Source organism: Microplitis demolitor, chromosome 8 (assembly GCF_026212275.2).
Source record: "Microplitis demolitor isolate Queensland-Clemson2020A chromosome 8, iyMicDemo2.1a, whole genome shotgun sequence".
In the NCBI taxonomy this organism is placed as follows: domain Eukaryota; kingdom Metazoa; phylum Arthropoda; class Insecta; order Hymenoptera; family Braconidae; genus Microplitis; species Microplitis demolitor.
In genome coordinates, this window is record NC_068552.1 from 3,473,552 (window position 1) to 3,617,730 (window position 144,179).

The window sequence follows — 144,179 nt, forward strand, 5'->3', positions numbered from 1 at the left end:
TACAACGTCATTCTACGACTATCCTATTTCCCAAGTCAATGAAAATTTGCTGAGGTTATTATGATCAACAAACCAGGCAAACAGCCCAACGAAGTATTATCCTATCGTCCAATCAGTCTCCTTCCTGTGCTATCTAAACTTTTCGAAAAACTTCTTCTCAAACGACTTGAGGCTACTGCCCAAGAGTTTATTCCTGAACACCAATTTGGTTTCCGAAATAAGCACTCCACCATCGAGCACGTTCACAGAGTCGTTGACACAATAAACGAGTCTTTCGAGAACAAAAAATATTATACTGCAGCATTTATTGACATCCAGCAAGCGTTTGATAAAATGTGGCACCCAGGTCTTCTGTTCAAAGTGAAAAAGACGCTTCCGTAATATGATCTACTAACAAAATCATACCTGAGCGATCGATACTTTAGAGCCCACCAAGGGGACAGTCAGTCTGAATTTCATCTAATTCGAGCAGGTGTACCACAAAGCAGCGTGCTGGGCCACACACTTTATACCATCTTTACAGCTGATCTACCCCATGGAGACAATACATGAGGACCCGGTTGAAACGGCAAACATACTTCAAACGCAGCTAGATACCACCCATAAATGGCTCTTGAAATGGAGAATTAAAGCCAGTGAAACCAAATCACTCCAAATTACATTTACACTGCGTAGAGGTAACTGCCCTAAAGTCAAACTAAATAACCCGGGAGTTGCCAGTTGCTGATGAGGTCAAATACCTAGGATTGCATCTCGATAGACGACTAACTTGGAAAAAAAATCTAACCACAAAAAGAAACGAACTCAACATCAAATTAAACAAAATGTACTGGCTGATCGGTAGAAAGTCCCAATTGCCCACTGAAAATAAACTTTTGCTATACAAGACCATCCTGAAACTAATTTGGACCTACGGCATCCAACTCTGGGAAACTGCTAGCATTAGTAACGTCGAAATTCTTCAGCAATTTCAATCGAAGACTCTCAGAACTATCATCAACGCACCGTGGTTCGTATCCAACAAAACTCTTCACAAGGATTTACATGTAGCCACAGTCAAAGAGGAAACCTCGCGGTACAGCACAAAATATCAAGTCAGACTCCACAAACATCCGAATCCATTAGTGAAAGACGTCATAGAGCACAGAAGAGAACCCACACGCCTTAAGCGTATCAAGATCCTGGACCTTCCACAGCGATTCTAATATTCGTCCCGCACTAGAATATTTTGCCATTGGGTGACGCTCTAATCACCACGTTTTACTCTTACATCCCAATTATTTATTGTCAATAGACAGATTGTAGTTACGCATTTATTAAATAAAAAAAAAAAAAAAAAAAAAAAAAAAAAATATCTGTCCAAATTTTAATAATTATCAATACTATCTGAATTTTTATTTTCCGATTGAATCCGATTGAAATTGATTGAAAATTTTCTGTTGGATTTAATCGGAAAATAATTGATAAATGAATTATTATTTTTAAATTGAATCCGCTTCGTTTAAAACGAAATTTTTTTTTTTCTAGCCGACACAAGAAAATTTTGTTGTTTATATCGAGAAAAAAATTCCCTGAAAATTTCAGCTCTCAAATTTAATTTAAAGTACTTTCTCTCGAGAATCAAATTTTTCCATTTAAAAAGTATGTTAATTGAATAACATTTTTTAACTTCCCGCTAAGAAAATCGACGATTTTCAAAAATTTCGGGAAGTTATTGTTTTCACCCCGATTTTCGAAAATCGAGTTTTCATCAGATGTCGACGTTTTGAGGTCCTAGGAAGCTATTCTGACTATTTTCAGAATGATGTCCGAGTGTGTGTATGTGTGTGTGTGTGTGTGTGTGTGTGTGTGTGTGTGTGTGTGTGTGTGTGTGTGTGTGTGTGTGTGTGTGTGTGTGTGTGTGTGTGTGTGTGTGTAAACTCTTTGTAACTTTTGAACTAATGAATCGATTTGGATAGTTGAGGTGGCAATCGAAAGAGCTTGTTGGCCATCAACTTTCCTGAAAATTTCAGATTTTTTAATCAGATAGACTCGAAAATATTTGCGAATTACGAAAAAAAAAAAATTTTTTTTTTTTTAGTTTTTTATTGATTTCTCAAAAACAACTTACACGATCGACTTCAAAATCTAATCAGCTCTAGTACTCAATCAAACGCGTCGATTGCCACCTCAACTATCAAAATCGGATAATTCGCTCGAGAGTTATCACGGGAGAAAGAAATGGTGATAAACGGTTTTTTCTAAATATTTTCGAAACGACTGACGTGATCGATTTCAAATTTTAATCAGCTCTAGAATTCAATAAAACGCGCCGATCGCCACGTCAACTATCAAAATCGATTGATTAGTTCAAAAGATATCAGCGTTGAAAAGTTGAAAAAATAACATTTTATGTTATTTTTTCCGGATAAATCATAATATAACGTACTAAAATGTGCCTGATATCATACCAACTCATCTTTTTTATGGTTTCTTTTGATCATATAATGTCATCGAACTTGGTTTTTAGTTTAAATCATATTATCAACAAAAAAATCGATAAAACGTAGTTTTTAATATTTTTATCGGATATTTCATATTTTATTGTTTCTGACATGAGTCAAAACTTATTTAAATCTTGATTTTGATCCCCGACATTGATTTCTGCCTCAATACACTTATTTTACTGAACATAATCAGGAACTAAATTTTAAAAACCGCTTCATTGATGATTTTCGATTCTTAAATTTTCAAACTTCAGCATAACAGGTAACTTGTTAGAGCTTGAAAATATCATAAAAAAACAATTGCATGTGATAGCATTTTCGAGCTCGAAGAGCTTGAAAATATATCTCCACTAATGTTTTCGAGCTCTTTGAGGTCGAAAACAGCGGGAAGTTTTGGGGCTGGCCCGCAGGGTCAACCGACGCCCAGATTTTTTTAATTGGTATAACTTGGCCAGATTTTAAGCTATCGTTTCGAAACCAATTTTAATTTGCAGAGAATTTGTTGAATTTGAAAGTCTATAAAACAAATTGCTCTAATTCGATCTATGTCGATCCTATCTGCGCCGAAAGTCTATTTTTCACTTGTTCCATATAATTTTGTTAATAGTGAAAAAAAAAACGGCTCATCGTGCGAAAAAGATGTAGATCTTCAACAAGATCTTTCAGAAAATTTCGTCCTCTACGGAATTGTTTATTATACTTCTCTGCTAAAAAAATCCGAGAGATTCTTATAGCCGTATGTATAAGGCCCTATACTTAACCATATAGCACTTCTCATAGAACTCATTCATTCTCATATAATCTCTATGGGAATGCATGAGAATCCATGAGATTTTCTAAACAGGGTGCTATTGCTAAAGTGCACTGGTTATAAGATACAAGTAGTAGAACATTCTGCAGTAAAAAGGATTTATACTATATTAAGTTTACAATTTTTATACTGTCCAATGTTAAACTACTCGTATCTCATAGATAATACGCACACCCTATTAAAAATCAACGAGGGCCGCCTCGTTTGTCATCTACCGTTAGCATTGATTCTAGCGACGCTAGCCAGTGCCTCGTTTCGTTTTTACTAAGGACTTTAGCTACATATCTAGCTCATCAGGAAGAAAGTTTAAAATCAATTAGAATATTCTACACGGAGAAATAAAAAATTGATCAATCGAGATAAAATCGAGAAATAAATTATTATTTTCCGATTAAATCTGATTGAAATTCAATCGGAAGTCTCAAACGCTCCCGAACATTTCTGATTGAAGCTAATCGTTCAAATTTTAAGATACTTTTTACAGAATTGAGTTATCATTTTCGATTCAAAAGGTATTTTAGGATAAAGCCAGAAAATTCATTTTTATGAAAATCAGAAAAAATTTGAAACACCCACAACTTCCAAACTAATCGACTGATTAGGCTCATCTTCGAACTTGATCAAAGTAATCATCCAATAAATACTACTACAAGATAGAAAAAATCAGATACTTTAGAGTACATTATACAAGTTGTGTTTAAAAAAATTACAATGCAACTATCGTAAAATGAATGAGTCGGTAATGTAGAATTTCTTCAAATACAAAAGTATAATTAGAAGTCAACGGAGTAGAATTTATTTTCTTAAAAAAGTAGAACTTACAATAAAAAAAATGAAAATTTATCATTTTGTATTTTTTTTTTTTTAATAATTAAATTGAGAACGTAAATACAATGTCGGAATAAAAATAAAACATGTTGAAGTAATAATAATAAACCATTCATTTAATATTTTTTAAAATATACTCTTTTGGTATATCAAATTTATGAATTATTAATTAATTTAACTTATAGGTTATAATATCATATCAGGTTCAAAAAGTATTATACTTGTATCTTTTTGAATAAGAATGACTCATTCCTTTATATCCAAAATATGTACATGTAGGAAATTAAAAAACCATAGATGCAATTTTTTCGAAATTTTTTTTTTTATAGTTTTACATTTTTAAACAAATCCAAAAATTATTAGGCGTCTGCTAACCAGGGGCCGTTCACTCAATGGTTCTAGATGGGAGCGAATTTTGTCAGTCTGTCGACCACATCAGTACCAACTTCAAGTCATAAAATCTATAGTTTCTAGGTTTTATAGTAATTTCGTTTTAATATAGCAGTAACATCAGCAATGACGAGGTACTAGTGGCGCTACCTTTCAACTAAAGAATTTGAAAGATAATAGCGGCAAACTTTTGAATAGAGAAAAAAATTAAACAAAAATAAAAAACATTATTAATCAAAAATGAATAATTAATTAGTAACATAAAGAAAAACATGTAATTGGTTTAATATTTGTTTAATATCAGATATCTTATACTGACTGCGGTTAAATAAACGATATGAATGGTTTTTTTTTGTTTTCATAGTAATTGATTTTTATCAAAATGAAACTGTAAGATATTTAATTTATTTTTTTTCAATACAATAATTAAAGGTATTTAAAAAGTTGAAACAAAAATATGAATAAATTAATAAATGTTAATAAATTTTAAGTTTCTTGCGACATAAATGAAATAACATTGGTTGAGTAAATTTTATTTAAAGACACTTTATTTTTTAACCAAATGTAACAGAAAAAAAAATAGTATTTTCAATTATAAGTAATATAATTTTATTATATCATTAATTTTTAAAAAATAAGTATAAATTTTCTACAAAGATTAGTATATTAAAAAGTGAACTATAATACTAAATTATGTTAACAATTGCTATGACCTACATTAAAATAATAAAAAAATTATACAAGAAGTTGTAAAAACAAAATTGTTCCACAGAAAAAAATAAACTTTAAAAATTAGTGTTTGCAACTATAACCCGAAACCTGGGTATCAATATAAGAAATTAAGACATTCCAAACAATAAATAGATTTTTATAAGACGTGTCATACATTTTTTTAGTATCAATTACGATTTTTCAAAATTTCAACATAAATTTTTCTTGCAGGAATAATATTCCCACCAGAGTTCTCACTTTTGACTATTTTTATTATTATTAGATGCACTGCTACCACTACAACGAAACTCGTTTGTTGAAACTTTTTATTTTGTCACGTTGTTTACTTTCGGTCAACGGAATGACAAAATTGGGCATGGTGGGAGGTCAGAGTGAACGGCCCCTGCTGCTAACTTCAGAAAGAAACATTAAATGTCCATAATTTGAGGTTATTGAAATGTTTACCTCATCGCCAAGTCGGATAAAATTATTTATTGTCAACAAATGAATAATATTCTGTAACAAAATTAGGAGAATTGAATTTATTAAAAAAAAAAAATCATTATTTTAGAATCATTCATTTTATGACAATAATACTACTTTTTTATAAAAATAAACTTCATGTCCAGATAAATGATTTTAAAACGAACGATATACCTACAGAATATTTAGTTTAATAAGAAATGAATGCCCGAGAAAAAATTTTTATATATAATCATATAAAATTATATATAATTATATATAACTCGATTATATATAATCATATATGAAAAATGGCCAAATATAATCATATATAATTATATATAACTATATATAACTATACATAATTATATTTGGCCATTTTTGATATATGATTATGTATAATCGAGTTATATATAATTAAAAAATATTCTTGAAAAAAAAAAAAAAAAAAAAAAAAAAAAATTAAATACCGAATTTTTGATTTGGTTATTACCGCGCGAACGCATTACAAATTCAGAAACAAGAATTGTTAGCAGTAAATGATGAAAAAATCCTGGACGTCTGCTGGGTTCGAACACGGCTCCTCTTGGCTGGTAATCCTAAACGTTGATCACTGGTCCACATCACGAGAGTTCCAGTCATTTGCTTAATTGATGTATTTAGAGTGAAATGCCGGTAAAGACAGAGTTCATAAGTTTTCATTATGGATTTTTACAAAAACTCCATGAACTTATATGAAATTTTATAAAAACAATATTTGTCGGCTTCGATGATAATTATATGAAATTTTATTAAGTTTCTTCAAATTTTTTAATTTTCTGTTGTGATGTGAAATTTAAGAAAACTTATATGAAATTTTGGGAAACATTAAATAATTTCACAAAATTATATGAAATTCAACCGATTGAAAAACTGGGTACTTTCAATTTTTGAATACCATGAAAAAAAAATTCTTTTTTTTTTGAAACACCCGAATGATTGTATACAATTATATATGGGTATATGTATAAGATTATATATAATTATATATGATTACATATAAGACAATTTTTTCGGAATAGTATTATATATAATCATATATAATTATACATGGAGCTATATATGACACTCTTCGTTTAAACACTGCATTTCGTATAATCATATGTAATTATATATGATTTTATATAAAAAAAATTTTCTTGGAACAGTATTATATATAATCATATATAATTATGTATAATTATATGTAATTGTACACAATTGTATATGGACATATATAAGATTATATATAATTATATATAATTCTATATGAAAAAAATTTCTCGGAATAGTATTATATATAATCATATATAATTATACATGGCGCTACATATGACTTTCTCCGTTTAAATATTGTATTATATATGATCATATATAATTATATATGATCATATATAGTTATACATAATTATGTATGATTATATATAAACATTTTTTCTCGGGGTCTCCGTTTAAATATTGCATTATATATATATATATATATATATATATATATATATATATATATATATATATATATATAAGATTATATATAATTATATATGATTCTATACGAAAAAAATTTCTTGGAATAGTATTATATATAATTATATATAATTATATATGACGCTACATATGCCTTTCTCTGTTTAAATATTGTATTATATATGATCATATATCATCATATATAATTCTATATGGATATATATACAAGATTATATATAATCATATATGGTCATATATAGTTATATATAATTATGTATGATTATATATAAACATTTTTTCTCGGGTGGTAATAAATATACTTAATTACACCACAAAATTATTATATTCCTTAATTTATGTCGGTTTGTAATGAAGAAAGCACAGTTTATTTTAAATTTTTTATTTATCATTGTCCGAAGAATGTCATGAAAAATAACCTCTATTTCTGCACTACAGTGTAGGTAAAGATGCACTGATTTATAAATATATATAGTTGAACCACAAATAATACGAACGAAATAGATGTCATCATTTGTATATACATATATAATCTCGCGCAAGCATTACATCATGGTATTGTGACAACATTTGTCTTTCATACGTAAACGCTTCAGATGGCATATACTATACCATTTCAGAAAATTTACAATCCAACTATGGTAATTTTTGTGGCTTGTATTGTAAAAACATAGAGACAGCACTGTAAATTAAGAGGAAGAATAAAAGAATAAATATAATAATTAAATCTCATTTTTTATTCTTTTACTATTTACGATAGTAAGATTGTAATATTTCTGATTGAATTTTATACGACAAACTCTTAATGAAATTACGATAGTGAATAGTAAAAAGTCTTTTAGAAACTGTAAATTTTCGTATCATCTAATTGAAAGTTACAGATAATAAAAGTATAGTCCAGGATTACGATAGTAATATTGAAATTTTTCGTCGAATTTTTTTTCTGTGTAATTTCGATCCGCTAGGAGTGTCAGCAGCCACAAGAAACAGATGATGCAGATAACTGAATACCCTCGCGGTTTTGAATCACCCTGGAAACACGATGAAATCACGGTGGATCCACGGCGGTTACACGGTGGGTTTATTATCATGTTATCACCATGATTCCACCGAGATTCCACGGTGTACCCACCGTGATTTCGCGTACACCACGTAATCACCGTGGATACACCGTGGAATCTCGGTGAGTACAACAGGTAACCATCGTGGAAACACCGTGTAACCACCGTGTATACACGGTGATAAAATGGCACAAACCGACCCTGTAACCACCCTGGATCCACCATGATTCCACTCCCAGAGTGTTTTCAGGCTGATTCAAAACCGTCAGGGTAGACAACAAGAAATCTGTGAATTACAGTCACTTATTAGATAGTAGATAAGACAAAGATATTATTTTTAATCATTTTTAGTAATTTTATTTGGTTAATTAAAACTGTCATATGAAAAATGAAATGAGTAAACTAAACTGACAAGCAATCAAATGACAATAATAAGGCTGCTAATGAACACTAAATATAATTAACACCGTGCAGAAAAAATTGTGTTTCCTTCGAAAGCAGAAAACGCAATTGTTTCTGTCCACTGTATGCAGGTATTTATGAATTACGAATTCACTAGCACTTATTTGCAGCATCGGCTTGAAATTATCTTGTTTCGACTGATTGTAGAGACACTGAAACTTTAAGTTCCTATGCTGATATCATGAAAAACTTTTTTAAAAATATATGTATTTTAAACATTCCAAAATCACTTTTGTGAATAAAACTGATCATTATTTTAAATTTTATGTTGTTAGACTTTTTCAAAACTCATGTGTCAGTCGAAAAATATTGATAAATTTTTAGGATAAGAAATATTAAGATGCTTGGAATGCAAATGCGTTAGGCCGTGGAAATTTTTTATTTTTTATTATCAAACATAATTTTGAAATTTTTAGTTAGCAAATGATATTTATAGATTTACAATATATATTTGCAAATTTCCTCGGACTAAGCTTATATATATTTATCAATAAACCAGACATCATACAAAAAAAATAGTCTTAATTGCTTTCTTATAAATTTGAAACGAATATATATATATATATATATATATATATACATTAAAGTGACGCAAGCAAACCGACTATTTTTTTTTTCTCGATCTCGCATAAAAATTTGTTGGTTTACGATATTTCAAGAAGCCTCTCCGAAAATCAGCTCGATAAAAAATTTTCAAGAGGTCGCTCATGAATCTTGAAAATATCAAAAATGATTGAAATTCGAATTTTTAATATCTACATTATTTCTTTCTCGTGGCAGCAATAGTTTATAATTGTGAAATCATGTCTATGCTGAAAATTTAGTCCCAAAATTTAAATACTAAACGGCGCTCAAGAATTTTGAATATTAACTGATAATATGTGACTAATACTTGGAATTAGTTTTTGTATTTTTTATAACTCAATTATTGTCATTTCACTAAAATATAACTTTTGCATAACCAAAAATATATAGGACAGTCTTAAACACTAAAATTTGGTAAGTTTTGAATAAACGAAAAAACTTGAAAATTGAATTAAAAAATAAAAAAGTATGCGAATAACTTATTATTTCTGTTTCTCGGATTATATTTTCGTTCACTGAGATGCCAATTGATGGTGGAAAAGTTGAGAAGCTTTATTATAATATTTAAGGGTCGCTCGAAAACGTTCAAAACACTGCACTTGGAAACATTCAGAATTCTTGAGCGAGATTTCAAAATTAAAATTTTCAACGTTGTCATGATTTCACAAATATAAACCTATTGCTGCCATGAGAAAGTAAAAAATTTCGATCATTTTTGATATTTTCAAAATTCGTGAGCGACCTTGTAATGTCACACAACATTTTAGTAATAGTAAAATACAGCCATAGTAAATAAATCGACATAATCATAGTAATAGTGTAAAGTATATTGGAAAAGAAATAGAGATCCATAGTAATTGAATCACAAATAGTAGATCATAGCTAAAGATTAAGTAGTAGTGGTAATAGTTATAATCGTAGTTAATCTAGTCATAGGTAATATAAAAAAATAGTTTTTTAAGTACAAATAGTAATTAGAATAAGCACCATAGTTTTAGTTTGGTAATAAGCAAATAAATGTAATCATAGTAATAATAATAATACTAGTTGTAAATCGTAGTAATATATATCCCAAATAGTAATAAGTAGTAATAATCACAATAGCAATTAAGTCATAGATATAAGAATTAACTGTAGCATTAATATTAGTCATTTTTAAATAATAATAGTAACTCATAGAAAAATAGTAATAAAAATAATACTTATAAGTAAAAACAGAAATAAGTAAATCACAAAAAAAAAAAACTGTCCGCACACCGATCCTATCACAACCTCTTGAAAATTTTTTATCGAGCTGATTTTTGGAGAGGCTTCTTAAAATATCGTAAACCAACAAATTTTCATAAGAGACTCGAAAAAAAAAATAGTCGGTTTTTTTGCGCCACCCTAATATACATATATATCAGTGTCATATACCTCTTTAACCTCTCTCGTATTTAAACTTATTAATTAGAGATAAATATCAATTATAACTGGTATTTACTTATTTGTTTATTAATCTATCATGAATAGAATCACCAATTCCATGAAAAATCTTCGAGCTTAATATTTAATTCTTCTTTTCTAAATACCTAAATATTGGTTAGCGCCGTTTTTGATCATTTTAATGAATTTATAAATCTTCAATTTTCGATGAATTATGTCAGTTTTCATCAATACATATTTTGTTACATCTGTATATTTTCATTCTAATCCCGTTTATTCGAAACTAGTTTGTCAATCCGAGATCTTAGAAATACGCGATTGAATTAGTATTGCTCGTACATTTATATATAAGTATATGAAAATACTAACAATATTTAAAGTGCAAATTGAAAATCTCGGATTGAAAAATTGACTTCCAAAAAATGGATTCAACATTAGTAAAAAAGTATAAGGGCCGCCGTCGTTTCAAACTAAGCGCGAGCTACCGAAAAGTCAGGGAGGTGCTGAGAATTTTCGAAAAATCTACCTTCCATTCTGGCTGCCAGATGGCATTTTTTATATATGTATAAAAACATATAAAAAATTCAACTGGATCAAAAAATATGATTTTTAAAATCAGGTGCTTTGGCATGGAATGTTCCATATACGAAGAAAAATAAATTACTTACACATCTAAATTATTTTTTCTAGCAGGAAGTGAATTGAATACTTTGATTTTTTAATTTCACTTTCTGTCAATATTCTTCCATATATTTAGCAGGAGGTTTTTTAGTTGATCTGTTATTAGAAGAAAATATATATAAAATAAAAGAGCCATCCGGCCTTACCCGGAATGGAAAGGTAAATTTCTTATATTTGTTAATACAATAAATCTACAATAGTGTAATTAATACGTTTTTGTAAGCTTAAACATGAACTTTAAGGAAATGGGTTATCCCTTATTTAGAAGTTTTTAGAAGACTAAGCTGCAAAAATAAGCTTTTTTTATTTTTTGTGAAATTTTCGATATCATCAAATTGTTAGAAAAGATGTTTCAAAAACTTAAGTATTGCAGTGAAAATTAAAGCTAATTGTTCAAATTTTAAGATACTTTTTACAGAATTGAGTTATCATTTTCGGTTCAAAAGTTATTTTAGGATAAAGCTAGAAAATTCATTTTTAGGAAAATCAAAAAAAATTTTAAACACCCACAACTTCCAAACTAATCGACCGATTGAGCTCATCTTCGAACATGATCAAGGCAATCGTCCAATAAATAAGTGTATAAAATTTCATTAAGATCCGTTAAGAATCGCGGGCGCTATCGTGATGACAAAGCGCGTTATATTGTATATATATATATATATATATATATATATATATATATATATATATATATATATATATATATATATGTATATATACATACAAACATATATAAACTTTTAAGCGGATGATATTTTTTGACTCTACGAGGGAAAATAAGACATATGGTAACAGAATTCTGTGATAATTCGATCATGAGACCCATTGCCATAGGCCAATTTCTAAAGAAATCTACCTAAAAATTATTAAAAAATTATTAAGAAATATGGGGGGGGGGCAAAACAGAGTATCCCCAAAATTAAAAAAAAATTTTTAGAGGGGAAGGGGGGCAAAAGGGGGGAGGGTAGGCAAACCCGGATACCCCCAAAATTTAGTGAAAAAAAAATTTTTTTTTTTCCTCTAATTACTGTATATTCGATATTTTTGAGCATTTTCAGCCCTACGCATGACACCTGGGGCAAAATGGATCAGTCCACAAATCGAACAAATGATTCTATCAAATTTTTATAATCAAATTAAAAAAAATTTAATGTTAATACTTATGCAGAGGGTTTCCGACTTTGTAGGGCTTTTTTAGTTACAAAGAAAAAATAAGTATACAGAAACTATTATTTTCATTTATTATCTATCATTTCTAGTTTTTTCAGAGAAAAATTTCCACAAGGATGTTTTATTTTTCACGGATAAGATTACGTATCAATAAAATTATTGATGGTGAGAACATGACTAGAGATGTCAATCAGATACTCAATTTTGCTTTTGCTTTTGAAATACTCTTTATTTATATCTTTGAATTAGTATTACAGAGAAAATATTGTACATTTATGTGGTAGTATTTAGGTCCCAATTTTCTATTGAAAATTTTATACTTTAATTTTACTATATTTATACCAGTCCACCTGAAAATATAAATCCCTTTTCGGAAGGTAATTCTAAAATTAAAAAAATTATAAGTTTAATTTAAATTTTTCGTCGATAAACTCGGGGAGTGCAGTAATATGTATTCCAGCGATAAATCGCTTGTTGGGACCCTGCCGAAGATGTTTATGGTAGTTTGTATCAAAGCTCCTCTCACAGATAGTAACGTCCGGGAGATTGTCGAAACTTCCTTGCACAAGTGGTAGCCTCAAACACCAGACGTTATGAATGGCGGTCACAGTCCATAACACCTAGAGGGATGAAACGACCAAGATCTACCTGCCCACACAAAAAATTGCTATTGACTGTGATACTTGACATTTTAATACAAAAAAAAGAAGTGATCGCTATTATAAATATAAATTATATGAATAAAAAAAAATTTTCAGTCAAAAATATCATCAGCGGCAAAAAAGACTGATCATTGTCATTACTAAAATTTATATGACTAAGAAAAAAATGTGTTGACTATATAATGCTAAGAAATTTTATAAATTTTCTATTTAAACAAGAAATTTATTAGACATTAGCGAATTTATATGATTACAAAAAATATTCTCTTTGACAATGAACAGCGGAGAACTCATCCAATAAACGCTTCAAGTTTGGAATATAATAACTCTGAAATAAGTTTCTTACCAGGGACACCACAACTGGTGGGCGCAATCTAGCGGCGAGCACCGAACTACTCCCGCTGCTGTTGGCTAGCATAGTGATAACTATCTTTTTTGATGGAAAATAATTATCAGATTCAAATATATACTTATTAATTTCGAACAAATATATATTCATTCTAAATAAATATATTTTTTTTGTCTAAGTAATAATTTAGTTGTCTATCAAATAAATATTTTCTTAACTTTACCAAATGATTTTATTATTTTAGAGAGAGAAATATTAACGTCAATCAAATAAAGTCTATTAAATCATTTGTCAAAAATCACAAAATGAATTATGTTTACGTAATAAAATTTAGGTGTCCTAAATAAATTTTAGTTTAACTGAATTTAACAAATTGATTTAAATGTCTGAAAAGAAATTTTTTCTCAGTGAAGATATTCGCGAAAAACATTTTTTTACCATTTCATTCTCCAAAGATGTTTCTCGAAGAACTAAGCGATCGAGATGGTTAAGGTGGAAATCCGCGCGTTTTATTGAGTTCAAGAGCTTATTAGAATTAAAAATCTATCGATTCTACTTTTTCGCAGATATTCAAAAAAAACCGTTTCTCAACATTTTTTTCTCCAACGATATCTCTGCAACGAATAAACCGATTAAGACAGTTGAGGTGACAATCGACGCGTTTTATTGAGATCTAGAATTGATTACATTTTGAAATAGATTAATCTGGTCGTTTTCGAGAAATTTTAAAAAAACTAATAAAAAAAATTTTTTTAAATTCTTTCTTATTTTTAACCCTGCACGGAAAAAAAATATTAAAATTCACCCGAATTATTAATACTTTTTATTGTTTCAAATAGTAATGAGGCGCCCGGGTGCGATTTTGTTGTTCATTATAAAGTATAAGGTTAAAATATATGTGTGATCTGTTAAAATATACTTATGCTCAAAGAAAAAAAGTATAGGGAAAGATATATTTTTTAAAATTTAAAATAGTAAAAATTATTATTTTGAATTGTATAGATTCAATGGCAAGATGATATTTTTTAGACTGACAATAGTAAAAATTAAAACTTAAACCATAAATTTTTAAAGAGCATCGAAAGTTATTTTCGTACTTAAATGGATGAAGGTAGCACATGAGATTTTACTGCATCAAACAATAAAATTTGCTGAGGCTGACACATACTTTTTACAAATTGACAAAGTATAATGTACATTTTCATATAGTCAATCTTCACTGATTTCAGTAGGAATATTTAATATTTGCTTTAATGATAAATATCCGTGAAAATTTATTTATTCCCGCTTATATCATTAAATTTGACTGTTGACTAATATTAAAATTTAAAAACAACTCCTGGTAAAGTTTCTTAGTTAGAGGACTTTACAAAATAACGTTTTAACTAAATTTATTATTTTGTATCCTTTATATTTTTATTGTTTGAAACTTTAATTTTTTATTTTACAAACGATAGATATTTAAGTTTTGGCTGTTAAACTTTAAAGTTCAATTTTTTTAGTGTTTACCTTGTCTTTTTTATAGTTTTAAATGATAATTTTATCTAAATGAATTGTATATTTCAGCATTCGATTTCTGATTATTATTTATTAAATATTGAAATCACGATATTACTATTGGAATTAATATTAATCGCTAAAAATATTATAATTATTAGACATCAAACTTTATTTATTGCAGTTCCTTTTTTTCCGTGTGGTCTCCCTACTTAAGTATTATAACTCAATGTCTTACCAATTCTGAAAGACTCTGTCAAGAAGTCCAAAATTTCAGATAATTTTTGACTTATTCAGAGTTTTTCATCAGAGCTATTGAGACTTGTTGACACTTCTCTTCACTTAATCAGGAAAACTAAGGCTCATGAAAAGTCTTATTCAGACTTCTGAAGTCCTGTGTCATCGAATTTCTGGGTTATAGGATTTATGAATCATTGAAAGTCTGTGTAAACGGATTCTGAATAAAAGAGTCCTGGGCTAATATAGATCTGGGTAATTAAATTGACTCGTTTATTTGAGAAACCCGATGAGTCATGTTTTTTCGAAATTGAGTTCTTTGGATGTGCCCCCGTAGAAATTAATAAAAATATCCATTAAATCAGTGTTTAAAAAACATTTAACGGGCTGACAGAAATTTCATTTTATTGAGAAACCCCATAAATCAATGACTTATGGGGTTTTTCAAATAAACACATGCAGTTTTAGTTTTATAGAAATAATTTTTTCTATTATATTTGAAATTCGCGCTTTTTTAAAAAAAAAAAAAAATAATATGACTAATATTAAAATACATTAATCATTATTTTTTGTAATTTCTGAGTTTCAAAGTTAAAATACATATTATATACTTCATTTTATTAGTCTAATAAATTATATGAGTGGAAAAAAATAAAAAAACAATGATTTAATAACTTTTTCTTCCGTTTGGTTGAGAAACCCCATAAGTCAATCAACTTTAAATAACTTTTTTAAGTAGTTTCTTATTTGGATCTTTTTCAGAGACGCAAACATTATTCTCTTCAATTATTCATTTATTATTTCAATGGCAAGTTTTTCCAGAAAAATTTTTTTTGTGTTTTCTGACAAATTTTGTTTTCTTGACTTATGGAGTTTCTCAAATTAACGATTCAAATATGGATCACTTGTGTCTACCTTTTTGTGGCGTATGCTTAAAAAATTATTTGATAATACCAACCGTTAAAATGACTGAATTCAGTTGATATAGTAGATTCCCATGATAAAAAGTTATGGAAACTGGTCCTTAAGAATTCAAAAAATCTAACCAATATCGTATTACATATTTTTATTTGTTTATATTTAAAATTTTTAAATTAATTAATAATACAAATGGTGATCTAATATTTGAAAATTAAGTTGTATCTTTAATAAGGTTCAAAGTAAAAAAATGTATGCTTAAGGAGGTTCGACCGATACTAGTGAGTCAAAGTGGTGTTTGAATTTTTTTGTTTGCTAAATTCTCTTAGTAGTTATGAAAATTCATTATTTTAATTTATAATAACATAACGAATTCATAAATTAATATTTATTACTCATTCAATTAAAGAAATTAATGTAATGACTTGGTTATTTTTGACTCATAAGATTTAATAAAAAGATTTGGCAACAGCGCGTTCTAACTTCTTACACATCGATATTCAAATTAAAGCGGGAAAAATTCATTTCTAATCTCGTCTTTCTTATTAATGTATTTCTGTCTATGTTTTTTCTCTCAGCTGCTTCCGCGACGTTGCCAAACCCTCAATAATATGTATCTCTGTCGATGAACGAGATTAATTAATAAAGTTTAACTTGAATTATTTAAATAATTACAACGGTAACACTATATTGTTAAAATCTTATCACATTCCAAAAATATTCAAGTTTATGGCATGTGGTTTTTTATTTCTTAAACTTGGGAGGTTAATAATGAAAATAATCGAACAAGTCATGACGGGAGCTTGTCCGCCATAAGAGCCTGTGTATAAGAACTTTGAAAATGTCTTTTTTAAATCTTTTTTTCTAAGAAACTAGACGGTGGATCATATTCAAATTTAGAGAATACATAGATAAAGTACTTCTTTTCATGTATACTAAGTTTCAAATTTTAAAGTTGGAAAATCCTTTTTACATTAGATTCGGTCGAACCTCCTAAATATTAGTTAATTAATTCAAGATAAAATTTTTAAAGTTTTAAAGTATGGCTCAGTAGAAATGGAAAATTATATTAGTATTTAAATTTTTACTAACGATAATTTTAATGTAATGCTTTATCAAAAGTGATCTGCTCACAATGTAGATCTCAATTCATATTTTTATGCAAGTGTGAGTTTCATGTAATCTCCGTTAGGCACCAAACGAAAACATGAAATTCACGCGCACACTCAGTTAATAATAAAAGATGTCGGCACGTTATTTCTAGCCAAGAAAAAGTCTAAGGCTACATTTGATAGTCATAAAAATCGCGTTGCATCAAAGCACGCGAATTTCGCGATTGCTATTGGACGCGTTTTATAACTTCGTGTCCTTTTGTAAATATATGTGAATAGTGTATTTAGTAAATTATTATAAAAAGTATTAAAAATAATAACGCAGTGATTTAGTAGACATTTATGTGTTGGCGTTGTGTTCCAACCGTTGTTTTGGCTGTTGCTAAAAAAAAAATTTCACAAGATTTTACAAGAAATAATTTTAAATAAATATATTGGTATATATTTACATAATTATACTATCAAAAAAAGTAATTATATTATTATATAAATTTTTATTTCATTTATTTAATTTCTTTTTTAATATTTGACGTTTTTAAATTAGTTAAAACTAGAATTACTACTGACTCCCTCTTTGACGAAATTTCCAAGTCAAACCTGTGTGCGGAAATCGTGAAATCAGCAAACCTATAAACTTAAAAAAAAACCGCAATCATTTTTTTCCATAAAATAAAATCATAAGATAAATTATCATTGCTGCCTAATTAATTTAAAAAGTCCGCGTAAATTATTTTTCTTGATAATTTAAATAAATTTATGGCAGTTTAAAATTTATCAGCAAGTGGACCGTCATTGTGAACCGGTAGATATATATATAGCAATATACCCTTTGTGTTACACCTCGTCTGTATGCGTGTTGTCAAAAATCCGACAGTGTGCGCCCTTGTAAGCTTCCATTACTCTTGGCCTGTTATTTAATCGAAAATAAGTGAAATAAAATAAAATAATTTTTAAAATAATAATTCAATATTAATTAAAATAAAAATAATTGTGGTTGAGTTTATATTTAAATATATTTGTATATTAATATGATCTGGACGTAGTGAATATTGGAAAATATTTCGACGCCGGTTTTAGTATAATCGGGATAACCTTCACCGCGAGTTTCTCACATCATCATTCTGTCTTTCATCTCTGCTCTTTCTTTTACCGTCTCTCATTTTTTTTTTTCTTCATTTCTTTTTTTTCTTTTCCATCTGTGTCTCCACTCTCTTTCTCTTGTCTTCAGCATTAAAACGTCCGCGTCTACCATTTAACCAACATACAAAGTAAAAGCTACTTGACTAAGTGCTCAACAGAATGAAGTGGCTCAGTGCTGGAAGTGGTGGTACCAGCGAACCGGCACCCTCCATGCAGCTGCATCATCCCTCTGCAAATGGACATATACCTGTAAGTTATTTATTAATATTTAATATGTTCATTAAATTTTTTTTATTGTTTGTTTAACGACACGAAATATTTTGTTTTAAACTCCGGATAACAGTTGATACTGATTAATTTTAAAATTGTTTTAGTATTGATGATTAGTTGATTAATTGACTAATAAATTATTTATTTAGGATATTGATCAGTGTGCACAAATGATAGCAAGTGGAGATGCTATGAGAATTCAAGCTGGACAGACCAATCAGATTGGTGTCAGTAGAACCCAAGATGACGCTATGGTTGGTTATGTTTTTCAAAGACCTACAGAACCTGATTATAATGCTCAAGCTAATACTTTTCAAAGCAAACAAGCACCAAGAGCTTGGGCACTTGCTGATGATGCTATTATTGATAACGTATGTATATAACTTATTTATGAGTGTCAATGTACCAGACATCAGACAAATTTTTAATTATTAATAAATAGAGTAAATAATTAATAAAATAGAATTTTTTAAAATTTTTAAATTAATAAGTGGATTTTTTATAAATATTATTTTGTTTATTATTTTCTCTATTTATTTATAATTTTACATTTGATGTCTGCTACATTCACATTTGTACTAATTATTAATTGATAAATATTATTCGTTTAATATAAAATATGAAATTAATATGATACTGAAAGCAGCAGACATTAAAAAAAAATTTATTTCTTTTAAATAAAGAAGTAAAATACTTACAGGAAAAACTATGAGTTTGAATGTACCAGACGTTAGACAAATATAAAATTGTTAATAAATAGCGTAAATAATTAATAAAATAGAATTTTTAAAAATGCGCATTTAAAAAATTTTGAAATTAATGTGTATTTTTTATAAATATTATTTTTTAAATTATTTCCTCTATTTATTCATAATTTGAGATTTATCTTATGTCTGCTACACTCACACTCTTGAAAAACTTTAGAAAATCGCACATGAAAAATTTTTAAAATTGTTGTAGTGCAAATTATACAAATTTTATTTTAGTTACAACTAATTCATTTATAAAAATTAAAAAAATTTCTGATGTCTGCCACTCTAAGTATCATAAATTAATATGAAACTTTATTATGATCCTGAAGTTAACAGACAATTAACAATTTTTGGATTTTTTTTTTTGAACAAATCAATTAGAGAAAAAAAACTAAAAAATATGCACATGTAGAAAATTTTAAAAACTATAAGTGCAATTATTTTAATTTTTTTTTTTCTTATAATTTATTGTATTTAATGAAATCCGAAAATTATTAGACTACTACACTCAGTATCATAACTTTATTATTGATGATAGTTCTTTAACAAATATATGAATAATTTATTGAAATAAATATAAATTTTTTACACAATAAAAGGTGTTGATGGTGACAATACTTGTAATAAATATCAGTGATACTTTTGATGTTTAATTTTTGACAATACGATAAAATGGAAAAGTTTAAGTACTGCGTTCAAAATATGATAGTAACGTTAGCAGACATCTGACAATTTTTAAAACTTTTAAATGATAAATTAAAATGTTCATAAATTACAAATAAAAAAATGCATGTTTATAAAATTCTAAATTCAGTTCATGGATTTTATAAATTTTATTGTTTTAATTATTTAATTTTTTATATGTAATTAAAAAATTTTTGTACGTCTGCTACTTTTGCACTCATGTTGAAAATTTAAATGAAAAGAAAAATTATTTTTAGATAAGTTTTTATTCTGATGTTACTATTTAACTAATTTTTAGAGGTAAACAAAATTATGGAAATTGAATGTAATTATTTTATTTTTTATTGTTCTGTTCTGTTTTTATTCTTAACAACTGGAAAAAATTAACATTTTTTTTCTCTTTTTAATTGTTATACTCTACAGCGTATTAGTAAAAAATATAAATATCGCGTGTACGAAAATATTAAAGTTTTGCGACTATTTTTTTTTTCTTTTACGTTTTTATGAATTAATGAAAATAATATTACATTTAAAAAATTTTTTTCACGTTTTTATTGTTAGTATTTATGATGAATTGATTAAAAAGAAAAAAATTTAACAGAAAATGCGATTATAAAAATGAAAATTTTGCTAATTTTTATGCTGCAATATTTGATAAAACCTTAACTTTTGAAAATTCCTAATAATTTTTAAAGTGACGATATCAAGAAATTTCTCATTAAAGTTTGCTTTTTTAATAAAAAGAAATATCGCAAAACTCTTAAAGATGTTATTATAGAAATCGTAATAAAAGATGACGAAAACAATTTTTTTTTCATTTCCGAACGGATAAAAACTTATTTAAATAAAAATTTTTGAATTATCCATCAATTCGTCGGGGAAACGAATAAATTGAATTTAAAAAAGAAAAACTACAATAAAATTTTATTTTTCGGTCTTTTATGGTCAAAAATAGGGTAGGCCTCACTGGAACCCAATGTCCATAATCTTTTATAACTAAGATGATAAGTAACATAAAATTTATTTATAGAGCCATGAGAAATGGAAATACCCAATGGCAAAATTGGGTGTACCACAGCAAAGTCAACCACAACAATTGGGCCTTCAGACAATGAATAATGTTCATTTACCATATGAATTACATCCCATGCAACTTAAAGTAAGTAAACGAAAATACAGTATATTTTTAATATCGTTCATGTTAAGAAAAACCCTAAGCCCTGTCAGTACCATTAGTTGTTCACTTTAACTGATTCGTTTTTGTAATTTTTATAGAGAGAAATCATTAATGAATAATTGTTTGTGAAACTAAAGATATTAGAATGTGACGTATCAAAGGATTTTGTAATTTAAATTAATTGACTTTTCAAAATCGCGCTCGGTCGGCCTTTTTTTACTTTGACGTTTGTTCGTTACATGAATTTAAGTTTAATTAAATTCTTTGATAGTTGTTTTCTCATGTGTTATTCAATACATATCCAAAATTTGTAAAAAATAAAGTAATATATTTTATTCTCCTAATCAATAAACTCATCATACTTCAATTGATGTTGACTTTGAGCGAGTGTAAGGCCATGTGTTGATCCAGTAATGATACATCATAACTTTTAGTGAGCGACTATGGTTACACTCATCAGCTTATTTAAAAAATTAATAATAACGAGCAACCTGCAGTCACCACGTGACTGCCCAAATATCACTACTGATTTTATAAAATACTCAGAACAACACGATTTTTGCCTCAAAAAATTTTATTTGCACCAAGAAATTTTATGCATCATTAATTCAATACAAAAATTTTCTTGGGGCGAGAAAAGATTATTTTGGTCAAGAAATGATTTCTTGTACCAAAAAATTTTTTCTAGTTCTAAATAACTTTTTGGTTTTAATTCACAATGCGAAAAATTTCTTGGGGTAAGTAAAAATTTTCTTTAGGCGAGTAAAGATTTTTTGTGTCAATGAATCCTTTTTTTTTTTCTGTGCACACTTTTTTGGCTTTGAGAAGCTTCCTAAATATAAATGTAAATATTCAGTGGCATTCAGTCATATTTAGTAACAGAATAATTAGAATATTAATTTACTTAAAGAAAATAATTACGATTGTATTTTTTCTCGCGTAATTTAAATGTAATTTGAATGATACAGCTAAATCGATTTTTCTCAATGATTGATAATAAAAAAGAGTTGAAACTATGAAAAGGCAAAAATTCAAGTCAAAACCTTTCTAACGATACCAAATTTAATAACATTAACCAATCATATCATACAAATATGCCGGGAACAAAATTTTCCTTATTCTCTTAATAATATAGATATTGAAGATAATTAATTATCAGAGATCTTGAAGTTAAAATTTTTGGTAACAAACAGGTAACAATTTTTTGATTTTTTTTTTCAACAAATAAATTATGGAAAAAAAAAACTAAATATATGTGCATGTAGAAAATTTAAAGAGTTACGCGTACAATTTTCGAATTATTTTTTTTTTTATAATTTATGGTTTCCAAAAAAATTCAAAAATTAGTAGACATCAGCTAACTTCAGTATCGTAATTATCAGCACTATTCTTGAAATTAAAATTTTATTCTAATACTTAAAACATATACGTACGAAAAAAATATACGTACTCTGACTGCTTAAGGGATAGTTGGGGGTGGCCTACAATTTTCGGCTGATGTACGAAACATTTTAGAAATCTAGATCCAGTAGATTTTTAACTTTTCAATTTATTTTTTTTTATTTTCGTTCCGCGAAAAATATTCCGATCTTTAGATACACATGCGGGTAATGGGTCTTTTACCTCAAATAAAAATCTACGTTAATTTATTTTAAAATAAATTATTCAGAGTGCTGCACCTGGAACAGAACATCTGGTTTATCTTAACAATCAAATGACAACTCAACAACAAGTTGCATTATTTCATCATCAACAACAACAGCAACAACAGCAGCAGCAGCAACAACAGCAGCAGCAACAACAGCAACAGCAGCAGCATCAACAGCAACAACAATACAGAAATGGCCAGGTAAATAAATAATTATATTATTAATTCATTCATGATTTATTTATATAAAAAGTATAATTTATAAAATTTATTCGTGGAAAATAATTTAAGATAATCATATTAGAAAAAAAGAAATAAATCGCCCCCACATTTAATGTGTGGAAAACTCACATTAGAGAATTGTGATACCTAATGCGAGTGAATGTATTATAGATCTTGTATTTAAATATAATAGTGAGAGGAGTAAAGTTTAATATTAAAAGAAAAATAATGCCAAGGTCAGGGAAATAAAAGTCAAGTAAATTTTATTTTTAAAAAAATAACCTTTTGACTTTAAAGTAAAAAATAATTAATATTTTATTTATTTAAGTATCTTTATAATTGCAATGCCAGCTTTTGCTAATAATTTTACTATAAAACAGTTTAATTAAAATAAAAATATAATTATAATTAAATCATTATTATAAAATTTATAAAATTATCTATTAGACTCATAGAATTATCGTGTAGCGCGATCTATACTCTGATAAGAAAACTAATTTTCTTGAGCACGTGTAAGCGTCATTTCACCGGCTACAACAGTTATATATATACATATATATTTATAGATATACACATTATACTTATAATATAATTGTATCAGCAAATAACTAAAATATTAATGCAAAATATCTTTGATAAATTTTATACTAATTAAATTAATGATCCCGAAGTTAACAGACGATATGCAATTCTCTAATATTTTTTTTTTTTATAATTTGTCTTAAAAAATTTTTTTAAATTATTAGACGTCGGCGAACTTCAGTAAATTAAATTGATGTCTAATAATTCTTTGATTTTTTTGTGCCATAAATTATAAAAAAAAAAAAAAAATATTTGAAAAAATTGCACTTGTAGTTTTTAAAATTTTCTATATATGCATTTTTTTATTTTTTTTTTTTTTTTTCGTAATTGATTTGGTTAAAAAAAATCCGAAAATTATTAATTGTCTGCTAATTTCGACCATTTAAATTCACCGCCAAAATTTTATTTAAAGTTTAAAATGATAATTATAAATATGAAAGAAAAATTTAGTTTAAAAAAAAGTTAAAAGTGAACATGATATAAAAAAAAAAGAGTAGGGATAAAAGTGTTAGCAATAACGTCCGCGAGGCGACGCTAAAGTCACCGCGTCGTTCTTTGTTTCGTTTGACGGGTAGTCTGAATCCAGCAGGCCGGCTAACGTGAAATAATATTTAAAACAAACGTCCAAAGGACGTTCTTGTTGAGCGTCTGAGGATCATCGACACGTAAAAAAAATAACAGACCGCGTCGCGATGACTAAATGGACGGGTATAATGCGCGGGTGAATGTGAATTAAACGTGATATTAAATAACATTGTTTGTGATTGTAAATAGCGTGGTGGAACTAACAGTGGTGATAGGTGTGTGGGTGAGAGCACACTCGATTAGACAAAGAAGGACAGCTTTAGGTGTGGGAACCAGTAGGAAAGCTCTGGTAATTGTCAGTCACGAAAGTAAAAGCTACAGGATTAATTATTTTGAATTTAAAAACAAATTTGAGACGCGAATAACAAAAGCAATTTAAAAAAAAACACTTCGTGTGCTTACATAAATTTTTAATTAGTGTATATATATAAATATAAATATATATATAGTGTGCATAGTAGATGAGATTAAGTAAAATAAAATAATATTTCGGACGTTAATAAACGAAAAAGTAAGTTGGGAATTGCTGTCAAAAGCGTAACGATAAGAGGTGGAAAAAAGGGAAAAGGAGAGGCTGCGACTCGACGTTTGTTCCAGAAGAAGCGGGAGTTCAGGGACGAAGTTAAAATAATTTGTGCCCCTGATATATTAAATATAATATATTATTATAAAAATTAGTGTTATAAATAATATTATAAATTTAAATATTTAAATTTATAATAAATAGTGTGTGGGTGTTGTGACTATCATTGTGACGATTAATTTTAAGACGGTGGAGAGTTTCAGCGTTGGATATAGCCCGGGTGACAATATTGACGACTGGATGAAACCACCGGGGGATCTATTTCTTTACTGCGACATGAAAGACCTGGGTGCCGATATGGTAGTTTTATTTATTATTTCTTAAAATAAATTACTTATTATTATTATTATTATTATTATTATTATTATTATTTTTTTTTTTTTTTTTTAATTTTTATTAGATCGCGTGTTAAGTACTATACTTTTTTTTTTAATTGTTTAAATATAAACAAGTACATATGTATATATTTATAGATATACATATATATTTTTTATCATCCGCCCTTATGTATATATATATATATCGTATCAAAGATTTTAGCAGAGTGAGGAGAAAAGGACATCGCGTCGATGCCGCAACCTTCCAACGCACGTTCGAACTCGCTTTCGTTCGTGTTCACTCGAGCTTCTCGTGTACATTATAATATATATATATATATATCCGGCATTTATAAACGTACGCGTCTGAAAAAGTTTTTCAATATTTATTTTATTATTATTTATATATACATATACATTACTTGCCACTTATAATCATATTGAACGCGATTATAAGACTTTATCATATATATTTATTTATAATATATATGAGTATTTTGGAAATTATAATTTATTAATTTACAATTTATTTTACTTTATTAAGTCATTACTATTTTATTTATTATATTCGTTTCATAATTATTTTTATATTACATAAAGTATTATAACTTTCGTTTAAAATTCAAATTATTTATTCATATAAAATATTTATATTTTTTACTTATGATTCATTTAATTTATTAATTTTTTCTTTTTTATTTTAATTAATTTCGTTGACTTTCTAATGATCATTAAAAATATGAAGTTAGCAGACAATTAGTAATTTTCGGATTTTTTTTAACCGAATAAATTACAAAATATAAAAAAGAATAAAAATATGCACATGTAGAAAATTTAAAAAACTACAGGTGCAATTTTTTCAAATACTTTTTTTTTATAATTTTTTGTACAAAAACAAATTTAAAAATTATTAGACGTCAGTAAACTTCAGTATTGTAAAAATATTTTCGTAAACGTGAATAAGACGAGTATGGATACATATATATATATTGTGCAATGAACATTGATTGTCATATTATTAACTTGTTTTCAAAAGGTTATTGATTTTTATTATTAGTATAAAATTTAATTATTAATTTAAATTAAACTTTTAAAAAATGATACAGAAGTTGGCCAATTAAAAATTTCCGCATTTTTTTTAACGAATCAATTACAAAAAAAAAGGAAATAAAAAAATGCACCTGTATAAAATTAAAAAATCTTTAGGTGCAATTTTTCAAAATATTTTTTTTTTCTACAATTTATCGTCTGAAAAAAAATCCAAAAATTATCGACGTCAGCCAACCAGTATTATCATAATTTTTTGATTTTTTTTTAGACGATAAATTATGGAAAAAAAAAATTTGAAAAAATTGCATCTATAGTTTTTAAAATTTTCCACATGTGCATATTTTTAGTTTTTTTTTTGTAATTGATTTGTTAAAAAAAAAAATCCGAAAATTGTTGATTGATAATTTCATCATAATAAAAACGCTTTATATAGATGTTATAAATTTAATTTAAATTGATTAAATAACAAGCAAAATGTAATAATAAACACTCGCTTGGTTGAATTACGTCAGGTGTAAATATATAATTAAAATGAATCTATTTCAATTCTAAGGTTACTAAATAAAAAAAAAATGTATATATATACATATATTTACCGTTGTCATTTGCAATATTTCAAAATGTCAATAATTTGATTATTATTATCGAACTAACAAATTTAATTACACCTATCAGATATTATTTTGACAAAATGAATTATTTTATTAGTAAATAATTAGACAAATATAATAAATAATCGTTATTTAAAGACATAGATTTGTAATGCAGGTAAAAAAATTTAATGTTATCAATATATGATTCACATGGCAATGCATGATGTCAAGTGAGAATATATCGATCAAAATGACTCATTCGACATCTCTCCTTGTGACTCGAGGCCTGACCTTACTCGGTATTAATGACCATGAATGTATCTTTAATACAATTCTGATAATGCTTTACATTCACTAAATTATTATATTATTTATTTACATTTTTAATGTTTACTTATCATTTTATTATGTACAGAGATAGTACAGATTATTATTAAAGTATATAAATATTATTACAGTAAATGTATGCGTTTAGCAAACATTATAATCAACAAATCTACGTTAAAACATGTGGAATTGTATCAAGCTGTTAACTGCATTGTAGAGTAGATTTTTTTCGTCATCCTCTGAATTTCGGCATTGAATTTCATGCCCTCTGTTACCCCTAGACGATCCATCAAGTTGTTTTCTTAACATATAGCGATATTGTTTACACTAGACTAGAACTCGAGAATATTTTTAGGGTAACTTGAGTACTAGCTTTGAGATACCCCGCTGAGTTTTTCGTATCGACATGTGACGTATGTTAGCTATTTCACTTACTAAACATTTGTCAATTCATTTTTATTTTGTTGTAATTTATTACTCAGTACACTGATATAAGGATTTATTTGGGAGTAATAAATCAAATTTATAATAATTAATAAAAATTTATTTGACAGAAATTGCTGATAGGTGATTACAGATTGAATATGTTTGTTTAGATGTTTAAATCACACGAAAAAAAAACTTTAAAAATTAGTGTTTGAAATTATATGCCGGGACCTGGACGTCAATTTAGGGAATTTTAACATTGTAAACAATATATTTTAAAATTTCATCAATTTCTTACGTCTAAGTCACGATTTTTAAAGTTCGAATGTTTATTTTTCCTGCATAGACAATAAATTTATTTTAATTATAAATCAAACACGGAGAAAAAAGTATAGTAAAAATTACAATACTATCGTAAAATTTACTAACAGATATGAAAAAGTACATTCTGTATTGTAATTATTACTAAACGTTTAGTAAAATTTACTGGCTAGTAATAATTACATGATAAGATATTCAAAATTACTATGTGTACTGTATTTTTCGCTAAGACGATTATATTTTTTACTATTTGTATAGTAAATTTTACTATAAGTACTATTAATAAATACTAATTTAAGAAAGTCAATTTTCTAATACAATATAGGATTTGTTACTATACAACATATTAAAAATTACTATTCGCAATGTATTTTTTGCTAACACGATTATATTTTTTTACTATCTGTATAGTAAATTCTACTATGCATCGATAAAATTAAAAGTTGGTGGGGATAGCATATACAAATATGTATTACAATTTCTGAAACTTTTGTCCGAAGGAGACATCGGGCCGTCAGACGTAAGGAAGGACTCGCGCGCGGGAGATCAGGGTTCGAAACTCGGTTGAAACAAGTGATTTTTTAAAAAAACAAAAATCGACACCAACACCAATACAGATGATATAAATAACAATAATAATCAAAGTGATAACAATAATAATAAAAAGTTAAAAGGGAAAGTAAAATTTACTAAACATAACTAAAAATGAATATGCAATATAGAATATTTCTCATAGCCAGTATATGAGAAATTACTGAACGACTTGTAAAATATGCTTATCTGTTCATTAATTTTTCATATAAATCATAAGCGTTTCAAGATTATTATCCAAACTTAATAATTATTCTTAAGAATTACTTTTTAGATTAATAGTATTTAGTGATCACTATCATTATATTACTTGTCGTTTCTCAATTTATATTCAATCCTAATTATTAACATAGAATCGTTTTTCTTTAATGTTGGGGTAAGATAACTAATAAATAGATGTTTAAGCTATTTCTTATGGTTTTAAAGGCATTCTCAGACAGTGTCTTCTATTTTTTTAAAATTTTCAATCGCTTTCAACTGTCATAAGCGTATTTAAATTTTATCAATTAATTCAAACCATAATTAATGCATTAATTAAAAAACGGACAAAGCTAAGGTACAAATTAAAAAAAAATTAATTACAGTTAATATCAATTGAAAGTTAACCCTTAACGGCCACACGGAGAAACTCCCTTTTTTTGAAAGTTTTTTGACGAATTTATTTGAAATGTATAAGACCTTTAATTCCACTTTTTTTAAGCCTGGGGTGACTAGTCACCTCATGTGGCCGTTAAGGGTTAAACTAAATTTGTTAATTTAATTTCAGTAAAATCTTTATGTCAATTTTATAATTCGAATTTTCAAATTTTGTAGGGTAAAATTTATTCAAAAGAATTCGTTCAAATCCTAATTGCTAACGACCGTAAGAAATTTTTTTTTAAATTCTGTCTTGGTAAAATTGTAACTAGGTTGCCCTTTTTTCTTACGAATGTTTCAATTTTTTTTAATTAATTTATAAAATTTTAACACGATTATGAAAGTTGGAAGTCATTGCATATTTTTAGAAACACAAACACTGAAAACCTAAAATATAGTCTTAAGCGTTTTTTTAAATCATCAGAGCGCTAAAAATTTTGTGTTTTCAAAAATTCAAATTTGCCTCTGCATTGTGATAAATTTTTATAAAAAATTAATCAAAAGTCCGGTACTTTTTAATAAAATTGATAAATTATTCTCAGTGAATTTTATTAAAATAAAAACAAGATAAAATAATCATGTATTGTGACTGGTATATTTATTTCTGGAACTCACTGCCGAAAGGGACAATATTGGCTGAAAGCCTAAATACTTTTAAAAACAGTTGTTTTGAATATATTATGTCTCAGGATAAAAAATGTTTTAGTTATCAATTTATTAATAATATTTCTTTGCATTTCAAATAACGTCATTGTATGTATCAATAGTTTTTTTTTATATATTGTGGTTCTAAAAAGGTCTACTCTCTAACCAGAAGTTGATAAAACGATAAGTAAATAAATTTTTAAATCAAGTAAAATATTCCTATTTAAAAAAATTATTAAAAATAAATACATTCTTCATACAATTATTGGAGGTCATCTATTGGTCAAGTAACTTGGTTCATTTTTAAATATTCATCTGAAATGAAAGCAAAATTATTTTGAATATTTTTTGTATCAATTGTTGACTATTTTTGCTACAATTTTTTTTTTCAAACATTTTTATTCATTTCTAATTTAAAAATTAAATTTATAATTTATAAGATGTCAATTTATAATGTATACACAATTCGTTAATTTGAAAAACATTTTATCTGAGTATAATCTCAAAAAAACCATTCATTAAATATTTTTAAAAAATCAATCACTACGACCGAAAGTTCAGTACACAGGAAAAAAATTCTCGACCAAAAGTAAATATTCTTGATTCAAGAAAATTTTTTTGAAAATCTAAATTCTTTCGGGTAAAGTAGAAATCTCATCTGATCAAGACAAATTTTCTTGACTCGGAAACCTTGACTTGGTTCCCAAAAATGTTTGTCTTGACTCAAAATAACTTTTTTTTCTGTGTAGCTTTAACATTCGAACTTAGTAACCAACGTGCCCCCAACAGTTAATAGTTGGAACACTCAGAAAATTTTACAGTAGTGTATACATAAAAAATTTATGAAAAATTACTATAGTTATCGTAGCATAAGAACAGTATGGAATTATGATGAAATTTAATGATAGCATGGAAATTTTTCAAATAATTTGAACAGAATTTATAATCCTGGGTCAAAAATAAAACTTGATTTAAATTTGGCTTATCAAGTCGAATTTGGAGTCGTTTTTCACAAGACAAACTTGACTTTTTTTTTTTGGAGATATGAAATTCATTGAGTTTTCGATTTGGTTTAGACTTAACTGGCTTACTTAGTCACGATTTAAGACGAAAAAATTTAAATCAAGTTGAAACTGACTTGGTTTAGACTTATTGGACTTGAATTATAAGGCGCAAAAGTCAAAACTAAGGTGAAATAATTATTATATGTTGAATCGAAAGTAAGGCGAATAAAAAACTTTTTTTTCGACTTGGTTTAGCAAGTCAAAAGTAAAGCGAATGACTATTGTGCTCGAAGTAAAGACAATTAAGTTCAAAGTAAGACCAAAAGATACAAATAAGTTGAAACTAAGATGAAAAAAGTTCAAACAGTTGAAGAAAACTTAATTTAAGTCAAAAAAGTCGAAATCTTATCGAAAAATCGTCGGCAAATCGATAACTTAAAAAAAAAAAAAAAAAAAAAAAAAAAAAAAAAAAAAATAAGGTGAAGCGAGCCTGAATCAAGTTTTATTCTAGACCCGAGATGTGTTAAATTATAATATTTGGTAAAATGTTCATAAAATAAAAGTAACAATTTAAAAAAAAATTTAATTGAAAGAAAGTTAGAAAAAAAAAAGATGAGGTATATTCAGAAAATTTATTACTTTATTTTAATATTTACAATAAAAAATGATAAAAAATAGGTGCTATAAAAAATTTATAAATTAAAATTTAAAAATTATTGAGACAAAAGTACAATTTCAAAAATATTGAGTTAAGATAAAAGCCCCTATACCGGGTCACTTTTTATTGGAGAGAGATTAAATACTCAATATAAATTAATTAATAAAATCAAAAACCATATTTTTTTTTATAGTTATTTTTTCAAGTTTCGAGTATTAGAGTCAAATTTTGGTTTCAAGAATAATCTTGATAATTAATTATTATTAATTTTTTAAGTAAGGTCCTCGAGTGTACCCATAGTCGCTCACTAAAAGTTGTCATGTACCATTACTCGATCAACACATGTCCCTATAGTCGCTCAAAGACAATATCAATTAAACTATCATAAGTTTATTGATTTGGACAGATAATTTATAAATTATACTACTTTATTCTTTGATAATATAAAATTTCGTGAATTTTAAAAATGTATTTAATAAGAAATAGTTATAACAATTCTTAAAAAATTTGACGCAACCTAAATTTAATCTAACGAATGAAAGTTAAAGTAAAAAATCCCCGGCTGATCGCGATTTTGAAAACAGTCATTTAATTTAAACTTGTAATCTATGATAAAATAATTTGATACATGATATTTTAATATATTTAGATTCACAAATAATTATTTATCAGTAGTAATATTTTTAGTTATAATTTTTTTTATAAAAATTATAAAAAACGCCTTAAACAGTCAAAGTGAGCAACTAATGGTACTGAGCGGGTATAGGGGCTTTACCTTACGTAAAATTTTTGAATTTTTACTAAAAAACTCTCTGCCTATAGTTAGCCCGGCAGTTGAAAAGTGACTTTAAATAAAATAAATAAATAAGAACAAATTTTGTTTGATTCAAATAAATCCTATTGTATAAAAAAAAAACTATCTGTTTATTTAAATATTGTTCCGTAAACTTTATTACAGAAACGTATTTTTATTATAAATAGTATGTATGCCTGACGTTTAAATATTATAAATGTCTTATGGATTTGAAAATATTTATTTCTATTGCTGGCTACACTAGAAAATCGATTTCTTTTAAATTATTACACTCTATCGACAATGTTGAATCTAGTAGTCTCTATAAAGAATCACTTTTATCAATTGATTTTTCTAGCAATACATAAATATCATTTGTACATTTATTTTGTAATCATTTTTAAAATTTTGTCGATAATCTAATTTATTTATTTTTTTTTTTTATCAATATATGACTTTAGTTATATTATTTATCTCTTAAAAAAAACTTATTAGTATGAAGTAAAATTGATTGATAAAATCTTTTGTTAAAAAGTTAACGAAATAATTGATTTAATTATTTTTTCTCAATCTATTTATTTTTAATTAACATTAAAAATTATTAAGTATTTCTTTGAATAACTAATTCACTTAAAAACATATGACAGCTATATTTTTCTGCTTTTAAAAATTTTTTTTTATATACTTAACAAATTAATTGATGTTAAAAACAGTCATGATTAAAAACTAATGATTTATGTACTTTGATAAAAAGTATACTTTATAAACTACTTATTTTTAAATTTTAAATAAGTATATTATTTTATTGTTTTTTTTTTAAACATTAATATCATTAATTTAGTTAATTGAAACAATTAGTTATTATATAGTTTTTAAACAATAAAATTCATGATAATGTTTAATAACTCTAATATTATTTGAAATTTAATTAATTAATTAATAATTTTTTAGAACTATAAAAATTTCAAGAAATAATTAAAATAAAATTTAAAATCACTTGTCAGTATTTGTTATATAACATTTACTGACCTTTTTGATCTTATTGATATTAATGATGTCATAATATTTCAAATTAAAAGATTAGTTGTCAAGTGTTAAATACGAAAGCAGGTTCCTTTTTATTTTGAATTTTTTTTTTTTTAACAATGAGGAGAATATTTATTTAAGTTGAAAATCGATTATCGGTAATAAATAAATAAATAAATAAATAAATATATATATATATATATATATATATATATATATATATATATATATATCAGACTGGGCCAAAAAAAATCGACAATTTTTTTTTCTTTCGATACTGTGAAAATATTATTCCTGATGACGAAAAAAAAAATTATTGCGCACCTTCAAGTCCTTAATAATGATATTAAGAGGTGTATCGTTACGACTATTCGTTTTTTGACGGAAATTTCATTTTTTACCCAAAACTCGTAAATCATCTATCTGAAAAATTTGAGCAATGTATATTCTTGAAGGAAATCGAATTCCCTACAAAAACTCTCTCTTAGTAAATTGACGAGAAACGAGCCGTTTCCTTGTAAACGTGCCTGAAATATTGATTTGTTTTTTAAATTCTTTGTTTCTATTTTGGATTATTGTAACTACTAGAAATATTAAAATTTTTTTTAGACAAGATACGTATTTTTGAAGGAAATTTAATGCTCTACGAAAAAGGTCTCTCAACATTTTTTGCTAAATTCATTCCTTCGAAAGTTATTCAGGTTATTTAAGTCCTATTGACTCAACTTCAACCTTGAATAGCTTTTGAAGGAGTGAATTTAGCAAAGTAGACGATTAAATTTTCTTCAAAAATACGTATCTTGATTAGAAGAAATTTTTATATTTGTAGTAGTTACAAAAATCCAAAATAGAAATAAAGAATTTAAAAAACAAATCAATATTTAAGGTACGTTTACAAGAAATCGCTCCTATATGATTAATTATAAATATTGAGTCTTGTGGTCGCGATAACGCTAACAATTCTGAACGGATCTTAATGAAACTTGACGCAAATATTTTTTGGTTCAGTGATTTGATCAAGTTTGAAAATAAGCTAAATCAGTCGATAAATTTAAAAGTTGTAGGTATTTTTAATTTTTCAAATTAAAAAAAAAAAAAAAAAAGTATTGATTTAACATAAAAGCCCCTATACCCGCTCAGTACCATTAGTCTCTCACTTAAACTGTTTAATGCGTTTTTTATATTTTTTATAAAAAAAATTACAACTAGAAATATTTTTATTGATAAATAATTATTTGTGAATGTAAACATATTAAAATATCATGCATCAAATTATTTTATAATAGATTATAAATTTAAATTAAATGACTGTTTGCAAAATCGCGCTCAGCCGGGCATTTTTTACTTTAACGTTCATTCGTTAGATTAAATTTAGGTTGCGTCAAATTTTTTAAGAATTGTTATAACTATTTCTTATTAAATACATTTTTAAAATTCACGAAATTTTATATTATCAAAGAATAAAGTAGTATAATTTATAAATTATCTGTCCAAATCAATAAACTTATGATAGTTTAATTGATATTGTCTTTTAGCGACTATAGGGCCATGTGTTGATCGAGTAATGGTACATGAAAACTTTTAGTGAGCGACTATGGGTACACTCAAGGACCTTATTTAAAAAATTAACAATAATTAAGGACCTTATTTAAAAAATTAACAATAATTAATTATCAAGATTATTCTTGAAACTAAAATTTGATTTTAATACTCGAAAGTTGAAAAAATAACTAAAAAAAAAAAATATGGTTTTTAATTTTATTTATTAATTTATATCGAGTGATTTAATCACTCCAATGAAAAGTGAGCGGGTATAAGGGACTTACCTTATTCCAAATTATTTTAAAACAAAAATTTATGTGGGTTATCATTGAAGGCATTTCAAAGCTCATCCAATTAGCTTCAACTTTTGTTTCATCTCTTGCTGTTTGACAATCTCTTTACCAAGATTTTCTGACCTTGATTTATGGAAAATGTCCAAGAAATTTAATTTTTCAACTAATTTTCATTTGATAGCTTGAAAATAAATAATTAGATCATAAGAAATCGCCTGTCATTTCCGCTGCCGAATGGCCTTAATTTTTTAAAATCAAATTATATTTAATTTTGTTTTGATTAAAAATTATGAATAGATATTGTCGTCATATATTTCTTTATTAATGAATCAAGTAATCCACTTCATTTAAATACTTTAAAATTAAAGTTGCGTAAATAAATAAATATTTGTTTGATAAATGTAATAACTAATTTTTCATCATATAATAATCTTAACATGAGGTGATGAAAAGTACAATAGAAATTTTGTTTCCGCTTACTTAGTCATATGTTAAGTGATTACATTTGATTATATGTTAAGACGTAATGCATTTGCACTCATCATAACATGTAATAAAAAAAAGCATTAACATTTCAAATACATTCTTTGAATTGATAGTAAATGTTGAACTTAAAATTAATAATCAAATTCTGTTTCTAAATTAGTTTTGAGATTCATTTACTTTCAAAAATTTAAATCTTATTATTTGAAAAAATAAAAATCTAATTTAAATTGAATAAATAAATTTAATGATAACATAAATAAAATAAAGTCAAATTAATTCAACATTTTGTTAATTATCATATTTATCAAATAATTATTTTTTTCTCTGTTATCTGTAGATTTCTTAACAACTTACAAATTATTTATCACTTCTGTAAAGAAAAGTATAAACAATTTTATTGATACTGATATATATTATTAAAATAGCTGTAAGTGTTTATTAATTGACAATTATTGTTTTTGATAACGACTTTATTTTTTTAAAATACAATTGAATTATTTCTAAAGGAACTCATGTAGGTTAGAATGAATATTATTGATTTATATTCGGTCATTTTGTTTTCAATCAGTTGGAAACAAATTTTACTACAAAAAATTAATTTCATTATTCAACTTTTAAAGCATTGCTTTTTGTTTGGTTATTTCAAGAGTTCATCAACTCTTAACACTTTCAGTTTTATATATTTTTTTTTCCAATGTAAAGTTTTATTTGTAAAGCAAGTAAAAATGTTTGTTAAAAAAGTAAATATTTATATTTATCCATAGTTAACGAAAATTAATCGTTTAATTTAGAATTCAATAACCCAATAATTTCCCTTTTTTTGGTCTTATTTATTTTCACTAAAAAATATTTATCTTTCAATATTACCGAATTATTTTTAGTGCGCAAAATTAAATTTATAAAGTGAAAATAATGTATTTTTTTAATTTTTTAATTATGAGTACAAGTAATTTGACAAATTATCATAGGATAGTTTAAATAATTAAGCAATTTTGAAAAACAACATTTTTATTGGATATTAAAGTTGAGAAAATGACATGGAAAAAAGAATGAACTTGGTTTGAGTCAATTATTTTCTTAAAAATATCATTCTTGTTTCAACACATTTTAACTTTTCAATTCAAAAAAAGTTCAATCTTAAATAAATAAATTATTACTCTTTAATGAAGAATAAAAATTTTTCATTAAAAAATTTTACTCTTGAAAGAAGGATTTTTTGTTTTCAAACAAGGTGCGTACTTATTTCTGCCAATAATTTTGTTCTCTTGGTTTAAGGCCAATAATATTGACTTAGAATGATACCGTCTTAATTTGAGTATGGCGAATTTTTTGAATCAGAATGTTATTGTACTTGATTCAAAAATAAACAATAAATTTTTTTAAATTATTAATCAGTTTATTACTTCAATAGTTACTCATACTAATTTTTGATTTGGAAGTTTAATGCATATTTTTATTTGTAAAAAAAATTTATTTGCACTAAAAATTTGAATATTTTTTTTTAATGACCACATTTTCAATAATAAAAAATTTAAAGTTACCCAGTAAATAAACATTGACAAATAAATTCATTTACTGTGAAAATCTTTAAAGTTTGAACTCAGTAATTATTTACTATTTTGGTTATTATGATAACGAAATTTGTTCATATTTATATACATTAAACAAAAATAATTATAAACCGCGAGATTTATGTTTTGATGTTCAAATTGTGAACCTACAATTCAAAACTAACTACAACTAACCGAGAAAAAGAATAAATGTCACAAGTAAATACGCTGTACTCATCGAGGCGCCACCTGGCGTCAAAATTATTACTTCACCCAAGTAAAACTGTTATTTGGTTTAAGAATTAGATTTACTGTGTGAAAAAAACGTACTTTGAAACCAAGCCTAAACAAATCTTGATTTAAGAATCCTAAAACTTCTTGAGCTAAAAAAAAAGGCATTCTTCAAACTAATATTCTTGGCAGGAATATCTTACTTAAATCAAGTTATCTGGTATTTTCGGCTGAGTTTTTCTCGGAAACAAAATCGTCAAATACAAACAGAAGACTGCACATTTATGCACTACTGTCTAATCTAGCGTAGTGCGCTTCGCTTGTTTGATAATACTCGTTTGTTTAGAAGAAAAACTTGGCCATGATTTCTGATTAATCTATTCGTGCAACAAAGATAATACCCATCCACTTTGGTGTGAGAGAGAAAAAATTAAGAACGCATGTTAGTTGATATTTTATGTACAGCTAAAAAAAAAACTGCATTCAGTTAATATAATTTTTTTTTCTTCATAGTATTTGTTTCTCAATCTATATAACGGCTTGATAATAACAATAATAGTAGTAACAATAATAAAAATCACAGTATATACGGAATGTTGCCTTGAAGGGGTGCGTTCACCTTAAGAGAACATAATCCGCACTTGTAAACGGGTTCGTTAGAACTTTGAAGAGGTTCTCGACTATAGTCAAGTGTCGCTTTAGGTGACAGGTAATTGTCACAGTTCATCAAATATATATATATATACTTTTTTTTATTTACTCATCATTTTTTTTATGGATCAGCTGTTTAGTAATTACTTATTATAATAAATTTATATAATTATCTTATAATAGGTCCTCGCAATATTATAATTATAATTAAAATTGTAATGAGTATTTGAAGTGGCCATTCAACGTTATGATGCTTATAATTCGATCATGATTGATATATTCAGCTCTGTTGATTTATAATTTTATTTCTTGTTGCTCTCTGTATTTGCTAGGGTGTGTCTATCCTGCATTGAAAACAACCGGAAATAGCTATACGTTTTTATTACATTTATATTTTGTCGCAATACTTTATTTATTTATTTATTATTGAATAAATTTTCAATAATATATAAACAAATAATGTTTATTCAATCCTTTTTTTTATTTTTAAGGAGGTTCAATACCAATTATCTTTCTAGGGGATCTCATGGATTTTCTATTGTATTTTTACAAGATTACAATTCCTACACACCGAAATTTCATTAATAGAATATGTTATGAATTGACTTGCTTTTCGGAATAAATACAATATATTTTTATTATAATTGCATTGAATCATGAAAAAAAATTTTTTTAATGAAATTAGTGATTAAAAAATAAACGCACACGGAAAGAAAAACATGGGAATTTTTCCAATTTTACTTAGGATAAATTCCCTTGTTGACATGGCAAATTTTGCTTTATCGACATGGTAAATTTTACCAAGGAAAAATGGTAATATAACCACATTTTATAGGAATTTTACCCATATATTATAGGAATATCTTCCATGTTGCCATTGCAAAAATTTCCATGCAACATAGCAATTTTTCCTATGTTGACATGAGAATTTTTCCCATGCCAACATGGATATTTTTACCATGTCAACATAAAAATTTTTCCCATGTTACTGGGGTAGTTTTTTCTAAGTTGACATGGGAAAAATTGCTATGTTGTATAGGAAAAGTCCACAAGAAGATAAAATCACTAAAATACCACATATTTTATAATAAACGTTTAAAACTATCAGAAAAGGGAAAAAACAAAAAAAAGAAGTTTACACGCTAGATGTATTAGAGGTTAAATACAGTCAAAATAATGCTGGTACTACAAGCTTATTAGTTATTCAAATTTCCCGCAGTTGTGTCAATTTACGCTGTTGCCGTCGTTGCTTAGCTTCGCGGCATATGTGACGTCATTAACTAAAATTCGCCTCTTATTTCATTAATAATTTAATAAACCCATGATTAAATTTTAAAAAAATATTAATGTGTTCAGAAATGTTTAATTATTTGATACTGAATAATTTATAGCGATGGTATTATTGTAGTTAGAATTATAGCACTTTGAAAAATGATTCTATTTACGCCCGTGTATAAGAACGAATTTTGAAAATTTATTTTTCGAAAATGGTGTAGTGGATCGATTTAAAATTTTAACAGTGATCCTTTTTTTTATAACTTTCGATAAAAAAAATTTCAGAATTTTGATATTATTTCGAAAATCGGTATCGAACCTTCTTAAGTAAAACTAAGTTACCAAAACTCAATATTTAATTGAATTATTTACTTAACTTATTTTAAAATAGTTGCAATCTGAAAGTTAGGTATATTTTTATATAAAATATGTAGAATTTTGAAAAGTTATCTTATAGTTTATAGTATAAAAGATTTCATAAAAAAAAAACCACATGACGTCTTTGAAAACTGCAAACTCTTTATCTCTGTAGAGATTAAAAGACATGCTAATAATTGATACATTGAAGTGATACTATGAAATTTTTTTTATTTATTAAAAAAAAAATCATAAAATGCAAACTCGATTTATCTTTTGTTATAAAAAAAACTTGAAAAATCACTACTAATAAGAAAATAATTTACTTGAACCAGGTTTATTTTTTTTTCTGTGTGCAAGTCAAAAAAATTGTAACAGTCAAAACAGGCTAATTAAGTCAAAATCAAGTAATTTTATTGACTCGGGTACACATTTAAAAAATTAATTATATCATTGCGTCTTTTACAAATTAATTTAAGACATTTTTTAAGTGTCTAACACTGGTCCTAAAGTGGTCACAAACGGTACCGCTACCCTATTCATTTTTCATTCTTTCACAGGAAAAATAAATGAAATATAGTCGAGTCGCGTTATAAGTCCTATTAGTGTCTCTCTCATATTAACGCAAGTCTGGTTAAACGAAAAAGATATAAGCCGGACTCATAACGCGACTCGACTGTAATTATCTAGGTTTATCACAAATTGTATCTTTTATTAATATTGAATATAATAAATGACATAATATATAACATGTTCTTACAATGTCAATAATTGAGGCTTTTATCTTTAATGGACAATATTAAAAGTAGAAAATACATACATATGTTTTTTTGGTTAAAAAAAATTAAAAGCTATCTTTAAGTTTATTCAACATCATTTTCTTCATTGCTCTTATTAATGTTCTAGTTTTCAAAATTTAATCACCCTCGCTCTATGTATAAAAAAAATATTACTTAATGCTGTTAATTATATTAAGAAATCAACAAGGCATGTAACTCCAGTGTCTTTCTTCTTAAATTAACTAATTTCAATGTCCGTCTCATTATTGCAGTAAATAAATAAAACTAAATTGAGTTACTTTCTTTCGTCTTTTTTTTTATCATTATTTTTTTTTTTCTATCAATGACGCATTCACGTCGTCTGGACAACCCGAAGGACTAGCAAACAAAAACCATCTATTCCGATCGTCGATTGTGAAAAAAAAAAATTTTTCTTCCTTTGTCTATCTACTTATAATTAACCACGCGTTTCAGTACACAACAAAATCTCTTCCGGTGCAATATTAGTACAGTTGTAAAATATTTAATTTGCGGAATTTATTAAAAATTTGTCTAATAATGTATTCAATTTTTTTACAAATTCATTCATTTTAATCATTACAAATATTTATACCATGTTACATACAAACGTAAATCTTGTCTATATTTTTAGTCATCTTATCCTCTATACATAGATAATAAATAAATTATTAATGATACTGAAGTTGGCCGACGTCTTATAATTTTTAGATTTCTTTAAGGAGGTTCGACCGAATCTAATGTAAAAAGGATTCTCCAACTATAAGATCTGAAACTCAGTATACATGTACAGAAGTACTTTATCTATATATTCTCTAAATTTGAATATGATCCACCGTCTAGTTTTTTAGAAAAAAAGATTCAAAAATGACGTTTTCAAAGTTCTTATACGCAGGCTCTTATGGCGGACAAGCTACCGTCATGACTTGTTCGATTTTTTTCATTATTAACCTCCCAAGTTTAAGAAATAAAAAACCACATGCCATAAACTCGAATATTTTTTGAATATGATAAGATTTCAACAATATAGTGTTACCGTTGTAATTATTTAAATAATTCAAGTTAAACTTTATTAATTAATCTCATTCATCGACAGAGATACATATTATTGAGGGTTTGAATATCAATGTGTAAGAAGTTAGAACGCGCTGTTGCCAAATCTTTTTATTAAATCATGTGAGTCAAAAATAACCAAGTCATTTCATTATTTTCTTTAATTAAATAATTAATAAATATTAATTTATGAGTTCGTTATGTTATTGTAAACTAAAATAATGAATTTTCATAACTATTCGGAGAATTTAGCAAAAAAAAAATTCAAACACTACTTTGACTAACTAGCATCGGTCGAACCTTCTTAAAAATGATAAATATAAAAAAAAAATATATATATTTTAAAAAATTGCACCTATAGTTCTTTAAATTTTCAACATGTGCATTTTTTTTAGTTTTTTTTTTAATGGAGTTGTTGAAAAAAAAAATTTGAAAATTTTTAATTGTCTGTTAACTTGAAGCTTATTAGTTATTAAAGATTTTATTACTACTTGTCAATAAAGTAATAAAAACAAATATATATATATATATATATTTTGAAAAAAATGAAAAAGATTTTTTTTTTCACGCTATTGCCATTTAATTTAACTCGTTCCGGTCATACAAACGATGGAGACTCGCGAGTCGCGCGAGGACAGTGGCCGTGACCCAAGCGCTGGGGCTCTTGGAGAAGGGGTCGGTGGCCCCTCATGCCAGGAGTGTTTAGAGAACAGACAAGAACAGCCGTCAGAAAAGAGCGGGAAAATATTATAGAGTGAGAAAGAGAAGGGTAAATGTAATTCGGTCATGTTCGGTAACATGAAGTAGGGAGATCGTATAAACTCGGCAACACATATACATATGTGTAGTATAAGTTGTAACACATATAAATATATGTGTATTAAGTATCATATATGTATTGATATGCGATAGTTTCTTGCACTTTGGGGCCAACTTTACTGTATTCTGTTGTGACTTGCACAACACTAGATATGTAAGCCGTCTCTCCCATTCTTTTCCATATATAAATATATATGTACATACATATCTTTCTCAATTTATAGTCATATGTGACTAGTACTATCGATAGATGTTACACTAAAGCTGTCATGCCGTCGGTTTCTGCTAAACTTCGCGAATTACGCGGTCGATAAGTGTGACTACTGTTATAAACTCGTGGCCATTTTATCTATTAAGCACACGTGCAAATCACTCTCAATTTACCACACGGATATCATAAATTCATGGAAAAATATTAACTATTGTCATTATAGAACTAATTATATACATGCTATTATTATTTTAAATATTCATCTTTTAATAACACTTACATTTATGTATAGTCGTTTCTGTATTGATTTCCAGATACGTCATTAAAAAATAAACGATTTAGTCAATTGCTCGGGAAATTTTAATAATTATTATTTTCATAAGGGCTAGATAAAAAATTTTTTTGTTTTTCTATTAAGTAATGATATTTTGAATAGAATTTTTTTATTGTTTTTGTAAATATTAACAATTTCAAGCTCGAACTTTAATATAATTCATGAAATTTCAAAATTTTTAGTTATTTAATTTTTTGTATAGTTGAAGATAATTTATTCAAGTATTTTCGCATAAAAATATTTCTTAAACTTGAAATTTTCAAATTTCTGGTTTTCTTTTTATTTACACAGAAAAAAAGTGTAGTAAAAATTACAATACTATAGTAAAATTTACTAAGAGACTTGAAAAAATACATTCTTTATTGTAATTATTACTAAACGTTTAATAAAATTTACTAGTTAGTAATAATTTCATAATACGATATTCAAAATTACTATGCATATTGTATTTTTTGCTAAGATGATTATATTTTTTACTATTTGTATAGTCAATTTTACTACCCGGAAATAAAATTCTAGCAAAATTTACGATGTTAATATCGTAATCGTGGACTAGACTTTAATTAGCGTCCATTTTTAAATTTCTTGTTTCAAAATTTACTATATGGGTTATATTTTTTCCTATTTAACATCGTAATTTTAACAAAGACCTTTAGGATTAAAAATTACTTCAAAAATTACAATTTAATATCGTAAAAAAAAGAAATAAAAATTACAATTCAAAAACTATTTTTATTCCTTGAAATTTTACGATATTTACATCGTAATTTATACTAGAGAGCTTAAGACTTGGTATTATTTGTCCGAAGTATTATTTCTTAAATTAAATTTCCAACGCTACATCGTAAAAATTACAATTTCGAAAGACTAGTCCACCACTACAATAATCAATAGGACAAATTACGATATTCTTATCGTAAATTTTACTAGAATTTTCTTTCCGTTTATAAGTACTATTGATAAATACAAATTTAAGAAAGTAAATTTTCTAATACAATATAGGATTTATTACTATACAAAATATTAAAAATTACTATACGCAATGTATTCTTTGCTAACACGATTATATTTTTATACTATCTGTATAGTAAATTCTACTATATATAGATAAAATTAAAAGTTGGTGGGGATAGCATATACAAATACGTATTACAAGTTCTGAAACTTTTGTCTAAAGCAGACATCGAGTCGTCAGACATAGGAAAGGACTCGCGCGCGGGAGATCAGGGTTCGAATCTCGGTTGAAACAAGTGACTTTTTAAAAAACAAAAATCGACACCAACACCAATACAGATGACATAAATAACAATCAAAATGATAGCTATAATAATAAAAAGTTCAAAGCTAATAAAAATTTAATTTAATTTTTTTCCATTCTTATATAGTAAAATTTACTAGACGGGATAGTAAAATTTACAAAATATAACTTAAAATGAATATGCAATATAGGAGATTTTCCATAGTCGTTATATGAAAAATTACTAAACGACTTGTAAAATATGCTTATCTGTTTATTAATTATTCATATAAATCATAAGCGTTTCCAGATTACTATCCAAATTTAGTAATTATTCTCATATTTTGTAGTAGAATTTACTATATTTTTGTTTCCGTGTATAAAATTATTTTATTTAACAACCCAAGACATTTTTTCTTTTTTAATACTTGTATTAAATATTTACGAGACCTATACTACTCTCAGTTTCCCCTTTTTTGTTAAATTTTTATTCTATACCCCACTTTTCGTAAAAAAGAGTTTTTTTTCATGATTTTAGATCACAAGTTCTTTGATTTTCTCCATTCTCTAGCTTTTACGTCCGTAGATCCTCCCCTTACATAAAAAGAAACATGTATTACGGATATATTTAATTCCCCTTAATATATTTTTTGTTATTTATAAAATTACATATATTTTTATTTATTCTATTATTATTTGTTGATAATATTCGATACTGCATTAAAAATAACTGGATTTTATTTTGTTTATCACGGATTAATTTTTAATCATACGGTCAATAATTTAAATAATTGTAAATATTTTATTAAACTGAGTCAAGTACGCGCAGACGTAGATTGAAAGTTCGTTGAACTAGTGAGGGAAATAACGGTAGAGGGGTAGTGGGTGGAGGGTTGAAAGTTCGAGGTCTCCTGCGACAAGATTTTCGCGACCTCAATGCGCCGTTTGAAAACGTGAGAATTAAATAAATCCCATTTGATTGATTAATTTATTAATTAATTGTACATTATATCAATTAAGGGTCATTGACCTTTTATCCTCTCGATTGAATCTAAGTGGACAAGAATATATATTCAATCAATATCATCACAATATTTCCTCAATTTATTTTTATTTTTTTTTTTTAAATAAAAAAAAAAAAGAAAGAAAAACAATTTAACTGTATTAAGAAAACATAAAATTCAATAAAGAGTATGATATTATTATTAATATGTTAATTATTGCCATGCAAATTACTATACACTGCACTTAAGCACGCGCGTTCGCAATTCAACGACACAAAAAAGTTTTAAGATTAGCAGGTTTTAAAAGACGTTCATGTTAAGAGAAAAAAAATTCAACACAAACAATTATCCACGTAAATAAACCACATGATTTTTATCGTTTAATCTTTTAAACATAGACCTATTGTTTGATGCAAATATTTTAAATTTAAATTTAAATGACTAAAGTTTCTATAAATTTATTTCAATTTAAAATTATAGTTATTTATGATTTAATTCGAACTATAATTTGGAAAAATATATAAATAATTCTAAATAAAAAATATTTATTTTTTTTTTTAAGATCGCACCCTCGGCAAAAAAGCTCTGGGGCGTTGACGAAGGTGGTTCAAAAGATGAAGGGGGTGTCAAAGGCGGTGGGATACTTCATCTTGGTGATCATCATCAAATGTGGCGAGATTCAACTTGGAGCACTCCAGGTATTACATTATTTATTTTTGTCCATTAACTTTTTAAATCAAGCTGGTACTCATCTTGGTGTATGTTAAATTATTTAAATGACGTTATCATATTATTAAAATACTTGATATTTTATTTGTAAGATATTCAAATTTATTTTTAAATAACCGAAAAGTGGATAAAATTTACCATACATCAGTACTGACATTTATTTACATTTTATTATTATGATATAAGTATGATGTGATGGGTGCAACGCGACTGTTGCTATGGCGACAGACGCCCGGCATTGGTTGTCTGGTGGGGGCAACGTCCCAATGACCAGGATCGTACCTATTCATCATCCCTTAATCATACCTGCCTTTAAATCATTTACTTTAATTACTATATAATCATTAGAGTGGCATACAAAAACTGACTATTTTTTCTTCGAGTCTTTTATGAAAATTTGTCGGTTTACGATGTTTAAAGAAGCCTCTCCAAAAATCAGCTCGATAAAAAATTTTCAAAAGGTTGCTCACGAATTTTGAAAATGTCAAAAATGATCGAAATTTGAATTTTTATTTCAAATTTTTTTCTTTCTCGTGGCAGCGATAGTTTATATTTGTGAAATCATGCCTACGCTGAGAATTCAAGTCTAAAATTTAAATATTTAAAAAAAAATTTAATTTAAAAAATAAAATTTGTAATTATTATTTAATCATACCAATAAATTATAAATTTAATAAATTAATTGTTATTAATTATTATTTTATAGATCATGCAGTATCACAGCCAATTTCGATGGCAACCGGAAGACGAGTTAGTGTGGGAACAGGTTACCATCATCAAACATCTGAAGTTGGAGCTGTACTTAGTCCTAGAAGCAGGTAAATTATAAAATATAAATGATTCAATATTCATTCAATAATTGATTATTAATTATTTATTGTAATTACAGTGAAACCGGTGGTCTTGGTGTTAAAATGGTTGAATACGTTCTTGGATCAAGTCCAACTACACCAAAGGATTTGGAATCCCGAATGAGCGCTCTCAGATTGGTAGTTATTTATCATTTAAATTTATATTTTATTATTTCTGTACTTGATATACATATTTATAAATTATTATAACTTTTAGAATGCAGACAATGACAAAAAAGATAAAGACAAAGGATCAGCAAGTCCATTTGACGGTTCAAAAGATGATAATGTTCCTCAAGGCAATGGGCTTGTTTCGCAAAATGGTCTTGATGATGACAAGGGTTTCAAGTAAGTTCATTTTTTTTTTTTTTTTTTTTTTTTTTTTTTTTTTTTTTTTTTTTAATAAAACTGCTTGTAGAATTATTCACTAAATTGATAAATAATTCAAGTATTTTATCTCAAACATTTAAATATTATCAGATGATAACTTATAAATTAAATTTTATCGTAGACGTCTTTAAAATTTTTAATTTTCAAAACATAAATTTAAGAACAATCTTGCGTGAGACACTATTAGATAAAAAATCAAATTTTTAATTTTTGGCAAAAATGAATCAATAATTATCGTTCTTTAAAATTTCAGCGTATGATCGATCATTTGTAAAAATTATTTACGATTAAAAATCAGTTTTAACACAGTCTTATGGGAAACTATAACTTTTTGTGTTTCAAATTTATTAAAATAGACAAAAGGACAAATGTTTCAAAATGTTATTTAATTTATATTAATGATAATGATCCTGAAGTTAACAGACGATTTGCAATTTTCGGATTTTTTTTTAACAAGTCAATTATGAAAAAAAAAAAAAAAAAAATTCACATGTAGAAAATTAAAAAAACTTTACGTACAATTTTTTCTGATATTTTTTTTTTTAATAATTTGTTGTTTTAAAAAAATTTTGAAAATTATTAGACATCGGCTGACTTCAGTATCATTAATGATACATTCGTTGTAAAAAAAATAGTGTTACCGGTGATGTGAATTAATTCATTAATAATTATAGTTGATAAAACTGAAATTAAGACATTGGTCATTTTAAAAACCGGCAACGGCGCACGATAAAAAAAAACATGTTTGTAAACATAGAGAAAGGAGACCATAGAATTATTAATGGTTATTTTTAAACTGTCAAAATATTTTTTGTTTGTTTAATCACAAGTAATTAAACAAATTTCCTTTTAAAAGATCCATAATCATTTTTCACATTATAATAATTATTATTATTATCATCATCCATGATGTGTATTAATCGTATATTGGCATATATATGTATATATTGAGATTCAAAAATTGCAATATTGCTGGATTTATTATGAAAAAAGTCAAAGTAATGTCTAATTAAGAACTTAAATATTTTCGATAGTTAAAAAAAATTGATGAATTGTATAAAAATTATTGAGATATTTTCAAACATTTGATAGCCTCGGAATTAAATTTGAAACAGTTAGCCCTCATTTGACTCGCGAGTCGCGCAAGAACGTCGTTAAGAAGGTTCGACCAACACTAGGGAGTCAAAGTAGTGTTTGAATTTTTTTGTTTGCTAAATTCTCCTAGTAGTTATGAAAATTCATTATTTTAATTTATAATAACATAACGAATTCATAAATTAATATTTATTACTTATTTAATTACAGAAAGTAATGAAATGACTTGGTTATTTTTGACTCACATGATTTAATAAAAAGATTTGACAACAGCGCGTTCTAACTTCTTACACATCGATATTCAAATTAAAGCGGGAAAAATTCATTTATAATCTCGTCTCTCTTATTAATGTATTTCTATCTTTGTTTTTTCTCTCAGCTGCTTCCGCGACGTTACCAAACCCTCAATAATATGTATCTCTGTCGATGAATGAGATTAATTAATAAAGTTTAACTTGAATTATTTAAATAATTACAACGATAACACTATATTGTTGAAATCTTATCATATTCAAAAAATATTCGAGTTTATGGCATGTGGTTTTTTATTTCTTAAACTTGGGAGGTTAATAATGAAAATAATCGAACAAGTCATGACGGGAGCTTGTCCGCCATAAGAGCCTGTGTATAAAAACTTTGAAAACGTCATTTTTGAATCTTTTTTTCTAAAAAACTAGACGGTGGATCATTTTCAAATTTAGAGAATACATAGATAAAGTACTTCTTTACATGTATACTAAGTTTCAAATTTTAAAGTTGGAAAATCCTTTTTACATTAGATTCGGTCGAACCTGCTTAAACAATTAAAAAGTAATTATTTGATTGAGTCAATAAGTAATTTTTCTGGTATGGCTTTAAAGTAGCGTATGTTGGTTTTATCTTGGCATTAAGCTTAATTCTTTATCAAATATTTGCTTACATTGACATTGTAAATGTCTTAAATTTTATTTCAACACTTATTGCTTTTTGTACACATGAGTTTAAATGTAAAATTTGAATAAATTTTTTTATTTTAAATGATAAATTGAAATTATAAATCATAATTCTAATCATATCACATTGAATAATTTTAAAAAAATCTATACTACAGTTTTCTACTTTACCATTAACGATACACTAGATGTCACCTCAAGTCAGAAAAGTAACAGAAGATATTTAGAATATTTTTATAATTTATTAAGTCATTGCCATAAATAATTATTTACTTAAAATGAAATAATTGATTTGATTATTTAATAAGTTGATAATATTTTTTAGTCGAACCCCCGGAAGCAGACAACCGTCACCAGGTGAAGAAGAATTTCAAAAAAATGCTGGAGGAACTTTAGCAGTTAGTGCAGGTGGTGGTGTTGTTTTATTAAAACCAGGTGTCGATGTTGTTGGTAGCGAAGAACATTTTATGGCAGCATTTGCCCCAGCACCACCCCATCATCTTCAACATCATCAAGCACCACCAACTCATCATCTTCAGCATCCTCATTCACATGCAGCTCAACTTTTTGGTGCGCAAGGACCATTACCACCACAAGGACCACCGCCAACTCAGCAGCAACAACAACAAGGACCTCCACAGCAACAAGATACAACAACTCACTTTGATGTACAGGTAAGTCTTATTTAAATTATCAATCATACGAAAATTTACATTAATGTCTTAATAATTTCCTGGTAGTTTATTGTTGTAATTTTATTATTTTACATATCTTTTTTTATTTCATTTTTTTCTTCTCTTCTTTCATTGAATGGATCATCTGTTTAGAATCTTGTTAAACATGTCTGATGCTTTTAAACATAGACAACGATGTGGTAGCTTTAACGTCTTCGCGTTGGCAGATATACATAAATCATTAACTGACAGCTTGCCACCTACTTTTAATACCCGACGCAAAATAGAACTGAGCTAAAAAGCTCAAATTTTTATCTGACATAAACTAATAGTAATATAATTTTTGGTAAAATATATAATTAAATTAAATTTCCCAAGGAATTTAATAAGTCAATTAATTTAACATATACTACTAATTAGCTTTAAAAAGTTTATTAAACCGGGAAATATAATTATATTATTTATGTATGAGAAAGTCCGTTAATAGAGTTTTTGTTTGTTTTAAAGAGGGTGAGATAGTAAAGGACAAAGTTGTTGCTACATATTATGCTATAAATTTTGAAAATATAATTATCAATTTAATATTGACTGCATAGTGTATAATAATATTACTTAGGTCATTAATGGGAACAAGATTTTTGCCTTAATTTTGAAATGGATCATTCAAATGTTTAATATTCCGGTGAAAATATTGGTCTTAAAGAAAAAGTTTTCAAATAAAAGTTGTAGAAAATTTAATTTTCGAAAAAAAATGTCTCTTATGATTTTCTTATACGACCAATCTTTTCAGCGTAATTCCAAAATTAATATTCATATTGAATGATTCAAATTTTTGTTAATTATTAAAATCTTAATTTTGAAATTACGATGAAAATATTGGTCCTAATAAAAAATTATAAGAGACATTTTTTTTTACAAAATTAAATTTTGAACAACTTTTATTTAAAAAATTTTTTTATAAGACCAATATTTTCAGCGTAATTCCAAAATTAAGATTCATAATGAATGATTCAAATTTTTGTTAATTATGAAAATCTCAATTTTGAAATTACGACTTCCTTATTAATCCTAAGGAAAAATTATATGAGACGTTGTTTTTATAAAATTTAATTTTGAACAACTTTTACTTGAAAAATTTTTCTATACGACCAATATTTTTGCCGTAATATCAGAAATTTGGCATTAATTATTAATTGTCAATTTTTTAATTAAGGAAAAAATCCTGGCCTTAGTCATTAAACAATACCACAAAATATTTATCTTCTTATCTTATAATTTAAATTGTTATACACAAAAAGTCTTTTATTTCGTCATAGATATTTAATAATAATTTTTCATAGCAAAAAAACGCTCAGAATTTTCTGGTCGTGTATATCTTTTCTTCTTTTAGTGCTTACTTCCTGTTGCATTAAAAATACACAAATAGAGCCATAATTTAACGTTATTTTTATCCTCATAAAAATTATACAATAAATATATACATGTATATGTATATTGTTATTATTATTTCTCTCCGAAAATAACACTAGAATCAATTCAAATAGAGTGTAGATGGTAATTAAATCCATCAACTTTTATTACTCTTTTTACATCTACATTTTTTTTTATTTTCTTCTGCTGCTATTGATTGAGCAGATAAATATTTTTATTTAGAAATTGACTGACTATTAGGACACAGGTTTAAATTGAAGGATTTGAGAATAAGCAAATATTTAGAGTCATTAATGTTGACATTGACACAATAAAAAAAGGTATCGTTTGATGTTATTAAGACAAGTGTGGGTACAAAATTATTCAGAGTTAGTAACTCGTGCTTAGCGGAGCATAAAATAATTTCTTTCTCACTCTCTCATCTTTCTCTGGTTGGTTCCTGTCGTGTGTTTCGTACGTGTAACACGCTGAGAGTAATACGCCAAAGGAAGAATTGAACATACGCAGGTACAAATACAACATACATGCTTGTATATATAAGGAAGATTGAGGTTGTTGACTTGTTGCCCATTCAGCATAAAGTGCAATGACTTTCTACGATGAAAATCTGTACCAAGACGACTAGCGTGTAAACTTCTCTCCCATGCTCCAAGAATTTTATCCCTTCTACTGTCTTGAATTTCCGGTCAAGAAATCTTAACGTGAAATCACCGAGTCGTCTATTCACTCACTTCGTCCTTACTCTTTTGAGATACCCGGAATTTCATATATACGTTTCTCTTTTCTTCTCTATTTTATTTAAACCTTTTTGTAATATTTTTTATGAAAATATAAATCTACCACGAAAATATTTTTTAGTGTGCTTCTTGTCAAATGGAACTCTCACAACATACTTGGCATTGTGTCTCTTGTCAGTTAAGGTGAGACTTGTCACTCACTCGCGAGTTATTTTTGGTTCAGCTTTACGTAACATTTAGGATGTAGGATGAAGAAAATTTATTCTTATATTAATGTTTATTTGACATATTTTGCCAATAGTTTTTATTTCTTCTATTAATAATTTTTCTTCAAATAGAAAAAAAAAAGAAAAAAAGTTTCACAGCAATAATTACTTAATTTGTTACACTTTTTTTTGCTTGACATTATTATTATTAATTGTTAAACTTTTTAAGTTGGACTAATTTTCAACGGAGTCACACTTTCTTGAACATTTAAATAAAATGTAACAATAAAAATTCAAACATTTGTCTTATTTTATAAAATAAAACTCGACATACTTGACAACTTTTTCGAAGGTCATCGCTAAGTGTTTGTTGCTTTACGAAAATCGTTTGTTGCGCTAGACACGCTATCAATTTTACTCTGCGACAGCCTTAATAAACCAAGTAGAAATGTCTTAACCATATACGTATTAGGGTGACCCAAAAAAAACCATCTTTTTTTTTTTTTTTTTGAGTCTCTTATGAAAATTTTTCGGTTTACGATGTTTAAAGAAGCCTCTCCAAAAATCAGCTCGATAAAAAATTTTCAAAAGGTTGCTCACGAATTTTGAAAATATCAAAAATCATCGAAATTTGAATTTTTATTTCAAATTTTTTTCTTTCTCGTGGCAGCGATAGTTTATATTTGTGAAATCATGCCTACGCTGAAAATTTAAGCCCAAAATTTAAATATTTAAACCTCGTTCAAGAAATTTGAATGTTTCTGAGTGCTGTCTTTTGAACGTTTTCGAGCGACCCTTGAATATTGCTAATAAAGCTTCTCGATTTTTTCACCATCAATTTGCATCGCAATGAATGAAAATATAACCCGAGAAATAGAAATAATAAGTTATTTACATACTTTTTTATTTTTTAATTCAATTTTTAGGTTTTTTCGCTTATTCAAAACTCATCAAATTTTATTGTTTAAGACTGTCCTGTATATTTTTGGTTATGCAAAAGTTATATTTTAGTGAAATGACAATAATTGAGTTATAAAAAAATACAAAAACTAATTCAAAGTATTAGTCACATATTATCAGTTAATATTCAAAATTCTTGAGCGCCGTTTAATATTTAAATTTTGGGCTTAAATTTTCAGCATAGATATGATTTTACATATATAAACTATTGCTGCCAGCGGAAAGAAAAAAATTACAAGTAAAAATCCGAATTTCAATCATTTTTTATATTTTCAAAATTCGTGAGCGGCTTTTGGAAATTTTTTATCGAGCTGATTTTCAGAGAGGCTTCTTAAAACATCGTAAGCCAAAAAATTTTCATAAGAGACTCGGAAAAAAAAAATAGTCGGTTTTTTGGGCCACCTTAATACACATATATACAATTTCAAAAAAATAAATAGAAAACTTTGGTTGCTTCTATAATAAAAAAATGGGTTTATTAATATTTTAAAAATTTACAAAACAATCTCAGTAAAGTAAAAAATGAATAGTGTAATAAAAAAATATATTTTCTTGTGCGTAGACACGTGTGCAATGTATATGAATTATCTAGGGTTTTATATTTTCTCTTCAACCACCTAATTCACCTTTTGCCAAGAGGCCGCCGGCCTAATTCGACCTGGTCGATTTCCCCTGAGATAGCAGAAACAAGATTTCTTTTTTATTCACCATGAGGATGCCTTCAATATTTCTTTTAAATAGATCACACCCGTTTAATTAAACTCATTACCTTCAGTTATTAAAACTATTTTTCATTTCAAAGGATTAATAATTTTTTTTTATTTATTAAAACTTTTAAATTAATTAAACTTTGTTTAATTTATTTACATGTATTTTAATAGCTCTAATTAGTCAGTACGAACGTTATCTTTTCAAACATATGTAATTGATGACAGCAATATTATACTTCTCATTTACATTCATACTCTTCTATTTTCTTTTTTTTTTATCTTTATATTTTTTTTTCTGTCGTGTGAGATTGTAATTAAAATGTGGATTACCACAGAGTCAAATCTAGGCTAGAAAGTACTCTTTTCCTTGCATTCTTTTATTCTTAACCCTTTAGACTTTTATGCTCTTCTCGTCATTCTTTTGCTCCTTCTTTTTCTTTAATGTTTGAATCTCGCTGACAAACTGACGAGTATAAACTACAAAGCAAACGATGGAGTCGTGACTAAGTACATAGTTCTAGTTTTAATGGTGCTCAAATATATGCCTATTTTATTTTTAAATTTAAAACAAATTATTATTGTTGTTCCCACCTTTTTTTTTTACATTTTATTTCAATTATTTTAATATTACTATAGTAATAACGACATATATTATTAATTTAGTATTATTTTGATATAAACTCCCTTCATAAGCCTCTTCCCCTCAATCGACAGGTACTAAGTCCAGCTTCTTCCACTTGACCAGTTTTTGAGTCTCGTACCACAGCTCGTTATAAGCCTCTATTAAAATTCTCTGAATTATAAACGAGCAAAAGGAAAAAATGTCAAAATTAATTATGAAAATTTACTATCGATGTTTCGCAGAGAATTATTTAATCAATATTACACGGAAAAAACAGAATATTAAAAATTAATAAATAATAATAAAAAGTCAAATAAAGAATAAAATTTCTAAAAGTAACTAAATATTATTACTTTTAGGTATAATACGTGATTTATTAGTATAAGATAATTTATTTACGGCATAATCTACTAAAAAGCAATGATTGGTCAAATTAACAATTGGTATCTTGGATACTGATTTTTCCGGCCGGAAATTGCGAAAGTTATTAATTTTTATTTTATAAATTCGCTATCACTGATCAATTATTAGCTTAAAATATCATTTATTCATCATTACACGGAGAAAAAAATATAGTAAATTTTACTAAAAAATATGAGAATAATTACTAAATTTGGATAGTAATCTTGAAACGCTTATGATTTATATGAAAAATTAATAAACAGATCAGCATAATTTACAAGTCGTTTAGCAATTTCTCATATACTAGCTATAAAAAATCTCCTATATTGCATATTCATTTTTAGTTATATTTTGTAAATTTTACTATCCCGTCTAGTAAATTTTACTATATAAGAATGGAAAAAAATTAAATTAAATTTTTATTAGCTGTTAACTTTTTATTATTATTGCTATCATTTTGATTATTATTATTATTTATGTCATCTGTATTGGTGTTGGTGTCGATTTTTGTTTTTTAAAAAATCACTTGTCTCAACCAAGATTCGAACCCTGATCTCCCGCGCGCGAGTCCTTTCCTATGTCTGACGGCTTTTTTTTTTTTTTTTAAAAGTATATTTGCAAATTATAAATATACATAGCTCATACGTAATATTTTATTTTATTTGTATTGATTAGGTCGCAAATAACTTAAAAAAAAGCCTTTATTATTATTTTGATTTAAGAAGATGGTTGTCCCATTGCCTTGGGCAGCTCACATCCATTGGTTCTCGTGCTGATCCTTGTACTCCTTACTTGTTGTTGGTTAGATTATCTATTTATTTATTTTTTTTTCTTTTCTCTTTTTAGTGGCCATGATGTAAAATTTTTAAAACTTCATCTAGCTTTTTGTCTATTTTTTATTTGGGTCTATGTCTGACGGCCCGATGTCTTCTTTGGACAAAAGTTTTAGAACTTGTAATACATATTTGCATATGCTATCCCCACCAACTTTTAATTTTATCTATACATAGTAGAATTTACTATTATACAGATAGTATAAAAATATAATCGTGTTAGCAAAAAATACATTGCGTATAGTAATTTTGTATGTTTTGTATAGTAACAAATCCTATATTGCGTTAGACAATTAACTTTCTTAAATTTGTATTTATTAATAGTACTTATAGTAGAATATACTATACAAATAGTAAAAAATATAATCGTCTTAGCAAAAAATACATTACGTATAGTAATTTTTAATATCGTATTATGTAATTATTACTAACTAGTAAATTTTACTAAACGATTAGTAATAATTACAATATAGAATGTATTTTTTCATATCTGTTAGTAAATTTTTTTATAGTATTGTAATTTTTACTATACTTTTTTCTCCGTCTATAAATTAATTTACAATATACATAAATCGAATAAGTAGTAAATAATAAAATTAAAAATTAGTATACTAGATACTGATTTTGTCGCTCATAAAAATACCGGAAATTTTGAACTCTTATTTTATAAATTCTATCCCATTGACTAATAATTAATATAAAATGTTATTTATTCGTTATTATAAATTAATTTATTATATACATATATCGAATAAGTGGTAAATAATAAAATGAGAAATTCGTACACTAAATCTTTATATATTAATATATACGTTTACTGATTTTTCGGTTCCTTATTTTTTAAATTTTTGTATGTTTATTTGAATAGTAATAACTGTAGATAGCAATTTATCGGTTCCTTTTCATATTAATTTTAATATACGAAATTACAAATTTTGCTCTTCTATGTGTATCAAATTTGAATATTAATAATAGCCATTTTGTAATATATATAATGATCCTGGTTTGATATTAGTATCGAATATACTAATTTTGTGTCGAAAATAACCTACAAACTATTAAAATTTTGAGCATCTTTTTTTTTTGTGTAAGGGGGATCACTAGTGAGAAATTTTGAAAAAATAAATTTATGTTTTTTTGAGAGTAACATACTATAATTTCTAGTGCATATTTTGAATAGTTTTTTTGAGTTACATATGAAAAGCAGCCGCTTATCAGGTTTCAAAAATACACTTTTCAAAATTGCTGCAATCATAACTCGAAGACAAATCATCCGTTCAATTTGATTTTAATTGCAGCTACTTTTATACATGTTTTTACGTACCATGAACTTCTAGTTTTTCGATCGAATCAAAAATGTAATTTTGGTAGGACACAAATCATCAAATTTCCACGCGAAATTTGAAATGTTTTTTTTTAAATCTACCATTTTGTGGTATTTCAATTTTTTTCTTAACCCTAGTCATAATATGGGAAATAACTTCTAGTTTAATAAACTTTTTGGATTTTTTAATTTCATGCGATATGAAGGTCGCTATGCAGCAGTAAGGGGACTTTTTTTTGAGTGCTGGGAGATTGTGATTAACTGGCTGAATTTTGAATTTTTTGGTTCAAAAATTTAATCTTATATTTATTATATATCCACAAATATATCCTTCAAACATTGAAACATTCTCTGCAACAGTTTTCTTTAAAAAAAATTTCCGAAAATCATATTTGTTTTTTAGGTGGTCACACTAGTGGTCCCCCTTAAGTACAATATCATTTATTGTTCATAATTGCAATAATTAATTACATTAATAACGCATGTAACAAAATGTCAATATGACGTTTAAAGTCATATAAAATAAAATAGGCTTATAACGGGTAGTCGACTCCGTGTGATTGGTAATAATTTAAATATAGATACATTAAAAAATCCGTTTGATTGGTAATATTTTATTCCATATATTAACGTCCTAGGTTAACAAAATTATAAAAATAATAAATGATTCACCTTCTAAAATACTAATGAATATTAAATGAGACAGAAATACAATCAAATAGAATTGCAAATAAACATGTATGTCGTTACTCTTGACTGTGATTAATAACGTGTGTTCATTTGGATGTAAACGAGAGTTGCATTTTGTGTCGATAAATATATACATATATATAGATGTGTTTTTTTTCACTTATGTATATATAATACGTACATATTTATATGGATTTACATATATGTACTAAGGGATATTTTCATATTCTTTCTCAATACTAACTCTATTTTTTTTTCTTCTGTCATATAGGGTATATTATTTATATACTTGAATATATGTGAGATTATTTATCACGAGGTCGCGATATAAGTGTACTTGGTATATTTATATATGGTAACAGTACTCGCGTATACATATATATAAATTTTTTTTTCTATTATAATGAGAGATTCTAGGGTGTGAGAGAGGCAGCAGTGCCGGTGCTGTCGTGTCTCACGTGGGGTTGCTAAAGTAGGAGGTATATCGTAAGGGAGGAGTTACGGTGTGCAACACGCTACCTTGCGTGCTCGTCCATCCCTCGGAATTCCGGGGTTCTCAACCACTCTAATTATACTTTGGGTTTACGATTAGTGACACTAACAATATCCAATCACACTCAAATATACTCAAATCCTTCATTAAAGTTATTCACAACTTTTTCTTTTATTTTTTATATGAAGAAAAATAAATAACACAATAAATTGAATCCTTCATTATTATTATTGCTACTACAGTAGCACAGAAAAAAAGGTAACTTGATTCAAGTAAGATATTCTTGGATCAAGAATACTAGTTTGAAAAATGTAATTTTTTGCTTCAAAAATTTTTTTTTGGCTCAAGGAGTTGCTAGATTTTCAAATCAAGATTTGTTTATGCTTGGTTCAAAAGTACGTTTTTTTCACACAGTAAATCTAATTCTCAAACCAAGTAACAGATTTACTTGGGTAAAGCAAAAATTTCGACGCCAGGTGGCGTCTCGATGAGCACAGTGTATTTGCTTGTGACATTTATTCTTTTTCTCGGTTGGTGTAGTTAGTTTTGAATTGTAGGTTCACAATTTGAACATCAAAACATAAATCTCGCGGTTTATAATTATTTTTGTTTAATGTATATAAATATGAACAAATTTCGTTATCATAATACCCAAAATAGTAAATAATTACTGTGTTCAAACTTTAAAGACTTTCACAGTAAATGTATTTATTTGTCAATGTTTATTTATTGGGTAACTTTAAATTTTCTATTATTGAAAATGTGGTCATTAAAAAATATTATTGAAATTTTTAGTGCAAATAAATTTTTTTTACAAATAAAAATATGCATTAAACTTTCAAATCATAAATTAGTATGTGTAACTATTGAAGTAACAAACTGATTAATAATTTAACAAATATATTTGTATATTTTTGAATCAAGTACAATAACATTCTGATTCAAAAAATGCGCCATGCTCAAACTAAGACGGTATCATCCTGAGTCAATATTATCGGCCTCAAACCAAGAGATAAAAATTAGTGGCGGAAATAAGTATGCATCTTGTTTGAAAACAAAAAATGCTTCTTTCAAAAGTAAAATTTTTGAATGAAAATTTTTTATTCTCCATTGAAGAGTAATAATTTATTTATTTAAGATTAAACTTTTTTTGAATTGGAAAGTTTAAGTGTTCTGATACAAGAATGATATTTTTAAGAAAATAATTTACTTGAATCAAGTTAATTTTTTTTCTGGATATATTTCAATAAGATTATAATATTTTATAACTAATAATAAATGTTCTAATTTAAAATATTTTTCATTAATTAGATAATTTTAAAAGCATCCCATAAGAAATTATATGAATAACCGAGTTAAAAATAATAATATCGATTATTTTTTGCCTTTGATTAAATTATACGCTTTAAGAATTATCGGCATAATTTCTATTTATATTTTATTATAATTCCATTAAATTAATTTAATAAATCCTAGGTTTTGACGTAAATTTAAATGAAAAAAAAAATTAGAAACGATTTTCGATTCGGTAGTGAGAGTTCTCGGCATGTAAACAGAACGAGCCGAGTTTTAGTCTTTGACGTGTTTTTAATTTTTTTTTTTTTCTTATATTTACCATCCCCCATGTTTTTTAGAGGGTTCTCGGCTTATAGTCCCAACATAGCACAGTAGGAGAAGGGTAGCCTGAAGCTTAAACAATAGATCGTTGGCCACAGGCGACATCCCAAGTGTACTGAGAAAAATAGAGTAAAAGAGAAATGTAAAAAATGGTCGTGTACTTGCTTATTTCTACCCTTTTTCTTTTTCATTCTCGAGATTTTGCACGACTTTCGCGCCCTCTTGTTCGTTTATAAGGACACTCGAGGTGGCGCTGTACATACGTTGAATTAAACCACGACCAATTAAGTCTCGAAAAATTTTTTATACTTTTTCATTTTAAAGTTTACGTTTGTATATATATATTTTGTTTATTCAATTTTTTTTAACCCAATGACAAAGCTTTGTAATATGTTTTTTTTTTTTTTATTTTTCATATGCAAGAGTACATTCTGCAGTTATGATTTAGTTAGTAGGACATTTCGTTAAAACTCTTCTATACCTTTAATATTTTTTCGCTAGAAATGTTTTTTTTTTCATTTAAATTACTGTGCGGAAAGAGTGATATATTTTTTAGATATAAAACGAACACATCAATCGATTGAATTTACGATTTTTATTTAAACCAACATGAAATTTTAACTGTAATCATATCAAAATTTTAACCAGAGATTTTTTTTTCCCATCGCAAACGAAAAATTCTCTTTAAAAAATAATGTATACAGAAGTATTTTTCGCTTCGATTCATAACATACCAAGATTTTAAGTGCATCATTGACTTTACATACGAGTAATAAATAAAAAATAACTGTTTCAAATTATTATCCAACCATTACACAATTTTTTTTGTAAAAGTCTCTTTCTTTTTCATACTCGGCAACATTGATAAATTTTCTGATTTTTAACATTTTATAATTATAATCTGACAGTTAATTTTTTTATTAAAAATGTACTTGTCGACAACTGTCAGAAAGATTGAAATTTTAACAATGAGTACTCGGGTCAAAAATGAAATTCAATTTAGTATTGGCTAACAAGTCGAAATTTAAACCCGTTTTTCATAAGACAAACTCGACTTTTTTTACGGAGGTATGAAATATATTGAGTTTTCGTCTTGGTTTAAACTTATTTGGTTTAATTAGTTACGATTTGAGACGAAAAAGTCTAAATCAAGTCGAAATTGACTAAGAAATACTGCTTGCATTATGTACACGAAGAAAAAAGTATAGTAAAAATTACAATACTATAGTAAAATTTACTAACAGATCTGAAAAAATACATTCTGTATTGTAATTATTACTAAACGTTTAGTAAAATTTACTAGTTAGTAATAATTACATAATAAGATATTCAAAAATACTATGCGTACTGTATTTTTTGCTAAGACGATTATAATTTTTACTATTTGTATAGTATATTTTACTATAAGTACTATTAATAAATACAAATTTAAGAAAGTTAATTTTCTAACGCAATATAGGATTTGTTACTATACAAAATATACAAAATTACTATGCACAAAGTATTTTTTGCTAACACGATTATATTTTTTTACTATCTGTATAGTAAATTCTACTATGTATAGATAAAATTAAAAGTTGGTGGGGAAAGCATATACAAATATGTATTACAAGTTCTAAAACTTTTGTCCAAAAAAGACATCGGGCCGTCAGACATAGACCCAAATAAAAAATAGACAAAAAGCTAGATGAAGTTTTAAAAATTTTACATCATGGACACTAAAAAGAGAAAAGAAAAAAAAATAAATAAATAAATAAATAATCTAACCAACAACAAGTAAGGAGTACAAGGATCAGCACGAGAACCAATGGATGTGAGCTGCCCAAGGCAATGGGACAACCATCTTCTTAAATCAAAATAATAATAAAGGCTTTTTTTTAAGTTATTTGCGACCTAATCAATACAAATAAAATAAAATATTACGTATGAGCTATGTATATTCATAATTTGCAAATTAACTTCTTTAAAAAAAAAAAAAAAGCCCTCAGATATAGGAAAGGACTCGCGCGCGGGAGATCAGGGTTCGAATCTTGGTTGAGACAAGTGATTTTTTAAAAAACAAAAATCGACACCAACACCAATACAGATGACATAAATAATAATAATAATCAAAATGATAGCAATAATAATAAAAAGTTAACAGCTAATAAAAATTTAATTTAATTTTTTTCCATTCTTATATAGTAAAATTTACTAGACGGGATAGTAAAATTTACAAAATATAACTAAAAATGAATATGCAATATAGGAGATTTTTTATAGCTAGTATATGAGAAATTGCTAAACGACTTGTAAATTATGCTGATCTGTTTATTAATTTTTCATATAAATCATAAGCGTTTGAAGATTACTATCCAAATTTAGTAATTATTCTCATATTTTTTAGTAAAATTTAATATACTTCTTTCTTAGTGTACCTCAAGATCTTAACATTTTTCGCGCACCGAAAATGGAAAAAGTTATTTCAATTTTAATGCCGAGCTCTTAAAATCAGAACATTATTTTTTTAGGAGCTCAGCATTAAAATGGAAATAACTGAAAGAGAATGCAGAATTTCAAAAAAATTTATCAGAGATAATTTGTAGGAAATAAAATTGCCTATAAAAAAGATTCTATGACATTTTATGATTAGTCCGATAGTTTCGCCAGAAAATTGAAAAGATTTCAAAATTTACTCTAACTTGACTTCAAGCTCCAATATCTTTTTAACAGATGGATTTATCAAAAAATGATGAGAGACTTTTTTGTAGAGCATTCAATTTCCTACAAAAAACTGTATTGAGAATTGCTGAATTCTCATTAGTTGACATGGTATAAAATTCAGAACGAGCAAAAACAAGTTCTTTGGATTTTATCAAACTTTGACGTTGAATATCTTGTGAATGCTTGAATTTATGCAAAAATCATAGAGGACCTTTTTTGTAGTACAGTAAATTTGCTACAAAATATTTGAAAAGAGATTTCTTGTATCTTGATTTTTTCAGAAGTTATGTATTTTTTACCACGTTACTAAATGAAAAATCGATAATTATCAATATCAATATTAAGAGCTCAAATCTTAACTGTCACCCTATTTCAAGACACCCTTTCGATTTTTCAAAGTTTATCAAAAAAATAAAAATAGTTCCCTAATTTGAAACAGTCTGATATTTATAAATCAATGAGATTCTCTTTTATGGAATTGAATATAACATCATTGAAGAATATTATTGAATCTAAATTAAATTCTAGAGAATTGATAACATTATTTTTTATGTGAATATAAGATCAGAGACCTAATAACCGATCACTCCATGTATTTGTTCATCTATATTTATAAATATCTCGAATCGAGTATTGGGTTTTTTTACCTAATAAACAAATTTTTTTAATATTTTTAAGTTCAAATCTCATCACTGAAAAATTTGTGCAGTGAACGTGGATTAAATTCGGAGTGAATGTAGAGCGGATGATTGTGTATTGATTTTATTTACTCGGAGTGAAATTTACTCCTGAAAAAAGTTTATTTTAATATTGAAACTCCAAATCTAAGTGAATGCTGATTTAAATAAAATCCACTTCTCTGTTACTCCGTATGCGGACTTTTTTTAAAACTCAGGAACTCGAGTGACGGAATTTAAATAAAATCCGTTACCACTCCGAATTCATTTCCGATTTTTTTTACAGTATAGTGAGTATTAATTTGAATTTTTGTTGATTGGCATAACGATGAACATTTAAAAAAATTATAAGTAAGATAAAAGCCCCTAAACCCGATTACTTTTCATTAGAGTGAGATTAAATCACTCAATATAAATTAATAAATAAAATAAAAAACCATATTTTTTTATAGTTATTTTGTAAATTTTCGAGTATTAGAATAAAATTTTAGTTTCAAGAATAATATTGGTAATTAATTATGATTAATTTTTTAAACTTGAGTTAAAATTAGTGCATCAATAAATTCCAATATTCTCTTTACAAAATATTTGTGTGTGCATTATACTATTGTTATTATTATTTAAAAGAAAATAATTAAATTAAAAGTTAAAATTCAATTATTAAATTTTTTTTTTTTAAGTCATTTTCTTGACATAAAAAAAAAGTAAGGACACTGTTAAAAATGTTTTTAATTTTCAAAAATAATTTTCATGAAATTTCAATTAAACTTATTAATTTTACATGCAATTGATGTGTTGACACAATTTAAAAAAATGAAAAATGATTTTTAATGAACATACAATAAGACTATTTAAAGATATATATTTTAAGGCTGGGCTGTGCTAACCGAATTTTTGAAATTTCTTTTCTATTAATTTTTTAATCAATTGTTAATAAGGTAAAAGCCCCTATACCTGCTCACTTTTCATTGGAGTGAGATTGAATCACTCAATATAAATTAATAAATAACATTAAAAACCATATTTTTTTAAGTTTCGAGTATTAGAATAAAATTTTAGTTTCAAGAATAATCTTGATAATTAATCATTTTTAATTTTTTAAGTAAGGTCCTCGAGTGTACCCATAGTCGCTCACTAAAAGTTGTCATGTACCATTACTCGATCAACACATGGCCCTATAGTCGTTCAAAGACAATATCAATTAAACTATCATAAGTTTATTGATTCGGACAAATAATTTATAAATTATACAACTTTATTCTTTCTTCATATAAAATTTCATGAATTTTAAAAATGTATTTAATAAGATATAGCTATAACGATTCTTAAAAAATTTGACGCAACTTAAATTTAATCTAACGAATGAACGTTAAAGTAAAAAATGCCCGGCTGAGCGCGATTTTGCAAACAGTCATTTAATTTAAATTTATAATCTATTGTAAAATAATTTAATACATGATATTTTAATATATTTAGATTTGTAAATAATTATTTATCAATAATAATATTTTTAGTTGTAATTTTTTTTTATAGAAATTATTAAAAAAACGCCTTAAACAGTTTAAGTGAGCGACTAATGGTACTGAGCGGGTATAGAGACTTTTACCTTATTTTAAAACTGACCAACTTTTATATTTCAAATTTAGTATAACTACTTTTCAAATTAAAATTACACCTTTACTTTAGCAAACATACAAACGTATACAAATATGACATTTTATTACATTTATCACATCCAAAGAGTTATTTTTCAAAATTTTTTTAAAAAAAATTAAACAGTCTTGCAGTGAACACATTAAATTATGTTCTTGTAAATTTTTATGGTAATTACTTTTATTTTTCATCCTCAAAGGATATTTTGTGATATACTATCAAAAAACTTAAGCAATTGAAGGCTTTTATATTCATTACGTATTTCATAATTTTAAAACAAAAAGTTTTGCAAATTTTTTATTCTTTTAAAAAACAAAAAATATGTTACATAAGAACTAAAATACATAAGATATAGTTTTTGTCATACTAATGTAGGATTGACAAAAAAAATTACCATTTAAAAAAAAGTATTTTATAAATTAAAATGTGTATACTCTATTATCAATAATTTAAATAAATTCTCTTGGGGTTTTTTTTTATTGAGCTTAAAATAAACCGAGTACTTTTCAATGTTCTCAATCTTCTTAGCATCTTAGTTACTGTCTTTGGTAATCTCACTGGAATTAATGTCTCTAAGGGCATCACGATCTAACATTTTAAAACGTTTTAACATTTTTTCATTTTTCTATCCTTTTCAAAAATCGTTGGTAAAAAAAAAATAAAAAATAAATAAATAAAGTGAAGGAACAAAACAGAATAAAACAAAAGATGCAAGAGCCTTGTATTCTTATACATCAGGGGATTCCCATTGAAAACGCTCAGACGGATAATGAGACTGGAGATGGAGCCCTTGGATTTTCGAAAGTTTCCCTCTTGCACCGTTGCGTCTTGGACGCGACCGGCGAACGCGACGAGTGTCTCTAAGGGCCGTACACTTGCGAGCTTCACCGAGAGCAACCGATATAAGTAAAGCAATGAGAGTTTCGTGGGGGCGGTAGAAGCACCCAAGAGTCGCTGCTGCTGGAGAATAAAATGAGGGACGAGGAAGCAACGTTAAAATAAAAAAAATAAAAATGATAAGGAGAGAATAAGGGAGTATAAGTGAGAGGGAGAGAGAACTGTACGCGTCACACCGACCGCGTCGCGTCACTCAAACCGCGGACCATGCAAGCGAGGAGTTGAAAACCAGTCAGTTCTCAACTGCCTCTCTATGCGGCAGCCGTTACGATCACGGTTTAAGACCGTATTATCACGGTCTTAACAGTCTGTACTGCTATCACGTTTACCCTTTACGAAAACTTTATTTTATTTTTAGTTATTTATTTATTATTAGTTTTTTTTATTTATAAAACTTCAAATCCATTAGTTTCCTGTGGATTTTTTTTTAATCAGCTGTCAAAGTGGGTAAAAAAAATTTTATACGGTGGATTCATAAAAACAAATTAATTTAGTATATATACATATATATATATATATATATATATTTTAAATATTGTTTTTTATTTATACTTATTCAAGTGGGCCAAAATAAATATCAAATGACAATTTAAATAATTGATATAAAAAAAAAAAATACAGTTACATATCAAATTTAATTATTATAAGTATAATTAAATATTTTTTTATAATTAAAATATTGTGCCTCGAGGATATATTTATTAGTGAAATATGACAAAAACAAAAATATATTAATGAGATATTAAATTACTTGATATGTAATAAAATAATTTGTTTAGTAATAGAGGATATTTATGTGAATGTGATTGTGTGATAAAAGTGCAATGAGAGGTGAAAAAAATTTAACTATTTAATATTGTTAAATAAATACGGCAACATGGTTGTCTTAGAACTCGAAGCAATTTACGCACAAGCAGCACCACATACAAAGTTATTAAATAAACGGTTTCTTGGTGCTCACCACTGGTTAGGTCCACTCAAAGAAGCGTTAGTCGCTCGACTAACGGCTGATAAGGTATCGTCTGTTACTACTTGTTCTATTTTATCCTTTCTTTATCTACTGATACAAAACTAATCCTTTTTAAAACTGATTTATTGATAAGACACGTACGCTGTTTAAAATTTACCTTTAAATTCAAAGCAATTTACTTGGAGTTATTTAAAAATTTAAATTAGTCAAAAAAAAAATTAAACCGAAATTCACTTATTTATATCTTTTATTTCATAACTTTTAATTTTTAAGTCGCAAATGTCATGATAATTAAAATTACGATGTATTTTATTTTAATGTTTATAAATCAATTAATTTTGAATAATATTAATTTACAAACTAATAGTTATTTAAAATCCATAATTTTATTTGAAAAAGTTTTTTTCATCTAGGGTAGAAGTAGAATTTGTGGCCACTGCTCCATTTTTGGACATGTAATACTTTAGTTTAATTAATGAACAAGTATTTTTAAAAAATTGCATTGCAATAGTGTGATAAAAGTATTTAAAAATTTAAATGTCATCGCATATTTTATAAATTATTTGTCCAAATCAATAAACTTATGATAATTTAATTGATATTGTCTTTGAGCGACTATAGGGCCATGTGTTGATCGAGTAATGGTACATGACAACTTTTAATGAGCGACTATGGGTACACTCGAGGACCTTACTTAAAAAATTAAAAATGATTAATTTTCAACATTATTCTTGAAACTAAAATTTTATTCTAATACTCGAAACTTCAAAAAATATGGTTTTTCATTTTATTTATTAATTTATATTAAGTGATTCAATCTCTCTCCAATGAAAAACGAGCGGGTATAAGGGCTTTTACCTTATTAACAATTGATTAATAAATGAAAAGAAACGAAATTTCGAAAATTCGGTTAGTGTACGGCCCAGCCTTAAAATATATGTCTTTAAATAGTCTTATTGTATTTTCATTAAAAATCATGTTTTATTTTTTAAATTGTGTCAACACATCAATTGCATGTAAAACAAGTTTAATTGAAATTTCATGAAAATTATTTTTTAAAATCAAAAACGTTTTTAACAGTTTCCTTACTTTTTTTCTGTCAAGAAAATGATTAAAAAAAAAAATTTAATAATTGAATTTTAACTTTTAATTTAATTATTTTCCTTAAAATAACAATAACATTAATATCATACACACATAAATACCTTGTAAAGAGAATATTGGAATTTATTGATGCAATAATTTTAACTAAAGTTTGGTCAGCTTTTAATTTAACATTGTCAGTGTATAGTGCAATCTTGCTGTAATATTTAAAACGTCAGCAAAAATATTAAAGCTCTTTTGCAGAACGTTAACAGGATACATATTCCCATTATTATCTATTCTTAAAATATATACTAATAAAAAAATTTATTTATTCTTTTTCTCTTTTATACCACAGCAGTATTAAATAACTTTGTCTCTGCATTATTAATTATTTTCAAAAATATACAACTCCATTTAATTAGATTCTGAATCAACCGATACAAAAAGTCTATTTCAAACTAGCTCCATAACTTTCAATTAAATTCTCTTCATTATTATATACATAACTTTTTGGTATTTCATTAAATGTTATTTTCAAAAACTAATTAAACCACGTTACGAATTATTTTAAATTTTAATTCAATGCAAAGAGAATTTTTCATTTTAAATAATATATATAACAATTAATGATTTAAATTTATGATATTGGACCGAAATTTGTATCGCTTAAGCATAACAATATGAGCCTCATTAAATTATTTGAGAATGCATCGAACTAGTTAATAATAATCATTATTCATAAATGATTCACCAAGAAATTAATTTATGCACAATTCAAATGAATATAATTTAACTATATTCATCACTAGTTATTATATATTTTATTTTACACATAATATACCAAACAATTATTATTATTATACATCCATTAAATTTGATAAGGCTTCACAATCATGTATAAATACACGGAATATGGAAAAAAAATGACGCTTAAAATTCCAATAGTTTGTAGTTTATTTTCGAAAAATTAGTAAACGTACATATTAATATATAAAGATCTAGTATATGAATTTTTCATTTTATTATTTACCACTTATTCGATATATGTATATAAAAAATTAATTTATAATAACGAATAAATAACATTTTATATTAATTATTAGTTAATGGGATAGAATTTATAAAATAAGAGTTAAAAGTTTTCGGTATTTTTATGAGCAAAAAATCGGTATCTAGTATACTAATTTTTCATTTTATTATTTACCACTTATTTGATTTATGTATATTGTAAATTAATTTATAATGATGAATAAGTGATATTTTAAGCTAATAATTAATCAGTGACATCGAATTTATAAAATAAAAGTTTGTAACTTTTTCAATTTTCGACTGGAAAAATCAGTTTCTAAGATAGCAATTGTTAATTTGACCAATCATTACTTTTTAATAGAGTATGCCATAAATTAATAAACTTTTACTAATAAGTCACGTATTACACCTAAAAGTAATAATATTTATTTACTTTTTGAAATAATTGATAGTAGTTTTTAGAAATCGACAAAAATTAGTAAACTACTTGGCATTAAGCCCATAATAGTACTAATTATTGATAACAGATTTTACTAATATTTATTAATTATTATTCTGTTTTCTCCATATAATATTTTTCTAATATTTCATCTTTTTTTTGTCATCTCTTCCCAATTCGCAATTTTTTTTTTCATCATTTTTCTTTTCACTCACTCACTCACTCACTCATGGGATTATCTGAAAGCCGGAAATAAAATTATCACATCCAACTGCCACTCGTAGACGTCGTCTAGTCGTCTCTGGGATTTCTACTGCCTCTACTACATATATATGTATATGTATATATGTACGCTTGCTCTGTCAAACTGCTCGAGACATTTAATTCCAACAGAATGCACATCATTATCGTCTTGCTGGCTTACAATTCCATTTATTTCTACTCATATTCATTATATTATTTACATATGTACTTTTATGCATATGCACATACATACGTTTATATACGCATAACTATATAAATAAATACTATATTTTTATTCGACTGTAAATTATAATTTTTTTTTTTATTTATTTTTTTTTTTTTCATTTCATTTCTACCCTTTTAAATCAAGACAATATTTCTTTTTACTTATTTTAAGACCTCTTAATTATTCACTCGCCAATGAGTTGCATCCACTAATTAACGTTGACAAAGGATCACAAGAATTTTAAAACCAATGCAGCTATGTAATAAAATATACTCTTTACTTCTCTTTGCTCATATACTCAACCCTTTTTTTTTATTACAGTGAAAAAATAAGAAGTTGAAATAAAAAATATTTTAAAAAATATTGATAGCTTGATATAAATTTTGGATGTTTTCAATTTAATCAATGTAAATTTATCGACCAATTATGTTGGACCCACAATTATTACTTTCTTCTTTAACCCTCTATCGTAAACAGGTTACAGTACCTACAATTTTTTTCCGCTCTTTAATATTTATGGCAGGGTGCAAAGAGATATGATCTTGTATTACAAATTCTCAAGTTTTTTTTTTGCAAAAAATATTGATAAAAAAAAGCTGATAAGTAAAGTACAGTTGAATAAAAAAAAGTTAAAATAAAATAATTACTTTAAAACACTTGTACATATATTGTTGGATACTTTGTATCAATTTCTTATACATTATTTGATCAATATTAACTTTTAAATGTTTTTTTTTTTTTTTTTATATATATATTTTGTCTCTGAAACTCTTTGCTCCAATAAGTCTTTAAAGAACAATGATCTTTCGTTCAGTTTCTTATACTTTTTTTTTATTTGTATCCTTTTTATTCGATATATCTATATAAATTTTTTTTTATAATATTATTTTTCATTTTATTGACTCTTCATTTTTCGTGATGTGGTCGTACTTATTTTACCGTCCAGCGACTTATCTTTCATATATAGAATCCGATAAATTGAACCGAAGAACGGAAGATATATTAAATTATTAAAGATATTGATATTAAATTTTCATCATCATAAAATTATTTACATTTTTAATGTTAACATTATATAGTAATTCTATATAATTAACCATTATAATTTTATATCATTTTCATAGCAATTATAAATTTAGACTTCTGTTCTTTTCAACAGCATATATATTTAACTTTTCCGCTTTATTGTTTAATCTTGATATATATATATATATATATATATATATATATATATATATATATATATATATATATATATATATATTTTTAACTAAGTACAAAAGGAGTGAAATACAGAAGAGACGGTGAAAATTATTTGACTGGCATTCGAAGCGAGAGCGGACAGAGTTCGCTGTCAAGCCGTCGAATCTCCGAGTATTTGCATTGTAAATATCCACGTCAGATATCCCGCGAGGATTTCCGGACATTTCTATCTTCTATAAGTCATAAGAATACTAATTGAATTTTTTAAAATGATTATAAATTTTTTTTATCAACTATTTTATCATATAAAAAAAAATTTTCATCTAATTAATTAAACTAAAAGTACAGGAAAAAAATAGTCTCAAAAAAATTTTAGTATACTAACGTAAATCAATAAGTGTGCTGCTTTTACTATTTGTTATTACACGGAGAAAAAAGTATAGTAAAAATTACAATACTATAGTAAAATTTACTAACAGATATGAAAAAATACATTCTGTATTGTAATTATTACTAAACGTTTAGTAAAATTTACTGGCTAGTAATAATTACATGATAAGATATTCAAAATTACTATGCGTAATGTATTTTTTGCTAAGACGATTATATTTTTTACTATTTGTATAGTAAATTTTACTATAAGTACTATTAAAAATACTAATTTAAGAAAGTCAATTTTCTAATACAATATAGGATTTGTTACTATATGAAATATTAAAAATTACTATACGCAATGTATTTTTTGCTAACACGATTATATCTTTTTACTATCTGTATAGTAAATTCTACTATGCATAGATAAAATTAAAAGTTGGTGGGGATAGCATATTCAAATATGTATGTCAAGTTCTGAAACATTTGTCCGAAAGAGACATCGGGCCGCCAGACATAGGAAAGGACTCGCGCGCGGGAGATCAGCGTTCGAATCTCGGTTAAAACAAGTGATTTTTTAAAAATCAAAAATCGACACTAACACCAATACAGATGACATTAAAGAACAATAATAATCAAAATGATAGCAATAATAATATAAAGTTAAAAGCTAATAAAAATTTTATTTTATTTTTTTCCATTCTAATATAGTAATATTTACTAAACGGGATAGTAAAATTATCTAAACAGGGATAGTAAAATTTACAAAATATAACTAAAAATTAATATGCAATATAGGAGATTTTCCATAACCAGTAATGAGAAATTACTAAATGACTTTTAAAATATGATTATCTATTTGTTAATTTTTCATATAAATCATAAGCGTTATAAGAATACTATCCAAATTTAGTAATTATTCTCATATTTTTCAGTAAAATTTACTATATTTTTTTCTCCGTGTATACTAAAAATCACAAAATGATAATTAGTACTATTTGTTTAGTTGACAAATTTTATACTATTCCTTTAATTACTTTTTCGTTCATACTTTTTATTGATAGAATCTCAATTTTCACTGATAGTATATTCAATTATAAAGAAACTTTGAGAAATACACTTCATATGAAAAGTTCAGAGACTGTGTAGAGAAGACGAAGGATCGGCTGTCTGAGGACAGGATTCGCACTCGAGAGATCAGGGTTCGAATCTCGATCAAGTCAAATAATTTTCAAAATATAAAAAAATTGACATCAACACTTACACATGTACAAAAAAATGGGGTGTGATTTTTATTTATTTCATTCTTTTGGAGTAAAGTTTTCTCCAAAGGGAATATTTTAATATCAAAACTTCAGATCGGAGTGAATTTGAATTGAAATAAAATCCATATTCACTCATGAAGCTGAAGCTAGCGGCCATAATAAGTAGCGGCAACGCAAAAAATTGCTGGTCGCTACTTATTGCGGCCGCTAGCTTCAGCTTCATATATTCACTCCCGATATTTTTCAATGTAATACAGTTTAAATTTTTTCGCACACTAAGTAGAAATTAAACAATATCCATAGCGTTTTAACTTAACACTACAAATATATAAATTTCCCTTCATATTTTTTTAGTAAAGTTTCCTAAACATTTTTCTCCATGTATATAGAAATGATGATCACAATTTTTAGTGAAAATATGAAAGAACCTTTTAAGTGAATTTATCGGGTATGATTTATCTGACTACAACGACAAAGCGGTTTGCTTATCTTGGTGCAAACTTTTCCGTCGGTTTTCTCTTTCACGACAATACTATGGGCAAGCTAGTATTTGATGCAAAGTTCCTGTCACTTTGAATCAAATACTAGCTTGCCCAGATTATTATACGCATTACATCTAGTAGTGAAGAATCAACGACCCAGCTGCATACAGCTCTCGTTATTTCTCTTTCTCCCTCTTGTTTCTATGCTACACATATGTCTATTATACTTCTATTGTCCCACTACTGGCCATTGATCATCTAGAAAACTGGCTGTCGACAAAGTCTGGCTTACACTGGATGTAACTCCATGACATTTGTTATAACTGATGTCGTTGTCCCTTCACTCTAGCGTTTTATAAAATTTATATTTTATTGTTTTTAATATCTTATCATTAATGGCTTATCAAATCTGATCACAATACAATTGTATATATATATTGTCAATATATATTACATGGAATATTTTTTTTCCTTCAATATATACTGCAATAAAAGTAACAATCGACTTTTATGCATACAGTAGATACCAGAGTTTGGATTTTTTAAACACTTGGACTAAAATAAAATTATATTTATCGTGAATTTCCGAGATATATATATATATAAAATATCACAAGCATGCTGTCATTCTAGCTCATGTTTTAAAATCAGTTCGTCCTTTTTTTCTTTCTTCCTTACACGTCATAACATTTTTAGTAATAAAAAAAAAATAGGTTTCTCTTTTTAAAACAAAAGATAAAAATATATATTTTTTTTTTATTCTACACTATTTAAACTTCACGGACATTGAAATAAAACGTCATACGTTTTAAAAATTTCCTAACAATGCTTTTACCTGAATAATTTTTATTTGTCCTAGATTTTAGCAAATTTTAACGGTTTAATATTTTACTACCAATGTTAAATACATACAGGAAATAATATATGTATATAATCATAGGATTTTACCTATATAACGTTTTTTTTCCGTTATCGCGGTTTTAAATATAGTGAACTAATATTTTTATGCTTTTATTTTATTCTATTTTATTTATAAAGCTCAAGTTTTGACATTTATTTACTCTGTTTTTTGTTTAATTGATAAATTAACTCAATTCACTTTTAAAATAGCCTACGATTAATTATTCAAATAATCGATTACCGTAACGTACATCCATTAATTACACATTTTACATATCTCTAAAAGCTTGTAAAAAATTTTATTTGAGTAACTGTGCAAATCAATATATCCAATATTTATTTAGTAAAAAAAAAAAAAAATAATTTACAATTTTTTTTCTGTAACAACAAAGATAATAATAAATTTGAAATAAGTTATCAATTATTATAATCATGAACATAAAAAAAAAACATATTTCTTGTCACAAAAAATTTTTAACTGCCCTAAGAAACTTTTTTTATTATAAATTGAAAAAAGTAGTTTTTATGATACTGAAGTTACCCATGATATTGATAATAGTTGACGTTTATAATTTTTGAATTATTTTTGGAACGATAAATTGAAAAAAAAAAATATATATATATATATATATATATTTGAGAAAATTGCACTTACAGTTTTTTGAATTCTCTAAATGAACATATTTTTTTTTTTTTTTTTTTTTTTTTTTTTTTTTTCAATTGATTTAATAGAAAAAGGAAAAAACCCGAAAATTGTTGATTAATAATTTCTGACTGTGAATGGAGCAGACATCAGACAAATTTAAAATTTTTAATAAGGTAAAAGCGCTTATACCCGCTCACTTTTCATTGGAGTGAGATTAAATCACTCAATATAAATTAATAAATAACATTAAAAACCATATTTTTTTTTATAGTTACTTTTGAAGTTTCGAGTATTGGAATAAAATTTTAGTTTATCAAGAATAATCTTTATAATTAATTATTATTAATTTTTTAAATAAGGTCCTTGAGTGTACCCATAGTCGCTCACTAAAAGTTGTCATGTACCATTACTCGATCAAAACATGGCCCTATAGTCGCTTAAAGACAATATCAATTAAACTATCATAAGTTTATTGATTTGGACAGATAATTTATAAATTATACTACTTTATTCTTTGATAATATAAAATTTCATGAATTTTAATAATGTATTTAATAAGATATAGTTATAATTCTTAAAAAATTTGACGCAACCTAAATTTAATCTAACGAATGAGCGTTAAAGTAAAAAATCCCCTGCTGAGCGCGATTTTGAAAACAGTCATTTAATTTAAATTTGTAATCTATTATAAAATAAGTTGATACATGATATTTTAATATATTTAGATTCACAAATAATTATTTATCAGTAATAATATTTTTAGTTGTAATTTTGTTTTATAAAAATGATAAAAAAACACGTTAAACAGTTAAAGTCAGCGGCTAATAATACTGAGCTTATATAATGGCTTTTACCTTAAATACAGTAAATAATTATAAAATTAATAATATTAAAAAATGCATTTATTAATTTTTAAATTTTTTAAATGTGCATTGTTTTAAAATTCAATCTTATTAATTATTTACTCTATTTATCAATAATTTTAAATTTGTTTGATGTCTGCTACATTCACACTCATGTCAATTTCATGATCATAAGTTCGCTAAGCTCATAACTTTTGGATTTTTTTTATAACGATAAATTATAAAAAAAAAAAATATTAAAAAAATTGCATCTATAGTTTCTTTAATTTTCTACATGTATATATATATATATATATATATATATATATATATATATATATATATATATATATATATATATATATATATATACATATTTTTTTTTGTAATTGACGTTAAAAAAAATCCAAAAATTATTAATTGCCTACTAACTTCATGATCATACATTTTTTGAGGCTATAAAAAAATTCTTGCGCCCAAAAATATTTATTTTCTGTAAAAATATGTAAAGTAATAATTTATGATCTAAATTGCTTATAAAATAATGAAAAGATTTTGATTATTAATAAATTACTCGCAATAAAAATTTCTTATGATCCAATTATATAACTGTTAATATATAAATTAGAGTATTTCGAAAATGTTAAACATAATAACATATATCACGTATGCTTCTAAGAAGCCACAGATATACCTACCAAGAATAATGTGAGGCTTGGTGATTCTTCAGTGCAGACACGCCTTTTAGAACTGCAGTCACGCGACCGCATATAACTGTTTCGTTAGACGATAAAATGTTTAAGCAAACGCTCGTTGTGTATCGACATGACGCTTCGCACGACCTGGTTTTTCATCTTCAAGAATTCACTTCACATCTATTGTATTTAACAATTTATAAATATATATATATATATACACATATATGTATGCTTTTTTAAAAAACTGTAATAAAAATCAACAAGTCCGTGAGAAAATATGAATAATATACATATAAAAATTGAAAAAATAATAACAATACTTATGATTTCTGTATATACTTCAAAATAAAACCTCTATATATGTATATATATATATATACGTGTATAATATTGCAGTGTCAGACGGGATCTTATGCCCTCGACGATGACGATGAGAATGTGGCGAAAAGGGTAGCGGGAGGAAAAGGGAAGTGTATAATTGCTAGGGTGTCTCTTATTACTGTGGTATCGTATTACCGCTGAATAGACTTGCACTGAGATTGTCTAACCAAGTCTCACGTTTGCTATAACACGTTCTCAGCTATTTTAACTTACTACTATTCAATCTTATTATAAATTAATATCGTTCATTAATTTTTTTAATTATATCAATGTGTTAATCTATTTACATGTACGGATGTAAATAAAACACTTTATATTTATTTTATTTAAAATTTAAACATACACTGTAAAAAAAACCGGGATGTCCAGGTGGTGTAGGTGTTAAATTTAAATACCGAAACCAGTGTTAAAATAATTTTTACTTACTACATCACGAGAATTAAACAGAATTTTAATTAATTAAATTCTTGGTGATTGAAATTCTGGGCGTAAAATTGAAGAGTGTGAATGTAGTTGACAGACGAATTTTAAATTGTTAATAAATAGAGTCAAAAATTAATAAAATGAAATTCTTAAAAAATGCGCATTTAAAAAATTTTGAAATTAATAAGTGTATTTTCTGTAAATATTTTTTAAATTATTTATTCTATTTATTTGTAACTTTTAATTTGTGTCTGTTCCATTCACATTTATTAAAATTGTGTAATTTTTTAATAAATTACATATGACGTAAATAATTATTTAAATAAATATATAGTAAAGTTGAAATTTCGTCCAGATAATATTTATTAAATTTTTATATTTTTTTATATGTAATAAGATATAAAGCCCCTGTACTCGCTCGGTACCATTATTTACTCTCGTTAACTGTTTAAGGCGTTTTTTTATAATCTCTATAAAAAAAAATTACAACTAAAAAAATTATTATTGATAAACAATTATTTGTAAATCTCAATATATTAAAATATCATGTATCAAATTATTTTACAATAGATTATAAATTTAAATTAAATGACTTTTCAAAATCGCGCTCAGCCGGGGATTTTTTACTTTGACGTTCATTCGTTAGATTAAATTTAGGTTGCGTCAAATTTTTTAAGAATTGTTATAACTATATCTTATTAAATACATTTTTAAAATTCATGAAATTTTATATTATCAAAGAATAAAGTATTATAATTTATAAATTATTTGTCCGAATCAATAAACTTATGATAGTTTAATTGATATTGTCTTTGAGCGACTATAGGGCCATGTGTTGATCGAGTAATGGTACATGACAACTTTTAGTGAGCGACTATGGGTACACTCGAGGACCTTACTTAAAAAATTAAAAATGATTAATTATCAAGATTATTCTTGAAACTAAAATTTTATTCTAATACTCGAAACTTCAAAAAATATGGTTTTTCATTTTATTTATTAATTTATATTGAGTGATTCAATCTCACTCCCATGAAAAGTGAGCAGGTTTAGGGATTTTACCTTATAGTTTTTTGTTTTTTGATAATTTCTATACGTTAACTTTTTCTTTTATAGCGATTTAATACCGATATTTTAACACTGCTAAATTACACCTACACCGGTGTTATTTCATTTTAACATTGTGCGGTGTGAAATTGAGTTTGTTTTTAACACCGCTTTTTGTACAGTGTATATATGTGCTGTATATAAAGTTTATTTTATTAACCGTTAAAATCAATTCAAAGCTTGTAAATTACCACTATTTTTAGAAAATTATGTCAAATCACTTAAACAGCTAAAAATTAAATGCTTTTCAAGTGTCTGACATTTTAAAAATTACTTGACTTACTGTAAATTTGAAATTAAAGGTTACGTCTTCTTACTTTTTAAAAAAAATAAATAAATAAAAAAAACTATTAATTTTTTTTTCTTCATAATTTTATTGTGAATATTAATGGTACTTAGAATCTATATTTATAATAAAAATTTAAAAGTGTTATAGTTTTTGTTTAGGTGACATGAAATTAATAGTCAGTCATTATTTTTCTTCCAACAAAAATAATGCCGACTAATATTTTTATTATTTAAAAATCATAAAATAAAATAGAAAGTCAGCTTATTTAAAAAATTTAATAAAAAAAAAATTACAGTGGATTCAATTTCGCTGACAGTCTTTTATTAAATTTATTTCTCTCAATTTTATTGTCTGCAATGATATTTTATTATTTATTAATTTTTTTTTCTTATTATTATATTTGAAAAAATTAATAAAAGTTAAGTATAAAAACGACAATTCTACCTTCTTGAGGATAATTTGGAGAGAATTTCACAGCGGAAACGGAAACTCCGTCCTGTGTGTCGTACTGTACGGTAGTTGTCATCGTATAAAGCGGAAATATACCAAGGGAGTACCTTTAAGTAGATACTTTACTATGATCCTTGGACAGTACTTCCTGTAATGTGTCTATTTGTCGAGTAACTGAGTTTTGATATGTATATTTAACTCAGAACAAACTTTATTCTTCTGAAATGAAAATAAAGATCGTGACAATAAAACAACTAATAATTATAAAATTTTTAAAACGATAAATAAAAGAAAAAAAGAGAATTTCAAATAATTGCATCTATAGTTATTTGAATGTTTTACATGTGCTGTAGGGTGACCCAAAAAAACCAACTATTTTTTTGTTTTCGAGTCTCTTATGAAAATTTGTTGGTTTACGATGTTTTAAGAAGCCTCTCTAAAAATCAGCTTGATAAAAAATTTTCAAGAGGTCGCTCACGAATTTTTAAAATATCAAAAAGGATTGAAATTCTGATTTTTAACTTCTAAATTTTTTTTTTTTTCTCGTGGCAGCAATAGTTTATATTTGTAAAATCATATCTATGCTGAAAATTTAAGCCCAAAATTTAAATATTTAAACGGCGCTCAAGAATTTTGAATATTAACTGATAATATGTGACAAATACTTTGAATTAGTTTTTGTATTTTTTTATAATTCAATTATTGTCATTTCACTAAAATATAACTTTTGCATAACCAAAAGCATACAGGACAGTTTTAAACAATAAAATTTGGTAAGTTTTGTCTAAGCGAAAAAACTTGAAAATTGAATTAAAAAATAAAAAAGTATGTAAATAACTTATTATTTCTATTTCTCTGGTTATATTTTCATTCATTGTGATGCAAATTCAATATCAATATTCAAGGGTCGCTCGAAAATGTTTAAATGACAGTACTCTGAAACATTCAAAATTCTTGAGCGCGGTTTAAATATTTAAATTTTGGGCTTAGATTTTCAGCGTAGTCATGATTTCACAATCATTAACTATTGCTGCCACGGGAAAGAAAAAAAATTGAAATAAAAAATTCAAATTTCGATCATTTTGATATTTAAAAATTCGTGAGCGACCTGTTGAAAATTTTTTATCGAGCGGATTTTTGGAGGAGAGTCTTCTTAAAACGTCGTAAAACAGCAAATTTTCATAAGAGAGTCGAATAAAAAAAAAATTCAGTTTTTTTGGGTCACCCTAATGTGCATATTTTGATTTTTTTTTTTTGTAATTGATAAGTTAAAAAAAAATTCAAAAATTTTAAATTGTCTGCTAACTTCCGATCATTTAAATTATCGTGAATTGTAAACTGAAGAAAGTTTTTTTATTGAAAACTTTTTTGTTTTGAGTTATAATATATATTTAAAATATAATAATGGTAGTTAGCCAAGTTTATTTAACAATAAATATATATATATATATATATATATGTTTATTGATTATCTATAAAAGTTTATCTCAGTTAGTGATGTGTTCATTTAAAGTTTATTAGCAGCGTGAGATTGATTGATCAATAAGTAAATTGGGAGCGAATTGAAATGAGATTGAAGGTCCAAACATTCCACCAAAGTAAGCCCAGGCAAGATTAAGTATTGAAGAAACTAGAATGTGTGACGTTATATACATAGCATGTCAAGAGTGATCGATTTATATCGGACATTTGTGTCCCGATTAAAATACACCTTTTTTTAGATTAATTCGCATCTCTATCACTTGTTCGTATAATATTACAACTCCCGCTAATTAAAGCGGTTTCCAATTTCAATTTACATATATACTATATATACTCTGTTGCTCTATTTTCAATATATATATATATATATATATATATATATATATATATATATATATATATATATATATATATTATATACAATTAATACACACTAAAATATTCTTGGTAATCTCAAGTTTACTAAAACTTTTCACATTATTTATTTATTTTGTTTTATTTTTTACTTCTCAAAAGTGCAGTCGATAAAACGTTGTCTTTTACTCTTTATACTTCTTGTTCTTATGTTATTTATTCTTATTGTATATAAGAGTCTATAACAGTCTCGTGGGCATTTACGATCTAAGATAAATGGTTTTCTCTTACTGACTTTCGAAATACAAATACCTTTTTTTATTTTTTATTTTTAAATTATTAAATACAATTGTTATTTTATTTTTTATTTAATATATTTATCTTACTGTTCATAATATTATTTATTGATCTGATAGTTAAAAAAAATTATAAACGAAATCTTCAATTCTTAACTTGTTATTAGTTTTTTTTTCCTTTGATAAAAATAGAAAACGAAATTATTCGGATGTTTTATTTAAATTAAATAACAAAGCTTTTAAAATCATTCAATTGGAAAGTGATTGGAAATTGATATAATAATTTATATCATGATAAGCATTTATTTATGCTGTATATACTTTTTTTTATATTCTTCAAATAAAATATTTTATATAAAAGTATTTATAAGTTATAAAAACTTTTTTAAAACATGACAATTTTAGTTCTATCACATTCCTGCAACCAAGTTTTTCGACTTTATTCAATTCCCATAACGACCATGTCTCCAGTGAATTGGTCTTTTTATTTTTTTGTTTTTTTGAATCATGGGTCACTAGGAATCAATGATCGATCAAGACCACGAGCTCTCTTATTTTATTTATTAACTTTTTTTTACTTTATTTTTCTATTTTCTTCATAGTAATACCTCTAGTTTCTTCTATCGATTGGACATGGGAGCGTCGACGTTGAAACATCTACTCAGGTCGAAGAGAAAGAGAGAAAACACATCGGGGGTTGGTACGAACGATCTTTCCGACACGCGTTCGTCATGTTCTTCAGTTATATTATATGGGTCGTTATAAAAATATAAACAATAGTCTATTTATTGGCATTTATAGAACACGTTATTAAATTATAATTCATTTAACTTTTAATAGTATAATTTATTTAAACAAAACTAAAGTATACTTTAATATTTTTGTTTTATATTTTTACACCGCACTAACAAAAAGCTTCCTTTGAAAAAAAAAAAAAAAAAAAAAAAAAAAAGAGCCAATAGGGTAGAAGTACCATTTTGTGGCCACTGCTCCATTTTTGGACATTTAATATAGTTTATTTTAATTAATGAAAAAGTATTTTTAAAAAAATCCAATGCAATAGTATGATAAAAGTGTCTTCGAACATAATTAAAAAATGTCATTGCGTATACGGAGAAAAAAATTAAGTAATTTTTACTAAATTTTAAAAAAAAATTACAATCCGAAAAGTAATCTTGAAACGTTAAAAAAAATGAAACCTTGTTCAAAACTCAAAGTAAAAATTATAACATATTATTTAGAAGAATAATTTCTATTGATTGTGAAAATTACTACATTCAAAATAAAATTTACTAGCGACAAATAAAAATTATAATGTACCAATAATTTTGACTATTGTACTAAGTAAATATTAGTTAACGCGCTTTGTGAAAGATGTATTCTTGCGAGTAATTTTTACAATCTCAAATAGTAATTTTATCTCTCGGAGTAGCAATTTGTCTTACCTACATTCTAAAATGTACAGTAACCTACGTAGAATTACATCGAAGATATAATATTTATCAACTACGAAACAAAAATTGCGACTAATGTACTAACTTTTAATAATTCTAAAAACAATTTCTACTTTTTGTAACATTGAACTTTTTTTATATGAATAAGTAAATATTGATTTTTTCCAAGCGAAAATTTAACGAAGCTGTATTATAATTATTATGATAAGTGAAAATTACAATCTCGATAGTAGTAATTCAAATAAAAAACTAATTCTCTACTAATCATCGTAATTTTTTTTATGGATTGTAATTTTTTATTTGAGATAGCAAATTTTTCATTGTGATTGTAATTATTATTTAATTTTTACCTGCATTTTTCTCCATGTATTCACAAATTATTTTATTCAAAATTTATGTGGCCTAAAGTGGTCGAAAATGGCATTTTTACCCTACATCATTATGGAAAATATAAAACAAAAAACTATAGTTCCAAATAAGAATTACAAAATTTTACTAAAAATTCAATTTAAAATAGATCTTGATCTATACAACATTGCTGATAATTATATTTGTTGTAATCATTATTTAAAACAATAACTCTTAAAAAATTTTGTCAAATATTTTTAGTTTCCAATACAAAATGCCGCATTACGATATGAATATAATATATGTTTTTTTATGTGTGTTTCTTAACTCAAAAAATTGCGTGATTCAAATTCTGAATAATTTGATGAATTCTTACAAAATTTACATAAGTTGAGCTAGTGTTCTATTTGCAAAGAATGTTTCTGTAATCAAGAAAGTATTTCTAGAATTAAAAATAGATTTTATCGCAGATTTTCCCTAAAATAATTTCTTATTGCAAGAATATCTGAACGCAAAAATAAAAACAAAAAATATGATTTCAAACAATAACTCGGCGCTTCAGATCCAAAACTATAAACATTTGACCAAATTCTAAAAGAATTACAGTTCAAATAATTACGTTATTAAATATAATTACACGGAAAAAACAGAATATTAAAAATTAATAAATAATAGTAAAAAGTAGAATCTGTTACCAATAATTAGTACTATTATGTGCTTAACGCAAAGTAGTTTACTAATTTTTGTAGATTCCTAAAAACTACTATCAATTATTTCAAAAACTAACTAAATGATATTACTTTTAGGTATAATATGTGACTTATTAGTGAAAGTTTATTAATTTATGGCATACTCTATTAAAAAGTAATGATTAGTCAAATTAAGAATTGCTATCTTAGATACTGATTTTTCCAGCCGAAAATTGAAAAAGTTACTAACTTTTATTTTATAAATTCGATATCACTTATCAATTATCAGCTTAAAATATCGTTTATTCATCATTATAAATTATTTTACAGTATACATAAATCGAATAAGTGGTAAATGATAAAATGAAAAATTAGTGTACTAGTTACTGATTTTGTTGTTCATAAAAATACCGAAAACTTTTAACTCTTATTTTATAAATTCTATCCCATTGACTAGTGATTAACATAAAATGTTATTTATTCGTTATTATAAATTAATTTATTATATACATATATTGAATAAGTGGTAAATTTCTCATTTTTTAAATTTTTGTATGTTTATTTGAATAGTAATAACTGTAGATAGCAATTTATCGATTCTTTTTCATATTAATTTTAATATACAAAATTACAAATTTTGCTCTTCTATGTGTATGAAATTTTAATACAAATAATAGCCAGTTTGTAATACATATAATGATCCTGGTTTGATATTAGTATCGAATATACTAATTTTAAGTCGAAAATAACCTACAAACTATTAAAATTTTGAGCATTTTTTTCCGTGTATCAGTAGTAAGTTTTTCACTTCAAGATGTACTTTTGACTAAATTTTTAACATAATCCTGAAATTTGTATTAAAAATTAAATTTTCTTGTTTTATTTTTCCCGTGTATTCTTGAAAAAGGTTTTTTTCTCAGTGTAAGTTTTGATATCATCTACAATTATTTTGTCATCAACGATAAGAATAGCAATTGAGTATAAAAAAAAGGTTGTAGCATTTCTACAAAGGTCATACACGATCTTTCAGAGCATTTCATATTGTCTTTTAGGTGTTTGTCGAGCGTGGAAAAATCAAGGCCTTGTTCATTCACCCTATACTTTATATGAGTCATCTTCATGTCATATATATATTTTTTCATTTTCTCATTCTACTTTATATTACATTATTCATTTATATATATTTTTTTATAGCAAAACTTCTATCACATTTCATAATATTCTTCCTTTCTTTTATTACAAAAAAAAACGGTCAATAACAATTCCGATGGACCAATACCAAAAAATAGACAATTGATAAGACATCAAAGATTGAAATACTCTTGAACAAAAATTTGCCATCATTGTCTAAATAGAGAGGAAAAAAAATTTCAAAAAAAGTCGACCACAAAACATTTCGTAGCTCTACTCGCTCAACTCTGATTTCTCCTTGAAAAATCTTATTTCTTTTTTTAGTTCAACACAAAAACAGAGTACAAGATTATACATACATATATCTATATATTTCTATCTATCTATCCGACATACAAGCGTCATAGATTCAACTAAAGTGAATTCACTGAAAGTTTACAACCTTGCTTGCTATATATCTATCTTTTTGATTGCACTTTACCATTTACAAAGTTCTACATACATGCCTTATATTTTTTTATTCACTATTTATTCATCAATTTGCTATACAGCATCTAGCCATACAGTACTATTATCATTACTCTGAGGATTCAAAACAAATTTCCAATTCTCAACTCAATATTTTCAACACGGCTAATTTTTAATAAACTTTATTCAAAACTTTTAAACTAATATATCATACAAAACATTTTGTTTAACTAAATCTATGAATACACAGAAAAAAAAGTTAACTTGATTCAAGTAAAATATTCTTCAACCAAGAATACTAGTTTAAAGAATTCCATTTTTTTGCTTCAAGAATTTATTTCTTGTCTCAAGAAGTTGAAGGATTGTCGAATCTCGATTTTTTTATAATTGGTACAAGAGTACGTTTTTTTCACACAGTAAATCTAATTCTCAAACCAAGTAATAGATTTACTTGGGTGAAGTAAAAATTTCGATGCCAGGTGGCGCCTCGTTAAGTACAGCGTATTTACTTGTGACATTTATTCTTTTTCTCGGTTAGTTGTAGTTAGTTTTGAATTGTAGGTTCACAATTTGAACATCAAAACATAAATCTCGCGGTTGATAATTATTTTTGTTTAATGTATATAAATATGAACAAAGTTCGTTATCATACCCATAATACCCAAAATAGTAAATAATTACTGTGTTCAAACTTTAAAGATTTTCATAGTAAATGTATTTATTTGTCAATGTTTGTTTACTGGGTAACTTTAAATTTTCTATTATTGAAAATGTGGTCATTAAAAAAAAATATTGAAATTTTTAGTGTAAATAAATTTTTTTTACAAATAAAAATATGCATTAAACTTTCAAATCATAAATTAGTACGAGTAACTATTGTACTAATAAACTGATTAATAATTTTAAAAAATTTATTTGTATATTTTTGAATCAAGTACAATAACATTCTGATTCAAAAAATGCGCCATACTCAAACTAAGCCGGTATCATCCTGAGTCAATATTATCAGCCTCAAACCATGAGAAAAAAATTATTGGCAGCAATAAATATGCATCTTGTTTGAAAACAAAAAATCCTTCTTTCAAAAGTAAAATCTTTAAATGAAAAACTTTCATTTTCCATTGAAGAGTAATAATTTATTTATTTAAAAGTGAGTTTTTTTTTTAATTGGAAAGTTTAAATGTTTTGAAACAAGAATGATATTTTTAAGAAAATAATTTACTTGAATCGTTGATTTTTCTTTCGGTGCAGTAATGTAACTATTAAATAATTAAATTTTTTTACTATGTATGATATGAAATAATAATTTAGTAAGTTTCTGAAGAATTCACAAATTAAAAATAAATTATACTATGTTTAATTGCTAATATCTGAATCACTTTGTTATTAAATTAATTATGTTTCTCATAAACAGTTATTCCTATTAAATATACATTTATTTGCATTAAAAGTCCGGATCGGAGTGAATCCGGATTCAAATAAAATCCATATTCACTCGCAATATTTTACGGTGTACAAAATGAATTAACTAAAGAAAAAAAACTAAATAGTCATATGAGAAAGTGATAAACAGTATTATCAATATAATAAAGTTTAAGTAAACAAATAATTTTTGACGATGTGATAACAAGTTGATGAAATTTACTGAGTACGAAACAAGTACGTAGACTAAATATGACACCCTAGACGTTACGATGATGGTTTAATATTACCATCCTGTGCCTATCTGATGTCTAACGTCGTTTTAACATTCTAATAAAATAAATTGCTTGCTACGTGGCGCTTTGTCAACCTTTGGACAGACTGGCGCCTCTTGGGCGTTGTTACTTTTTATTATTTTTAGATTAAATATCCTTTATTAATTTTTTTTTCTTATACCCATGACCTTCTTAATAGATCCATTTCAAGTTCAAATTAGGATGAAAAAAGTTTTTCATAAAATTAAATATTTTTCCGTAGTTTTTTTTGTCATTAGAAAAAATGATGAATTTTAAATGTTTGAAAATTGATTGTGATTAATGGATCAACTCAATATATAGATTGGCAATTAAAATAAATGGATTGGTTGATTATTTCATTTTTGTCCGTTAAATACTTCATTAAAATTTAACGAATCGTTATACAGTTGCAATTAATATATATATCACTAATGAAAATTATTTTTAATATTTTAATGAATGCTTTTCATGAGCAAGGTAATTAAGTATTGTTGTACAGTTGATAATTAATGAATACATCTGCCGATGACTAGGTAGAAAGCGTGTCTCTTTGCAGTGAGGAAAGCGTGTCCACTAATTTTATGTTTTTATTTATTATTTTTCATTTTATTCTTGATTCAATCAATGCATTTCCACTTTTTCAAGTACTTTTATGATGGAAAAACTTTTTGGAAAAAAAATAACTTCTCTTATAGTTTTAAAAAGAAAATGAAGAAAAGAAAATTCAGAGAATTAGCAGAAAAACAACTTTATCCAGCGTTATAACAGACTTGTATTCTAACTTGTTATTTAAACTTTAACTGCATCTACTTGAATTTCTGTCACCGTGTTTTCATAAAAATTCAATAGATAGAGTTATGCTGTAGCTTTTAAAAACTCCTGGCGATCATTAAAAAAGATGGGGAAAATTCATAAATAATCAATATTTTTTTTATTTTTTGCTTACTTTAAATTGTATTTTTAATATTTAATATAAATAAAATAATTATTAATAAATATTAAAAGTATATACAAACTCTGCAATATTTATTGAGTTCTCAATACTGTAAAAGTATAGTTTAAACTTTATTTTTATGATTCCATTTATCTGTCTGTTACTGTACTAAAACTTCAGCTAAATCGATTTGATAAATTTCTATAAAACTTGATATTGAAACATTATGTAGTTATACTTGAACTAAAAATAATGATATATATTTTTATTTTTACATAAATCATATTTGTTTTTATTGACAACATTTTTCCATTTGTTCGAATTTCATATAAATAATAGTGATACTAAAATTATTTTAAAAAATTTTTGTATTTATGTAATGGAAAAAGTGTGTTAAAAATTTTATGTTAAATATTTAAAATTTTCGTGTGTTAATTTAACATAAGGTAAAAGCACCTATATCCGCTCACTTTTCATTGGAGTGAGATTAAATCACTCAATATAAATTAATAAATAAAATTAAAAACCATATTTTTTTTATAGTTATTTTTTTAAGTTTCGAGTATTAGAGTCAAATTTTGGTTTCAAGAATAATGTTGATAATTAATTATTATTAATTTTTTAAATAAGGTCCTTGAGTGTACCCATAGTCGCTCACTAAAAGTTGTCATGTACCATTACTCGATCAACACATGGCCCTATAGTCGCTCAAAGACAATATCAATTAAACTATCATAAGTTTATTGATTTGGACAAATAATTTATAAATTATACTACTTTATTCTTTGATAATATAAAATTTCATGAATTTTAAAAATGTATTTAATAAGATATAGTTATAACAATTCTTAAAAAATTTGACGTAAGCTAAATTTAATCTAACGAATAAAAGTTAAAGTAAAAAATCCTCGGCTGAGCGCGATTTTGAAAAGTCATTTAATTTAAATTTATAATCTATTGTAAAATAATTTGATACATGATATTTTAATATATTTAGATTTACAAATAATTATTTATCAATAATAATATTTTTAGTTGTAATTTTTTTTTAATAAAAATTATAAAAAAACGCATTAAACAGTTAAAGTGAGCGACTAATGGTACTGAGTGGGTAGGGGCTTTTCTTACTGCTTTTGTGTTTTTTGATCAGTTGATTTTTAATCCATAAAAATGTTAATTGAAACAAAAGTAACATTTATTCAGTGTTACTGTTCAAACAATTGTTAACACTTTTAAAATTAAACTTTAACATAGAGCGCGTGTTAATTCATTAAATTAACACTTTGTGTTTTGCAAAAAACATTTTAATGTGTAAAAGTTTTAGAATTGGTAAAAGAGAATGTTAACATTTTTTTTACACAAATAAAAAATTTTAAAACAGCATAAAAATTTGTGTAAAATGTTGTTCTTACACACAGTTTTGTATTAAATTTAACAATTGGTTTTTCCGTTTAAAAAAAAAACCATTTCGAAGTACAATACATCGGATTTATTTTCCAAAAAATAATTCCACATCAAATATAACTTTTAACGGTGATTTTTCGATTACAAAGTTTTCGTAGCGAATTCACTTTAAAATATTGCTATTCTACGTCTTTTTTTAGTGAAAAAATAAAGCTGATATATTATAAAAATTTATCGAAAAAAATATTTGATCATTGAAATTGTTTTTAAAAATTTAATTTCTTATTCAAATATTGTGTGATAATAAATGTAAGTTTTATTTTAATCAAATTTAAATCGATAATGCAGGCATGTAAAATTTTTTATTATTTATGAGTCTGCTAGTTATTTTTTTCATGGAATTAATTAAAAAATAGTTTCTTTTTTCTTTTAATCCATCTCGTTAGTTTTTGTTGTTAGATTATTTGATAAATAAGGATGAACATGATAGAAAGGCGAGGCGAGTGAAGTTAAAATGAACTATTAGTCGAGGGGGTTATAAACCGCACCCATGAAGCCACTCCAATAATAAAATTTACGTCATTTGGCTAAAAGCAACCATAGTCTTTACTGGTATCTAATATCATCAGGGTGTGTCCGGAAACCCTCATCACGCGATTCATTTTACCCTAAGCTTAATGCCAGGCTCAATTTCACTGGAGAAAGAGAATCTTCAGTACAATGTCACCCGCTACATGTGTTCCTTAGTTTTCCGAGTTTATTCTCAGTGAATGACTGCCGGATCCACAAGAATATGAGACAAGAAATAAAGAGTCTACTAGATATATACATATATATAGAGCTGTATTGTATGAGAGGGTTGAAAAGTTAAACAGAGAAAGCCAGGGAAGAGAACGATGATTAAAAAGAGGAATATCAGTGTTGGAGAATGAGGTATAGAGAAGAAGAGGCGGTTTATTTAATTGAATTTTCCAACTAGGCTAACGTCTAACAGGAAAACCGTGACACGACCTCGTAGATAGCTCTACAATAGCTATTGTCTGGTATCGCTAACGCAAGGGCATCAACTAAATCCCTTGATAATCGGTATTTACATATTTTTTAAATGCTACATACTTGACCGAAAAATCTAACACTTTTTTTTTTATTCATTCAAAATATTTAGATTATTTGAATTATGACAATCAATAAATGATTGTGAGACCACGCCCTTGAAAGAAAAAAAATTCCGGAAATGCATTGAAAAAAAACTATCGTATACAAGAGGTCAAGTCGAAAGATAGCCAAGACACGAGACACAAAACCGGTTCCGTTTGTGTGACTTTAAAGATTTTCTTGAAAAATTTTTTGTACGCGGAAAAAAAAATTAACTTGGTTCAAGTAAATTATTTTCTTAAAAATATCATTCTTGTTTCAAATCATTTAAACTTTTCAATTCAAAAAAAGTTCAATCTTAAATAAATAAATTATTACTCTTCAATGGAGAATAAAAATTTTTTCATTCAAAAATTTTACATTTGAAAGAAGCATTTTTTGTTTTCAAACAAGATGCATACTTATTTCCGCCACTAATTTTTATCTCTTGGTTTGAGGCCGATAATATTGACTCAGGATGATACCGTCTTAGTTTGAGTATGGCGCATTTTTGAATCAGAATGTTATTGTACTTGATTCAAAAATATACAAATAAATTTTTGATTTGGAAGTTTAATGCATATTTTTATTTGTAAAAAAAATTTATTTGCACTAAAAATTTGAATATTTTTTTTTAATGACCACATTTTCAATAATAGAAAATTTAAAGTTACCCAGTAAATAAACATTGACAAATAAATACATTTACTGTTAAAGTCTTTAAAGTTTGAACACAGTAATTATTTACTATTTTGGGTATTATGATAACGAAATTTGTTCATATTTATATACATTAAACAAAAATAATTATAAACCGCGAGATTTATGTTTTGATGTTCAAATTGTGAACCTACAATTCAAAACTAACTACAACTAACCGAGAAAAAGAATAAATGTCACAAGCAAATACACTGTGCTCATCAAAAATTCTTGGTGAAAAAAATGGCATTCTTCAAACTAGTATTCTTAGTCCAAGAATATACTTAAATCAAGTTAACTTTTTTTCTGTGCATCAATTTTTTTTTTTAAATTACACTCATAATTTAAATTATTACTTTTTTCGCTAGAAATTAAAAAAAATATTTTTTTCAATTAAAATCTATTTTAAATTCAAATAATAACCATTTATTAAAGAATAATATATATATATATTTACCAAATATATTACTGATGTTTTATTTACAAGTACACAGAAGATTTACGTGAGTCAGTGATACGTGATTATTTTGAATTAAAGACAAAAGTTACTGACAATAGTCAATAGTTTAACTGTAAATAACATTAGTTGGAAAATATATATATATATAGTTTTACGTAATAGTTGTCATTAGATAATAACAAAGAAAAAAAAAAAATTTTTACGTGGAATGAAACTTGACAAGGCTTGGAGGCACCCTGTATTCCACTCACGAATGCCAGGTGAAGCTAACGGATCTTACGGACCGCGGTTAAGTAACGGGCTCCTCATGATTACTTCGTTCAAGTCGTAATTCTTTATCTTCTTTGCTGGTTAACACACCAACAAATATTTTCATTACACATTCTTCATCAATACAATGTAAATCCTCTCCAACAAATTAAACTAATTATCAAAATATTAAATGATCTTATTTAAAAAAAAGTATCAATAATTAAAAACAATGAAGATAAAATTTATTATGACTCAATGTAACATTACGCAAATAATGAATTAAATTTTTGATTACTCCGAATAATATTTTAATTTATCAACCAGAAAAATAAATAATTTAATACTACAAACTTAAATAATCATTAAGTAATACTTATGCAATAAAAAATAAATAGTGACGCGTTAAGAGTGATTTATAAAATCGTGTTGTTTATCAAATGATAAAATTATACGACAAAACTTGTCGCATGAATATTAATGATAGTTCCATCGTAAGAGATCATCGACCTTTTTTTTATATTCAAAAAACGGTAAATCTTATTCAGCATCATGGAACAAAGTATAATAAATTTTTATTTTTTATACACATTTTTTTTCTGTTAATTCTTCACATCTGAAGTTTTAATCCAATGGTATCTGATAGCGTACTTTAAACTACAAAGTTAATAAAATCGTGAGGTTGTTTTTTGCATTTAAAAAATCGATAAAGCACCACTGGCTTCAGACTGGATTATACCGAAAATGTTAGAGGGAATAGAAGGAAACCTTACATGTTTTATCCAGTGATTCATCATTCCGGGATATGTCTTTAACCCTCTCATCAGCCGCAATTTCCTGTTGACTAATGCGCATTATTCTTTATTTATTAAATAATTACTTGATCATTTTATTTTTATTAATAAATAAAATAAATTTTATTTTATTATTTTTATTTTTATGCACCTGTTGCATTACAATGCGTGATTTGTCACAATTTATTGTCAGACGTAATTACAAGACTAATGAAAAATATGATTAATATCAAGGTATCATGAATAGACTAATTTAAAAAACAAAAAAAAAAGTCAAATAAATTTTTTAAAAATTTTGACTGCATAATTTATAGCAGCGATAATTTAAAAAAATAAAAAACTGTAACCTTGTTATGCATACAATAATTTTATAAAAGAATATTTGAAATCAAGGATAAGGTCGATAGCCGAAACGCATCGTTACCTTGTATTCTTTTAACTTTATAGTATGTAAAGTAAGCATCGTGTCACGAGTCGTTAGTTCTTACTCTTATGCTGTTAAAATTACCTAGTTGAAGAGCGTTACGGTTTTACTACAGCGCAATGTTCTCGATAAGAAATAAATCAATTCTCATTTTAAAATATTTATCGTGACTAGTTTCAAGGTCAAAAATATAATTAAATTCAAATTATTTATGGTCATACATTTATTAGAAAAAAAAAAAAACTATTTCTATAAGAATCAAATGTCGATCAGTATAAAATTATCCTTTGGATAATAATTATCCCTGGAGTCCTTTAATCTTGGCGCGATTTAGTTGACCGAATTTCATTCTATACCGTTAGCACTCAATTAATGTCCCAAGTTACCGTAGAACGAACTATCGGTTAACATAAAGGCAACACACGTTGTCGGTGAATGTCCGCAATAGGTCATTGACCTTACGCTCGAACGGTTAACTCGTGCGAATCATCAATATTCACTTAAATTCATCTACAAGTATCATCCTCATTAATCATAATATTATTCCTATTTATAATATATCAAACCATTTACTAATTTATCTATTTAAAATTATTGTTATCTGTTATTTACTTATTGGTAGAAATGATATTTTATTTTAATTTTACAGCAATTATTTCGTGGTCAACCACAAGGTGCGACTCCTCAGCAGCTTCAACTTCTTCAGCAACAACAACAACAGCAACAGCAGTATCTTGCGGCATCTCAGGTACAACAGCAGCAGCAACAACAACAGCAGCAACAGCAAAATTTTCCAACTGCTCCTTACACTGTAATAAGTGGACAGGAACCATATGTTGGTGCTCTGATAGCTGGTGCACCTCCAGTAGTACCTCAATATTATGGAGTTGGTCCATGGGTTTATCCAGCAGGACTATTGCCTCAAGCACCACCACAAGCTGCAGCTCCACCACCACCCAGAAGACCACTGACACCATCTTCAGCAGCCGCTGCTGCTGCTGCTGCTCAAGATAGTGCTAATAATCTTGCACAGACGGTTAGTAATTATTTGTACATGTTATAATTTTTGTCATTACCATATTTAGCTCTCAATAGTTACACTTCTGGTATGAATCATAACGGTTACAACAAGGGGGTCTATAAGACCCCGGCTGTAAAAATTTTACTTTTTGATTAGAAAGAGATTCGACGTTATTAATTTTTAACTACATTTTTTTATGATCCTGAAATTAACAAACAATTAAAAGTTTTTGGATTTTTCTTCGGCAACTTAATTGAAAAAAAAAAAAAAAAAATGCACATGTAGAAAATTGAAAAAACTATAAGTGCAATTTTCTCAAATATTTTTTTTTATGATTTACTGCTTTAAAACAAAGTTCAAAAATTATTAGACGTCGGCTAACTTCAGTATCATATTTTTTTATAATCCTGAAGTTAACAGACAGTTAATAATTTTTGGATTTTTTTTTTTTAACACATCAATTACAAAAAAAATGGAAAATAAAAATATGCACATTTAAAAAAATTTAAAAAACTACAGGTGCAATTTTTTCAAATATTTTTTATTTTATAATTTATGGTTTAAAAAAAAATCTAAAAATTACTAGATGTCAACTAACTTCAGTCTCATTTTTTCAACAAATTTTTAGAAAATAAATTTAATTTGACATATAATCAATATAAAAATTTAATTTTTCAAAAAATATTTTTATTTTAATTAATTAAGTAAAAAATTTTCCATCAGATTAAAAAATTCTTTTTAAAAAAGTGTAGTTGATTTCTTAAAAATATCTCTATAGATATTAGGTTTTTAAAAAATTGTGTTAGACCTTTTTTGTAGCGCATTTAATTCCCTACAAAGTAGATATTTTGAATTTTTTTTTTTAACTAATAGTTGCTAATATATTTTAAATTTTAAATTATTAGAATTAGATAGAGTAGAAGTACCGATTGTGGTCACTGCAAAAGAAATTTTAATCATAATAAAATATAATCCAAGTAAGGTATAAGCCCCTATACCCGTTCAGTACCATTAGTCGCTCACTTTAACTGTTTAGGGCGTTTTCAGCAAGATACTCAGAGTTTTATTAAATCTGATGAGTAAATCATGCGAAAATCCAAAAAAAAATTGATAAAATAAATTAATATGACCTACTGTTTATCATTCGATGTTAAAATAATGTAAGTTAAGATATTTAATGAGAAATTTTATGATCAAAATACACTAAGATAAAAGTCCCGATGGACGCTCAGTACCATTAGTCGCTCACTTTAACTGTTTAAGTCGTTTTTTATAATTTTTATAAAAAAAAATTACAACTAAAAATATTATTACTGATAAATAATTATTTGTGAATCTAAATATATTAAAATATCCTGTATCAAATTATTTTATAATAGATTACAAATTTAAATTAAATGACTGTTTTCAAAATCGCGCTCAGCCGGGGATTTTTTACTTTAACGCTCATTCGTTAGATTAAATTTAGGTTGCGTCAAATTTTTTAAGAATTATAACTATATCTTATTAAATACATTATTAAAATTCATGAAATTTTATATTATCAAAGAATAAAGTAGTATAATTTATAAATTATCTGTCCAAATCAATAAACTTATGATAGTTTAATTGATATTGTCTTTGAGCGACTATAGGGCTATGTGTTGATCGAGTAATGGTACATGACAACTTTTAGTGAGCGACTATGGGTACACTCAATGACCTTATTTAAAAAATTAATTACCAAGATTATTCTTGAAACGAAAATTTGATTCTAATACTCAAAACTTCAAAAAATAGCTATACAAAAAAATAAGGTTTTGTGATTTTACTTATTAATTTATATTGAGTGATTTAATCTCACTCCAATGAAAAGTGAGCAGGTATAAGGGCTTTCACCTTATCTTAAAATACATTTAAAAAATTTATGAGGTCGTTGCATACTTTACAAATTATTTTATTTAAATTTTTCCAGCCACAACCGAAACCTCTACCCCATAGATATTTACGAGCAGGGTTAAAAAATTAATGGATGATTAATTATATTTTTTAATAAATAATCCAAACCGGGTTATTAATTTTGAAAAAAGATTCGTAATTATTTCAGAATTTTTAATTAAAAAGAAAAAATTATAATCCCTTAGTGATTAATTATTTGAAACCGTAAATTTGAATTTGAAATTTCCTGAAGTCCAGTCCCATATGACTGTTAAGGGTCAAATTAATAATTCACTAAAGAACGAAATGTTGAAATCACCAAAACTGTTCATCTCACGATACATTATCATTTAATAATACATAATTGATAGAATCGCCGTATACTTGATACTTTGACATAAAATTGACTGTAATTTAATTTAAAAGCATTTAATTACAAGTATCTAGAGCTATTTGATAGTTGCTTATTATTACACAAGTTTAAAATTTAATTAGTTTTAATTCAACGTCGAATAATAACAATAATAATGGTAGAATTCATGATGGTATATACGTCTAGGGGAAGATAAATATTGTTTTAGTACATTAATAATAGTAAACACAGCAGAGAATATCTTGGCTAACTTGTTTAGGATTAATTTTAATAAATTTTAATGTTTACATTGTAGGTTCAAGGACAATATCAAGTAATACCAACGTACTATGATCAAAACGGATCCTTAGTAATGGCCGGTGTACGAGGTCTTGGATCTGCTGCTACACCCATGAGATTAGTCAGTCCAGCACCTGTTCTTGTTAACAGAGCTCCATCCCAACCACCACCAGGACCACCAGCACCACCTCCACCAAGTCTATATTCACAGCCTACTTCAACATCTCATAATAATGCAACACCTGGAGAATGCTTAGGTAATTTATATTTTATTAATTATTAAATATAATTATTTTCATTTTAACATAACAGTTAATTAACCCTGTGATTAAAATATAATTACACAAAATATTTATTGTTTTTGTAATAATACACATTAATTTTGTTGTTGTTGTTGTTGTTGTTGTTGTATCATTGGGAATGTAACTAATGATAGGTGTATGGTTTGTTTAACAAAAATAAACAAGTGGATTAAAATAATTAATAGGATTAAAATAAAACATATGTAATATTAGTAGCTTATTAAATGACAAACTAAAACAAAAAAACAAACCGCGTGGGTTGTGGGCTTTTGGTGCAGGTCTCGCGGCGGGAAGTGCGGCAGTGATAGCTCAAGCTCAGGCGGTTGCTGTACAGCAAGCACAACAACAGGGTACGGGACTTGCTGCTGGTTTGGCAGCTTTGGGTTACGGTGGCTCGCCACTTGGTGCCCTTGGCTCGCCTGCTCAACTACAGAGCACAGGTACTAACTAATTTGCTCTGTCGGTCTACTGTATATATTTATTTATTTATTTATTGTACTTGAGCTAAATTATAAATTCACCTGCATGCTATTACATGATCTGCTAACTCAATACTTTTATTGCAATTAATAATAATAATTAAAATATAAATGATAATGATGGTAAATTTTTTTTTCTTTAATTTTAAAATAGGTCTAGGTCTTGGAGCATCATCGACTGGTAGACGAGATTCATTTGACAGAAATACATCAGCATTTAGTCCAAGTCTAGAGTACAGTCGTGGCAAATGGCCGCAAAGTTATGGTGCCTTAGGTAAAATATATATATAAAAAAATAAAACAATAAAATTAATTAAAACTTCTAATTTGTTTGCGTTAAAAAATAAAATATTAAATTGAAATAAGAACTTATGTACAAGGATAGCAAGTTTTGAACGTCTTGTTATAAACTTAGACAACTGACCTTTTACATATTTATTTAATATATATAAAAAAAAAAAAAAACAAGAATATTTTAAATAATTTACACTAGTGGCATTAAAAGTTATGAAATAAAAATATTAATAAATAAATATGTTTTTTTTAGGGACTGTTACAGCATCTCCTAGTCCTTTAGGACTTTCTTTGACACCACCACCGACAATTGGAGGATCACTGGGCGGATTAGTTGGTGGGGCCAGTCGTGTATCAGCAGCACCTGGTGCTGAAGCTAAATTTCGTACAAGTGGAGTCCCTACTTTAACAGCAAATGGAGTATTTGGATCCAGTAGCTCTCTCTTTCCCAACTTGCAAGCACCTAAACCTGCCCGTAATGTTGCGTCAGGAGTGGGAGATAAAGGCGCGGGAGGACGTTCACGATTACTAGAAGATTTTAGAAATAATCGGTTTGTTAACTTCGTTAAATATTTTTTTCTTTAAGAAAGTTCATGTGTAATAATTACATCAATTATTATTATTATTATTATTATTATTATTATTATTATTATTATTATTATTATTATTATTATTATTATTATTATTATTATTTTTGTTTAGTTTTCCAAGTCTTCAATTACGAGATCTTGCCAACCATATCGTAGAATTCAGTCAGGATCAACACGGCTCGCGTTTCATACAGCAGAAACTTGAACGCGCATCAGTAGCTGAGAAACAACTCGTTTTCCAAGAAATTCTTGCGTCTGCATATTCACTTATGACTGATGTATTTGGAAACTATGTAATTCAGAAATTCTTTGAGTTTGGAACACCTGAGCAAAAATCAACACTCGCTCAAAAAGTAAATTTATTTATTTAAATTTAAAAAAAAAATTCATTATTAAGATAAAAGCACTAATTATTGACATTATAAAAGACAAGATTATAATTTCATTTTTTTTATCGTAAACGATTAATATTATTGAATTTAGATTTTAACATTAATTAATCTTTTAATTAATCAAATTCATACTTTTTGATAATAATAAATTCGATTACTAATTAATTTCAAGTGATGAAATAAATAACCAGGATACAGCAATTATTAACAGGTTAAAAACTCGACTGATCTAATTATTGACATGCTGTTACTCCAATTATTGACACCCATAACGCACATGCGTCATTAATCTATAAAACTAAGTGTAAGAAATAAAGTCTCTAAATAATTTCTAATTTATTAATTATTATTCAATTAATTGGACGAATTTTAATCGCGAAACTATTCAAAATAATTTTTATTCAAACGAAAATTAAAATCGATTAATTACTTTATTTATAACAATTCAATAGTATATATATGACAGCGTAGGTTCACTGGAATTGTCGTTAGGGTTTGCAACAGACTTATGTTTAAAAAAAGACGTTACGGTGCTGTCTACTAACCTGTCAATATGAGATACAACTTCAATATTACGTACTAATTATTGACATCCACTATTTTAAAATTAAAAATCATAAAATTTACTGTTAATATATCATATTGTTAATTTTTAGTATTTTATTTCTTTATAAGAAAAAAAGTTAATGTTATTAGATTGAAAAAATAATTAAAAATTATCGTTTTAAAAGACTGCTTTTCTAACTGGAATAGTTTAGAAAATTGACGCTCACAAACTGTTTTGATAGACACGAATAAATTTAATTTTTTTTATTAATAAATATTTGATATTCTTCATTAACAATAATTATTTTTCAATTTTTTAATTTTAAAAATTATTTAAAAATGTATAGGATCATTATTAATACAGTAGGTAATTAAATATGTTTTGAAATAAGATGGGGTGTTAATAATTGGTGTTTTTACCTTATTATCGTCTAATTTATTTTTCAATGATGTTATTTTGCGTGTCAGATGATTATACATATCTATGTATATATATATTTAAATGATATTTTTAATGCCAACTGAGTTGCTGAAAAATAAATATATCGGTATAATGAAAAAACAATAAACTATAATTAACTGTATGTTTGATTAGGTTCGAGGTCATGTATTGCCGTTGGCACTTCAAATGTACGGTTGTCGAGTAATTCAAAAAGCACTTGAGTCTATTGGACCCGAACAACAACAGGAAATAGTACGAGAATTAGATGGCCATGTGTTAAAGTGCGTAAAAGATCAGAACGGGAATCATGTCGTTCAAAAATGCATCGAGTGTGTCGAGCCTCGAGCACTGCAATTTGTTATTGGTGCATTTGCCGGTCAAGTTTATTCTTTGAGTACACATCCGTATGGTTGCCGGGTTATCCAACGTATTTTGGAACATTGTACACCCGAACAAACTCAGGGTATATTGCAAGAATTACATGCAGCAACAGATCAATTGATACAAGATCAATATGGAAATTATGTTATTCAGCATGTACTTGAGCATGGTAAAATAGAGGATAAAGCACAACTTATTAGTAGTGTCAGAGGTAAAGTTCTAGCTTTATCACAACATAAATTTGCGAGTAATGTCGTCGAGAAATGTGTCACTCATGCTACACGACAAGAACGTGCTGTTCTTATTGAGGAAGTTTGCGGTTTTAATGATAAGTAAGTATCAAATTAAATTTACATCATTTTTTTTAAGTATTACGTCTAGCAAATTTCAAAAATTTATTTTCTTTCGAATAAAACACTGACAGAAAAAAATTATTTTAAATGCATCTGAAGAAGCTTTCTGTGGATATTTTTGAAAATTTATTTAATAACAAGTGATTCGTTAGTGAAAACATTAAACTTGTCGGATGTATGCTACTTTGAGCATCATTAATTATTAAACTAACAAATCAATTTTAATTTAGATTTTAAAATAGTTTCACATCCACAGTTCAGAAACTTCACCTTCCTCATTTTTTTTGTTTTTATTTAAGAAATTGTACATTGATTAACTTATTAGGAGAAAAGAATCAGAATTTAAAAGTATGCTAAAGTATATAGGTTTTAGTGTGCCTTTTTTCAATTTCACAAGAAATTTATGATTTGTTAAGAATTAGCAAACTTGACCTAGAAAAAAAAACTTTCTAATGGATTATATAATTTCTGAGGCGTACATTGGCTAAGTTTATTAATAGTTTACTTCACAGTTTTGTTTTTGCTAATTAAGGAAAAACATCGGCTCTATTTTGCGCGCGAAATTTAGACTTTATTTTTGTTTAAATTGTTTAAGATTTTCAAAAATAGTTTTCATGAAAATTAAAAAAAAATTATAAATTTATCACATAATTTAAAAAATTTAAGCATGATCTTTTATGAAAACACATTAAGACTATTTAAAAATATATGCTCTAAGTAATTAATTTCAGATATTGAGTTGGATTTTAATTCAAAAATATAAAACTAACTTTTTTAAAAAAAACTTTGATTAGTTTTTGATAATCGTAAGTTTATTAAAGTCTTGCTATGAAATTTCTCTTATTGAAAAATAATTACGCATAAAAAAAAAGAATTTCTAATTGAAATTATAATTTTTCAAATAAATATGAGCTTTAAAATTAATACTATTTAAAATTAATTGACTTATGGACGGTAACAAAACAAATATTGATATCAAATAAGAAACAATACATTGTGATTTTAATTTTTATGGCATTTGTGACTTGGAAATTTAAAGTAATGTAAAAGTGTATTTTTGAAGTTTCGAGTATTAGAATCAAATTTTAGTTTCAAGAATAATCTTGATAATTAATTATTATTAATTTTTTAAATAAGGCCCTTGAGTGTACCCATAGTCGCTCATTAAAACTTGTTGTACCATTACTCGATCAACACATGGCCCTATAATCGCTCAAAGACAATATTAATTAAACTATCATAAGTTTATTGATTTGGACAAATAATTTATAATTATACTTTATTCTTTGATAGTATAAAATTTCATGAATTTTAAAAATGTATTTAATAAGATATAGTTATAACAATTTTTAAAAAATTTGACGCAACCTAAATTTAATCTGACGAATGAACGTTGAAGTAAAAAATCACCGACCGAGCGCGATTTGAAAACAGTCATTTAATTTAAATTTGTAATCTATTATAAAATAATTTGATACATGATATTTAAATATATTTAGATTCACAAATAATTATTTATCAATAATAATACTTTTAATTGTATTTTTTTTTTTTATAAAAATTATGAAAAAACGACTTAAACAGTTGAAGTGAGCGATTAATGGTATTGAGCGTACATCGGGACTTTTACCTTAGTGTATTTTGATCATAAAATTTCTTATTAAATATCTTAACTTACATTATTTTAACATCGAATAATAAACAGTAGGTTATATTTATTTATTTTATCAATTTTTTTTTGGTTTCTCGCATGATTTACTCATCAGATTTAATAAAACTCTGAGTATCTTAACGATAAAAATAATATTTCTTAATCAGGGAAAAATCTGAAAAACTTGACTAAAAAACTGGGAAATATCAGTAAATTTTGAAATCATTTCTTTGTGGCCACCTTGAGTTTTCTTTATCAAAAATAAAAGTTTTTAAATAAATTTGTTACAATTATCATTTGATTACTACATATATGTAAATGTATTTGCTTACAGTGCCCTCAATGTCATGATGAAAGATCAATACGCAAACTATGTAGTACAGAAAATGATTGATGTTGCTGAGCCAGCACAACGCAAAGTACTGATGCATAAAATACGACCACATCTAAGCAGCCTTCGTAAATACACTTATGGAAAACATATTATTGTTAAACTTGAGAAATTTTTCATGAAAACTGCGTCAGCAATTGGTGTATCAACTCCGGCCGGTACAACTAACAGTACAGGTGATCTTGGACCAATAGGACCACCGACATCTGCTGCAGGTTCTGTGCCAACACCAACTCAACAATCAACACAGGTTTTGTAAATTTAAAACGATGAAGACAATTCAGATTTTTTTTTTTTCTGTTTGAAAGAAAGAAAAACATTATATCGAATTTGAATTGGATATAACATTTTTCCAATGAAAGAAAAAAAATTTTAATAATTTTTTTTTACTTACCAAATATTCACAGAGATTTTATTTCTATCGATAAAAAAAATGTGAATTCTTTTAATTGAATTGAAGAAATCTCAGTGAATAATTTAAATAGTAAAATGACGATACGTCTATCGATATGAAAAAAAAAATATTTTTTTTTTTTACGGCTTAGATATATTGGAAGTTTCCGATAGTGATTGATTAGAAAAAAATACGACAGCGAATCGTATTATCTAAAAATAATGTTATTAAATCAACTGAAAAAATAGACCAGACGAATGCGATTAACGAGTTTCTTCTCAATGTATAGTTCAAAGTTTATTAACTTTTTTTTTTAATTAAATTGTCATAATCATTTTTCATTTAAAAAAGTTGTAATTGTTTCTAAATATTTTCAAAGTTTTTTATTTTTATTTTTAAATAAAGAGTTAGCTTTGAAGAATCTCGTTGTCAGTTAACTCGAGTTGATACTTTTTTTTTATTACGGTGTAAAAAAAGGATGCTATATATACACATATAAATATATAAAATATCGATATTAATCGATAAGATTTTTTTTTTTCGTTTTAATTTCTATATACATCCTTGTGTTTCATTATTATTTTTCTTTTCATTTTAAAAATCTTAATTTTGCTTCTTGTAAAGCTAAAAAATGAGTAAAATTTTTTAGAGATAGCTAATGCTTTAGCAATGCATGCATTTGAGCATCAGATTAAAATGGTAAAATGTATGTTTGAAATTCTGACGAAAAAAAAAGCAAAAAAAAAAAAATGTCTTATAATTTAATTTTTTTTTTCTTGACATGTAGAAAGTTTTAGGAGACGTCATTTAAATATTATGACATTTAATGACAGTGAAATTTAATAATGTCCTCGATTTTCATTTACTTTCATTGTGCTTTACTTAAAATATTCTTTTGTTTTAATCGTCACCGATTTCATGCTAAAAATAATTTTTTTTAAATATTTCATCTTTTAGTTTTGTGTAAAATTTAATATGTGAATAATCGAAGATGAAAAAAAAATATGACATGATACGAAAGTAGGCGAGAAAAAAAATTACAAGTCCGTCTTCTTGATTTTTTTTTTAAAACTAGATAACGAGCTTTAAATTTTAAGTAATATCTTTGATTTAAAAAAAACATATAAATTTATTTTATAAATCTCAAAGCTCGGATTTTTTTTCTCATTTACGCGAATTTTGTAAATTGTGATATAAATAATAAATAAATATCGAGATGTATAGATAAGGCAACAATCCCCTTTTCACACTTAATGTCGTGAAATATAAATTTGAATAGCAACTCCCCTACTTTATTAATAATATTATTACTCTTAGTTATAATTATCTTTTTTCTTTTTTTATATATTTCGCTTAAATATTCAATTATCATTTTAAACGACCTTGTGAATATTGTGTATTATAATTACAATTTAATTAAACTTAAAAAAAAAAAAAAACAACATAAGAACAAAGTATGGTTTACATTCTCTACAGTTAAATATTTAGGAAGAAACAAAATCAACAAATAATACCGAGTTTAATTTTAATCGTTTTTGAGCCCTTGTGTAAGCAATTCCCTTTCTTAAGCTTAAACAAAGAAGTAAATAAAAATATTGTAAAATAAAAAAAAAAAAAGCATCTGACGAAAATGACGTTTAAGCAAAAAAACGATTTTAAATTATAAAAACAAAATCTATAGTAAATAATATGATAAATTTATAAATTATTAATTAATTATTGAATTCTTATTGTATATTGTAAAAAAAACCTCGAAAAAAATTGTTGACGCATTTTTACGAGGAATAACTTTTAAAAAATAGTCTCATTTAAATTATTTGCGATTATTTTATTCTTCAATGGCTAAAAATCATACAATTAAAATAAAATCTTTGCAGTAATTTATTATAATAAATTAAGCGTTTGAATTTTTATTAATTACATTAAATATATGACATAATAAATGCCTTTAAAAAATGATTAAATATTAAAACGTTTCAGTGAATAAATTAAATAGTTTAACTAATTAAATGATACTCGAAAAATTTTATGAAAAACCAGTTTTAAGACTTTGATAATTCTTTTATATAAATTGTGATTAATATAATAAATACACATGTCAATCGAGTTGCATCTCTCTTGTACAATATGTAATATTTTGTTGTAATGTAGGTGTTAAATAAAACAAAAAAAATAAAATAACGAGCAACTCGACAGCAGTGAACTTCTATATAAAAGAAATTAAAAAGTAGTAGTGTAACAAAAAATTTAATAAAATTTTTTTAATTTGAGGAAATAATTGAGGAAGAAAAACTATAGCATATTTCTTTGTAAAATATTGTATATAACCACTTTATATTGAAAATTATAAAATTTTTAGGATACTATCTTTTTCCCTCTCTTTTTCCTCTCATGAACAACTCCATTTAATAGTTTAAAATATATATACATGTATGTTTCTTAATTATTTAATGGATTTAATAATTAAATTACTGCGACAGATTGGATTTTAAAATTGTAAAAGCCAGAGAATTGTTATATTATTTATACAAAAAAAAAAAAAAATCGGTATAGACATTCCAGTAAATACATCTCAGAGTGAACGTCATCAACAAATAGACTAAAAAAATGAATTAATTATGGACAATTAAATTGACAAGATATTATAAATAATAATATGAACATAATTATGTAATAATACTTAAGGAATTATTGTGTAGTTCCTTTATCTTTGTAAATCGCCCGTCACCTGTAAATTAATAACAAAATAATACATCATTTATAGTAATAGAAATCATTATGTCACATGTCGTCGGAGTTTTAAAAGCAAACAGAATTCTTAATTTAAAAAAAAAAAAAACAAACGAATTTAATGAAAATAAAATGGTAAATTTTTTCATGTCGTATCATATTTAAAATAATTTATTGACAGTAATAACATTAATTTATATTTTTTTTTCCTTCATTTTTATTATTACATATGTTATTAATTATCGATAATATTTATAATTTTAAGCGTATTATACATATATGCATATATATATTCAAAATATAAGTAAAATTAAAACCGTATATAAAACTTTATAAATATTAATGTGTAGGATGTTTAACATCGACGTATTATCCTCGTGCTTTTAATCCATTATTTTAAAATCTGCCGTCTTTGAATTTAAATCTTCATGTTAATTAAATACTTGAATATTAATTAAATTAATAGGTTTAAATACTTAACAATTTGAGTGTAAAACAATTAAATATAATTACATTTCTTTTATTATAAATAGTGTAAATTTCTTATAAAACTTAAAATTTTAAATAATTAATTATATAAAATTTCATAAATATTTCAATTTTTTATACATATATTAATATATATGTCAAGGCAATTAATGTACACAGTCTTTCGATCTATTTCAATAATCATTAAATTCTTTTTTTTTACCGGCTTTGATTAAATTGGATATAACTTTAAATTCATTACATAAGTTTATATATATTTATTTTAAATTATATGTATATTTGTCTCACCCTTATTAATTATAATTCAAAACATCCTCAATCAATATTAACTTTTATTATTTGATTTTAATTAAAATTTGTAACATTTAATTTAACTTTTAATGTAAAAAAAACTTGACAAAATCGCTGTAAATAATTTTAAATGCAGCTCTTTTTTTTTTGTAAATTATTTATTTTAAAATTCCGTACTGTTATAAAAAAAAAGTTTTCCAAAATTAATTTATTTAAATTTGTTAATTATTTTAATAAATCAGATTATTGGAAGATGCATCGAGGATTTTTGCGTACGATTTAAACACAAATAATTATAATAAGTAATAGAATTGTTTGCGTAACTATAAATATTAAGTGTATATATATATATAAATATATACACATTATATATATATATATAATTGTATATGTATATCTAAAGCATTATAAAAAATAACTGGTCGATGTAATAAGTAATATTTAAATATTGTAACAATTGTATATGATTTTATTACTACTACTTATATTATTACACGCTGATTGTATTATATATATATGAAAAAGATCTGCGACCTCCCACTTGTAGTACATATTGTTATATACACAAAACATTTATTAAATCATATATTAAAGATAGTAAATTTAAAAAAAAAATAATTTAACATTAAAAATCAACATTTTCATATTTCAAATAATAATTATATTAATATTAATAATAATAATGTAATTTTTTATTCTGCAAGAAGAAATTGTAAAGCATAACACGACATACATTTACATATATATAAATCATTATTATTATTATTATTATTACTATATTCTTTTTGTCATTTATATTGTTAATTACAGTACCGACATATGAATAGTACGCCCTGATGACTGATGTACAGTAGCGCGCTATTCATTTTACATCCACTTTAATCGCTTTAAAAAAATGACTAAAATTGTAATCTTATTTTCTTTTTGTTTATAATTAAAAAAAAAAAAAACCTGTATATAATTACAATAATTCGCAATAATTTTTTCATAAATAAATATTTCGAAGAATGGTAACATGTAAAAAAAAAAACATTTTAATATTTTTAAACAAAACCGCCCTTTTTTTTATTGCTTATAGTTAATAAAATTCGACTTTTAAATAATTAATTTTAAAAAATATACATATATTTTTTGTTTTATATTTAAAAGGAAAAACTGAACGATATATGACGACAGTAATCCTATTCAAATAACGGGATTAATTATTATAAATTGAATAAATAAAAAAAGTCTGTATTCCAAAATAGTATATAATATTTAGATAAGTGGGATGGATAAGCATATGAATAAATAAATATTAAAAAAAAAAAACAATACATACTTTGTATATTAGTGTATAGAGTAAAATGTAGAGAAAAATTAAAACAAGATACGAAGAAATAGCCAGCAAAAAATAATATTTCAATAATCCATTTTCGACAAAGTTTTTTATAACAGGCGCAGAGCAGTAAGAATAGATAATCATTGTAACATTTTAAATTAAACAAAAACAAAAACAAAAAAATATTAATAAACATTCGTGAGCAGTTTTTAAAACAAACGCACTAGATTGAAATAATAATAGTAATAATAATAATAATAATTATACTATTTCTCTCGCTCTTTATCGTTCTCATTCTATCTCTACCTTCATATAAATTCATAACCATACATTTATTCTACACATCAACACAAACAATTAACTGTGTAAAAGAAGTTATTTTATTATTTTTGAAACATTCAATTTATTAATTTAAATGAGAGTTTTATTTTAAGTTTTTTTAGTTTTTTCAATAGCGTTTTGTTTAAATAATAATTAAATTTAAAAGCAATAATGTGTTCTGTTAAGGGGGCCTGAGATACAAAAAAAAGAAGATATTTTTGAGATTTTTTTTTCAGAGTACCTTCTTAATTAAAAGTCTTAAAAGTTGTGACATTATTAGGCTTCATTTAAAAAATATTCTGTGAAATTTTCATAAAAAAATATTGAAAAATAAGCCAGTCGTAGTGGGGAGAGACAAATCATTTAAAAAAAGTTTCCATGTCGGCACGATAACTCATGCCTCATCTGAAATCAAAAAACCAATAAGATTTCTTCAGTACTTAAGTTTATCTTGGAGTTGAACGAAGAAATAAACAAAATATTGATTTTTGAATTTTTGGTAAAGGTGCAATCAAAAAACTCGGATTTTTGCCAAAAATTTCTTCTTTTGTTTAACTAAAGAATAAGTAATAATTGAAAAAAAAAATCCTTCGTTCAAATCCAAGATATACTTATGTACGAAAGAAATCTTTTTGGTTTTTTGCCTACGACATGGAGATTTTTTTTTTAAGTGACTCGTCTCTCCCCATTACCACTGGCTTATTTTTCAATATTTTTTTATGAAAATTTCACAGAATATTCTTGAAATGATACTTAATAATGCCACAAATTTTAAGAATTTTAAGAACGAATGAACTCTGAAAAAAAAAAATCACAAAAATTTGCTTTTTTTTTGTATCTCGAATCCCCTTCCCTTCATAATAAAAAAAAAAAAACATAATTTTATATTTTGACGTTTTTGTCGTTAAAAAAAATTGGCAATCTAACTTATAAAAATTTGAATTTGATATTAAATAAAAATAATAATATTTAATTAAAATAATTTTATTAAAGCAATTATAAATTAAATTTATGTAGAGCTGTTTCGTAGTTACTCTATATTTAAATTAAAACAATTACTTGAATAATTATTGGGTAAATATTATAAACATTAAATAAAAAAAAATGTATTTATAGATATTTCAGTCTAGTTGAAGTTATAAAAAAAAAAAACAATTTAATAAATATTGATTATCCGTACTCTTTATCTCTTTATTCCAACGACATAATTACGTCTTAGATCGAGTTCTTAATCGTTACAATAATTATTAATTAATAAATGGTTGCTTTTAATAGCTTGAGATTTTTATTTTTATTTTCTTATTCGTTTTCGTTTTTTATACGCGATTAATATTTATATTTCTTCACATTAGATATTATTTATTCTCATTGCGCTACTTAATTTAATACAAGTAATATTAAATAATAATAGTAATATTTGAATGCTGTATAATCTGATGATCACAAGCAAAAAATTAATAACATTCTTGTTAATGAAGAAAGTACTTAATTATATAATGACCATTAAACATAAAAATTATTATTATTATTTAATTTACTTGTATATTAATATCAATGCATTTTCACTCATTTATAGACAACACAATATATTATAACACAACACACGTTTTAAAAACAAAGTATAAAAAAGGTAATAAATTTAAAAAAAAAACGGTAATCTAATTGTAACATATATATGATGGCTGTACAAATGTAACATTTTTTTCATTATGTATGATGATTGATAAAAAAAAAAAGATTTTGATGAATATTGTTAATCGAATAAATATTCGTATGTGTAACGATCGATGCTTAATAAATTGATAATTAAAATTTTACAAAATAAATCGAGATGAAAAAAAAAATTATTATGATCATCGATCGATTCACTCGCGAGTGATTTAAATGATTGAAAACAAAATTACTATTACTTTTAATTATTATTAAAGATAAAAAAAATAAAAAACCATTTCTGTAATAACATTATGATATAAAACCATACATTGAATGGCATTACATCTCGTGCTTTTTCATTACTGTTTTTCTTCCTCTTTGCTTCCTACATTGCATTTAAAACAAGGCCATTTGCCAGCCGAAATTGGAGTAGATTTCTTATTATTTATTTATTTTCTAGCTATTGAATAAAAATATGGGAAAAAAGTAAATTTCTTGGACATTTTCTATAAGCCAGGTCAGAAATCTAGGTAACGAAAACGTCAAAACGGCAAATGAAGAAACAAAAATTGAAGCTAATCAGATGAGCCTTAAAGAACCTTCAATAATAATCCATATCAATTTTTAACTTCCCGCTTAGAAAATTGATGATTTTCAAAAATTTCGGGAAGTTATTGTTTTCACTCCGATTTTCAAAAATCGAGTTTTCATCAGATGTCGACGTTTCTAGGTCCTAGGAAGCTATTCTGACTATTTTCAGAATGATGTCCCGGTGTGTGTATGTATGTATGTGTGTGTGTGTGTGTGTGTGTGTGTGTGTGTGTGTGTGTGTGTGTGTGTGTGTGTGTGTGTGTGTGTGTGTGTGTGTGTGTGTGTGTGTGTGTGTGTGTGTGTGTGTGTGTGTGTGTGTGTGTGTGTGTGTGTGTGTGTGTGTGTGTGTGTGTGTGTGTGTGTGTGTGTGTGTGTGTGTGTGTGTGTGTGTGTGTGTGTATGTATGAATGTATGTAAACTCTGTAACTTTTGAACTAATGGATCAATTTGGATGGTTGAGATGGCAATCGAAAGAGCTTGTTGGCCATCAACTTTTCTGAAAATTTCAGATTATTTAATCAGATAGACTCGAAAATATTTGCGAATTACGAAAAAAAAAAAATTTTTTTTTTAGTTTTTTATTGATTTCTCAAAAACGACTCATACTATCGACTTTAAAATCTAATCAGCTCTAGTACTCAATAAAACGCGTCGATTGCCACCTCAAACATCAGAATCGGATAATTCGTTCGAGAGTTATCGCGGGAGAAAGAAATAGTGAAAAACGGTTTTTTCTAAATATTTTCGAAACGACTGACGCGATCGATTTCAAATTTTAATCAGCTCTAGCATCCAATAAAACGCGCCGATTACAACGTCAACTATCAAAATCGATTGATTAGTTCAAAAGATATCGGCGTTGAAAAGTAAAAAAAATAACATTTTATGTTATTTTTTCTGGATAAATCATAATATAACGTACTGAAATGTGCCTGATATCATACCAACTCATCTTTTTTATGGTTTCTTTTGATCATATAATGTCATCGAACTTGGTTTTTAGTTTAAATCATATTATCAACAAAAAAATCGATAAAACGTAGTTTTTAATATTTTTATCGGATATTTCATATTTTATTGTTTCTTACATGAGTCAAAACTTATTTAAATCTTGATGTTGATCCCCGACATTGATTTCTGCCTCAATACACTTATTTTACTGAACATAATCAGGAACTAAATTTTAAAAACCGCTTCATTGATGATTTTCGATTCTTAAATTTTCAAACTTCAGCATAACAGATAACTTGTTAGAGCTTGAAAAGATCGTAAAAAAACACTTGCATGTGATAGCATTTTCGAGCTCGAAGAGCTCGAAAATAAATCTACACTAATGTTTTCGAGCTCTTTGAGGTCGAAAACAGCGGGAAGTTTTGGGGTTGGCCCGCAGGGTCAACCGACGCCCAGATTTTTTTTTTAAAGTAATTTAGAGTAAATCAATAATAAATCTTTTCTTTTTCTCAAATTTGGAAAATTTTAAATACCTACACTTTCTAAACAAATCAACCGATTTAGTTTATTTTGAAATTTGATCAAACCATTGAACCAAAAAATATGTGTGTGAAGTTTTATTTAAATCCGTCCATAAGATTCAATATTTATAATTAATCATATACTTGCGTGTGAACGTCATAATGAACAGTTCATTTTCAGACAAAATAATAGTGTAATTTGAAGCTTACACGGAGATAAAATCAGGTCAAAATTAAATAATAATTACAATCACAATGAAAAATTTGCTATCTCAAATAAAAAATTACAATCCATAAAAAAAATTACGATGATTAGTAGAAAATTAGTTTTTTATTTCAATTACTACGATCGAGATTGTAATGTTCACTTATCATAATAATTATAATACAGCTTCGTTAAATTTTCGCTTGGAAAAAATCAATATTTACTTATTCATATAAAAAAAGTGCAATGTTACAAAAAGTAGAAATTGTTGTTAGAATTATTAAAAGTTAGTACGTTAGTCGCAATTTTTGTTTCGTAGTTCATAAATATTACATCTTCGATGTAATTCTACGTAAGTTACTGTACATTTTAGAATGTCGGTAAGACAAATTGCTACTTCGGGAGATAAAATTACTATTTGAAATTGTAAAAATTACTCGCCAGAATACATCTTTCACAAAGCGCGTTAACTAATATTTACTAAGTACATTAGTAAAAGTTATTGGTACATTATAATTTTTATTTGTCGCTAGTAAATTTTATTTTGAATGTAGTCATTTCTATAATCAATAGAAATTATTATTCTAAATAATATCTGGTAATTTTGGTAATTGTTTAGAAGTGGGGCTGACCCATGTTTAAATTAGCAAAACCCTTATTGTAAGCAATGAGCAATGGAACCAGATTGGTCATCATGCAATTGTCGGCGGATTGACGATATATTTGCTTAAATTGAGTATAAAATAAGCGTCAATATTCAACTGTTTGTAACAAGCTATAAACATGGTAGACCTATCATTCTTGCTACTTGCCTTCTGAAAATATTTGAAAGGATTATTGTTGCTTGAGTTACTTGGTTTTTGGAAAATAATTTTAAACTTCCACCTCAACAATTTGGTTTCCGAAAAGGTAAGAGCTGTGCTGATAATTTAGCTTTTCTTGCTAATCAAATTTATACAGGATTTGCTAATAATGAATTCACTGTTACTGCATTTACTTACTTATATATTACTGGAGCTTTTGATCATCTAGTTCCTCATATTCTAGTTGAAGATCTAAGACGAGCTAATGTTTTGGAAATTTACATTTAATTTTTCTATTTTTTAGTCAAAAAAAGGAAACTATATTTTGTCAATAATAACGGTCTTTCTAATTCTCATACTATTGACTTATGTGTTGGTCAAGGTTTAGTTTCAGCACCTTTGTTATTTAATATATACACATCTGATGGTCCTAAATATATTCATTCCTCCTGTCTCATTGGAGAGTTTGCTGATAATAAAACTATTATATGTAGACTAGTGATGTAAAGCTAAGCATGTGCTCGTCAAATGCTCGTCAATTGCTCGTCATTTGACGTCAATTCACAAACTAAAAAAAATGACCGCCAGTCATTTTTTGAATTTAATGTCGATTCCCGCGATATGAGAATAAAAAATTATTAAAAATTTGACCAAAAAATGACCGAAAAATTTTTGACGGTCATTTTCCATCTAAGTAGTTGAGCAAGCCAGATTTGTTTACTACCGTCAGAATTTTTAGTTAAATTTTGTGTTCGTATTGATAGATATAGTAATGGTTTTAATAAATAATCTGTAAAATCAATTTCAGCAAACAAATTTCGCCGGATTCTAAAGTCTAAAAATTTGACCAAAAAAATTAAAATCACAAACTCCTTAAAATACAAAACGTAGCTTTGAGAACTTGCATGGGATTAAGAATTTCTACACCTATCAACACCATGATGGCTGAAGGATGTGAAATGCCACTTAAGGAGGGGGTAAGGTTAATTCGATGAAAAAAAGACATGTTTTCAATAATTTTTTTAGATGAAACGAATAATGCTAGTTTATTAAATTAATTTTTATATAATAATACAACAACTAAACAATATAATCCTAAATTTTTATTGAAAAATATTAATAAATAAGCCGTTGGCAGCAAATCTGCACAGGCGCCTCGGGAAAAAGTTGTTTTGCGGTGTACGTTGTAACTATCCACTGGATCATCTGAAACAAAAAAATAAAAATGCGTTCATTAGGTGAGAGGTTTCTCGAGGTAACACCGTCGAGTTTTTTTTTTTTTATCAATTTTTTCATTTTTGGTAGCACTTGAAAGTCAAAAACGCGATTTTATCAAAAAAAATCGACAAATTTATTATTGTAAAATAATAAATAATTAAAAAAAAAAAAAAACTCGACGGTGTTACCTGGTGATTCATTGGTAGAAATAGTGTACAAAATTTCAAAAGAATCGGTGCATTAGATTTTGAGTTACAGTGTACACCGACTTCAAAAATGACAAGTGTCAGAAAAACGCTTTAAAGTTTTGCACACAAAAAAAAACCAAAATAAATTTCGATAAAAATCCAAAATAATTTTCTTTTATACTTACATAGAGTCGTCAATACCAGGTCCATAAAGTAGAGAGCTGTCGTCTAGAATATCTAAAGCATCTTTTTGTACTTGTCTTCATAGAATCCTTTCCTCTTTACTGTCATGCTCAGCTTTTTCCTCCGCTCTGCTAATTCGCAAATCGTCAACTGTGCGCGCCCATTCATGAGAACTCGGCCCTGTACCGATCTGCATGTCTTGCATAAAGGCCAACAAAGCAAAACTGCCTTCATTAAATGTGCATGCCGCCACATGAGCTGCAATTTCCACAATGGTTGAGGTACCACTCATTGATTTCGGAGAAATTTTCCAAATAAGCTGGTTGAGGCTCTCATTGTTGTTTTGAGTAAATCCTCCAAGACATCGCTGCAAAAGTTCTTCTTTGCTCAAATCCTCATAAATCGGTTTTATGGCTTTCAAAACATCAGCGGGGAGTGCAGTGTAACTGTGTTTGAATGACTGCAGGTCATTTGCAGCTGCAGCTTTCTGCCATTCACACCATGAGTCTTCGCCACTCGGGCATTTATCGTGCTGTGGATTCTCGTCTGTTGAACTGTAATGGTAATAAGTTGCCCAAATTGCATTTTTCATTTTCTCTACAGAGTCGTGATTGCGTCGAATAGCCAAACCATAGTATATGGTTAATTTGTCAATCATTTTAGCAGTAAGCTTGCCTTTGCCAGAAAGGCTTTTTCTTTTTACTATTTTTCCGGTCTTGGTTTCTGTATCTACTACACTTGTTTTTATTATTCCACGCAGACGAGTTCCCATTCGCTTTTGCACATGACCTATACATTCTTTTTTGCTTATTAAAAAATCTTCACCATAAGGTTTATCATTCACAACGCCACTGTAAGTTTTCGAGTCACCGTCTCCAATATAGTTGCGATATTTCACTCCGTGATTTTTTAACGAACGTTGAAACATCTCTATAATTGCTGCAACTTCCATGTTTCCGGATGGTCCATTGTGGTTGGCTTTACATTTTCCGCTATCCATGTGCTCTTCATACCACGCTTCATACTCTGCAGTATCTAATTTGCTCTGCCAAGTTTTGCATTCGTGACAGTAAGAACTTTTTACAAGAATGTCGACTACTTTTCCAGTATAATGTCCAATGAGAGAAGCAACGCCAAATAATGAAGAGAATCCTCTTTTTTTCCACGTTCCATCGCCTGATACGGTCAATTCTGATGTATCTTCTAAATTATTTTCTTTACATGTTGCTTCTTTTTCTTCTTTTGCCGCCTCAGTAAAAAACGTGCTCGCAACATTTTTTATATTTTCACACATTTTATGCATATATAAATTGTACGTTGGTTTCGATAAGAAATTACTACCCAAATCCATTAGACCGCAAAACTTATTACAGCCGGTTAAACCTAAGCCTAACATTCGCATTATAAAAGCAAATCGATAATTTACATCATATACGCCAGAATCTATTCTTTCACTAGACGGAGCATAACGAGGCTGTTTACAATTTTCACATGCAACTTTGATATTGAATCCAAGACCTTCTTTTTTGCATGATTGAAATGAAACTTTTCCATCACACTTTACGCACTTTACTAAAGTTGAAATCGTTGAAAAAACAAGAATAAAATCTATGATTCTATAATGTTTTTGAAAATCTTCTTCTACATTTATAGATGTACTGAGTTTTATTTTTTTCGATGACGCACTATTCGCTATCACTTCGTCATTCTTACGTTTGTTTGGAGGTATTACTTTTTTCGATCGGCCCAAAATTTTGTTACTGTTCTTCCGATCTTCTCTGCTTACTTTTTTTGGCATTTTACTAATAATAAATATAAAGTCACAGCAACAATAATAAATATAAAGTCACAGCACAAAATGTACGAAAAAAACAGAGAATATTAACAAAAATTTAGACGAAATTTTAGTGTCACATACAACTGTTCGGCACGGCGTACACCAATAAAGTGATCTGTAGCTACGCCTTGAATGTATATTCAACCTCATAATAATATATATACACGGCCATTTTACATTCCTATGAAGATTTTTCTACGAAAAAATAAATTTAGGGATTATAATAGAACACAATAGCGCTGCAGGTGATACTGCCTTGGCAGCTGCCAGGCAGGTATAACGAACCGGTCGGGAAAGCGGACGCTCAAATGCTTATGACTTCGTTAATTATGCTCCGATTGACTTTAAATTTTGACACAATATTCTTGAGATGTTATACGTTCATTTAAAAATATAAAAAAAAAATGCATTTAATAAAAATTAAATACCTTACCCCCCCCTTAAAATAAGACTCAAAGACTTAGCTAATTGTTATATTCTTTTCTATTTAGATCCTTTTCTACTTTTAACAATCCTATCATTACAACACTTAACAATCTTATATAAATAATTTAAATGGAAAAAGAATGTATCGTAGTATCTCTGCACGTTATCCTCTTATAGAAGCTTATAAAAATAATAGCCATATATTTAACAAAATATATTCAGCCAAAACTCACGTATCATTTCAATTTCCCTATGAATTAATAAATATTGAAACTCAAGTTGATATTTCATCCGGCTTTGAACTTGAAGATAAATCTCCAGAGTCAACTATGAAATTATTTAATATTATCAAAAACAACTATAAGACTCATCATTTATTATTTACTGATGCCTCTAAATCTGATCTGAATACACACGTTGGATTTGCTATTTATGATTCTCAAGAAAATAAAGAAATTAAACTAAAAATTCATCAACAGGCTTCTATAATGACAGGTGAAGCGCTTGTAATTTTAAAAGCCCTCGAACATGCTCAAGACTTGAACATAAAAAACACACTTATAATTACAGACTCATTAAGCTCTCTACAAGCCATTATCAATCTTCATAAAAAAAACAACAAAATTCACATATCATATATAACATTATTAATAAATTAAATATTGCAATTGAACACAATAGATCTATAAAATTTCTTTGGGTTCCTAGTCACTCGAATGTTCCTGGTAATGAGATAGTCGATAAATTAAGTTAAGCTTGCATGTTCACAAGGCAACTTAGTTATGTCATATTCCTGCATCAGATTTTTTAGCCTCAAGTAAAGAACGTGCAAAAAACCAAAGAGAACGATCGTTAAAAGTAAGAGGGAAGAATTTTGATTCTGTTTACTTTCAAAAATTTTATAAAAATTCATCTAAGCCTTGGTTTCATGGATACAAAGTAACTAGTTCTGCTTTGGTTACTTTTATTAGAATGAGAACTAATCATTATTACTTAAACTTCAGCTTACATAGAAAAAACTTCATTGACTCTCCCAATTGCGATTGTGGATCTACTCAGCAAGATTTATCTCATGTTCTCTGGAGCTGTCCTTTATACACTTCTGAAAGAAACACTCTTATCAAAGCTCTGAAAAAGTTTGATATTAAACCTCCTTATAATATTGACTTCATTTTAGCCAATCCTACGGCTATTATTTATACTATTCATAACTTTTTTAAAAAATGTAATCTCAATATTTAAATTCAATCTACTGTTTTACCAACAACTGTTTTGCATGAAGTTTTTTCATATTCAAGACTCTGAGGCGCTGTAGTGTTAAGGAGTGTGGCGGACTCGTAGCCTCGCTCACGCCTCTACTGCCGAGTCCAGCAACGAAAGCTACCAAGACGCCGCCCTACCGTCCGGAAACAAAACACACTTAATTAAAACATACTAGCGCAAAACTCAACACACACATACACAAACACACATATACCTAGTCGCTACAGCTCTAGCAACAACTCATTCCTCACACGACAAGTGCAATTATACTAAACCCTGTGAATATTAAAAACAAATAATATATTGTACGTTAATTAAATAAATAATTTATATATTTTAGTAATCCTTGAGTTCATAATTTAGTGTGTCTGATCCCCCAAAGACCACAGGAGTAACGGCTGGATGGGTTATCCCAATGCCTTATTTAAGAACTAACTAACTATAAACATGGTATATTAATTTTTTTTCGATATTTTTTTCAGTGTTCCGTGCCACACCGCACTAAGTGAGATAATTTTCTAAATATTCTATGCACTGACTCTTAAGTCAACCACCAAAACCTTAAGATATATGCCTTTTTGCCATACGTGCGTAGTTTCGTCGTAAGTACGTTAACGGGCTCGTCAGTAAGGCTATGTTAAATCAGAGAACCTGCAGACTTAATTTGAACGGAATGGACGAGACCATCTTTGGAAAGTACATAGCGGAAAAAATAGTGGATATCACGGAAGTAAACACAACCAACTATAACAAATTTATCGAAATAATCAAAGAGGGAGTAGTAACAGCAAAGGAAAAACCCAAGGAAGGCAAAGACAACTTTGGAGACACTACACACCAGATAACCAGCAAGAAGAAACAAGCAAACAGCAGGAATGTACCACCTCCAGCTAGATGGTGGAATGACGAGTGCAGTAACAAGATCCAAAATAGAAGAAGTGCTGTACGCCGCTTTTTTCAGCACCCGAGACAGAGAACATACGACGAAGCAATTAATGCGCACAAAGAATTCAAAAAAATCGCAAGGAAAGCCAAAAGGCTAGCGTGGAAGACATTTTGTGACACAATCAATTCATCTATGGATATCAACAAGATATGGGGAGTAGTTAAGGGTTTTAAAAGGAGGTTTGCACAAAGAAAGATCACAGATACTTTCTCATCGGAAGACCCGGAAATTCAGGAGGTAATTGGCAAACTCACCAGCACTTTACAAGTGAACGCAGATGACATGGAAAGTATTCAGCAGGAGCCATACCAAGAGATCAGGATAGATTCCCATTTTTTGGATCAGGATATCTCAGAGGTAGAAGTAAAAGCAGCAATCGACATGATAAGGAAAAAAAATCGGCACCAGGAACAGATAACGTCAGCTATGAAATAATTGGCAAGATACCGATGGCGGCAATTACTATGCTTACAAAATTCTTTAATAAATTCGTACAGGAAGCTCTAATCCTAAACAGCTGAAAGGAATATAGAGTATGTCTTATCCCGTAGCCAATTAAGGGATATAGACCGATAGCGATGTCCAACTGTACAATGAAAATTCTAGAAAGAATTATCAACGACAGAATCACACGGTGAGATATTACACCATAGTCAGTAAGATATGGGAGACAGAACAAAACTTACTGGACAGGATTAACAAGCACGACTTACCAGCTATGGCTCAGGTGGATTATCACTCCAGATTCCATGAAGTGGAAGCTGACCTTGACACTGGAAGGACAGCTACAGAACACCAAAACCCTGGTAGGAAGTGGGAACAGGTGCTGGCTGAAAAATACCCGGAGTTTACTGAGTTGTTTACAGATGGCTCCAAAACACCGAACGGAGTAGCGGCTGTGGCGCTATAATGAATGGCCGCGATTCTCAGTTGACTTTGTCCCTATCCGATTATCGAAATAAAAACAAGATTCTCTTGAGAGAAGAGTCCTGAGATAGGTGTCGTATATTGGGCCAGGCAAAGGGAACCTACTATATGGATAATTACTTTTTGAATAAAAAGCAGGCGTGGTTTACCAACATGCGTTTGCGAAGAAGATCAACAGCATCGATTTGAAGACTTCGATCAGGTCATACTAGCCTCAATTCTAGTTTGGCAAGATTTAATATTGTGAGCTCTCCCTTATGTGAATGTCTAGAACATGATGACACAGCCAATCAAATTTTTTGGCAATGTAAGATTTATGAAAAACCACGAAAAGAACTGGTTAGAGAGTTGAAGAAATTGAAAATTTTCTCGCCTTATTATATCGAATCCTTTTTATCTACAATGATTGAAGGGGTAATTTATGCAATTGCAAGATTTATTAATAGTATTGATAAAAGAATTTATTTTTTAACATTTACGTACTTATTTACTTATAATTTAATTATAGTGATTGATTATTCAATTTAGCTGCAGGTATGTTTACTTGTGGTTGTGATGTGCCTTTTGAATGATTAGTGTATATGTACAATGATCTCAACATTAGTTTAAGCAAATAGATATTGAAATGTAACTAAGATATAAGTTCTCTAATTAGGTAATTAATTGTTGTGCGTGTAATTATTTTCAAAATTTCGCGCCATATGTATCATAGGTTAAGTTTTCATTGTAAGTGCATTATTAAGCTAATTTTCAATAAGATATATATGTTTGTAACTCTTGAACAAGCCCATGTACATATAATAGGCTAAATGGACTGAAGTCCACAACCTGTATTTTTTTAATATAAAAAAAAAAAAAAAAAAAAAAAAAAATCGGCTGTGGCAGTGTGCCCAGGAAGCACTGGTCAAGAAGCAGCTGGTGATAGACCAACTCAACCCAATCGGAGCTGCAAAAATAAAAGCCGTCAGAATGGCAATGAGGGAGGTAATTCAGGACAGCATTCGCAATGCACTGATATGCACCGATTCGTAAACAACAATCAGAAAACTAATGGGCGTAAGTGACCAGAAGAAAGACCTGACTGTAATGGAAATCAGGAAAGGACTGTACAAGATAAAAGAGATGGGAATTAGAATAATACTGGTCTAGATCTCGGCACATAGAGGTATAGAGGGAAACGAGCAAGTGGACAGTCCGACAAAAATAGCGGCGAACAACGGGGAAGCAGATAACCGAACAGGGAGGCTGAAGGCTATATATCTCAACGCAACATACAAGGAGAAAATGGAGATGGAAGCGTATGAGGGTATGATGAACTCGATGAACATAAATCCAGAGAGAAGACGTCTTCTCTGATAAATCGTGAGTAAAATCGTTATTAAATTTTTAACTGATCTTCTGTATAAAAAATAAAATTAATAATAGTTAAATAAAGTAAAATTTATAAAATGGAACGAGGAGGTCGTCCGAGACATAATTATTGGGAAGATGGAGGTTTTAAGAGCATTCATCAAAACGGTAAACTTGTAGCTTCATGTTTACAGTGTAAACAGATAGTAAAAAATACTGCTGAACAACGATTAAAAAGTCACAGGTAAGACTAATAATTTTTTTAAACTAACTACTTTAAATTACAATCTGATAATAATTAATTTACTAATTAAGAGCAATTAGCGCCAAGCCAGTCTAAAGTTAAATTAAAATAGTTAAATGTTGATAAATTTAATTTAACTTTCTTTTTCATAGAAAAAAGTGCATTTGGGAAAATGAGATCTCTAATACTAGTAGTAATGATGATTCAATGATTCAGCATTTATCAAAAAAGCGTAAAGAGCGATCTGGAAGTTATGATGAAAATAATAATTCTTCTACTGATTGTGATACTGATAAAGTCGCTACACCATCAGTGTCTAAATCAAAGAAGACTATACCAAAAATAAATTCGTTTATAGATAAAATAAGTGAATGTGAACTTTTGAAGTCAGATGAAGCTTTAAGTTATTTGTTTTTCAGTAAAAATTTACCATTTGAGCTTGTAGAAGATGAATACTTTACAAATTTTTGTAAAACATTACGACCGGCTTATAAACTTCCTAGCCAACTTGAACTGTCAACACGTTTACTTGATGATGCTCATAAAAATCTCACCCATAATCAAGTAAATATTAATGATAATGAAGGAGTATTATTGTTTTGTAAAAACATCAATAATACAACCTCTTTGAAGATAGTTGCTATAATAAAATGTAACAGCAATACATTGTTTATCAAATGCTGGAATTTATTAGACGAAGATGATTTTCCACATAACTACTGGAACATGATTGAAGAAGCAATGATATTAATTTGAAAAAAATATAATGTTTCAATTTATTCAGTAATATCATTTACTGATAACATAAAAATTAATAATACTTGTGATGATTTTGCAATAATGACACCTGCGAGCAAGTCTACTGTTAAGTGGCATTTGAAATGCCATTTACAAACTGTAGATACGTTGACTGCGTCGATTCATGACGATATTTTGGAAATAAAAATAAATCGTTTTTTAAATCAATTAAAAGGCACTGAAATTGCAAATGAAATATTAAAAAGAAGCGGAGAAAGACTATTACAATTGGAAGAAGATGTTGAGTTTTCTTATTATTCAAAATTATCAGTTTGTTTAAAAATTTTACCATTAATACGGCAAATCATTGGTGAAGGGCTTGGAAAATTTGACCAAGATTTATTGATAATAATATTTGATGAATCATTTGAAAGTGAAAGAATCAGTTGTTATATTTGAATTTCTTTCAAAATTTAAAGCAAGCAGTGAAGAAAAACAATTAGCAATTGCTGATTCTATTGAAGAATGGTTTAAATTCAAAATTTCTATCACAAATAAAGAATGTAAAGGAATAGTTGATTATCAAGTTGAAAAAATAATTACACTGCAAGCATTGACGGCTAATTTTTTGCATCCATCTTACAAAGGCAATGCTTTTATGAAAGTTAAAAAGTATAATGACATGGTTTATGAATTTCTTATTGATGAGTTGGACTGTGAAGGATTAGAAGAATTAGACTCTTATAAAAATTCACGAGGTTTTTTTGCCAAACTATTCGTTAAAACGAAATGTCCCAAAACTTTCTGGAGCATAGCTTTCGAAAAATATAGCAAGATTAGTACCTTGGCTCAATCTTTACTAAATATACCAGCATGTACATTTAGATTAAATCAGTGTAATTTAGATAAAAATTTGCCGAATGACTTAGCCGCGAAACTCACCACTGTTTCGTACAGTTCAAAGTTTATGAATATGAATTGAATATATTAGACAACATAAAAGTAATATTATTTTAATAAATTATTAAAAATAACAAGACATCAAATTTACAAAAATTTCTGTACTAATTTTAATTTATCATTTTTTTTATTTATATTTTATTTATATTTATAGTTATATTTTATTAAAAAATTATTTATTAGTAATAATAATTATAGAAAACTAAAAATTACTTAGTGAACCTGAGTAAAAATGTTAAAAATAATTTAAGACATTAACTACTGTGATCAAATTTTGTAATCTTATGCTGTAATTTAATTACATTAAATAATTTATGAAATTAATTGATAATTCAAAAATTTGTTACTCTGAATATTTGTATTGATTACAAAAATTGAAACAAATTTTATGCGTCTAGCATGAAGTGAAAGGATTAAATATTAATATATTTAATTAAATAGATTAATCGTTTGTTTTTTTCTGTTCTGTTTTTTTCCTATAAAAAATGATAAATATTATACTTGAATTTATAGAAAATAAACTTGTTTTTATCGGATTCATCATTTAATTTGATTATTTATTTTTATAATTAATAAATTATTACCTAGTAAAGTTATATTTTTACAAAATATTTAACAGTTAGTTATAAGAAAAAATACAATCGTAAAATTATTATTGAAACAATCACAAGAATATTAATTAAACGTTTATTATTGTGAAAATATAGCGAAATTAATTTATGTTTAATAAATAATCTGCAATTATTTAGATTTTTCAAAGTTCATTTTTATTGAATAATAAATATCGATCAATTTTTTGAGCGATCAAGTGTTAGTCGATTTCATAGAGAGGAGTGAACAAATGACCAATTGAAAAATAATGTTCAATTTGGGCTGATGATGCAGGAATGTTTATTAATTTTTGGTCTGGGTTCGATTCTTAGTTCGGGCTATCTATATTTTTTTCAATTTATCTATAAATTGTCTTATTGAGAAGGTTTGCATGATTTAGGTTTCCACTATATTAAATTGGTGTTAATACCGTACGATGGACGGTGTGGCTCAATAAGTTATAGATGAAATTGAACGGAATATAGTATAGTGCCGGATAGCTCAACTGGTAGAGCACTCGGCGCGATACCGACATGGTCTGGGTTCGATTCCTAGTTCGGGCTATCTATATTTTTCTCAATTTATCTATAAATTGTCCTATTGAGAAGGTTTGCATGATTTAGGTTTCCACTATATTAAATTGGTATCCCTAATACATACAACATTTTTTGTGTTTGCTACTGAATTTTTCCAACCATAAATTACTATGACACCTTCTGATTGATCATTTTTTTTATGTTCATTAGAAATTTTATTATGTAACTTATTCAGTAGCGTACTTGAAAGAGTTTTTCTGCACGGTAATTTATAATTTGGATTTAAAGAATTAACAAACTCTTCGAACTGAGCTGATTCGACAACACTGAATGGTATATTACATCCGACGGAAAATTGTGTTAATTTTTCATCAATAATTGTTGAGTCATTATCAAAATTAGAAAGAGGATCTGAATTTATTTCGGAGTGGTTACAAAAAGATAAATCAGCAGATATGTTTTTAAATGATTCACTTGGCATCTACAAAAATACGAAAAAGCATTTTTGTAAAATTTAGCGTAAAACATTTTTTTATTTTTTTGTATAAATATAATCATCGTCTTTAAAATTTACCTCAGTTTTATCCGAAGAATTAGCAGTACTCCCGCCACATGTTTTTCTGATATAAATTAAAAAATAAAATAATATTAATTATTATAAAATGACTACTTTCTTTAATTAAATAAAAGTATAAATAATTATTAATAAAATATTTACCGGTGACTCTGTAATCGAAGTTGTGAAGTATCTTTTAGCATATGATTACACTTTAAAAATCGAGCAATATTTTTTTTATCCAATTTTTCAATTACAAAATCATTTTCCTTTAAGAATGATTGATACATTTTTTTTTGAATAAACTCATTTTGTAATAAAATTATATACTTCGATCTGTCACTTGTGAAGCAATTAAAAAACGGTTAAAAATTTGAAATTGTGAAATTTGAAATAACATCCGCTAGGTGGAACAAAAATCGACGTATAATACCGTAATTAAGATATTATACAGAGTTTACGTAAAATACGTAAGAAACTGTCCGTTACGCGTAACTACCCACCCTGCCCAAAGGTAAGGCATACTTCGAATACGTGGTAATAACACTCGTACCAAACTAACAACTTACATAATTCATACACATAATCATCCAAACCTTTACCTACTTATATTGTGACGAGACGTTCGTCATTTCTGGTTAATATTTATTATTTAAACTATCCGCGTGGCCGTTCAAAGAAGCACCTTTCTTTGTTGCAGGTTATCCGAGGACCCGTAGTCAGCTAGAGAAATATTGGTATGAATGTTTCCCCAACGAAAACTCTAAGTGATGTGGTCACAGCCCTAGAGGGACTTAAATCGACCCGCCAATTAGCGACGTGCTATTGGTGTTTTCTCTCACCATCAATTGAGGGGTATACGTAGCCGGTTTGCAGGAGTGATACCGTGCGAGCCTATACGGCGTATCCCCTAAGGTGGGGCAAAGCCACTAAATAAGCGTTCGATAACCTGTATTGACGTCTGATCAAAGACGGTGCCAAAACCATAAATCACCACGTGGGAAAGTGATGGACCCACGAAAACTGCGGGGAGAGAGAAAACTTCCTTCTCTGGTCCGCCATTACAGTGAACGGTCACGTTTTTATTGTATCGTAATACAATCAAATTATAATTGTGGAATCTGCGAAGATAAAGTTCCGCCATATTTTTGGGCATTATTCTCGCTAGTTTTTATTAAATTGGGAACATTATTTCTGTGGGCTAAGTGCTCGTTAAATTAGTACTTTTGTAATAAAATTATTCGTTAGTTAACCACGTGTTGAGAAATTATTTTACACTAAAGAATAAATTCCTTTGTCCTTAATTAAGTATTAAATAATTATTCCAGGTGGCGAAGCGAATACTCAGGGCCAAGTGACGACACAGGTAAGCCTTCTACGAAGATCTTATTGTTTTGTTTCTGTAACAGTGGAAAAAGTAGTTATCAACGTTGAAAGATAGTTGTTGGGCCCTCAACCATTTAGAATCGTGGATTACTCAGATAAATAAGTCGTAATATTAATAACCTAAAAATGTCGTAGCCAATAATAAGATTAAGTCTAGTGAATTTTGTGGAGATTTAGTGTAAAAAATATAATTTGTGAACGTGCAACTTGTCTTTCATCATCTCCACGTGGGATATAAGTTGCACCGTTTTAATATACAAACATACACAGATCGAAATATAGCAAAGTACCAACAGACAAACACTGAGTCACACAAAACTAAGCAAGGAAAAGGGAGAAATCTATAGGAACACAAAATATAGCAAAATACAATAGTAACTGGTATATGGCCCAACTGGGACGATAGCCAAAATGAAAAAAAAGGCTATGTTAACGCACTTTTGCCTTAGACTACATCTATTACTAGTACGCGCTGGCGTAAAAAAATGTTGTGGGTTTCAATCGAACACTATACTAGTAAAGGAAGACGGATACCGTCCAAACTACTTGCAACAAAGTGTTCGGTGAGCTGTTGTACACCGTTAAGGTATTGAAATAACACAAATATGCCAATTTTCATTATCACAAGAGTTCAAAAATTATTTGTAACTGTTACGTCAAAATAACACATATTAAGAGCAGCGCTCCTGTTTAGCCTTCGCCTAGCGAAATAACTGGGACGGAGCTATAAGGATGACTGTTTATTTAAAATTAAAAGAAAATAAAAATAAAAATATTTTGTTGTCTAAGAGATAAATTAAAATAATAAAAATTAAGTGAAATAAAATTTAATTAATTAAGTAAAATAATAAAAGCAAAATTAAAACCACTTCCAAATTTATTTAAATCAAAATAATTATTTAAAAATTATTATAAACAAAATTTAGTTTACATTAGACAATTAAATGCAATTTACAATTTTACATTTTTATAAAATGGTTTAACTCTCGATTTCATTTGTTATTTAATTTATTTAAAATCAATCAATTATTATTTAAATATTTATTCAATTAAATTGTTACCTTGATTTATTTGATGATTATTATTGTTATCAATAATTATTTATTTGATTTTTTTTTTATTTTTTATTCTTACTTCTTAACTCTTGATGATTAATGAAATTTTATCAATATCGAATTTTATTTATTGAATGAATTATATTTAAATAATTCAACTTGAACTTGATAATTGATGGAATATTTATCAAATTTATTTTTTCATTAGAATCAATTATTACTTTTAATAATTCAATAATTATTTAAAAATATTCTGAATTATATTTTTATAATTCGGTTTATAAATATTTAAATCATATTACAATGATTCAATAAAAATGTAAACAATTACTTAATATCTTTAAAAATAAAAAGAAAAGGGGGAAGAAAATAGAGAAAAAGTAGAATTACATCAAGTTCAATTTTATAAATTACTTAAAAATCCAATTTTTTAAAATTATCACATTTTCCAGAGCACACGTAATTATTGTTGTTCTATTTACAGTGATATTCACAAAAATTATTGTTCAATAATTTTATATTTTTTAACGCGGGAACTTTAAAATCATCTAAATCAATTACAATTTTTTCGCTTCCAATTAAATCTTGGATCCATAATTTTTTCTCAAAACCTTTTACATAAATATATTTGTAATTATAAGTGACATGTTCAATTGTTCCTTTTAGCTTTAAATATTGCGTTTTTCCATCATCCCAGCTAATTCCATGATGATGATATGTTACCCAGATATTTAAGCGTTGACACTGATTTGATAATAATGTCCAATCACAAGGTGGTTTGAATAACGTACATGACATTTCTTCAACACTATCAATTTTATGTTGAACTGTAATTGAAGCAAGTTCTTTTACAATAAACTGATTGTGTGAGCCTTTAAATCCTTGCACATCTATTATCATTTCCATTTTGATAGCTCATATCTCGACAACAGACAATGAATCACTGAAAAATAAAAAAATTCAGCGCATCTATTTGTTATTATCCCCCACCACACATTTTTTAAATTAATTATATTTTAATTTTATTGGTTAATTTTAAAACTGCGCAGTAGAAAGTTCAAGAAGATCTATCTCTAGACTGATGACTCATCCATGTGCAGGAAAAAACTTGTTTTCTTTGTTTGATTTTATAACTGCGCAATAGAAAGTTCGAGAATATCTATTTTTAGGCTGATGACTCATCCATATGCAGAAAAAAACTCGTTTTCTTTGTTTAATTTTCAAACTGCGTAGTAGGTGACGTCATACCATTTGTCGCGCCATCTAGCGTTTTGATTATGTTGACACGTTATTCTAGGGGATTTCACTACTTTTTGTTTGGTAATGTTGGTCCTTTTGGGGCAACATCTATTTTTTACGGCATCAATTGAGGGGTATACGTAGCCGGTTTGCAGGAGTGATACCGTGCGAGCCTATACGGCGTATCCCCTAAGGTGGGGCAAAGCCACTAAATAAGCGTTCGATAACCTGTATTGACGTCTGATCAAAGACGGTGCCAAAACCATAAATCACCACGTGGGAAAGTGATGGACCCACGAAAACTGCGGGGAGAGAGAAAACTTCCTTCTCTGGTCCGCCATTACAGTGAACGGTCACGTTTTTATTGTATCGTAATACAATCAAATTATAATTGTGGAATCTGCGAAGATAAAGTTCCGCCATATTTTTGGGCATTATTCTCGCTAGTTTTTATTAAATTGGGAACATTATTTCTGTGGGCTAAGTGCTCGTTAAATTAGTACTTTTGTAATAAAATTATTCGTTAGTTAACCACGTGTTGAGAAATTATTTTACACTAAAGAATAAATTCCTTTGTCCTTAATTAAGTATTAAATAATTATTCCAGGTGGCGAAGCGAATACTCAGGGCCAAGTGACGACACAGGTAAGCCTTCTACGAAGATCTTATTGTTTTGTTTCTGTAACAGTGGAAAAAGTAGTTATCAACGTTGAAAGATAGTTGTTGGGCCCTCAACCATTTAGAATCGTGGATTACTCAGATAAATAAGTCGTAATATTAATAACCTAAAAATGTCGTAGCCAATAATAAGATTAAGTCTAGTGAATTTTGTGGAGATTTAGTGTAAAAAATATAATTTGTGAACGTGCAACTTGTCTTTCATCATCTCCACGTGGGATATAAGTTGCACCGTTTTAATATACAAACATACACAGATCGAAATATAGCAAAGTACCAACAGACAAACACTGAGTCACACAAAACTAAGCAAGGAAAAGGGAGAAATCTATAGGAACACAAAATATAGCAAAATACAATAGTAACTGGTATATGGCCCAACTGGGACGATAGCCAAAATGAAAAAAAAGGCTATGTTAACGCACTTTTGCCTTAGACTACATCTATTACTAGTACGCGCTGGCGTAAAAAAATGTTGTGGGTTTCAATCGAACACTATACTAGTAAAGGAAGACGGATACCGTCCAAACTACTTGCAACAAAGTGTTCGGTGAGCTGTTGTACACCGTTAAGGTATTGAAATAACACAAATATGCCAATTTTCATTATCACAAGAGTTCAAAAATTATTTGTAACTGTTACGTCAAAATAACACATATTAAGAGCAGCGCTCCTGTTTAGCCTTCGCCTAGCGAAATAACTGGGACGGAGCTATAAGGATGACTGTTTATTTAAAATTAAAAGAAAATAAAAATAAAAATATTTTGTTGTCTAAGAGATAAATTAAAATAATAAAAATTAAGTGAAATAAAATTTAATTAATTAAGTAAAATAATAAAAGCAAAATTAAAACCACTTCCAAATTTATTTAAATCAAAATAATTATTTAAAAATTATTATAAACAAAATTTAGTTTACATTAGACAATTAAATGCAATTTACAATTTTACATTTTTATAAAATGGTTTAACTCTCGATTTCATTTGTTATTTAATTTATTTAAAATCAATCAATTATTATTTAAATATTTATTCAATTAAATTGTTACCTTGATTTATTTGATGATTATTATTGTTATCAATAATTATTTATTTGATTTTTTTTTTATTTTTTATTCTTACTTCTTAACTCTTGATGATTAATGAAATTTTATCAATATCGAATTTTATTTATTGAATGAATTATATTTAAATAATTCAACTTGAACTTGATAATTGATGGAATATTTATCAAATTTATTTTTTCATTAGAATCAATTATTACTTTTAATAATTCAATAATTATTTAAAAATATTCTGAATTATATTTTTATAATTCGGTTTATAAATATTTAAATCATATTACAATGATTCAATAAAATTACGGACCTTGCCTTTAAATAATTAAAATTTCGTCAATGACGAATGAGCTCACTTAGGAAACTGAAATCTTTTTCGATTTCCAGAAGAGCTGTTACCGGGTAGTAACATCCCTTTCAATAATTATTTAATTATACCAATTATTTTATTGGCTATAATTAAATCAATATTTTTTTATAATAATTATTTATGTATATATATTTTTCATGACTTCCAATGCAGTTAGCAACAACGCATAAAGCATTGGAGTCGAATTCAGAAATCAATACTTATTGATTCTTATTATTTTTTCTTTATTGCAATAAATTCATTTAATTATTTTAACATTTTATAATTTATTTCATTTGAATTATTATTATTTTGTTTATTAATAATTAGTATTTTTTATAAATATTTCATTATTTCAGTTCATATTTCTTTATTTTTATTATTAATAAATTAATTATTAATAATTATTTTTCATACAAAAATTTTTATCAATATTTTTATTATTTTAAAATGTTATTTTATACTTTTTATAATAATATTCTTTTCATATTTCATAATTTCATTTTATTTTCGATTATTAATCATCATTATTTATTTATTTATGTATTTTCATCAATTCATTTCATATTTCATATTTATAAAAATTAAATTATTTCATTGTTTTTTTTTTTTTCATTATTTCATTTTTCATATTTATTTATTTTTTAATTTCAATATTTATTTTATTCAACAATAATTTAATTATTAATAAATTTTATTATCTATTAATAATTAACAAACGTAAAAATTTGAATTATATTTAAATTCAAAACAACATTTTTTTTATTATTAAACTTTTTCCAACAATAATCTTACAAAAATAATTTGAATTTAAATTCAAAGTTAAAAATCATCAGCCGTAATAATGGCTGGAAGTTACTTGCTAATTAATTAATTTATGCATAGCCAGATGGCATAGCATGTATGATAATTGATTGACAGCAGGAATAAGACGTCGTGACGTCACAGTAACTTTTAGATAGGCCTTACTATCGTCGCCGTACATCTTACGGTATTATATGAAATTACTTATATTTATTGGAAAAATTTATTTTTGAAAATTCGCATGACTTTATGTTATTTTCATCAATTTGAGTAGTTGATCAGGCCCCCCCCCCCGATAAAACAGATTGTGGGTTCTAGTCCGTGCTAAGTTACCGACTGAGGGTAACCTGTCGGCGGTCGGTGGGCATACTGGCGGTCGGTAAGACCTGTTTTACCAGCTCTCCTTAGATTGGCGGTCGGTAAACTCTGATTTGACCGTTGGTAAGCACTGTTTTATCGTCTGTATTGATATTGCCCGTCAGTAAACTTGTTTTGGTTGTCGATTAGGTTGTAGTAACGGTTGGGAAGACCTATTTTACCCACTAAAACATGCTTTTGAGGTTATTTTTGGATGTTTTTTAGAAGTATGTACGATGGTGATTGCGTAAAATAAGTAACATACACGCATCTGTTACAAACTAGATTGGGTCATGGGCAGCCTACCAGATTAAAGGTGGTTGGGTAATTCGCATCACCCCCAGAGTTGGCATTAGCTGCCTACCATCTACAGGTTGTGTTAGTGTGTGTGTACTTACAAGTGTATTACTTTCAAGTCTTATATATTGAAACTGAGGTGTGGACAAGTGCATGTGAGAAGCATGCTGAGAGGATGCCATCTAGCGGCTCCCCCCCTTTTTTTACTGGATGACGTCATCAATTGCGTCATCCGACAAGTTCGAACTTGTTTGCGAGTTGTAGTGGGGGTAGACAAATAATTTCTGAGCTCTCGAGCTCTCAGCACTCAGTCTATGCTGGAACATTCATGTGAACAGTCTGTGAAAAGTTTATTATAAAAGTTGCTTATAATATTTATTAAATTCATTTCTTTGATAAAACACGTAAGTTATAATCTTATAATACTTAAACATTTTGATGAAATCTTTTGGATATTTATCAATGTATTAACTAATTGATTAATTAACTAATTAATTAAACATCTTTTGAGGATGGATTTAAAGAAACTTAATGAAATTAGTAATTTAGAAAACATTTTGCCAACCAGAAAATTTAAAGAATTAGAAGTTGGCAAAATGTACAAAATTACCGAATTAAAAATAATTCCAACGCAGTATGGACCCAGAGTGATTGCTGCGCTTGATGGTAAATTTACAGTCTTCTTTCCAACACGGACGATCAGCCAATTAATTGTCGATGAGGACACATTCAAAAACCTTGTCAACACTGTCGAAGCATCTTTATTTAAGATTTCATGGAAGTAAATACAGTCAATTTGAATTTGCTATCTGGTCAACGTAAAATGTACGTTCCTTTTTATAAAATAAAAAATAAAATTAGAAAATGTAATTATCTATTTACTGATTATTCCGTAGGCCTTAGTATAGTTTTCTTATGTTTATAGTTAAATTTTAATAATTATTGTATACACATGGCAATTAGAAAGAAAAAAAAAAAATCCGACAGAGCATGTGTTGTAGAAATTATTATGGTTTCGATGAAGTTAACTCTGAACAGAAGTTTGCAGCAGGGTAAGTGTCAATTACGCGGGCGAGAATTTAAAACAAAGTTGGCTTGCGCATGCTCTGTATTTATGGATGTTAGAATCACGAGGATGTCTTTTACGGTGGGGGAGGGGGGCGGCAAAGTGGAAAGTGAAGTTAAGGATATCTTAACACACACACACACACACACACACACACACACACACACACACACACACACACACACACACACACACACACACACACACACACACACACACACTCACACACACACACACACACATACACACACACACACACACACACAGAGCCACTAAGTATAATATGTGTAAAAAAATACATCGATATTCATTTAAATGAATTAAAATGTAAATTATAATTACCTGTTTTTTAAAAAGATAAAACACTAAAGTAATAATCAATGTATCTAATCATTAGTTGTAGTACAATCAAAATTCGTAAAAAATATACTCTGGTAGTCAGTAAGTTGGCATAAATGACTGAAACTTGACCGTAAGTTGACGTTTAATTGTCATCAACTTATTACATTCAGCATGGTGGGAGCATTAGGTTGATGACAACTTATCATCAGTTTTGACTAACAGAATGCATGTGAATCATTTGATAATTCAATTAAAATAATTAATTATAAAAAGTTAAACTATTTTCTAGGTTGTAAAAATGTAAAAAATTACTTAATATCTTTAAAAAATAATAATTGTTAGAAAAAAACACTTGAGTTGCATCAAATTCAATTTTATTAATTATTTTTAAATACCAATTTTACATTTTCCGAAAAAAAAAAAAACGCAAGTAATTACTTTTTTTCAAACGCGGGAAATTTAAAACCGATACATCTGATCGTTAATGGTGGCGGTAAAATCAATCAACTTGTTGTCATCGAAATGTGACAACAAGTTATTTTAGTGGGTAGATGTCAACTTATCATCAGTTTTGACTACCAGAATGCATGTAAATTTTTTGATAATTCAATTAAAATAATAATTAATTATAAAAAGTTAAGCTATTTTCTAGGTTATAAAAATGTAAACAATTACTTAATATCTTTAAAAATAAAAAGAAAAGGGGGAAGAAAATAGAGAAAAAGTAGAATTACATCAAGTTCAATTTTATAAATTACTTAAAAATCCAATTTTTTAAAATTATCACATTTTCCAGAGCACACGTAATTATTGTTGTTCTATTTACAGTGATATTCACAAAAATTATTGTTCAATAATTTTATATTTTTTAACGCGGGAACTTTAAAATCATCTAAATCAATTACAATTTTTTCGCTTCCAATTAAATCTTGGATCCATAATTTTTTCTCAAAACCTTTTACATAAATATATTTGTAATTATAAGTGACATGTTCAATTGTTCCTTTTAGCTTTAAATATTGCGTTTTTCCATCATCCCAGCTAATTCCATGATGATGATATGTTACCCAGATATTTAAGCGTTGACACTGATTTGATAATAATGTCCAATCACAAGGTGGTTTGAATAACGTACATGACATTTCTTCAACACTATCAATTTTATGTTGAACTGTAATTGAAGCAAGTTCTTTTACAATAAACTGATTGTGTGAGCCTTTAAATCCTTGCACATCTATTATCATTTCCATTTTGATAGCTCATATCTCGACAACAGACAATGAATCACTGAAAAATAAAAAAATTCAGCGCATCTATTTGTTATTATCCCCCACCACACATTTTTTAAATTAATTATATTTTAATTTTATTGGTTAATTTTAAAACTGCGCAGTAGAAAGTTCAAGAAGATCTATCTCTAGACTGATGACTCATCCATGTGCAGGAAAAAACTTGTTTTCTTTGTTTGATTTTATAACTGCGCAATAGAAAGTTCGAGAATATCTATTTTTAGGCTGATGACTCATCCATATGCAGAAAAAAACTCGTTTTCTTTGTTTAATTTTCAAACTGCGTAGTAGGTGACGTCATACCATTTGTCGCGCCATCTAGCGTTTTGATTATGTTGACACGTTATTCTAGGGGATTTCACTACTTTTTGTTTGGTAATGTTGGTCCTTTTGGGGCAACATCTATTTTTTACGGCATCATTTATGACGTCACAGGTTGTTCTGGAACTTTCTACTGCGCAGTCGATGCGCCGTTTCCCACCTTTAAAAGAGGCGCGTGAGACCATACTCCACAAAAAAGAAGTACGAGTCTCTGAATGAAGTACGAATCTCTGCTCAAATATTCTCTGACGTTCACTGTGTTAAAGTTTTTGTGAAGTTCTCAGTGAATTTCTCTACGGTTTTTTAAATAATTTTTTTACAAAAAATTATAAGCAATTTTTAGTTCAAGTGGAGTGCATAGACATTATTTTTAGTGCAACTGACACTTATTAGTTTTTAATTTTTTTGTGCAAGTGACACTTATTAGTTTAAAATTTTTTTTGTCCAACTGACACTTGTTATTTTTTTTTTTTTTTTTTTTTTTAGTAAATTTAAATATGTCCAATGGGAATGATTTTAAAAATTATAAGCCTGTTTATCATTTTGCCTTAATTAAAAATCTATCGCGATTAGTTAAATAAATCAAATTTCTAAGGCACATTGTAAATTATATTTCTGTGATAGATGTTCAAATCACTTTAAAACAGAAACATTTTTCAATAGTCACAATGATGACTGTTTCAAATTAAATAAAGTCCGTATGAAATTTCCTATTAATGAAAACAAAATATTAAAATTTAAAAATTATCGTAATAAAGATCCGGTACCATTTGTTGTCTAAGCAGACTTAGAGTGTACACTATAGTGTCTCAGGGGGATGATGAAATTCAAAATCACGTTCCACACAGCATTGCATTTTATCGTCACTGTAATTATGACAATAATTTGTCAAAATTTGAAATTAATCGTTCATCTGATTGCGTAAAGTGGTTTGTCAATAAACTTGAAAATTTCGCATTTGAAGTTGAGCAGTATTTAAAAAATCCTATACCTATGAAACCACTTGACAAACAGCAACACGAGTCATGATCGGTCAACTGTTTGTCATATTTGCGAAAAAACAATAGCCTCTGATAAAGAAAAGCGCTATGATCATTGCCATTTTACGGGTAACTATCGCGGACCTGCACACATCTCATGCAATTTAAATTACCCAAAATCTCATGTAATACCGGTAGTTTTTCACAATTTATCTGGGTATGATTCTCATTTTTTAATTAAATCATTAGCAACAGTTTTTGAAGGTAAAGTTACATTATTGCCAATTAATAAAGAGCGATATATATCATTTAGAAAGTCCATTAATAATATATCTGTATCTTTACGCTTTATAGATTCATTTAGATTCATGGCATCGAGTTTAGAAAAATTAGCATCTTATCTTGATGATGACAATAAACAAATCACCAAATTTCATTACCCGGATCCGGAAAAATTTCAATTAGTTACTCGCTAAGGTGTATTCCCGTATGAATACATTACAAACGTTGATAAGCTTAATGACAAACAGTTGCCCGATCAAAACTCATTTTTTTCAAAATTATCTAATAATGGTATAACTGACGATAATGATGCATTTGCTCAACTTGTCTGGAATAAATTTAACATCAGTACATTAGGCGAGTACTCTGATCTATAAATTAAGACTGATGTACTACTCTTGGCCGATGTATTTGAAAATTTCAGACAAAATTGTTTAAATAATTATAACTTAGACCCACTGCACTATTACACAGCGCCCGGATTAGCTTTTGATGCAATGCTGAAGTACACTAATGTGGAACTGGAACTGTTGACTGACCCCGAAATGGTACTTTTCATCGAGAAAGGTATACGAGGTGGAGTGTCTCAGTGTACTAATAGGTATGCGAAGGCCAACAATCGGTACATGGGTAATGAATTTGATGTTAACAAACCCGAGTCATACTTGATGTATTTTGACGTCAATAATTTGTATGGCGCGGCAATGAGTATGCCTTTACCTAAAGGCTCATTTGAGTGGGTAGATGAACATGATTTAAACAATGTAAATAACTTTGTAAATGCCAATGACAATGTAGGATATATTTTAGAAGTAGACTTGCACTATCCTCAGGAGCTACATGAGCTACACAAAGATTTACCATTGTACCCTGAGCACTTTTTACCACCGGGTAGCAAGTCTACTAAATTATGTACAACACTGTATGATAAAAATAAATATATAATTCATTGTGAAAATTTAAAACAATGTTTAGGTTTAGGAATGCAGTTGAAAAAAAATTCATCGTGTACTTAAATTTGAGCAATCCCCATGGCTACAGACATACATCGACAAAAATACAGACTGTAGGAAGGCTGCCCAAAATGAGTTTGACAAGAATTTCTTCAAACTCATGAATAACGCAATCTTCGGTAAGACTATGGAGAATTTTAGGAAACACAAAGATGTTCAATTGGTTACTAGATGGTCTGGTCGATATGGTGCATCAACCCCCGCGGTTTTGGAAATACCGAAATAATACCGGAATTGTACGGTATAAATATTGCATAAATATGGTATTACTCGAGTTATTTTGGCCAGTTTTTTTGCCGCATTATTACCAAAAAGTTACGAAATAAATTCAGAATATTTACGGCAATAAATCAGAAAAAATACGGTATTTTCACAGCATTAAAACCGTAGTTATACAGCATATTTATAGTATATTTTCGGCATTTTTGCAGCACCTAACCGTTCTACCCAGAAAAAAATTTACATATAATTGTATAAAATTTTATGTAGTTATATCTAATTTTTTATAATTATATATAACCTTATAAAGTTATATGCAATAACTGTCATGAAAAAAAAAAAAAAAAAAAAAAAAACCCGTCTACTCGTGGACTCGTGGACCCGATCCCGAGACCTAATTATTCAAAGTCTGATCTGGTAGCCATTATGCCAAATCACTTACTTGAAAGATGTTACTAATTGTATTCAGATGAATACAAACAAACTTTAGAAAATTGAAAACATCAATTTTCACAGATAGTTATTTTCACTTTCATTTTTTCGTTCGAGTAAGGATTGTGTGAATCAATAAAATAAAATAAAAAATATTACATTTTGCACATTTTCGATGATGTTAAATGCAGAAGCAAACAAAAAATAAAACCATATTTTTTACAATTTTCTATTTCATCAGTGTAAATCTGGCAAAATTGCAGGATACTGACAGTATTATTATCACAAAAACAACGATTTCATTATTGTAACATTATCGTATAATAGTGTTTATACAGCATTTTATTGGTAAAAGTTCGGCATTTTTACAGTTTTTTTACAGCATTTTTTTGGTAAATGTTCGGTATTGTTATAGTTTTTTCGCAGCATTTTTTAAGTAAAAGTTCAGCATTTTTATAGTAATATTACTGTAGTAATCTGGTAACTCTAAAGCATAAGTACAGAAAGTGTATGGCATAACTAGAGGAAAAAAACTGGCCAATATAACCATATTAATACCAAATTATTACGGTAAATTTACGGCAGGTGCATAAATGCCGAGAATATACGGCATTTTTACGGCATTCTCAAAACCGCGAGGGAGACTTTATTTGTAAACCTAACTTCCATAGTCTTACTATTTTTGACAAAGACATGGTTATAGTGGAAATGAAAACAACCCAGGTATATTTTGACAAACCTATTTACACTGGGTTCGCGATTTTAGATTTATCAAAAATATTTGTCTATGATTTTCACTATAACTATGTCAAACAGAACTTCACAAACTAACAATCTAAGTTAATGTACACGGACACTGACAGTTTAATTTACCACTTTACAGTACCAGACATCTACGAAATCATGAAACGTGATATTTCAAAATTCGATACGTCGGACTACCCCCCTCGAAATTCGTACAATATGCCAATAGCAAACAAAAAGGTCCCAGGTCTGATGAAAGATGAGAATAATAGGAAAATTATGACTCATTTCACCGGACTTAGGGCCAAACTATATGCATACAAAATTATGAATGATCGCAACACTAAAAAACGAGCAAAGGGGATCAAAGGTCCGACGTTGCGAACTATCACGTTTGATGATTTCGAGAGATGTCTTCACGATCAAATTAACTTGACGAAAAAACAGTACTTAATTAAAAGTTCAAAACATGACGTGACGACAGTAGCACAGCACAAAAAGCCTTAAACTGGACAGATGACAAACGACAACTTTTGGACAACTCAACCGACACATTGCCATGGGGATTCACATAAAATAATGATGATGATGATGATGCTGATAACGATAAAAATGTTATATCTATTAAAAAAAGAGAACTTTCGTAAAAAAAAATGAAAAATATTGTAAAAAATTAGTTTTTTAAGTATGTAAAAATTAGTTTTAAGGATATCTGTGTAAATAAAAATGAATAAAACATTTATATAAAAATGAAAAAAATTGTTTTTTTATTTTATAGATATAAGTGTATTTTATAAGTTTATTTACAGATCAGATTTTTCAATCCAGCTGTTGTGGGAGCTATCGAAGCCGAGCCACTTTACGTACAATTTATTTCCACGTTTTTTTATAATTTTCTCCACTAGATATACATCTGGATATTTGACTTTGCTGAGTTCCTCTGCATAAAATCCACCTTCAATTGGCTTATCCTGATAGTCTACAAGCTTATACGTTATTGGATTTGTTTTCTGCACTGTCTTAATTGTAAAAATTTCCGTCGTCCAGTTGGGTGTGTATCCTTTCTCAAACACATGTTTGTACTTGCTGATTCGAACTTTGTCTCTGACTTTGAATTTATTTTTTCGTGCTTGTTGCTGAGCTTGAAGAGGTTTGTTTATTCTTTCCAGCAGTTCTTTTTCATTAGCAGCAGTTACATCAGCAGGTTTCATTTTAATTGTCCGATGTTTGGTATTATTGTAAGTATCCAATAAGTCTTCTAGTATATCAATCCATTTATAAGTACCACGTGCGGAGAATTCACGCCACATTTTATTTTTAAGTGTCCTGTTAGATCGTTCACATATGGGCGCCTTCAAGTTGCTGAATGTCGAGTACATATTGATGTTTTTACGTTGCATGAGTTCTTGAAATTCTTTATTATAAAATTCTTTGCCTTGGTCAACGTGCAGATTCTTTGGAACACGACCTAGTTGAAATATAGATTTCATTGCACTGGTGACATCACTGCCACTTTTACTCTTAATCGGTACAGCCCAAGCATACTTTGAAAAAATATCTATAACAGTTAGCAGATATTTGTTTCCTTTGTTTACTGTTGCATAAGGAATCATTTCAACTAAGTCAGCTTGCCAAGTTTCATCAAGTGCTCGTATGTCAACATGACGACGTCGATAATTTCTGCGTGCTGGTCTGTGCAACTCATACGCTATTACTGATTTCTTGTCCTCCATTGTTAACAAAAATTCTAGCTTCCAATTCTTTTATTCGCTGTGTATTTCTACTGATTAAGTCTTTTTGTAACTTTATACGTTTTATTTTAACTTTTAGTTCTTGATTTTCTTTTTTTAATAGCTTCACAGCAGAGTCGAGTGTTACCACTTGAGGGTGTAAATGTGGAATGATCTCAGATTGATCATTCCTTATACTATCATACATTAAAGACAGCTCGTGATATACAAGATCACGTGTAAATTTTACAGTTGCTGCATCGCTATCTTCAGCAGGTTTGCCAATATGACATAGTCTCTTGCTCTCAACATCATACTGTCCGTCAACAGTTACTTGAAATCCTCGTCCAGGTGGTCCTGGCGGTCCACTGATTACAGCACCAATTGGTAGTAAACGTCTAAATATATCGATACTCATTTTTTGCTCTTTTGACTTCAACAGTCAGCAAATAAGTGGCATAGATTTGACACAGCAGATGCTAATGAATAATCCCCGCTTCTCGTAGCTCTTCGATAATTGATATGATTTCATTGGTGTGACTTGGATTTCCAGCTGCTTGAGATGCCACGAGTAAACGCAGACGGTCAACTAATTTATTTGGATCATCCCAGTAGACATAATCCATACGTGATTTTTTCTTTTTCGCAATCATAAAATTCGGTAATCCTTTACCTCTTGATAAGTTTGCATTTTTATCGAGAAAATCGGCAATATAATTATTATACTTGATTGTCGAGTCTTCATAAAGACTACCATCTGGTTTATAATTTTTTCTATGAGTATTTGTCATTTTAATAATTTCGAGATATTTATTTTCATCATTCTGCGTGGCTTTTGAATCATCCGGCGATTTTTTAAATAATAATTCCAATAAACCAGTAGTCACAGAGTAATTTTTATTTTTATTCTAATCTCATTATAGTCAAAAGTTATTTCAGAATCGCCAATATAAAAATCATTAAAACGTCGACGAATACCATATCTCATATCAATATCTTTACTTCTTCTGTACACTTTAGGTAAATATGATTTTATTTCACCGCTCACTGGCTTAGCGGGGGTACTCGATGCAGCGGGAAATACTTGTGTTTCTTCCAGAATCCCACTTCTATCTTCAGAGATAATACTATCATAATTACTGGCATCATCAAATTCTGTATCATTATTCACCGTTGAATTATCATCTTTAAATTCTTTTTTGACTTCTTGCTTGATTTCTTGTTTGATTTTATGCTTAGACGACTCGACTAGACTCTGCAGAGGTGTAACAATAGGCTTAAACATTTCACCCATTGTCTTCTGAACTGTGTCTTTACCCAACTTGAACATTCTGTGCTTTCGTCGGATAGCATCACTAGCCTGAGATATCTGATGTAAGACATCTCTCTTCTTTGAAAGCTCCTCGGTCTTCATGTTGATGGGTTAAAGTTCACTTAATCTCTGATGGCTATTTATCAAGTACAACTTAATTTATACTTATAAAACAGTCAAATTCTTTTCTATATCTTCCACTATTTAGCTCACTGTCTTTGTCAATTACTACAAAACCATATTTACCATCAACATCATTTCAACATGCTGAACACAAGTCTTTAAATAAATTGTATGATATGTCAGTATTTACATGATCATCATACACATGCTTCAAGTTCATTTCATCTTGACGAAAGAGAACTATAAAATTTGCATTGTCGCGTATCAAATGCTTAGGAATACGTGTATAAGTCTGACAGAGATAAAAACTGTCAACATCTTTATGTCAACCCATACAAAAGTATGCTCTGATATGATCTTGTTTTTCACAAGCGACATTATCAAATATCATCAATGAGTTTGGTTTTGCATCTTCAGGTTTTAGTGCTTCTTCGTGCTTGTTGAATGCAAAAAATTCAATACCTTCAATTGGTTTAAGTAGTGATTCTAAAAATTAATATTTCGGTTGGTTCAGAGATTTTGAGTAGAGATAATTATTATCAAATCTTAAGCCATTGGGGTGTATGATGAGTGAGAGTAGAGCATTTGTTTTTCTGCAATTTGATGGACCACAAAATATAGCACGTACACTGTTTGGCGATAAAGCGCCGTGTCTCTTAACTTTTTTCACTCCGGTACCTTGAACAATTTGATAAAAATTTATTACTGGTAACTTGGCCACTTGACTTTTAAACTTCATGTTGCCAGTTTGCGATCACAACAACAACTCACTCAGCGAGCTATAAGTACCAAGTTTTATATCATTTTAAGTCAGTCATGATGCTGCTACTATGGAGAGCACATGTGTAAAGACCAGTGGTAAAGGTTTTATAAACAGTCTAATTAATAAGCTACTAGTTGAACTACACATACCTAAATACCAGTACTGTGGACCAGGTACAAAGCTAGCCAAAAGATTAGCTCGTGGTAATCCCGGAATTACTCCTCTGGACGTTGCGTGTAAAGAACACGATATCGCATACTCGTATAATCGCGAAAATTTGGCGGCACGTCACAAGGCTGATCAAATACTTGCTGAGAAGGCGTGGCAACGTTATCAAGCAAAGGACGTTGGTATTGGTGAAAAAGCTGCTGCGTGGGGTGTAAATAAAATCATGAAGATGAAAAAAAGATTCGGAATGGGTTTGAAGAAGAGAACAGCTGGCAAGAAAAAAAGCCTAGTAAAGAGAAAGCCTACTAAGAAAAAAACTGGCAAGAGAAAGACTAGCAAGAGGAAGGCTAGCAAGAGAAAGACTAGTGTAAAGAAACAAGTAGCACTAAGACAAGTTGTCACAGCTGCCGAAAATTCCATGACTCCTGGAAGTGATTTAATTATAACGGCGTTGAAAGGAGCTCGTCAGGCTGTTAAAAAATCTGGTGGGAAAAAAAATATTCGGCTGCCACGAATTCTACCGGTTCCATCCAAAGTTGGTGGTGTACTACCATTTTTAATACCACTTTTTGCCGGCCTGAGTGCAACAGGAGCTTTGGCTGGGGGTGCTGCTGGTATAGCGAAAGCTGTAAATAATGCAAGTGCTGCTCAATCGATTGGAAGAGAGCAAACGTCATAATTTGAAAATGGAGCAAATATCTATGGCTAAAGGTTTATACTTGAGACCTTACAGACGTGGTATGGGTTTATTTTCGAGACCATATCCAGTAGGCACAGGATGCAAGTCAAAAAACAAGTAGAGCTACCACATCGACCACGTACAAACATCGACTTACTGAAATACGCTAAAGCTCTAAAAATTTCAAACTTTCGCGGTGTTTTTATGAGGAATGATTTACCTAAAACTGGTCCGAGAAAAAACGAATCAGCTATTATTAATCTTGATGATAAATTCGGACCTGGTACTCATTGGGTTGCATACAAGAAAAATAATGATAAAGTTATTTATTTCGACAGTTTTGGTAATTTACAACCACCGCAAGATCTTATGGAGTATCTCGATGTTGGTAGCGTGAAATATAATCACAGAAGATATCAGGATTTTGATACATTTATATGCGAACACTTATGTCTCAAATTTCTCACAGGACAACTATAAATTGATGTGACTTTGTGTAGAGCACATCAGTCATGGCTGAGTCATTCACATTAACGTTAACGGGATCTACATCCGTGTTGGAGGCCAACTACTTCCCTCCAATTGAATTATCACCAAATAAAAATTATGTCCTGGGACTTGTAGAGTTATTAACATTTAATTCAATACCTAATATTGATAATGGTGCTAATAAATTCTATGTCTCTTATCCTGTGGATAATATTGATATTGAAAAAATTGATACAAATGATAAAAATAATGTCGATGAGAAAAAAATAGTCAAGAAAAAAAGAGCTAAAAGAAATGTAGCAATAATTACAAAGTTTGATAACAATGTCTCAGTAACTGAAGATAATACAATGAGTGAAAATATAGAAGCTGGAAAATATGAAACTGTTGAAGAGAGAGTCTTGACAATACCAACAGGAAGTTACG

General features: G+C 27.2%; 1 protein-coding gene across 5 annotated transcripts; it reads left to right on the top strand.

Annotated features, from left to right (window-relative positions):
• The first annotated feature begins 17,482 nt into the window (after positions 1 to 17,482).
• LOC103577311 (pumilio homolog 2) lies at positions 17,483 to 108,935 on the top strand. Of its 5 annotated transcripts, none has more exons than XM_053741024.1 (18): positions 17,483 to 17,820; positions 18,579 to 18,739; positions 18,910 to 19,131; positions 21,227 to 21,355; positions 23,043 to 23,222; positions 45,783 to 45,918; positions 46,656 to 46,767; positions 46,839 to 46,938; positions 47,018 to 47,148; positions 49,543 to 49,891; positions 93,585 to 93,971; positions 96,542 to 96,782; positions 97,106 to 97,267; positions 97,461 to 97,580; positions 97,854 to 98,151; positions 98,303 to 98,543; positions 99,724 to 100,283; positions 102,290 to 108,935. In XM_053741024.1, the coding sequence occupies exons 2-18, from the start codon at positions 18,650 to 18,652 to the stop codon at positions 102,603 to 102,605; spliced, it is 3,774 nt and encodes a 1,257-aa protein (XP_053596999.1). In that variant the 5' UTR covers positions 17,483 to 17,820; positions 18,579 to 18,649; the 3' UTR covers positions 102,606 to 108,935. The 5 variants fall into 5 exon arrangements, with proteins under 5 accessions (XP_053596999.1, XP_053596998.1, XP_053597001.1 ...); XM_053741023.1 differs by having other exon boundaries at positions 18,639 to 18,739; XM_053741026.1 differs by having other exon boundaries at positions 18,649 to 18,739.
• The last annotated feature ends 35,244 nt before the right edge of the window (positions 108,936 to 144,179 follow it).

Bases quoted from the DNA above. Each gene is read 5' to 3' on its own strand.
- LOC103577311 (XM_053741023.1), top strand. The intron at 18,740-18,909 runs GTAAGTTATTTA...TTATTTATTTAG, and splicing joins CTGCAAATGGACATATACCT to GATATTGATCAGTGTGCACA. The intron at 93,972-96,541 runs GTTAGTAATTAT...TTTACATTGTAG, and splicing joins CTAATAATCTTGCACAGACG to GTTCAAGGACAATATCAAGT.